This window comes from Drosophila bipectinata, chromosome 3R (assembly GCF_030179905.1).
Source record: "Drosophila bipectinata strain 14024-0381.07 chromosome 3R, DbipHiC1v2, whole genome shotgun sequence".
Lineage (NCBI taxonomy): Eukaryota > Metazoa > Arthropoda > Insecta > Diptera > Drosophilidae > Drosophila > Drosophila bipectinata.
In genome coordinates, this window is record NC_091739.1 from 12,586,208 (window position 1) to 12,699,993 (window position 113,786).

The 113,786-nt window shown below is 40.2% G+C and overlaps 5 protein-coding genes across 9 annotated transcripts; 4 read left to right on the forward strand and 1 right to left on the reverse strand.

Moving 5' to 3' along the window:
- The first annotated feature begins 17,687 nt into the window (after positions 1-17,687).
- On the forward strand, positions 17,688-63,348 carry LOC108130038 (pneumococcal serine-rich repeat protein). The gene is made up of 3 exons (XM_017248387.3): positions 17,688-19,102; positions 62,140-62,559; positions 62,626-63,348. The coding sequence occupies exons 1-2, from the start codon at positions 18,054-18,056 to the stop codon at positions 62,492-62,494; spliced, it is 1,404 nt and encodes a 467-aa protein (XP_017103876.2). The 5' UTR covers positions 17,688-18,053; the 3' UTR covers positions 62,495-62,559; positions 62,626-63,348.
- A 774-nt stretch (positions 63,349-64,122) lies between these two features.
- PolA1 (DNA polymerase alpha catalytic subunit) lies at positions 64,123-69,022 on the forward strand. Its single transcript, XM_017248143.3, has 6 exons — positions 64,123-64,232; positions 64,290-64,484; positions 64,546-65,552; positions 65,617-68,174; positions 68,234-68,712; positions 68,772-69,022. The coding sequence occupies exons 1-6, from the start codon at positions 64,217-64,219 to the stop codon at positions 68,963-68,965; spliced, it is 4,449 nt and encodes a 1,482-aa protein (XP_017103632.2). The 5' UTR covers positions 64,123-64,216; the 3' UTR covers positions 68,966-69,022.
- Positions 69,023-69,042: 20 nt separating this feature from the next.
- Positions 69,043-72,001, reverse strand: Jhbp16 (Juvenile hormone binding protein 16). Of its 3 annotated transcripts, none has more exons than XM_070281249.1 (4): positions 71,870-72,001; positions 70,331-70,750; positions 69,980-70,277; positions 69,043-69,316 (listed from the first exon to the last, which is right to left on the reverse strand). In XM_070281249.1, exons 2-4 carry the CDS (start codon positions 70,539-70,541, stop codon positions 69,043-69,045), a joined length of 783 nt encoding a protein of 260 aa, XP_070137350.1. In that variant the 5' UTR covers positions 70,542-70,750; positions 71,870-72,001. The 3 variants fall into 3 exon arrangements, with proteins under 3 accessions (XP_070137350.1, XP_017103634.2, XP_070137349.1); XM_017248145.3 differs by having other exon boundaries at positions 70,331-70,564; positions 71,870-72,000; XM_070281248.1 differs by having other exon boundaries at positions 70,331-70,564; positions 71,751-71,929.
- Positions 72,002-73,146: 1,145 nt separating this feature from the next.
- Positions 73,147-74,256, forward strand: Archease (protein archease). The gene is made up of 3 exons (XM_017247360.3): positions 73,147-73,288; positions 73,351-73,375; positions 73,614-74,256. The coding sequence occupies exons 1-3, from the start codon at positions 73,234-73,236 to the stop codon at positions 74,002-74,004; spliced, it is 471 nt and encodes a 156-aa protein (XP_017102849.2). The 5' UTR covers positions 73,147-73,233; the 3' UTR covers positions 74,005-74,256.
- A 655-nt stretch (positions 74,257-74,911) lies between these two features.
- E2f1 (E2F transcription factor 1) lies at positions 74,912-110,160 on the forward strand. Of its 3 annotated transcripts, XM_017247822.3 has the most exons (7): positions 74,912-75,602; positions 88,296-88,323; positions 103,486-104,249; positions 104,314-105,048; positions 107,012-107,258; positions 107,324-108,127; positions 109,256-110,160. In XM_017247822.3, the coding sequence occupies exons 3-7, from the start codon at positions 103,806-103,808 to the stop codon at positions 109,381-109,383; spliced, it is 2,358 nt and encodes a 785-aa protein (XP_017103311.2). In that variant the 5' UTR covers positions 74,912-75,602; positions 88,296-88,323; positions 103,486-103,805; the 3' UTR covers positions 109,384-110,160. The 3 variants fall into 3 exon arrangements, with proteins under 3 accessions (XP_017103311.2, XP_017103314.2, XP_017103313.2); XM_017247825.3 differs by lacking the exons at positions 74,912-75,602; positions 88,296-88,323 and adding an exon at positions 94,537-94,590; XM_017247824.3 differs by lacking the exons at positions 74,912-75,602; positions 88,296-88,323 and adding an exon at positions 98,215-98,959.
- The last annotated feature ends 3,626 nt before the right edge of the window (positions 110,161-113,786 follow it).

Sequence of the window (113,786 nt, forward strand, 5' to 3'; positions counted from 1 at the left end):
TTAGCTTATTAAGAAATATCCATGTATATTTAGGAGGAAATAGTAAACTTAAAAGTAGAGTATGAGACTTCGAGGCCATTTATCGCAAAAATGCTGAAAAATTGTTAAACGTTTACTTTACTACCAGATTACTTTCCCAGCTTACAATTTGGGATAATGCCAGACAGAAAATCGGTAGAGGCCTTTCCCTAGTCCCCATCCTCCGGCTACACATTTGTCAACTTTTTTTTGTTTTTTTTATTTTTATTTCGCCGGAACTTGTGGACAATTTGGTAAAGCCGCGGCATCGAACAAAACTCGTAAAGCGATTTTCCTTCGCATTGGCCATGGTAATTAATCAAACAACAGCCATCCGCCGAAAAACGTTTGGCGGCGCTTGGAAAAAAAATATACAAAAATTAACTGAAAGCCAAAAATTTGCACATGCCGTCACTTAAAACCGGCCACAAAAAAAAGAGGAGGATGTCTGTAACAACCGACAAAGTTATAAAGCCGGCGGGAAATTTTAGCGATAGGAAAAAATTTCGCTCAAATTTATATCAATTGATTGTCGTTGCTCAGGACAGTTAAGATACTCGTTCGCCCCGATCAACGTCCTGAAATGGTCAAATATGCTAAGCATCTTCCCAGAAAAGAATAATAAAAACCGAACAAACAAAATCAAGAGATGCCATTAGCAAGTTGGCCAGAACATTGCAACATTGTTGCTTCAGTCAAGTATTTCAGGTACAGGGAAAAAATGTTTTCCTATAAATAAAATGAATTATTGTTTTATCTGAAAATGGAAAAGAATAAGCTTTAGAATAAATAGGAATTTCAAGTGCTTGAATATTTTCTTGAAAAGAAGAAGTCTTTATTTTTTGCATCATATTTTTCTTAGTGTAATAGCACCATCCTTGGTCCCATAGGTGATAAGAAATAATTGAAAAGATTGTCGGGCATTTGAATCGATTGAATGGGCCAGGCCAGCAGAGCGCGAAGAAGAAGTAGAATCGCAAAGGGCCATAATTAGGCGATTGTTCCAATGTGTGTGCTCGTGTGTGTTTGGAAATGTTTATTTTATGTCAATAGCCGACCACACAAGAAAAAAGGGGCTGGAATCCTCCGCCAGGGATCCCGGAAAGAGGAGGAGTGGGCCGTCCAGTGCTCCTCAAACTGTGTGGTGCCCATTGTCATTAAAGTTGCAAGATCGTCTTTCCCTCCCAGCATTGCTTTCTTTTCGCTGAGCTTTCAGTTTTGACTCAGTTTTCCCCCCAAGTTTTCCCACTGCCCCTCTCGCCCCGGCCTACTCACTTTGCCTTAATTGTTTTATTGCATTCAGCGGGTGAGAGACGATAACTTTCTATTTGCGCATTTTCACAGGGAAAAAATATTTTGTTTTTCTATTTTTTTGTGGACTGGAAAATGGCTTGGAAAAACGCTGGGCGATAAATGTTTGGTTTTTATGAAGATGCAACTGGAGACAGAAACCGGCATCAGCAAATATTTTTCTTCCGCCTGATTACAAATGCCAGTTTTCCAAATTGCGATGAGTCACAGATGTCAGCCTTACATATGTCACATGATATATAATGGATTTTATATCCAAATCAACGGAGGATGAATATGAAAAACATGATTAATTAAACTCTTAGATAAGTCCTATTATACCCTAAAACTCTAGATATAGTAAGGATTTTACAGTGTTACAACTAATGTGGTAGATCTCTTTCTGTTCCAAAGATATTCCCAAGCATGGCAACAATGCTGATTCTTTGTTAATAATTAGCCTATTAAAAACGCATTTTTACCAATCGTTAGACTGAGATCTGTATAGCCAAATACATATGTCTTATGATATGGTGCCAGTTTCCCTGCCACCAGTTGGCTTTCATCACAGGGAGTTCCGATCTCCGATCCATGCGGGCTTAATTATGTGTTTTATAAGGAAGCCCGACAATGGTCAACCCGTTTTATGTGAAAACTTTAGCGCGTTTTATGAGTAGCTCATTAGAACTCGAACAGGGCCAGTCAAGGAAAACGAACAAATGCGTAGAGTTAGGAACTGGAGGTCATAAGAGGTATCCGGGCTCTGTTGGCCGCTCCTTTATGACGTTGAGATGTCGACAACGATGACCAGACCATGTAGCCAAGGCATGGAAATACACTGAAATGAAAAGCTGTCTAAAGGGTTTACAAAAAAATGTCAAAAACTCTTTAAACAATTTTAAGGTTTATCCCAAGAATTATTACAACAAAGTTATACAAATTTTTGGTTATCTTTTGAAGTTTTCCCTATTTTTCCAGTGTAATTAAAGGCGTAGAAGGAGATATGGAAACAGAGTCGGCTCATTATAATGGGCGGCACTTTATTTAAATGCGCGCACGGCACATCATTAACAAGGCAAATGCTATGCGATTCCCGGGCCCTGTTCTTAGTTCTGGGCTCTGTTCAGATCAGTTGGCTCTTTCGGTTGGAGTCCAAAGGGATGCGGTTGTTGATGTGGCTGCATCTCTATTAGCGAATGCAGACCGCACGCACTTCTGCCCCAGAAAGGAGCCAAGGGGAGCGGTATGAGGACCGATTTCATAATATCTCAATTGATGAGCGGGGTCTCCAACAAGTTCTATTGCACAGTGGTCGGTTCTACACCTTATTTTAATGAAAATTCTTGTCTTGGTAATAAAAAGTTGGTAATAAATCTTACTTTTTTCAATTTAAAAGTTTCTTTCTTAGTTTCTTGGAAATAATACGTGTTTTTTTTCTTTCGGTATCAAGACCATATTCTTATCAGTAATGTTTTAAAATTTTAATATAAATTTCTTGGAATCATTACCGCTTGTCCGATCCGATGAGTATTAAATATAATACTTAAAATGTCTCAAAATTTATTGTTTATTTCCAGAGGTTATTGATTGCTGATTACAAAATTTATATAAATAACACAAGCTTCTCATTCCAAATGCAGTTCAAAATGGCAAGCGCATTGAAGTTATTCGTGAGTCAAAATCAAAGCTACTTATAATCATTTATATAATAATAATTTATTTAATTTTAAGCTATTTTTGGCTGTTGTCCTCGTGGCTGTTCAGCAATCCTCCCAAAAACCTTGCGTAATATTACTTGGAATTCTACGCAAAATAGGTGAAGGGTTAACCAAAATAGGTGAATCAGGCCAAAATAGTAGGTCTCAAAACGCTGGAGTTCAAAATATTGAAATTCCTCAACATTTCATTATATATCAACCAACTCAGCCATCAATTGCCAGGCCGATTCCATTCTACAGGGGATCCTAATGGGGCTTCAAACCCACATATGCCGATAACATCCCATCCTTTCCCCAAAATCAAGGGTACCATGTCTCAAGACTAACTTACGTTATAACTTCAGTTTTCCGACTATGATGATTAATATTGACATATCTTATCTAATATAACCTTTTTGTAAAAAAAAACATTCAAAAATATATAAAAAAAAACATTGCTCTATACGAAAATTAAATTTAAACGGTATCTTATTTCTTCACTATGAATCACTTCCTTAGAAGAAACAATAATTAGAACATTAATAATGTTTTTAAATTTTATGTGTTCAGTCGACTGTCCAGGTTGCAAAGGTTATCAGATTTCAGGTTATCAGTTAGATCATATAATGGGCTCATCAACCAAGCTCACATCAACCAGGAGCAGCAGCAGCACTTCAACCAGGAGTAGCAGCAGCACTTCAACCAGGAGTGGCACATAAACAAGGAACATCGCATCAACCAGGAGCAAAGCATCAACCAGGAGCAGCACTTCATCCAAGAGCAGCACATCAACCAGGCTCATCACATCAAACTGGAGGATCGTTTGAACCTGAAGGTTATAAACCAAATAGTTACAAGGCAGGCTTGCAAGTTTCGTCAACTTCACCTTGGATTGGTACATTTATTATTGCCGATGCAAGATAAAATTAACTTTTAGTGTAACATAAAAGATATAATATATTTATAGAGAAATAATTATAAGACAAAGTTGGAGTGGTTTTAGTTTTGTATTAGAACTATTTATTTTTTAAACATGATATTTCTTGTTATATGTAAAGTCTCCCGGTAAATTATTTTTTTGAAAGTCTAAACCTACTTATTAACGTATTGAATGATTTAGTTTGTTTTTGACAAGATATTATGCAAGCAAATAAATTTCTGATTCACCGATTAATATGTTTGAAAATTCTTTCGTTTTATTCTCTCGAGCTTGTAAAGTTCCTAAACCAGTGTACCTTTGAGTGGCGCCTTAATTGGTTTCTTAGAAATCGCGGTGCGCCCTTTTACTCGATGAGCGCTTCACTTACCTCTTCTCACAGCCCCATCCTTTCCAGAGCCCCTCTTTGGCCAATACACTTCCCCATACCCCAGACCCTAGATCCCTAGCATTTCACGAGCGCTTTGCCTATTACTTGCTCCGCTGCTCTTGGCTTTGATACCTCTTCGGACCGCTTCTGCCCGCTAATTAAGGTCGTCAATGCTGACCAGGGGCTTGGGCTTGGATCGAGTCTTTGGTGCGTTTGCAAATTACCCCGCAATTCTACCAACAAATGCCGGAGGGAGGGGGCAAGCGAAGGGTTCTATGTGGTAATTGCCTGACTGACTGCGTTGCCTCAATGTCCAGTGCGTTCCAAACTGCACGAGACTAAAATTTTAATTTACAATATTTCGAAATCAATTGAAGTTTTCTTTTGAAAAATCAAACCTAAAACGTACACTACCTATATTTAACTTTGCACTATCGTGTTTATTTCAACTTCCTTGTTTGTGGGAATTTTATTAAAATACGACTTTAAAATTTTAATCACAGCTTGAATTTTACTCAGTGGGTTCATCATCACATTAAAATAAGCTGGATATGATTTAAAGGCAAATTAACCACCCATTAAGACATAATTTGGTTTTTTATAACTTTTGTTTTGGCCCCGCAGTCGGATCAATCAATCAATCAAAGCGCATCCACCTAAAGTCCATTGATGTATGTCAGTAGTTCCGCTCATCCTTGACACAAAATGTATACCAAGAAACCATAAAAACATGTATGTATTCATAAAATATTTATGCGTAATTATCAAAGGCAGCTAAATGGATACATCCCTCTCTCGACCAAATCAAACAACCCACAAAAATTTACAAATCAAAAATAAAAAATATGATTTCGCTTGGGATTAATTGCTGTTCGGTTTTGTTGGCTGATTTATTTTGGCCAACCTTCGTCCCACGAAACGATTGTGGCAGGGTGGGAGGCAATTTGGCAGCAGACTCTTGATTTGTTTCTGTTTCCAAACTTAATTACGCGCGTGTGTCTGTCAGATGGCCTCTTTACAATGGAAAAAGCTTTAGGCCACGAAATGAAAAAAAGCAAAAGAAATTAAATTTAAAACACAAGTAACAAAGTAAATATGGTAAACATTAATGCAAATTATTGCGATTACTCTGTTTTCTTTACTCTTTTATTAAAGTCATTTATTATTTTCAATTAATAAGTAAGAGGAAGAATATATACTAATTTAAAACCCTTAAAAATGCAAAGATTATGGAAGAGTACAAGGCAGTTTCAACCATGCAGAGATCGGGTTTCCTTTCTTGTTTGTTTATGGTTTGGCTTTCAGCGTTCCGGCTAGCAATCTTGGCTTATGCCTAGGGGAACGTTTATTTGCCGTCGCGCCAACATAATTTTGCACAGAAATTATTAGCACTTTATTATTTTTTCGGTAGTTACGCCTCTTTCTTGTTCGCATTAGCACTAAATTCCAAAATCCACAAATTCGCAACAAAAACCCCAGTCTTACTATTCACTCCCCTGTTTTAGGATTAAATTTTATTAATCGCCTAACAATATGTTGCCAGAAAATGCGACTCAGGGACAATCCGGCCTCAGTAAAGGCTACAGTTTGGCCAAAACCCAACCGATTCTCAAGCGAAATACCTTCAACGATCTGTAGAACGACTCTGCACCAATCTCACCAATTGCACCAATCAATTTTTTGTCAAATTTTCTGGAGGGTCACCTTCAAAATGTGGAAAATGCAAGGGTCTGAGGTTGGGGCCACTTGTGAAAGCTATATCTTGGCCAAATTGCATCCGATTCTCAAGAGGTATACCTTAAACGATTTGTAGATCGATTCTGCACCAATCTGCATCAAAATCCAGGAACAAATTATTTTTCGAATTTTTTGTCAAATTTTCTGGAGGGTCACCTTCAAAATGTGGAAAATGCAAGGGTCGGAGGTTTGGGCTATTTGTGGAGGCTATATCTCGGCCAAATCGCATCCGATTCTCAAGAGGTTTACCTTAAACGATTTGTAGATCGATTCTGCACCAATCTGCATCAAAATCCAAAAAGAAATTATTTTTTGAATTTTTTGTCAAATTTTCTGGACGGTCCCCTTTAAAATGTTGAAAATGCAAGGGAGGAACGTTGGGGCCACCTGTGAAGGATATATCTCGGCCAAATTGCATCCTATCCTCAAAAGGTATACCTTTAACGATTTGTAGATCGATTCTGCACCAATCTGCATCAAAATCCAAAAAGAAATTATTTTTCGAATTTTTGTCAAATTTTCTGGAGGGTCACCTTCAAAATGTGGAAAATGCAAGGGTCTGAAGTTGGGGCCACTTGTGAAAGCTATATCTTGGCCAAATTGCATCCGATTCTCAAGAGGTATACCTTAAACGATTTGTTGATCGATTCTGCACCAATCTGCATCAAAATCCAGGAACAAATTATTTTTTGAATTTTTTGTCAAATTTTCTGGAGGGTCAAAATGTGGAAAATGTTCCGACCCCTTCAAAATGTGGAAAATGCAAGGGTCGGAGGTTTGGGCTACTTGTGAAGGCTATATCTCGGCCAAATCGCATCCGATTCTCAAGAGGTATACCTTAAACGATTTGTTGATCGATTCTGCACCAATCTGCATCAAAATCCAGGAACAAATTATTTTTTGAATTTTTTGTCAAATTTTCTGGAGGGTCCCCTTCAAAATGTGGAAAATGCAAGGGTCGGAGGTTTGGGCTACTTGTGAAGGCTATATCTCGGCCAAATCGCATCCGATTCTCAAGAGGTTTACCTTAAACGATTTGTAGATCGATTCTGCACCAATCTGCATCAAAATCCAGGAACAAATTATTTTTCGAATTTTTTGTCAAATTTTCTGGAGGGTCACCTTCAAAATGTGGAAAATGCAAGGGTCGGAGGTTTGGGCTACTTGTGAAGGCTATATCTCGGCCAAATCGCATCTGATTCTTAAGAGGTATACCTTAAACGATTTGTAGATCGATTCTGCACCAATCTGCATCAAAATCCAAAAAGAAATTATTTTTCGAATTTTTTGTCAAATTTTTTGGAGGGTCACCTTCAAAATGTGGAAAATGCAAGGGTTGGAGGTTGGGGCCACTTGTGAAGGCTATATCTCGGCCAAATCGCATCCGATTCTCAAGAGGTTTACCTTAAACGATTTGTAGATCGATTCTGCACCAATCTGCATCAAAATCCAGGAACAAATTATTTTTCGAATTTTTTGTCAAATTTTCTGGAGGGTCACCTTCAAAATGTTGAAAATGCAAGGGAGGAACGTTGGGGCCACCAGTGAAGGCTATATCTCGGCCAAATTGAATCCTATTCTCAAAAGGTATACCTTTAAAGATTTGTAGATCGATTCTGCACCAATCTGCATCAAAATCCAAAAAGAAATTATTTTTCGAATTTTTTGTCAAATTTTTTGGAGGGTCACCTTCAAAATGTGGAAAATGCAAGGGTTGGAGGTTGGGGCCACTTGTGAAGGCTATATCTCGGCCAAATTGCATCTGATTCTTAAGAGGTATACCTTAAACGATTTGTAGATCGATTCTGCACCAATCTGCATCAAAATCCAAAAAGAAATTTTTTTTTGAATTTTTTGTCAAATTTTCTGGAGGGTCACCTTCAAAATGTGGAAAATGCAAGGGTCGGAGGTTTGGGCTACTTGTGAAGGCTATATCTCGGCCAAATCGCATCCGATTCTCAAGAGGTTTACCTTAAACGATTTGTAGATCGATTCTGCACCAATCTGCATCAAAATCCAAAAAGAAATTATTTTTTGAATTTTTTGTCAAATTTTCTGGACGGTCCCCTTTAAAATGTTGAAAATGCAAGGGAGGAACGTTGGTGCCACCTGTGAAGGCTATATCTCGGCCAAATTGCATCCTATTCTCAAAAGGTATACCTTAAACGATTTGTAGATCGATTCTGCACCAATCTGCATCAAAATCCAAAAAGAAATTATTTTTCGAATTTTTGTCAAATTTGCAAGGGAGGAACGTTGGGGCCACTTGTAAAGGGTATATCTTGAGTGAGCGATGAGTCACAGTTGTCAGCCTTACATATGTCACATGATATATAATGGATTTTATATCCAAATCAACGGAGGATGAATATGAAAAACATGATTAATTAAACTCTTAGATAAGTCCTATTATACCCTAAAACTCTAGATATAGTAAGGATTTTACAGTGTTACAACTAATGTGGTAGATCTCTTTCTGTTTCAAAGATATTCCCAAGCATGGCAACAATGCTGATTCTTTGTAAATAATTAGCCTATTAAAAACGCATTTTTAACAATCGTTAGACTGAGATCGTAATAGCCAAATACATATGTCTTATGATATGGTGCCAGTTTCCCTGCCACCAGTTGGCTTTCATCACAGGGAGTTCCGATCTCCGATCCATGAGGGCTTAATTATGCGTTTCATAAGGAAGCCCGACAATGGTCAACCCTTTTTATGTGCAAACTTTAGCGCGTTTTATGAGTAGCTCATTAGAACTCGAACAGGGCCAGTCAAGGAAAACGAACAAATGCGTAGAGTTAGGAACTGGAGGTCATAAGAGGTATCCGGGCTCTGTTGGCCGCTCCTTTATGACGTTGAGATGTCGACAACGATGACCAGACCATGTTGCCAAGGCATGGAAATACACTGAAATGAAAAGCTGTCTAAAGGGTTTAAAAAAAAATGTCAAAAACTCTTCAAAAAATTGTAAGTTTTATCCCAAGAATTATTACAACAAAGTTATACAAATTTTTGGTTATCTTTTGAAGTTTCCCCTATTTTTCCAGTGTAATTAAAGGCGTAGAAGGAGATATGGAAACAGAGTCGGCTCATTATAATGGGCGGCACTTTATTTAAATGCGCGCACGGCACATCATTAACAAGGCAAATGCTATGCGATTCCCGGGCCCTGTTCTTAGTTCTGGGCTCTGTTCAGATCAGTTGGCTCTTTCGGTTGGAGTCCAAAGGGATGCGGTTGTTGATGTGGCTGCATCTCTATTAGTGAATGCAGACCGCACGCACTTCTGCCCCAGAAAGGAGCCAAGGGGAGCGGTATGAGGACCGATTTCATAATATCTCAATTGATGAGCGGGGTCTCCAACAAGTTCTATTGCACAGTGGTCGGTTCTACACCTTATTTTAATGAAAATTCTTGTCTTGGTAATAAAAAATTGGTAATAAATCTTCCTTTTTCCAATTTAAAAGTTTCTTTCTTAGTTTCTTGGAAATAATACGTGTTTTTTTTTCTTTCGGTATCAAGACCATATTCTTATCAGTAATGTTTTAAAATTTTAATATAAATTCCTTGGAATCATTACCGCTTGTCCGATCCGATGAGTATTAAATATAATACTTAAAATGTCTCAAAATTTATTGTTTATTTCCAGAAGTTATTGATTGCTGATTAGAAAATTTATATAAATAACACATAAATGACATAAATAACACAATAACAGTTTTTTTTTCTTCCGGTATCAAGACCATATTCTTATCAGTAATGTTTTAAAATTTTAATTAAAATTTCTTGGATTCATTACCGCTTGTCCGATCCGATGAGTATTAAATATAATACTTAAAATGTCTCAAAATTTATTGTTTATTTCCAGAAGTTATTGATTGCTGATAAGAAAATTTGTATAAATAACACAAGCTTCTCATTCCAAATTCAGTTCAAAATGGCAAGCGCATTGAAGTTATTCGTGAGTCAAAATCAAAGCTACTTATAATCATTTATATAATAATAATTTTTTTAATTTTAAGGTATTTTTGGCTGTTGTCCTCGTGACTGTTCAGCAATCCTCCCAAAAACCTTGCGAAATATTCCGTCGAATTCTATACAATGTGGGTCGAGTGTTAACCAAAATAGGTGAATCGGACCAAAATAGTGGGTCTCAAAACGCTGGAGTTCAAAATATTGAAATTCCTCAAAGTTTCGTTATATTACAACCAACTCAGCCATTACCTGCCAAGCCGATTCCATTCTTCAGAGAAGCTTAATGGTGTTTCAAACCCACATCTGTATGCCGATAACATCACATCCTTTCCCCAAAATCTGCATCAAATGTCCTTTTCAAATGTCTATTCTCTTCAAGGTCCTTTTCAAATTTGATTATTATTAATTTACATTCCTAAATAAAAAAAAGCGTATGTAGTTTTTTCCCTGTTAGGTTTTCTTTATTATTTTTTTCAAGTTTTTTTCGTTAGTAAATGTTATTTTGGGAGTCATGAGCTGTCACTTTAGTGCATAAACTTTCGAATTGAGGAAGCTCTTGGTTGCCATTTGTCAATGATGATTTCCTCAACCATTTGGCGACTCTGGCGACTCTTCCTGATCACCAGCATTACCCTCACATAATGATCTTCTCCAACTCCCCACATACTCGTTGACCATTCAAATTATTCGCTGACCCCGAAGGCGAATCGCCTGGCACCTACTGCAGAAAAACTGAAAAGCTACACCAGCTGACCGATCGTGAACTCTGCGGTTGTTGGGCAGGCATCTTCACCTTTTGCCGACTTTCCACGCTTCCCATTTCACTTTCTTTTGCACGACGAGATGCCACATCGCGATGCTTCCTCGCAGCATCACGTAATTAACATTCAACTCAACATTTGGACTCTTGGTTGACTGTCGGGCTGCCTGTCCGTCTGTCTGTCTGGCTGGCTGGTGAAAACCACTGCTGCTGTTCAGCCTTCGTAATGAGGAAACAAATGTTGTCAAATGCGTTGGCGTTGCGGGGTTCGATAAGAGAAGCCAAAGCCGCAAAAGAAAAACTGCAGTCGGGCGGGGTGTCATTGCACTCGCACTTGAATGCGGTTCCCAGAGTTACCACAAAGTACGAAAGACGTCAATAAACTAAGTTCAAGACTAGGCAGTTAAATGTCATAGAAACAACGTATCGGGTAACCTTTTTAAAATGCTGCCATCAAAAATGTTAAAAATTTAAAAAATTTTGTGGATGAAAGCAAGAATTTAAGATCCTAAATTTTAAAAGTGCTTAGCTCCAAATAAAAAAAAACATTAAAAGTTTTCCAACAGTTTTTATTACTTTTTTAGAAATTGCCAATTATCTTAGATCATTCAACTAAATGGCAGCAACGTGCCGTAATTTGTGGCATGTGTGTGGCTTTGAGAAATGTTTGTTCCCACAGTGGTGATGTAGTAGATATACCTGATGTTGCAAAAAAAAAAAAAAACTAAACATTAAGAAAAAGAACATAAAGATGGAATATCTGACAAAATTGTTAGCAAAACACAGACTGCAGTGTAGATTAGAAAAGAAAAGCGCAGCATAATAAGCAATAAATGCAAGTTTTAGACTCATTTCAAACGTGTTAAAACTATACTGTCAATGGCCCCGGAAGCCAGGGCTAAATATAAGTAACAAAAAAAAGAAAAAGAGTTAACACGCTATTTTTGAGGTGTAATAATAGATAATAAAGTGCGAATAAAGGTTCTGTTTGAAATACAAATTTAAGAAACTTAAGAGTCAACCTTATTATTTACGTTTAACCTAATTGTATAACCCAAAATATTTTATGTAAATTTTTGAATGTCTATTTTCACATTCTTTCGCTCAGTGAAAATCCCAACACTTACTATTTAGCTAATTTGTTGCTGTTCCTGGAAAGCGCTAATCAACATTTTAATGCACAACAAAGGGAAGAGACTGATGGCAATGCAAAACGCAAACAAAAAAGTCCATAGCAACAAAAAAAAATAGAATAAAAAAAAATTCTACAACGAAAAATAGTAAATCTGCAACCGGCAATGGGCAACCTGCAACATTCAGCCTGCCATCTCGCGATGAGGCAAGCTCAACAATTATTATGCGGCAGCAAAAATCCACTCGAGGCGTTGCCCGCAGCCAAGTCTCTGCCAAGTGATTCTAATGATGCTTCTAATGATATAGTCAAAAGCGAAGCGCGACTCGCAGCAGTTGCAAGTTGCCGGTTGCCAGTTGCCAGTTGCCAGTTGGAAGTAGCAAGCTGTGACTTCCCAGTTGCCGCATGAGGCAATGTGGCAAGCACTTGGCAGTGGCCTCAAGCCGCAGCGACAGTGTCTGTGTCCGCGTCTGATTTTCTGGCATGGCGCTTCCACCAGCAGTGGCACAGGCAGGGGCACACGGTTGGTAGCAATTGCATTCGGTTAGCCATTTGGAGGAACGAAAGTCTGCCGTTAACCCTTGGGCAAACATTTTTTTCTCGACTGGATTATGCAAAAATTAACGGGAATTTACATACATATGATCATCTTAATTGAAGCATTAGTTTTTGTTTTCCTTAAGAATTATGTAATAAACTATTTTGGGTCAAGGTAATACCTATTTTAATAAAATTATAGTCAACTCAACAAAATAATATCTCTTTTAATTGGATTAAATTATAATTTTATTTTTTTAATATTCTTTCCTTACATTCCTTGTAACCTCTATAGGTTAACAAATTTCTTCTAATTCCTTGCCCCTTCTAGGCCAGGGCTTTCCGCTTTGATTTTGCGTTAATCTTGGCTTGCACCTGTTGCCTGGACGATGGTTGGTACTATCGTCTGCTCCTCCTTCTGGACCCTGGACCCCACACCTCTCTGCCCGTTAGAGCCACAAACCCCACTCCTTCCCTCGATGACGATGCCGTTGTTCAATTTTGCGTGCCGTTGCCGCCTCTGTTATTTTAACAATCTGCCATTTAAGCGTAAAAAATGTTGCCTCGTTTCGTGCCGCAGAGTTTTTCCTTTTGGTTTTTCTATTTTTTTTTTCTACAGCTCTAGCTGGGATTTAGTTTTTTTTCGGGCTATTTGATTTGGCAATCTTGGCCCGATGGCGCTGCGTTCTCCATTCTGCATTCTGCGTTGGCTTTTCGGTTTTGGTTTGGTTTTCTTTTATTTTGGGCGGCGGCATTGCGTTAGTTGAACCTTTTTCGGGCAAAACACATTTGGGACTTGGCCAAGAGGACTGGGTAAGGGGGACAGACAGGTTGGACGGCATCTAAGTGGATTAGTCAAGACTTTGATTGGGAAATTCTTTACGTCCGCGCTGGCTTGTCAAACGGATAAATAGGAAGTCATTTGGGCATTTAATTTACTTTCACTCCAGCTCAGAGCTAATTGGATTTCTTCCATATACATATTTTGTTGATTTATATTCTGTGTGTTCCTTAATTATTTGCGGAAGGCCATCCACATATGACGGCCCAGACATGATCTCCCATCCGTCACTCATGGCCAATGGCAAGGTAATCCAGGATGGCTGCTTCAATGTCGACCCAATCGCCGACTTGTCGAGCAAGTTAATTTTCTGTGCTTCACATTTTTTCCATGGCAGTGCCAATTTGTTTTTAAGCCGATGTAATAAATGAAGTCGGCTCGATGACTGGGATGGGATAATCCAATTGTTTCGCCAGTCTGCACAAAATTCGGAAATGTAAGAGACACTGTATTCAGAAATCTGTACTGAGAAACCAGTAAAGAGAACCAATAACCTTGGGAATAAAATTACATAAACAGGATTAAGCATCCAGGTTTACGGCAACTGTAGCTCCTGTTGCAGCAAACTACCTCCACCAGCAACATGAACAACCAGCAGCAACAAGAACTAACTGTGGCAATTGCGTAAATGATGTTCTAATACAACATCAATTACAATGGCAAGCGGCCCATGGCCAAAACAGTAATGATGTAGTCAGCCTCCGAGTTGCGTTTCAGCTCCGGTCTGATTTAGTCACCCGTATTCCTCACCTCACCTTACCTGCTGCCTGCCTGCTTGCCGCATTTTGTAGCAACTTCTGGCTTGTGTTGCTGTTGCTCCTCAATAAGCTTACGGCATTCACGCCTTGTTGTTGGGATCCTCATACCATTCTTAATGGTTGTTTTTCTTGTAATTGTTGTTGCATCAGTTGTTGTTGCCTCAGTTGTTGTTGCATAGCTGTTATCGTTGTCGCTGAACCGGCTGGCTGTCGGTTGGAGGCAGGAGGCTGCAGGAGTTGTCCCAGCTCGAGGATAAGACTGACTTATGGATGCTATAAGAGGTTATATAAAGAGATTATAGCCAGGAAAAGGTTAAACAATTATTCATTAAATATATAAAATGAATTTTACTAAGCTAGAAAATTAGAAAACAAAAGTATTACAACTAAGGAATGCAACACATTAAAAACATAACCTTTTTGCCAACAATTTAAGTTATATTGGAAAAAAACCATTAACTTTTTAAAAAATATATGGCTAGGGTATTTCCTAGCCTATATGAAAACCATTTTCCAAATTTCTTATTGGATCTGAGTAAAAATTTCATGCATGTTGCTGCCGTTGTTGTCGTTGCAGCAGCAACATCAACCGTTTTACGCATGCGTGTGCCTGGGCTACTGGGCCTGTTACCTGTTGCACCTGCTCTACCCCCTCCTAGACCCCTCCTTGCCCCCCTTCCGGCCATCAGCCCAACATCAGCTGACTGCGGCAGTGCTTCAATTTATGTTTTAATTGTGGAAATTATGTGACATGTGTTGTTGTTGCTTATGGGCGCTTAGGCGGTGCATCTGAGAGGATCGGGAAGACCGGAGAGCCGACGTCTGTCATAACTGGTAAAGTTGTAATTAAACTGGTGCTGGGGTCCCCCTCTGAGGCCTGCCATACCCCACCTTTCCTCGGTGAGTTTCCCTAGGCTGCGTTTGTTGCCGCCCATCAGAAGAAATTGGCTGCAATGGGGAGACAGTGTTTTGTGGGTTTTTCTCGGCCTGGTTGTAAACATTTTACGGTTGTTTATTACCTCCAATTGATGTATGGGTGGATGTATACTGTACAGGAGATAATACGATCCTACAAACGAGGGGAGGACGAAGAGAAGTCAATCGAGTGGGGCAATTGATTGATGGGGGGACCGCGTTGGGTGGGCTTTTCTGTTTCATTGTTGGAAATGGATATCAATCTAAGAATTAATACAAGTGATTTAAATGAAATTGAAAATAGGGGAGGAATATAGATATCAAGGAACTCTTAGAGGTATTATGTATTAGTATTACTACTAGTATTAGTATTTTTAATGAAAGATTTTGACTTACATCAATCTTTGGAGTTGTCAGACATAACACGCCATTAAATTGTTATGGTTATAAATTCTTTTCATTATTTTTTTTATAGTATTCTGTTTAAAACTACTCTAACTGCACTTTGATTGATTGATTGCCCCCAAGTTTGAGAAGTTGTTGACTTTACAGCGGACTTATGGCTGCGCTTGAGTCTTGAACCCCAATGAACCTAACACAAGCCAACCGCAAACACCTAATCCCCCCACCAGCACCACTAGTACCACCATCCACCCACCAGCGTCCACCTCTTCCACCTTGAGCCTCACCCACCGCATTACACGTAAGCTGAACTTTATGGAGTGTTTGGGAATCGGGGCTCGTTGCCTAACCATAACGGTAATAGTAGCTCATGGTAGCCCAACAACCGGATCGGTCCTAACTTTGGGTCACTCGACGCCTAGTCGTTCGGGATCTCTAATAATAAAAATCAAAATACCGTCACGTAAACCGATAACAAGGCACAAGGCACGGGATCAGGGGAGGAATCAAAGTTACAGCCAAAACGCAATTAAGACCGACATTTTTATGGTGTTCAAACTATAAAATTCATATAATTAAATTGCAGTTATAACTATAACAGCAGCAACAAAAGCCATAGTCAAGCCATAATACTGCCACAAAAGTTTAATGCGTTCAACTACAATATCTTTTCATAGTATGTCTATTAGTTTGATATATATACTTCCATTGTTTTGTTTAAAACGTATTAAGCTTTAAGATATTTTAAAATTTAGAATATATTTATACTTTTTCTCTGTGTAGTTATGGTACACCAAGACCTAGCGAAACTATCATAAAGCGTGGCTCAAATCTTCGCTGAGAGTAAGGCGAGTGAATAATTTTATAAATGGGTGCATAAAGTGAAAAGCGAAAACCAATGGAATTATGGTAAGAACAACAACAATAGCAACAACAACAAAATTCCTAACAACAATTACCAACGTTGAACGTTATTGAAAAATTCAAAGAAAAGCAAGAGCAAGATCATGATTATGATGAAACTTAATATGCTAAGCTAATAAATACAAAAAAAACTATTTAAAAATTTTTTTTAAAAATGTATAATTCTTTGAATAAAAATCGAATCATATTTTACTAGTTTATTTATTTAAAAACAATTTACCTCATCACTTATTATTTTTTTTTTTTATCGCCAACTACTGCGGTTGTGGGTATTGATGTTTCTGCAATTCTTGCTGTCGTATATGCAGCACCCGGAAATTAATCAAAGTAAGGGCATTCCACTTCAACACTTCAACTGGCTGCCATTAAATTGCATTGGCAGCAGCAGCCTCAGCAGAGCGGAAGCCAAAAGGCGAAAAGAGAGAAGCTGAAAAGCATTAAAGCCGGCAGTGCAAAAAAAAAGACGTAGCGCCAGCATGGGCTGCCCCAAAATTGGCCGCTATCTGTGCCTCCCGCTCCCATACACCTTTCAGTGCAGCAGGTGTTGAAAGCTCTCACGGTTTCTCTCTCTCTTGGCCAGCAAGCTTTTCTAACCGTTGTTTTGTTTTCATATTTGGCCCGCTCTTGTGCGGGTCTGGTGCCGGTTATTGTTGTTGCTGTTGCCGTCGAGTTGGTATTTTCATTGATGAAAATGCCGCGGCACGAGTGCGAGAGCGATTGAGAGATCGTGAGAGACAAGGCTTAAAGACAGTAGCTTCCAGAAATGTTGGCATAGCGTAAGGTAGTAGAAGAAATAGGAATAGAAATCATACATTACTCATACGCAGTGTTGGTTATGTTACAAAATTTTGCAAGTTTGTTACTCATACGCCATGTCGGTTTTTTGTTAAAATTTGCTAATCCATAAGTATTTATCTTTATTTTATGTTGGTAATTTATACAAAATTTTTTTCTTTGTAAGTTTTTGTGCTTATATGTGACATTCATCATACATAGTTATAGACGCATTTTCAACAAATTCCAGATACAACTTCCGTCCAGAAACTACCACAAAATCCTGTTAACATTCAAGTATCGAGAAAATGTCACCAAAACAATAACAACAACAGCTACACAACATTGCACAGATGTCAAGGTTTCTCAGCGGCTTTCGTTCCCGTTTCACCTCTGCACTGACTCTCCCTGTCTCTTTCTTTTTACCTGAGAAATTTCGCGAATACCTTTTGGCAAGACGATCAGCTGAGCGCTCTCGCGCTGGAACGTACGCTCTTAGCCAAACTCTCTCGCTCTGCCTCGCCGACGGCAGGTGCAGCGGCAACAAGTGCTATGGTAACGAAGTTGAGCTTTTCGGCTCACGCTCTTCGGGCCAACTGTTTCGTTGCTCGGAGTTGGCTGCTTTGGGCCCAGTTTGAAACAAACTTTCGTGCGAGACAGACGTGAGGGTTGGCGCTGCGAGTTTTTCACCTGCAACTGCAACTGCATCGGCATCGGCATCGGAAAGCAACTGTTAACTGCTTCTTTGGCGCGACTTTTTTGCAAAGTGAACGAGGCAAACGCAAAGCGAAATTAGATGTGAAACAAGTGAAAAGAAATTGAAAGAGCCAGATTGAGGAGTGTGTGTGTGCAGCAACAGTGGCAGCAGCGACAGCGGCAGCACTGTGTTAGCCAAGTGTAACGATACCCAATACCTGGGCTAAAACCCAAAACAAAAACAAAAACAAATAATACCGCCCAGTGGCCAGCAGCCAGCAGCCAGCCATGTCTACGAAACTGGAGCAGCAGCACTCGAAGCCCATACTGAGTCCAACTCGATCCCTGGACGAAGGTTTCGAAAGTGATCCGGATCGGGTTTCCACCGATTCGGAGCATCAGACCAGTACCAGTGCTAATACTACCAACAATAATAACACCACTAACAATAATAGCAACAACAACAATGCCAGCAAGTTGGCACAGCTCAGTTCGGCGGCCACAGGGGGCGCCTCCAAAACTGTTTCAGCCGCTGCAGCAGCCTCCACTAATGTCAGTTCTTTATCGGCGAGTGGCAACGGACTTGCAGGTGGCAGGGGTGCCCTTTCCTTGGCTGCCCCACAAATCCAGCGGAGGGAGTTCTTCAAGGATCAGCCGAAGCTGCGCCACCAGGCTCCGGCTCCGCAGCAGCCGCGCCTCCAGTACCAAAAACAACGGCAGCCCCTGGTCCCCAGTGCAGCGGCCAGTGTGCACAATCATCGACTAACCGCAGGGATCGTCGGTTCCGGATCCGGATCTGGAAACAGCCCCGGCAACACAGCCACCAACTATCGACGAGGACGTCGCCTCCACATAAACCCACATCACCCAACTCGCAATGGATTGCGTTCCCACTCCGTGGATGCCATATCCCGACACAATCGCCACGGCTATGATCCCAGCAGCCTGATCCTGAAGCACGATGGCAATGGTAATATTAGCAGCAGCAGTAGCGCAGCGGCCACCACCACCCGTATGTTGAATTATAAGACTACGGCCCAAGGGAATCCGGCTGGAACAGCAGCTGCCGGACCGGCTCTGCTCGTACAACCGATATCCAGCGCCACCTTGGCTCCGCTGGTGGCAGCCGGTGTGGTGGACGGTATGGAAGGAGGCAGCTCATCACCGGTGATCGCCTCGGCCACCCACAGTCTGTACACCTTTTATCCGGCGGAGGGCAATCTGCAGGTGTGGCAGACGGACAACGGCGACCTCACCTACAAGTCATCCAGGAATATGCATCAACTCCACAAGGCGCCCGTGTGCTGGACTCAGTCCATTCCCAGGCAGGCCAGAAGGTGAGTGAACTTACTAATTTTTCAAGGAATATTATAGAAGGATCTAGATCCTTGTTAAGTGTGAAGTAAAAAGTACATATGGAAGGAAGGCAAGGGAAATTCATATGTGTTTTTAGGAAATATATAATTTGTAGTATTTTTAAAAGGTTAATGATCTTCAAAATTAAAAAAAGTATGCCAATAGTTTAAAATAAATATTGGTTGCTTATTTTTTAAATGCCTAATGAACTCTTGAAAGCCTAAGCTTTTTAAATTCTGTTGAAGAAAATTTCCAAAAAAGAACTACCATTAAAGTATTATTTTTGACCGAACCAGCTACTCTCAAATCTAGAGCTCAATAAATCGTTCAAAATGTAAGCTAATTAGTTAATGGTTTAGTTTTATTTTTGGCCAAAAATGAAGTCAATAGCCATTTCATCTTTAGCGCTGGACCAGAGTGAAAGTCTTTTTAACAGCAGCAGCACCACCAGCCACAACAAGCGGGCCGAGTTCAGAGAAAAGAGCGGAAAAGAGAGAAAATGTAGGGGGAGATGATAGGCGGAGGAAAGGCGAAAGAGGGCTGCGGCGTCGGGCACATGTGTCATTTAGCCTGGCCGCGGGGCAAGTTGCAGTGTTGCAAGTTGCGCTGTGGCAATTAAAATGCCTACGGAAACTGCTTCGCATTGATTACCCTCGGTCCAGTCCCTTGGCAGACTCTTAAATTTGTCTTTACATAACTTAAACATTGCCCGGGGTTCGGCCCAAATGTGTGTGACCCCAAATTAAACGCAAATTGCACTCCCAATTTCAGGCACATAAAGTTTGCCAATTTCGCGCTTAACATTTTCAAAAGACATTTTAAGTTTTGGCCGAATTTGGGTTGGGTTTTGGGGTCTATTTTCGGGGCGGCGTCTGTTACAATTTTTGTCCGCGAAATGTGTTTGAAATATTTAATAGGTCTTGCAATCGTTTAAATTTTATGACTCTGCACTGTGAAGGGGCATGTCATTGCTATAAAATTAAATGAAATAATTGCATAAAAGTTATGCTTATTTAAATTGGAGTATTAATCAAGAAATAATCTCTTTTAGAATTATTTTGTTTTAAATGCCACAGTGTAAGACTTTAGATGTTTCCATTTTTTAACACCATATTCAGTAGCACAACAGAATCTGGTTTTTCCAACCTCCACATATTGGGAAGTATTAAATTTATTAAAAACAAATCTCCAAATTAGCTTTAATTATAGCTAATCAACTAATTTTATTTTTTTATAAATATTACTTCAAAACATACTATGTAGTTGAAATTATTATGCAAAATAGGAAATATTTCGAATTTTACTTTCAAATTTCGTGTAATGTTTAATCGGCTTTTGATGTAGAAATCTCGGTTTCAGTTTCATTTAGAGTTTGCATTGCATAAGCACACGCAAATATGTTTATTAAAAGCCTTTTACTTTGACTAAAAACCGCCCACATCGAAGCCGCACTCCCTGTCCCACTACTCCCTCCCCGTGCCATGCAAAATTGCAAACATTTCAATCAGTAGGAGCCAACATGCAAAGTGAATCAAAGCTGAAAGAAAAAGTGGCAACAGACTGCAGCAGAAACGTTGATAAGGCTCCCCCAAGCGGCATTCAACAGAAAAGTATAAACTCAATCAAAAGACTTAGGCAACGAACTTGATTAGTTCAACGCACTGGGGAGTTGTTTTCGATTGTTGGAATGCCTGTAAACGATGTGTTGTATTTCTTGTTGTAATTTGAGATGTTTTTCGAGTTTTCGCTATTACGATTGTTGACGTTTAGGGATCTTATGCCTCGATTGATATCGCATACGAAAATAAAACTCACAACTCTGTCGCAAATCAAATTGCATGATGCGCAAATATTTTCGCTTACACAGACACTTTAACACCACACTGACACCAACAGCAACAATAAAAGTAAAAGTTTTTTATTTCGTCTTGCAGATTTATTTACATAGTTTTTGGGTAAATTTTTTCACCTCTCCGATGTTTTTTTTCACTTTTTTACAATGTGTCATACTTTTGCACACTTTTGCTTTTCATGAGACATTAGATGGTGATGTTTTTTCTCCCCCTTTTTTTTTGTGGATGCTGTGTTGGGATGGACAAGGTGTAGGTGTCCACGATGTGAGCATTTGAAAGTGTTTTTTATGTATATGAAGTGTGTGTTTTTTTCCAACTATTCGCCAAGATGTGGCTGGAATGATGATTTTGTAGGTTTTGGCGTGCGAAAGTTTTTTTTGGCAATAAACATGGTAGACTGTTTTTGTTGTATTTCTGTCCTATAGTGCCACACTTCCGCTTTATGCATATTATGGGAAATTGCCAAAATGTATTTGCATTTAATTTAAAATTTGCCACTTAGATAAACAAATTGTTTTTTGTCATTTATGGGGGAAGGTTTTTATGTAGGGATAGAAAATATTTTGACTTTTCTGCATAATTTTAAAGTTCATTTCACACCTGCTCGTATGGTTTCAAGTGTAAAGAGTTCATCAACTTGAAGGCCAGCCCTCGCCAAGGCTGCAAATTGTGGGGCAACTATCAATGACGCCATTAAGGAGCCCATAAATTTGTCGCTAAATTGCCCATATCTGCCACTTGTGCGATTCAATTCGACAAACAAATGCCGCTAATTGCCTGCACATCAGCCAATCGGGATAGATTCAACCAATAATTGCCGACTATTTGCCATGCCGGAGGTGAGGGCTAAAGTTTCCTCCTGATTGCTGTTTGCCAATCAATTTGCCGCTCAACCTGTTGGGTCTTCAGCTAGATGATAAACTTGTTGCTCGGCATTCACTTTGATTGCTCATCATTGAGCTCATCATCAGCGCCAAAATCATCGGCAAATATGGTGCCTAATTAAAAGAAATAAAAGCTCAAATAGAACTGACGGCGATCTTCCGTATTTGACTTGTGAGCTGCTGAGTTGCTTCTCCTTCTGGCTTGGTGATTTTTCTGATTTTTTGGCAAAGTAAACACGAGTGTTCGCTCAAAATAGGTCTGTCAATATTTGTGGCATACACATACGAGATCTTTTGTGAGATGTGGGGCTAAAAATAGATCAAGTGTTGGAGGAAGCGGCTCGAGAGCCGGATAAACGGTTTTTATTTTAATTTTTACATAATGCTCACTTGGGGATCCAACGTTCAAATGCTAAATTGTTGTGTTGACTTTTAGCCAACTGCTGTCAACCCAACACAAATGACTTGGACAACGAACTCGCCGTTTATGCAACTCAACTCGCTTAGGACTCGCACAAAGTGATTCATTTTCTTGACTTAAATCTTCAAAATGTTTCAAGCATTTTCAATGTCAAATCCATTGGGTAATTGCTTTTTTAAATACACATTTTTTTCGGCCTGGCACCCACACTTGACGGCGCTGAAACACTTTCAGTTTCGACGCTTTGACGTCTGTTTTAGCACCATTTTTGGTCTAGTCATCAAGACAAAAGAACTATTAAATGGAGATCACAATTCTGTGGAAACTGTAGCTCGAGTGCCCTCACCCCGCATTGCCCATAATTGAATTGTCAATGACATCAGACATCAGAGCTGGGCTGAAACTAAAAAATGAAATTAAAGCAGCCGGAAATGCAGTGCACAAAAAACTTCCCAGGCCTCGATAGGGTTTCCCGTTCAACTGTTGTTACATTTTTCCCTTTTTTTTCAACTCTGACCATTTAGCATTTGCCACTTTTGTAATTATGCGAAAATGAAAACAATACGGGTGAGTCAGCGTCAGTTGTCGACACCTGCGACCGCTTTGGGTCACGGGCCAACAATGTGAACTCACATGTGAAGAGAGTCTCGGGTCGGCTGTCGGGTTGGGCTTAGTTCGCCGGGTCGGTAGCGGACCAAATTGTAAAATGCAATAAAATTTTTGTGCTTTATGGCAGTGGCTTTTGTTCGAGTGCGAGTCATGGTAATTATCTCTGGCATATGGACAAATGAATTTTCCAGCGTCCATATGCGGGGTGGTATGCAAAATAAAATAATTTCAGTTTGTCAATTTTTTGCGGACGGGTAACACCGGGGGTTGCTTCATAGCTATGGCAGTTTGAGTTAGCCTTCCACCCCTATTACTAGACTTGCCACAGAAATTCCATTAGATGTATAACATAAATAAGAAAATGCTTTTAATTTACTTCCTATTTGTATCATGTTGAAAACTAATTAATATAGCTACCAAAATAAATTTAAAGAATGATGCTCTCGAGATACACCAAGTCACAGTCATGGTAACTGAAGCGGCTGGGCCGAGAAAACCGCAGAAACCTCACTTTTAATTTGAAAAGCAAAGTGCAATTTAAGCTTGGTGAGCCATTTTGATGAACCGCTTAGATGTTGGGCTCGAAGAAAAGGCAGGCTGTGGCGGGAACTGGGCAAATAAATACAATTTTAACACCTTTTGCTCCACATTCCTTTTGGCCAGTTCCGTTAGCCGTGAACGATGGCCCGGTTCGGGCATCAATTGTTATTATTATTAATTAGAAAAAATATTTCGCTGCCAAGGCAACAACAGCAATAGCTACGTATCCGAAACCGAATCCCAGGTTGGAGCAGACCAGACCAGAACCCACGTCCAGAGCCCAGCCCAAGTCCGGGCATCGCCTGACTGGAATTATCAGAGCGGAGGCATCAAAATATTGGGAGCTGCTAGTTGCAGTTCGGTGGAGAGTTATTTGGTCCAGAGTTTTGATTGGAACTCCTTGTGGCCGTGACATGCGAGCTCCGTGGCCGCTTCGTGTCAGCAAATTAGAGAAATATTTTGTTTGCTCAGTAATTGGCAATTGATCCAGAGATCCCCCGGTTCGAAGCCCGAAAAGAAAACCAGAAACGAAGCTTTACAAATTGCCGTGAAGCTCGTGGAACTCGTCGAGCACACGCCCCAAAAACCGGCGTATATGAAATCAATAAACGTCTCATAAATAATGCCCATCGATTCCGGTTTCTTGCTTGCGGCATATACAGACAGATTCTCTTTTGGAAATTTGCATTTTCAAATTTCATAATTTGCATGACAAAGCCCTGATGAACAAAACATATTTTGGACACAAAAAAATACATATAGAAAATGATAGTCCACGATTCTAAGCCATGCAATAATTTTCGCATTCAGTTAAAAATAATAAACTGGAAATTTTTTAAAAAACTATAAAGAAGATAAAATTATGCAAGAAGCTGTTAAGCAATATCCCATAAAAATTAAATTAAAAGCTTAAGTGTGGTTTTATAGATGTTTAATAATAAATTGCAATAAAACTTTAATCATTGAAATTATTTTTAAATATTATAATTCCATACAAACTTTCGTTTCTTAAATTTCATGCGTGATTTATGTTTTTCAGTGGCTTAGCGAAATTCTTTAAAATATATGTCTAACTTGGTATTTAATTACAGAAATTCACGAAATATGCTAATAAGATACTAAAGAGCCACCAACCAATTTATCTTTTTGGCCAAAAGGGAAATTGCTTCTGCTTTGGTGATTATAAACGTGGGTAGAAAAAAGTAAAAGCAGCCTCATTAGAATGGAAGCAAGAGGTCAGTTTCAGATATTTTAAATAATTTTTGTTAGAAAATCAGGGGAAAGATCTGTGATTCCCATGACGAGTTCTACCAAGAATCAGACCATAAACTAAACTGAAAATTGATTACATAAACATCCAAATAGGCCACATCCACTTAGGTAAACAGCCTATAAAGCTCTGAGATAAGATCGGTAATGGCTTAGCCGTCTTTTTATGGAAAGCCTAGCAATTTAAGGCTATTTCAGTAAAAATAATTACAGGCAACGGGCCCCTTCATTCTACTTCAACAAAGTAAAATTAACAAAACCATAGAACAGAGAAAAATCAAATGAATCGAAAAGAAAAATAATCGTTAAAGAACGAACGGCAGGCAAGCGGCGAACAAATTAAATTAAATTGCTATACAAATTTACTTTTTGTTTTATTGATTTGGAGTGCGTGACAAAAATAATAAAAACAGAACAGAACTCAGAAAACAGAAAAATAAAATCATACAAAAAGGGGAATAAAAGCTGAAAATTATAAATTAGAGAGGAAACAATCTCCTCTGAAGAGTTCTGGACACTATTTTATGGCTGGAGGGGATTACGCAATGGGAATGAATGGAAAGAATACAAAAGATGAGAAATTTTATCTTTCAACTAATTTATGTAAACGGAAATACCAAAACAGAATCTGGAATTTGAAAGTAGAAGCAAGTTCTTTGACTTTGTGACTCTGTGACTCTCTGACTGGCTGACTGACTGTCTGATCCCCCTTCAAGATGAGTGCGTAGATCAGCTTAATTGTTTACTCAGACTCATAACTCTAATTTGTTTATGTTATTCGTCAGGTTTGTTCACACGCCTGCTCCTCTTGAGGGGTTCTTTATAAAGTTGTTTGCCTAAAATTAATTTAAACAATTTATATACCATTTCTTCAGCTCAGCCTTTGTTTACTTAACTTATGATGGATACATTTTTGGAGCTTTTTTTTGGGGGACTCCCAGTAAGTAGCAATTTGCCGTGGAAGTTGTTGGTGTCTTGTAGTTGTTTTCATGCAAATGAGGCAAAGTGACAGGCCAAATGTGTCTGCTTGTTTCTGAGTGGGTGTAACGCTTCTGACAGCAGTTAACATTCTGTGGTAATTTCAATTGGACTTGGTGGTCTTTAGCTTAATTGATTTGGCAATTTAAATTGGATATAGTTCCTAAATGGTTAAGATCTTAGGTTTTAAAATATGTGGTTTACTGTCTGACACACTTGCTTGTATTATTTAACATTTTTATTCTATTATTCTTAGTTTAGTTCCCACTTCTTTCTTAATTCTTGTTAAGTAGTTGCTTCTTAAATTATTCAGCTCTATCAAGTACTCTCCATCAATGTTTAGATTCCATCAAAGCCTTATATAGAGCCAGAGTCTGCGATAAGACAATTCCAGCCGAGTAACCCATTTGCCTCATTTGTCTTGGATGCTGATTCTGCTGTTGCGGCTGCCACTGCCACTGGCGATGTTGCTGCTGGAGATGTTGCATACACCCTCACAGAAATTCACTGACAACGGCGACGGCATATTTTCAACACCTGCCTTGCCTCGACTTTGCCCGTCAACCTTTGTGCCACTTTGCCAGTTCCCAAAACTCACTTTTGTGTCATTGCAGCCGTTGCTGTTGCAGTATCTGTCGCTGTTGCTGTTGGAGCTCCTCTGGGAGATAAGCATAGAAACTATTTGCCAGCAAAGGCTGTCGCTGGAGCTGGATCTCAGCTGCCTTAGCTGCCGGGGAACTGAACTCTGGGGGCTCGGGAAAAGTCAGAGAAGTAGTCGGTGGAGGGCTGGGGAGCGGCGTCTGTCTGCATGCATTAGAGCAAGTTGCAGGCAGTCAACAAATTAACTTCGTGGAGGAGATGATGCCAAAGGCAGACGCATGGCTGGCTCTTTAGACCCCCAGGCCCCCTTTTCACCTTCTAACCACCTTCATAATGCTGTTGTTGTGACTGCAAATATGCGAACTGCGCATCTTATTAAGAAAGAAAGTACTTTCTGTCAGGCAGCTGTTGTTTGTAAGTCCGTGGATGTTGCTGTTGTCTGTTTTCTACTGCTTAGATATGTATATATAGAAACGTATATATTTATACACTTTTAGAGAGGGGTATTGTACTTTTTAAAGAAATATACAAGTATTAAACTTCATAAAACTTAAAACCCCAACTATTTTCAGTCTAGTGTAAGACATCCATCTTTTGGAACTGGATTACTATCCTAATCAAAGTGTATTTAAAAGTCATTGTTAAGCTCATTTGCAGATTTTCCTATTATCATCCATACAATATGGAGTTTTTTTTCGCTCAGTTTGCATTTTCAAGTGCCGTGCGAACTTCAACTTGATGTCTCGTTGTTGCCGAGCCACACAAGATGACTTCCCCCAACCCTCAGGCCCCAGCCAAAAAGCGCCCAGCTTCCCACTCCTCGGCGGGGAAAGAGTCGGAGCGGCAAGCCGGAGTTGCAGCTAGTCTTATTATGATTAAAGTAAAAAATACCTGGCTGAGAGGCCGACTGGTTGGACTTGTTTACTTGGGTTTCATTCGGAGTTTTTCTATCATAATTCCGAATGCATTTAAATTGGCCCAAAAACGCAAACAAACCACCGAGTTGCCCAACAAGATTTATGCCGCACTTTTTTCTATGCCGGTTGACTTTTGACTTAATTGCCTCTAATGCAATTAAACACAAATATTTTTCCTTTCGTTGTGTTTAATTTGTCAAAGAGTGCAAATATTTTGTTAGCATGGCCAAGGGTTGTTGGCTTTTTATTTTTTCTACTTTTCAATTAAATTAATTGCCAGTAATTGTTAAGTTATGTTCAACATGCTAATGGAATTTATACAAAAAGACATAAATTGGGGAAAGGAATGCGATAAATATCTTCAGATTTCTCATAAGTGGTAATTTTGGACAAAGATTACTTACAGAATTGGCTTTACTTGTGCAAGATTGAAGTTGTTTTCACCTCTTTAATATTGTTTGTAGCGAAAGCAACCCGGAAAAAATTCTGACTAGCTTTTGATGTGCTTTTTATGATTACATCAGCTCGTTATAGTGTTATATAACCCGATGGCAATCATAATGGCTAAGCTAAGCAAGCACTGACCATACCCAATCCCTCGGCACCGTTCCAGGCCCTAAACAAGATGATCGGCCAAAAGAAAATGCTATAAAGGTTCACTTTCCACTCAGTCCAGCCTGAGACTGCCTATCCACGAATCCATCGTTGATGTTGTGGATGATGGGAGTGTGATGATGTAATTGGGAGTGTGGCCTACGCTCCCCCTAATTAAGTCACGCAAAATTTAAGCTAATTTGCAGTTTTAGTTCTTCTGGTGGGCTTCAGACTTCTAATTAGGGCTCCCAGACCAGGGAGCATTACCCAAAACAAGGAAGTAAACGACTCGAATGCGTAAACAGAAACTTTTACTTGGCCCGGGGGAGGCGACTGCTGTTCGGTTTCCTTTTAACATAAAACGACGGAAACTGGCCAGAAGGCGCAGTCAAATTAAATTCGAAGGAGGGAGGGAAACTGGACCTAAACATTCAATTTCAGGTATCAGGTTTTGGCCGCCAAGAGCCTTTTGTTTGATCACTGGCCAGTAGCCAGTAGCGAGTAGCCCCCTAATTGAAAACGAAAGTGCAAATAGGTTGCAAATGGGGGGAAAAAGACTACGTGAATTGAAAATGCCTGCGACAGCCATCGATAATCGAATGACAACAATGAGTGAGACCTTTTTCTTTTTATTTTGGTTTCTTGTTTGGCTTTGGCTTGGCCACACTTTTGATTTCCGCATCGTCGCCCTGTTTCGCTTTTCCGTCCATTTTCCATTCGTCTTTCAGATGCCATTGTATTGGTATATTTTGTATCTGTGTTGTGGGCATTGGAGCGCTACTGAGGTGAAGGGAAATCTTTGGAATGGAAATGCCGAGACTGATTTCCTACCAGTGTGTTGACCACGTTCAATTAACAAGGAAAGTGCTGAAAATGAAACCGAAAATCATGTCAAATGAAGTGCTTTCTCGATTTAATTTAACAGATCATTTGCTTGATTGAGGTATATTTTTGTAAAGTTTATTTAACTATTATTATTTAACACTATTACTATAAATATAGTTTTAAATATTTAAATAACAAATCCTTTCAATCGCTGGAGTTTTGTTTAATGACAAAACTTTTCATTTCATAGATACTTATTTTACTTTCATTTAATATTATGCGAGTTGAAAAAAAAAGTCATTACAATATATCCCAGTACTCTCTCTTTCACTCGCGATCTTGGCATTCACTGCGGCAATAACGATAATTTCCTGTTGAAGAAAAATTGCACCTCTACTAATTTGCTGCAAATAAACGACGCGAAAATAATATACAATTAATTGTTATTCCAGTGCAGACTTACAACTCCGGTTGCCAGTTGCCGGTCAGATGCAATGGCCGGCAAATACTCCGATTCATTGCTCTGAATTCCAGATCCCGCAGTTCCCGCAGATGGGGCATCTTTTTCCGCTCCCTGCTGTCTTTAGATGGCAGATCGAACGAACGATCCCAAAGGGGCTATGGGCAACGCCCACACGCAAAGATGCCTCGATGGGCAATTTGGGGTTTGGGGCGCTCTGATCGGCAAATTATGAAGTGCCAAGGAAACCATTTAAACGATTTAATGGCACGCTGCGTTTCCACCACATTTTCTCAATGCCAATGGCCAATGGCCAATGCCGACGCTCCCCAATGATCGTAAATAAATAGAACAGAACGGTGAGTGGAGATCGGAGCGGGGGGCAGCATGGAGCGGAGAATGGAGCTGTGGTAGCTGTCCCCCCACCCTGTATTTTGAAGCCCTTGGCTTCGGATGACGATGCCCTCTTGGTGGTCTCGCCGGCTTCATACCACATTGGTCTCGGAGCGAATGTTTCTATGGGAATCTGGCCAGGGATAATCCGAGTGGAATAAATAAATTCATTGACATCGTTTCGGCAGGGGAAGATGATCTAGACCACCAACCGATATCTGGGCTTAAAGTTTCATTCATGCGGCGTTGACTTTTGATTTTTGTAAATTATCGTTTATTTATGGGATTACCTGCAGTTCGGAAATGAATTAATTAAATAAGAACCTACCAGAGTTTAATTTACTTTTGATGCTCAAGGCTTTTTACAACTTCCTAGCTACATTACTATTTTTTTAAAGATTTTCAAAGTAGCTTTGAAAACAAATCTAGTATATAATTTACCTAGATTTCTCTGGTTTGGCTATTTCTGCAACCTAATTAGAATGTATCTTTTTGTCAGATTGTAGACAATTGAAATTCACTTACAAGCTGAAAACAAATTTCACCCAAGATCCAATGTGCAGTCCAAGGCATCAGACAAAGGCAAAGATAAAAGTAAAACCAAATTGTTACCCTCGGCTCATCCATCGCACTGCAGATTTGCAACAATGTAGCGTCTTGTAGCGGAAGTTGTAGAAGTATCTTGTAGTTTTCGCGATCTAACTATGTTTGTAGTTCGCATCCCCGGCCATCCTCTCTAGAAATTTCCCATCAAATCATTTGAGAGATGAACTTGAAGCTCAGCTGAGATTGTGACTCGTGGCTGCGTCGTCATCGTTTGATTAATTTTTCTCTTTGTTGGAAAGTTTTCTTCATTTCATTTGTTTTCTTTAGGTTATTTTTTCATCTGTTCATCTTGGTGAACCAAAGTGAAATCTCCGTCTGGGTTGTTTCTCCGATTCCGATTCCAATTCCGATTCCATCCAACCACTGGACCACTGGGCCCAAGAAATTCAATTTTCCACAGCGCCCGGATCTCTAGGGTCTTCGGTTGGAGCTCCATCTCCGATTCAGACCGCATGCCAAATCAATTGTGTCTCCTAATAATAATCACAATAATTCGTTATTTCTTTTGTGTTTCAATTTCGGTACGCCGTGGTCTCTTTCCTCTTAAAAAAAAAATATCTATCTATAGCTCCGGAGTTTGTCAAGTGCTGGGCACGTACCATCAGATATTTATGTATCTACTTGCAGTCTTTGGCTTTCTTTTCATTTTCAACTTTTTCTCCGCCCCGGAATGGCTGGACTGGACTTTTTCTTTATGGCCCCGGACCAAGTCGCTAATTACGCAAGCACATAGTTACCTCCGGGGCCTCTCGAAACGAAAGCATCAATCGTATCCAGCAGATACCAAGCTACCCAGATACAAGATGCCTGATGTCCGATCGCCAGATACATTTACACCACAGTCCGCTGGCAGAAATTCATTTAGCACTCAATCTGATCCTCCTATGCATATTAGTTATTAGTCCCATAGTAATTGAATTAACACCCGATTCCGGCTTTATTTTTCTGTCTTGCCTCGGAAATTGTTGTTGTCGTCCATGCTCTCGATCTGTTTCTGTTTCTGAAGATGACGCACGATGTTTGGCTGACTGGCAAGTGCCATTCAGGTGCTAAAAAAATGCCAAAAAAAGAAAAACTTAAATAAATTATTAGGCAAATAGATGGAGCTTAAATAAAATATTTGTTTAATATGGCATGAGTGCCTTTAATTTTAGATAAGAATTTACATAAAATATCATCCATTCTATCTAGATAATGGTCTGCTACTACAAGGCTGGCTTCTAATGGACATTATTTAACTGAATTATTTATAAGATCTCAGAATTAGGTTTTACAATCAAAATACCATGAAAATATAATAACTAGGTCTTAGTTAATAAAATCAAAGGTCACCAAATATAGCGTAATAAAATTGCTATCAAAGCTAGACCACAATTACCAACTTAGCTGAATGGCCGTATCACTTAGCCGGGAGTTACGAGTTGGCCAAGTTAACTGCACCCACTCCCCCAACCATTTATCCATGGATCATTATAGCTTACCTAAACATCATATAGCAGATGATAACCCCAATTTAACTAACCATTTAACGATCTTGCACAAATCTCGGGGGGCCTTACAAAACCCAATTTATGGCGGTGGGTTGTATTTACCCACCCAGTAGGCTCCACTTCTCTTTTGGCTTTTTGGGGCGCCACTCCAATGCACGCAGCCTGATTACACTAGATTTTTCATAGCAGCGTCGGTGGCGGGAAAATGGTTGCATGAAAAACATCAACAAAACTGATTCAGAGCCAAAAAGCAGCAAACGAACGCGACGCGACGCTTCAACGCTCGTCAAACACTTCAATTACGAATTCAATTTGTTGCTCATTAAGCTGCTGAAATGTTTATCAACATTTTTGTTGCCGCTTGGGCTCTTGGTAGCGCTATTATGCAAGTGGCACGCGCTCCAAGTCCAAAACTAGCAACCGAATTTTTACATTTTTCGGGCTAATGTTTTTCTAAACTTTGGCTCTACTCTGTTTGGGGCGTAGACGTCTCGAAAAATATGACAAAATTTCAGCAATCCATAAACTATACTCCACAGTATGAGATACACGTCAAGCCATTACTTGTCCCTTCATTATAATTTTGTTACATTTTTCGTTTATATGCGGAGATTGCATTTCCTTCAACGTGGTTACGTGGCGAGGTTGAGGGCACTTGAGGAAAAGTTTAACGATCATCATGATGTTCATATGGCTGGGGACTACGATGTAAACGTGGAGGCATTGCCATTGCCCTTTTCCATGTGTTGTATAACAGGGTAAAAGTTGCATTGCCCCCCACTTGGCCCACTCGACACTCCACTACCCCCTCTTGCTCCCCTGACTAACCCTAGCCTTTCGATCTTCCGGGGGCTATTGCATCCTACGAATGCAGTCTCGAGGCTTCACATTGTGTTTCTCACGCACTTTAACACCATTTAGTTGATAACAATCGCAGAAACTTTTGTGCCCCTCTCTTTTCCTGCCCCGTGCAATGCCACTTGCCACCGCCTCAACTTACCTGCACGCTGAAGATTCCGTTTGGCTTTCCCAAAAAAAAATTATGAAAAAAACGTACCCAGACATAAAAAATTCAAGCCGAGATAAGCAAAGTCCACAAGAAAACGGACCTGAACCTGAACCTGTGCACCCAACTGGTTACCAACCGAAAAAATGGAAAAAGGTGGAAAAAAATACAAACCAGAGGGGAAAAATGAAATACCAGTACCGAAAAAAATAGCAGGAAAAAGTACACATCGAAGGAGAAAGTAAACGTTAACGAAGTTGCCGCAAAACGTTGAAATGTTGCAAAGAAAGCAGCCGAAGCCGAAGCTGATGCCGGCAAAAAGGCTTGAAAGAAATATTCCTCATCTCTTTCCTCTCATTTTTGGGCTACTGGCAAGTGGCTATAGCTTTTTTTTGTTGCTTTTATATGACCAGATGAATGATGATCTTGCGATGAAATTGGCCATTATGGGAGCAAAATGCGTGAGATGAGTTGTGAGAAAACCAAGGGAGGGTCCAAAGATCCTCCTAAATGTAATATCGAAAAGATATCAGGAATAATAAAATATGAACCCTTTATGTTCATAAAATTATTAAAAGTTGAAAGCAAATCGAATATGGAGCAGGAATAGGTAGTATTACTGGTAATTGAAGGAAATACTTTACAAGGAAAATAGAGATACATCAGCATAGGTAGTACCTCCCAATTTCCCAACAATTTCCGTCCTGTAATGAATCGGAACTAAATTGTGCAAAAAAATACAATTTCCCAGGCAATTTTCCCAGCCCAACCGTTGTACTTCCGTTCCGTATGCAAATTTTATAAAATTTTCTTGAACTCTTTTTTTTTTTTTGCAAAATGAACCCCAAATGAGATGCACACACACATGGGCTGGAAAATTCCTGGCAAATGTGCTATGAAATCAATAAAGTATTCGAAGCATTTTGTGGCACCGGCAGCTGCTGATGTTGCAGCATTCACTGGCCGTTTCGACCATTTTGTAGCTGCCACTTGTTGCACCTTTCTTCTTTGCACCGGACCCGCAATTCGATCCGGGCCGGGCGATGATAAATTTCTGCAACCATAACGGCCACAGACGAGTATGTGCCGCTACATATGCGATAGTGCAACACCCCCTCCGCCACCGCCACCTCCATAAGTTTCTTGCAACTTATGCGCATAATTTTGACTTGATTTCATTTTACTCGCATGCGATTTTTATTTGTATCTTTTTTTCTCTCTCATTCGGTTCGTTTCGTTTCGTTCAATTTGAAATTGAAATTCAAATGTGAATGCACCTGAATCGATGGGGGGAGAGCAACGATCGATGGCCTAAGTTAGCCGGTGACCATCTGGATATTTATTACCTCACATCGAATGCAAATTTTCTCTCGCGGCTGCGGCTGCGGCTTCTTGAGATTCGAGGCAAGGATGGAAAAGCTACTGCTCGGCGGCAGAAGAAATTATGAAAATTTTCTCAAAGTTTATCGACCTCATGTGAGCTTGAGCCGCAAAAGAGCGCGTGCCTCGAAGTGTGGTGGTAGGCCGACCCCCTCGGAAACCAGTCCAAAAATCCATTGACAAGGTCACTTCCGCCACATGCCACCGAGCTATGTCGTGGGTGGTTATTCACCTTTTTTTGTTTGACTGGCCGGCCTTAATTGTTTGTCAAGGCACTTTTGGCCAATCTCTAAACTGGGTCAAAACACACGCAAAGAAGCGCCTAATTGAGAGGTAATGTGGCGGGGAGAGGACTTCCATTTGACCCTAGTTGGGATGACGAGCGGCGGAAACTTTTCATGTCTAGCAAACTGGAACATTTGGCTCGATTGCCTTGAGACCTCGCTAAAGTTTGGCTAGTTAATATTTTTTTTCTTTCTGGTCTTAGACAATTGACAGGTGCCTTGAATTATGTTTTTTTCTCTCTGATGACAGCGCACTAGTTGTGAGTAATAATGTGTGACTATTCGGGGTCTCATAACCGGATTACCGTACTAACTGGGCTTAATGAGGAGATTATTATGGAGATCAACGGGACTTTATTTTTGAATGGCAATGGTCTAGATCTAGGGCACTTGGCTTCTATAAATTTATAACTGTACAAAAGGCTATATAAGATTTTTATTCTATACTATGAGTATTCTATTCAAAATTAAATGTTTATTTTTCTTATCTTTCAGGTATGTACAACATTTCTTAAATTCAAAATATTTCTAAACTAAGGGTAAGATTAAAAACCTTTCTTTAAAAGAGTCTCATGACAATATTCTATAAAATATCTTAATAATAAAATCCCAACCCCATGACACAAATGACAGTTTTTTAATTACAAACAATTTGTAAACACAATTGTATCTACAAGATACAAAGTTCATGACTTCATTTGTTGTACCTTTTTTCTAGACATTCACTTTTGTTTTCGGCCATTGTCTTGGGATACTTTTACTGTCGATTCTGTCATGGCCAAGACTCAAAGTTAGGGTCTGGAAAAGTTTTGAGACGAAAAACCATTTAATTACACGCTTTTGGGGAGAGAGTGAAAGGGAGAGAAGTATAATTAAAATTGGCAACTGCGGTTTATAGAAATCAAGAGTCTTTTTCTTCTGTTCCTTTTCATTAAAAAATTGCCGGCCCGGCCGAGACGGATGTACCGAGCCATCATGTTGATCAATTACAAGACGACGGCTCTACAAGTACCCCAAAGATATTCCGAATGGAAAAAAATCAAAAAAAGAAATACCATAAGAAATAAAACTTTCTCAAGTGGCGGCAGTCGATCAATTGAAATGCTTCAGCAAGCAAAACGATTCAATGAGATAATTACAAAGCCAACCACAAGTGAGGAGCTGGAGCTGGAGCTGGAGCTAGACCCTCGCTCCATATACCCCTCCCTTTGCAGCGTGCCACACTTTGCCACTTGATGTCGCACATACAATGTGGAAAGTAAAAGTTAAACTGTCAACGTCTTTTTTGTCCAACCTTCCTTCCAATTCAATTGAAAACTCTACCAAATATGTTGGATTGCACTTTTTTTTTTTTGGATAGTAAGGTATGCTTATTTTTTTGCTCCTATGGATGAGTTGGTTTTTTGATGGTGTCATGTAATAAAAAGTCACTCGCACGGATCAGTCGATCAATTACTTTGCTCAATCATGCAGTCATGTGCGAAGACTGACGACTTGCCAAGGGGTTCTGCTGGAACTGACAAACAAGTGGCAACGGGACAGCTTTGGTAATAGATCTGTGAAGGGGGAGGTCTTAGCAATGGTTCAGGGATCTTAGAAAATTACTTAATATAGGGCTTAATGGAGGAAAGTCTTTAATTAATATTAAATATTTTAAAATTCCATTATTTTATAAATTTTTATTTATCGCTTTACAACTTTGTTTTTGGCAAATCGAATAAAATTATAAAAAAGCACTTAATTGCCAATTAATTTTTGGCCAAGCTTGAGCTCGAATCTCCAACCTGAAGCGTGGGACTCCCTGCTGTTAGTAATGGGCGGGGGGTGGCAGCTGGACAGGCACTCGAGAGGGTTCACTTTCTTCTTTTCTTTCTTTCATAAAGATTTTTGTTTTATTTTGGATATTTTTGTTGTAGTTGTTGTTGTGCCAGTGTGTGGTAATAAAAACTGACAACGAGTGGCACCCGCTAAGCCACTACGCCCCCCTTTCATCGACATCATCATCATCGTGGTGTTCATCATCAACATCATCATCATGGAATAGCAAACACTTTCGTTTGCCGTTGACAGAAGTCGTCAAGTGGTCAAGTGGGGACTCAAATGTAAAGGCGGGCAGGGGAGGGGCTGGTTGACGCGGGGGGCGGCTGGAAACTTGTTGCTTCGTTTGTTTGTTCATCAACGTCATCATCAACGTCGTCAGCCTCCCAATAGCCAAGCATCCAAGCTGCCATAGCTGCCAAAAACCCGACCCAAGGAGAGAAATGGAGCTGCAGATGGAGACACGAAGAAATTTCACTTTCAAAATTTACAATAATTTCGATTCCGGCTGGGAGCTAGGGGCTGGGGGGCGGTATTGTGGCGGTATTCACATATTTATGGCGCGGGTGCAGCCAGGAAACGTAATTGTGTGGCAATTGTATTGGATTTGCATGCCTCGTTTGGATTCGTGGATTTGCAATTCGAAAATTGATGCTGATCTCAAATTTGACTCTTTTGGTGATTTGTCGACAATGTTTTTGGGGCCTAATTGGATTGTAATAAGATAGATCTTGTTAGTGGTTAACAGTTCCCTTAGAAACATATTTCCGGTTGGATTTAAATAAAACTTTTTTAAGTCCAAACTTTTCTTTTTTTTGGAAATCCATAGCGCCACTTAGCTCTAATATTAGCCCAAAAACCATCGCCATTCAGGGCCACCATCTGCTGGCACTTTCCTTTTGGAGCCCTTTTTTCCTGAACTCACCACCAGCTAGCCATAAACAATTTAAGGTTTTTAGCAGCTTTTGCTTTTACTCGAGTCGTGCGCGAAACCGTGAACTGTTTTATCCCCCTGAGTGCCTGAATGCCTGAATGACGGAATGACTGACAGAGGCCCGTCCATGGGCAAGGGACTCTTGGCTGGAAAATTACATAGTTTTCCTCAGGTTTTTTTTTTTGTTGTTCGGTTTTCGTTTCGTTATTGTTGCCTTTCAAGTGAAACAAATAGAACATAACTTTTGCTTTCACCTTTTTCAAGGGGAACCTCCAAAGCAGCCGGAGCACCAGCAACAGCAACAGCACCAACAACCCAACAACAGCAGCCACTCAACGACAATTCCGGCAAAAATCTTCAGTTTTTATATCTCTTCATTGTTTTTGTTGGTGGAGTATGCCAAAAGCGGGCAGTGAAGTTGGTTTGTAAATGCGTTGTTTTACACTGAGAGAAATATATCTAAATTTGGATAAACATTAGTAGTTACAGATTTGTAAGAAAATCAATTTCTTTAAATTTTTAATATTTTGAGAAAATATTTAAATCCAGATCACTTTCTTTTTTCTCGCTGTGCCCTACAACAATGGAAGAAGGCGGAGTTGTTGTCTCAGATGTTGCTGTTGCTGAAGTTGCCTTTGTTGGTGCTGCTGATGTTGCTGGGTTGTTGCTGCTGGAGCCGTTGAAGCCGCTGAAGTTGCGTTGGCGTCTGGCGCTCAATTTGCATGCCAACAGCAGCAGCCAAGCGCGGCCCAAGACGCAAAGGGGGCGAAACAATTTGTTATTTGCCTTTTGCGGCTCGCGTTCTCTGCCATTTCAATTTTCGCAGCCCAAGTGCCGCTGCTGTTGCTGTTGCGGTCGTTGAAGGGGAAATGGAAATGGAAGATGGGTGCTGGGTGCTGGGTGGCGGAGTGCTCTGAGTCTAACCCAGTGACCAAATGAACCACATTCTGGCGGCCCTGCAACTTGGCAAAACCTGGGATCTATGTATCTCTCTACTTAGATATTCTGAACACGGCCTGCAGTTGAAATTTCGCGCGCGCGCACATCTAAATAGATTCGAAATGCTCCAACGCATGGCAAATGTTTTTTCAGATCCATGAAACTTTCGTCGCTTCTCCTCCAGACTTTCCAAAAGAGAAGATTTTTGCTAATTTCTTATGCTGGATTTTTTTGGCCAAGGGAATTTACGAGCCGGGCCAACAGCTTGACAGTTTGGAAAGTGCTGGAAGGGCCAGGCCAAGGCACAAATTCACAAAAATAGAAACATTTTCGCACAAAACGCATCTCAATGTCGCTTTAATTAGCCAACAATGATAGTCAACAAAGAAACACGAAACACAAATCACAGAGGAGACAACTACAGGGCCAAAATCGATAATACAACCAAGGGGGTTAACCTTTGCCCAATCTTCGGCTTGGCTTCTGTGTCGTGCAGGCCATGTAAAGGTTAGAGGTGGCCGTGTAATGAGCCCCTCACATGTGAACTCTTTTTCTCGTACCCTTCTGCCCGGGGCGAAATGTTAACTGTTGTTTGTTACCGGTTTTAAGGTTGGCTTGTTTGCTTAACTCTGCCAAATGTGGATTTATTTTTGGACGAGCTAATAAATTTTAATAATCGCCGCGGGTGCTACGATAAAACAAATTTCATGTCCAATAAAGTCATGATATTTGCATTATTAGTCAAAATTATTTTCGAATTGTTACATTATTTTATAAAGATACATCAAATTTGTTAAAGCCAACACGGTTCGGGTTTATAACATCTTAAATTACCCAAGTTGGGCAATAGATTTCGCACTGGCCAAAAGTAGGATAATTTTGGCTTAGACTCATATCATCATCGTCTTCATCAACGTCAAACATGTTGAGGAAAACACCAAAAAAATTATAATCTTATGCAAAATGTGAAGGTTAAAGCCAACCACGAGTGACGGCAATTTTTGGCTGATTTGCCGTTTTAACTAATTTTTAATTTACGTATTTTTATCGGGAGCCTTAATTTACATCATTTTTTATTTTTTCGCCGCTGATTTTTTATGTTGATCTTTATTTTTATGATATTTTCCGAACGCAAACACGTTTCCAGATTTAATCGAATGGAAACTAGTTTCAGTACAATCCGCTTTAGGCTTTTGGCCAACTCTCAGCTTAACCTCAGGCCATTTGTTATGGCCACTTTGAGTTAGTCTCTACAGATATATTTAGATCTTTCATTTCGAATGCGATCTGCTTTTAAATATTTATGAAACACATTTTATGGTCCATTTGTTGTCGTCTCAGCATTCGGTGACTTGTTTAATGGCTAAATCAAATGATTTGTGAGTCGATAGCCGAATTTATTGAAATGGATTTGGTTTCTTAGTGATCTTGAATCAAAACATTTATTAATCAAGCTTGTAGGTGGTAAAAAATGTATAGATTCGAGTGAGAAATGAGAGGGTTTCACGTAATCTTCACCTTTTAATTAAACCCCAGGATGTACTTGTACAGCTTTCTCCGGGTTACATCTGAATTTGGCCCGTGACTGATGTCTTTAAATTACTCACTGTCATTGCATCCGTCAATGCCCGAAACAGTGACGAGCTGTCAAATAATAAAATACTCTTACCAAACAAGAAGCCATTATCAATTTATATAATTTAACACAGCGGGCAGCATCCGTATAGCCGTGCGACAAAATCTCATTAAATGCAGTAAAATATTTTGATGAATTTTTGCCTTTTTTCCCGCTTTTGCGGCTGCTGGAGTCATAAATTTGTTGCTCATTAAATTGCTGTTTAATGTTATTTAGCACGCGGCCACTCACGTAATCGTAAATGACAAAAAAACGTTACAAAAACAACAATTTTGAACTAAAACTAACTCAAGTTGCAGTTTAACGAACTGTGACGGGACGGGGCATTGTAAAAAACAGAGCTGTTAAAAAATCTTTTCATCTGGGCCTCAACATATATATCTTATGGTCATTGAAGAGCGTTACGAATTTGTGCAGAAGCTCGACCTGAACTTTAATTAAGATTTTCGCTTTTCACTATCTTGCCATAATTAAGAGCTGTTCACCTCAGTTCATACATAATTTTTTATGATTTCTTGACTTTGATTAAATTACGTAAGTAGCAAGAAAAGCCATGGAAATGTCAATAGAGCGGGGAAAAAATGGAAAGATTACCCCGTGACCCAAATTGAAAAATTAATTAAAGTGAACGCCTTCCCAAGTGAATACTCCTTTTTTCTTCCTCCTGTGTACTTTTTTTTTGGCTGCCAGTGGTCGTCGTCCACACCCACCCACATTTCACTAACTAACCGACTAACAATTGGTCAGGTTTTTTTCCTCATTCTGTTTTTGGGCCTGGTCGATCGAGTTGGGTTGGTCCCTGACCGCAAACGTGAAGCGATCCCTCCAAGAACACAACATTGCCCCAACAGTTATAATAATATTAAGCATACGCCACCTACAACAGCAACAAAGGGGAGAAAAATTGCAACTCCAATCTGCTCGAGCCCATGGGTCAACTCCTTTTCGTTGTTGCTGTTGCTATTCCACTACCAAAAAGCAACAACTATGCCAAAAAAATGAAAAAATAATAACAATATTTTTCAACAAACAACAAAAGAAATCAACAAGCGCCAAAGAAGCGCCCCGGAGCAGATAACCAAGAAGAAAAAAGATTGGACTAAACTAACCGAAAAACCAAACCCATTTTAACCGTTAAGCACATTTGACTAAATCTGCTACACATGGGCGGCATCCGCATTGCGGGGGATCCGCCGCCAGTGGCATTGGTCAGAGGACAGTGGAGGGATGGCAAGTGGGTGGCTGGCTAAGAGTAAGCGATAGCTGCAGGAAATGTGCGGAGGAGCATCGGCATGAACAGGAATCGAGGATAGCAATGGTTGTGGCCAATACCCCTCTCTGTCTCATTGGTTCTTTTTTTTCGGCGATAGGAGATCGCGGTAATAACAACAATAGATAACGAGAATGAATCGAATATTTCAGATTTTATTCTAACCGAAGAGTCTATTCTCTCATAAAATAGGCAAGGTCTTTAAGATAGATTTTGAAAGTTTCAAATACAAATATATAATATTTTAGGAACTAAAGAGAAGGAAAATATTTCCCATTTATGCAGATTTGTATTACAAAATTTCTTGAGGCATCTTCTTTTCATGGTTAGGGTATGTCAGGAAGGTAGCCACTTGTTGCAGCAGGAAGCTGAATAAGCCACACACACACATGCAATACACACACAACAACACACTTGGTTGAAACGAGTGAAAACAGTTAAGACAACAGCAACAACTGCAAAACTGCGAACTGCCAACTGGCAACAGGAAGACCTTAAACTTGGCCTCAAACGTCAGCGGCGGCAACATCGTGAAGCCAAGCAACTACAACAACAACTGCAACTTTAGCAGGAACTACAATACCAACAGCAACAACAACAACAACAATAACAGCAACAGCAGCAGCAACTGCAACTGCTGCACAGTCAAACACACAATTCAATTTTATTTCATTTACTTTGTTGTTGGCTGGCTTTTATTTTTTGTGCTGCGGTTGCCGTTCGCCAGAGCCTTTAGCTCTTGGGTTGTATATTTTTTATTTTCCTTTTTTTTTTTTGTTGGTTGGTTTGTTGCCCAGCCTCATGGAATCGCTATTGCGATTTCTGTGTGTGGGCTGCTCCCCGGCAACCTGCTTCCCCCAGTCTTCCCTCCACGCCTCTACCATCCAGCAATCGGATGGCATGAATCGTTTGGATCGCTCCGCTCCTCGAGCGCCAGCAGCTCATGAATGGGAAGTCGTCGCAGCTTCTAACTCATTTTCCAGCCTCCAGTTGTTGAGTCAATTTTTTTTTTATATTTTTTTTTTTAGATAATTTTTTTTTTGTGAATTGGCGTAAAAATGTTGTGAGAACAAATGGTTGTTAACTTTTGCACATATTTTTGTTTTTGTTGTTCTTGTTGCTTTTGTTGTTGTTGTTGTTTATTTTTGTCTCTGGTGCAACAGTTGTAGTTGTTGTTGGCGCGTTAAATTGCGTTTAACTGTTAACTCAACGCTGCTGCATCATTTAGACGCTGCCGGTGCTGCTGCAGCAAGTTCGTTTCCTAAGTCTTTCGTTTGGCTGGGTTTTGGCGCGCGATTTTTATTGCCCATACGAAGTCAGTTTTATTTTATATTATTTTTGTTTGCTCTCTGCGCTGGCCAGGCCTTTTCGGTTTGCCGCTTATGAAATCTTGTTGTTGTAATAATAATCATAAGTAAATATGTGAGTTTTGAGCCGAATGACTAACCGCATGAGTGTGCGATGTTAGCGTCCGTCAGTGCCAAGAAGTTGGCGTAATATGCCGTTAGGCAAAAGACCGCCAGCTATTTTTCTCGCAGTTTATTACTTGGTATTTTAGTGTTTATTGTTTTGGGTAGGGCGACAATCTCAACAAAGTTAACGAAGGTTAGCCCAAAATATTTTTTGGGGGAAATAGATGGCTGAGATTGTTAAATAGTTGACTGCCAATTATTGCGGGTCTAGCAATTAAAGAGTAAATATTTAATAAGTTTTATTTTTCCACCCATAAACCTTTACCATCGCAATCATAAACTGTGGATATAAAATCTTAAATAAGAAAAAGTGACAAGTCAAAATATTTGCCTAACTATACTTCATTTTCATTGTCTCCGCGGCATTCATTCAAGCTCGGATTTCTATGGACCATCAATAAAAGCGAAAACGAACCTCTTTCATTGGCGACAAAAATTATTGCCACCCCATAACCTTGAAAACAAACTAACAGGTCACCGAAAAAATTTTAAAATATTATGACGTTCGGAATAAGGAACCAAATTTAAATACGGCAGCAGACAACACCCAACGAATAAAAAAAGCAAACAATCAGAATTGATTGTAGAATCTTTAGTTTTTGTGTTTCTGCGTGTTAGGCGATCGTTAAACATTCGAGTGGTGTAAGATGAACAAGATGATGGGAATATAGTCGGGGATCGTCGCCGAGATGAACAAAAAAAAAAAACATCTGACAAAAACTGGCCTTTCATATGCAAAAGAAATCCATTTACTATTGCGGACAAAAACGAGTTGGGTTTAGTTGGCTGGCCTGAAACCAGATCTCTGAAGGTCAGCGCGTTTAGCACCTCTACAAGACCTCCTCCCGCGTACCCCCACCACTCATCAGACCCCCTTTCAAGACCGGGGCTTCCTCTACAGACAAGATGGGGCCAGAGAAATAAAATTAAATGAAATGAAATCAAAGTGTTGCCCCTACTACTTTGCGGTGACAATGTTAATTGCATGCCAAGTGCGGCACTCATAAATCATGATGAGCACTTGGAATTTTTACGGTTTTTCGGGGGATCTCTTGCAATTAGCCGCTGAGCTAGCGTTTAATTTATATTATTAGGAGACTTTTACAGTTATCCGCCAACTGATTTGTGACTGTCTCCTTTCCTTTCCTCACCCAAGAGTCATGGCCATTGTCAGCATTCAGCAGTCGGCATTCAACATTCAACATTCAACATCTGCATCAGCATCAGCGTCATCCTCTCCTCATCGTTCGTGGTGTTATTTCCCGGAGTAGGTTAATAGTGCCAAAACGTTGCACCAACAACTGCAACTACAACAAATGAAAACTGCAATGACTATATAGCAACAAAACGGTGCCTCATTTATTTCTCTTTCTTCCACAATTTTTTTTTTCGGCTGGTTTTGTTTTGTTTGGCTTAGAGTCTGTGGCACAATCGGTTGCACCCTTTCATTCTGGACAGAGTCATGGAATAACATTATTAACCCGAATTTTCCCGCCACACTCCCTATTCTGAACCCTGCAATTCCCACTGCCAGGAACATTCCCATTCCCCAATGTGCTAGGGATATTTATGCAGCATTATTATTTATTTTATTGACAGGCAGGCAGAAAGAGTTTTTCCTTTAGACTTTCTATACACTTGCAGGAATAACTTTTTCAAATAAATTCTACACTAGAATCTAGACTATGTTTTGTCGAAGGTTTGGAAGAAAGCATATTATCTCTGGAAATAAAAAAAACAAATGTAAGATCTTCTTAAATAAAGATAGGGTGTATTTTATTATCATTCCAAAGAGTCTTCACTATTCGCTTCAACTTTTCTTAGTCTCCTAGTGACAGTCACCCATCCCAAAGTCAAATTGACTTCGATCCCCAGCTGGATGGATGCTTTGACTGCTCCGACTGCCTCGGATGCCTGCCCCTGCTGCTTTTGGCTGCCAATGCTGCCAAGTGGCAAAGTGGCAATAATTTGCTGACTTACCCAAAAGCCGGACCCACTAAATAAAACGAACCAGAACAAAAAAACAAAAAAAGGAGATTTCAGAAAGAAAACCTTTTACTTTGCGCTAATAAATTGCCATTAAACGACTGGGGAAGGCTTTGCCACAATTGTTGCACCATAATTTCCCATCAAATTTTTCACACTCGCTTCGTTGGTTGGTTTTTCGGCGTTGCGAGTGTTCGCGATAATCAAATATTTGACCTCTGCCGCAAATAAATTCTCAATGCAATCGCAGGCCAGCGGAAAGGAATCGAATCGAGTCGATTCGAGCGCTAGCCGAGCCAAGCTTTTTGGTCGAATTGAGCCGAGAGTTGGCTTTGAGAACGTGAAAGCGCAATGCGGCCGGTAACTGTTGGGATGCACAATGCAGAATACAGAATGCTGAACGTTGGACGTTGGCTGGCTGACTGGCTGGCAAAACGTCGACGTTGCGTGTTAAACACAATTCAAAGTCTATAATTATTGTACAATTGCCAACAGAACCAACAGAGCCCAGTCAGGCTTGGCCAAACTCCCAGCACCGAACTCCTGATGCCGGCCAGCTCGGATGCTGGGATTGCTGGCGTCGGGAGTTATAGTTGGGAGCTGATGCTGAAGCTGGAGCTGGGATTGTGACCAGCCAGCACATGGAACATGAAAATTGTAGCGTGTACATTACTGAGGTATGGGAAGGGGTTAAGCGGAGTGGAGCATTCCAAACACACATTCTAATTCCACATTCGCCTCGACTTTGGATTTGACACACTGCTGCCGGCAGGGACTTTGTCTTGGACAGAGATGTGTGCGTGACACGTCTTCTGAGAGCAGGGTTCCAAACTCAGTCTTAGAACATTAAACTTGATACTTGATAATTCTTTAATATATATATATTTTTTTGAGGAATTTTATTTTATTTCATTTATTTAGATTTCGATTATTTCTAGAGAGATATGTGTAAATCTCTCGCTTCCATCCTCATCTTCAGATGACTATCACTGAGTGAATCTCCAGTTGAAGCGCCTGAGAATCGCGCTTCTCAGCCGCCGACCATTCTGCTTCTGCCTTTAACTGTTAACTTTGCTCTGACTTTGGATCTTTTGACTTGCAATTAATGTTCCAGACCTTACTGTCTATGCAGCCATTGTAGTTGTTGTTTTTCGGGGAAGCGGAAGCGTTGCCCACGCCCACTTGTCAGGCCGTGGCTAACAGCCGCAAGGAAGGGGGCCGGAGGTGGCATTAGAGGGTGAACCACACCGTCAGCCATCCAGGCAGCCAGCCAGCCAGCCAGCCCGCCCCCACACACAAGGCAAGAGAAGGGGGAGAGATAGCAGGAGATCGCTGGCCGAGATGGCGGCAATAGTTGAAAGTCTAATTGTAAACTGTTGTTCGCAGTTTTCCTAACTGTTGCTTGTTAGGCGCTTGTTTATTAACAATTTAGCACGGAAAATTCACAAGGCACAACCTGGAGAGGATCTGGGACGAAGAGCATGTGATGTTCTGCGGGGGTGATGGGCTGGTAGGTGAAAGATCTCCTTGTGGGCGTCACTTATCGCCGAGTGGGACCACCGAAATATTTATGCCCCTTGCTAGAACTAGCATCCCATATACTCGTAAAGTTCGTCAGTTTATGCGCTGACCACTTGACCTTCCACGCCCCCTTCCATCACACCCCTCTGCAGTCACCACCCACTGCTCACATGCTTCTCGACGATCATAACTGTCACAATGTTCGAGGCATGAAAATTGGGCGTGTTGGGTGGCTTATACGAGGGGCTATTTTTGGGGAGGTGGACTGCATCTGGAGAGGGGGCCTTTAGGGCATTTGGTGAATGTAACGGTGAGTGAGAATAGCCATATATTTCAGAGGTTATATATCAAATATAGTTTATTATCGCATTTAAATTATGAAGTAAATAAATTACTAGCCAGACCTGAAATTAGTTTTTAAATTGAAAATAGATTTAGTTTGATTTTGAGCCACATAACACCAGCTAACACTTTTCTTTACCTTTTCCTTTTCTTTCCAGGTAAGCTAATCACATCTCCCTTCACGCTATTTTCCGGCTTATGTAAGTTGGGCCAACTACACAAGCCGAGCTAAAATAATGCAAATAATTGGACAGATCTGAGAGCAGAGCAGTCAGACCAACGCCCTAGCCAGGTAATAGTCTAGCAACAATGGGGCTAGTGACCGACCGTCCGTTGTTTAAGCCAATTTCGATTCGAAATGTAAACGATTTTCGTTTTAGTAGCTTGCCCGGACGGTCTTGCATAAGTTTTGAGTTTGCAATTCGCAATTTCGGGCTAAATAAGCCAGCGGAATAATAACGGCCGGCATGGGTTAATGATGCGACATGTTAGCCAAGCTACTACCAACGAAACAAAACAAAACACATGGCCAAGAAGAGCAAACGAGATGAAAAAAATGCGTCACGCTTACCGTTAGCATGCCAGGCCTCATGCCAGGTAGGATGGGAAAAAATCCGCAGGGGAGGTAGGGTGGGGCAAGTAAATGGGGGAAAATTGGGAAGTGGGCGGACGACGAGGTGGGGAGAGGTGGGGTGGCTGCTCTAAAAGCATACCATTGGAGAACGCACACGTATGGCGAACCCCTCCCTGGGGGGTCTTGCAGTGGCAGCCGACTCCCCATCCCATCATGCATTTCCACTCTCCCACGGATTCGCTTGGATTTCCCTCCCGCCGCCCCCTTTCCATTTCCCCCCTCACTGGTCTAGTCGGTCCACGGCACTGCCCAGCATGTGGTGCGCTCCCTTTTTTGGCAAATTTGGTGCAGTGGCTGCAGCGGCATCCACCACAGCAGCAGCACCGGCCGCAAGAGCAAAAAAGCAGAGCGGCAGCGCCTTTCACAAAATCTAATCAGCAGGGAGGGAGGCCGAAAAGGGGGGCTGTGGTGCGAAAGGAAACGATCAGAGCAATTTACTCAAGCGCAAAATTAGCAGCGAAAAACTACATGGAGGCTGCACAGAAAACAATTACATCCAGAAGTCTGTGGGTGTCACTTGAAATTAATAACAAAAATTACATACTTTTTAGCCCTCCCCGTTTTTTAATCAATTTTGTTAAACAAATGAATGTAGTTTTTTAAAGGAAATTGATTTCCGTGTAGAAAAAAAACTGGCTGCTTGATTTTGGCCAAGCCGACAGTGGGCGTTGTACTGCCACATGCAGCAAGGCGGGAGGGATGCAAAGTGGCAACTAGGAAATCCTAGTGCTAGTTACTCTTTCTCCCGCCGGGCAATTCTAATTTCGAATTCCTTGATGCGTGTGAGGTTTCCCCCATTGAATGCACCAGCATGTGGCAAGAGGGATATGCTGCTGCTTCTGCAAAAAAAAAGGGGGGGAAGACATCCGCTTGCATGAGCAAATTTGATGCCATCTGTGTACAATTAGCTGTCAATATTGCGCATGCGCCACTTATGCAAAAGAAGTCTCTGATCGCAGGGTACGGGGGGTATTGGCAATGGGGGAAGGGAGGGGAATCCAGGTAAAGCAAACAAAACTGACTGGCGACTGACTCATTTGCCCAAAAGATTTTGCAACACGCAACACAAAGTCAACAGAAGAAACACACGCAACTTTGGCTGACCAGAGGCACAGTGGTATAGAATTGTGAGGTTTTGACTAAAATATAATACAAAAAGAGGGAGATAGTTATAATATTTATGGTTATAATGATAGAATATTATTTTATTTTTTGGAAAACCAAAAAATATTTAAATTAGAGCTAAAAGTTACATTAAATGTATTTTCCTAGCATAAATAGTCTCGGATTTAGAGTCGAACGATATGCGCCAGCCCCCCTTAGGCAATAGATCTGTACCGCGAAAAAAATTCAAAATAATAGTAATAGAAGTACATAAAAGTTTTGAAATTATTTAGTAAATAATAGTAAATTTTTAATTATAATGTTTTTATACCTTTAACCGCCCCAAGCCTTTTAATATATGTATATTATTTCATATCTAATACCACAGTATCCACTGCCATAAAATCATCAACGCACCTCAAATCGTCAGACCCGCTCCCCGGCACTCCAGCTGGCCAAATTTATGCTTATTGACTCACATTCAGAGACAGGCAGACAAGTGCAGCTTTAGTGTCAGACGTTTTGCATAAAAGACCCCACAAAGACCAAAGTGTGGACATGGACGTGGAGGTGCATACTCGTATATAGTATGTCTTTTAGATATAGACACGTCGGCCGGAGCCAGATCCGCGCCAGAAAAGATTAGACACTGCCACTAAATATTTTGTGGTGCCGTTTGCTCCACATTTGGCTGGCCGCCTCTCGTCTCGTCTCGTCGTTGGGCAATTCGAGAGGTTTTCATCCACTCCCGAGGCAACGGCACTCGATGTATGTGACACACACATATAATATTTGGTTGCAACCACCGAGCAAAAAAAAAAAACAGGGCAACAGGTGGCATGGCCCAGAGCATGGGCACAAAAGCGCGTGAGTCGGTTTATTTTTACTCGCAACTTTTCTTCTCTTATTTTTCCAACAATCGGTGGACAATGGGGCGTTCCCGTTCGCTTCAGTTGCAGGTTGCTCGTTGCTAGATGCAAGTTGCAACTGTTAAAGCCGCCGAAATTCGTGCAGCTTTGGCTTTTGTGCCCCGAAAGCGTGGCACGCTTCGGGCCAAAGTGAACGTGGTCCAATCTTTTTTCATGGCAACCGCTTCAGGGCATTTCTCTCGGCTCTCAACGAAGGTAAATCAATGTAAAGTGTGTCAGCAGTGTGTGAGGAAGTGGAATGGCCAAAATACATGGTAGGGTTAACTCTTAATCGATATAATAGAGGTCATACAAGATCTTCAAAAATTATATAAGGTTTATTTGTTAACTATATTTGTTTTTGGGAATAAGAATCTTCGGTGTACTTTATCTTAGACTTAACTAACTATTTTTAGGCCAAATTCAAACCTCCCACCTTACCCGAGACGAGTGCCTCGCTGCCTGCCCCAGGAAAAGCCTCCAAACGGCCTCCACTTGTGGCACAGCAATTTTCCAATCTACCGCCTTGACAAGAACGCTCCGACAGAGTGCATGCCATGCACTCCTCCACCTTGCCCCATGCCCCCCGGCGGGCTTACGGTTATGGAGAGGGCGGCCTGATGAGTGGCAAGAGTCTTAGCCTGGGTGGTCCACCAAGTATCTTAAGTATCTCCGGCAAATTGTACGATCATAACTCAATAGGCGAGCCTCATTAGGGCCCCAAAAACGAAAGAAAAAAATGGTAGGAAAATAGAACCCCGACCGTTGGTTCTGAAAGAGTAAAGTGGCAAAGTTCCCTCGATGGCTGGGTCGTGTGCAACAGTAGCCTCAATTTGTTGAGCTTCCCCCGCAGCACTCGCACACACATGGTAGATTAGAAACATTCTAACTAATAGCCGAAAAAATTGTAGAGAGTTTCAACTCGTTAAATGGATCTCAATTTCCTTCGTTTTAACGCAGGTGAGGCTGCGGCATCAACTTTGGGCCCCCAAACTCCAAACTTAAAAACCCCAAAAGCCAAACAGAAACTGCTGCCCACGACTCTTCCGTCAAGCCGTGCGCGTAATGAGCGTTAAATTTGTGGCCCGCTTTCCAGCTGCCTCTCCTCCAGGTTGGCCTTAAAGGTTTTTTCCACTCTGGGTTCTATTTCTTCCTCATTTTTTTGTATTTTGGTATTTTGGGCAACTTCTAATCGCCAGAGAACACGGTTCGTTATTAGTTAAATTAGTCACAAAACGGTTTTCGAAGATGAGCTTTAATTATTGCAAAAAACCACAAACTCTTGGGGGTAAGGTGTACGAAGATTTGATGCTCTGTATTAAAAAAATATTATTAAACCAAAATATATATTATATTTTTATAATACATATGTACATTTCTATAAAACCTAAAACTATTGCTTCTACTAGATTCAAAAATATTTTTATAAGCCCTAGAAGTTTATCAATAAAATCTAAAATAACCTTTACAAGTAAGGGAACAATTCCAAACATTCCTGAGAATAAGCTCATTTTTGGGTAATCTTCTTGGTTGATTTTTTTGAGGGGGAAATGTGGGTCAGAATAAATTATTAATGAAGTGAATTATAATGCTTCAATTGCAGGCTCCGATCCAATTTGGCTTCAGTTTAGCTCGGTTTTCCCAAGCCTTTCACTGCCTATCAATAAATTTCCGTCTCAGATGGCAGTCGGCGATAAAGACAAACGGCCTGCCAATATGAATTAGCTAAGCGAATTGGCCATTTGGCAACTTGGTAAACAACTTCCAAGAGAGTGCATCCCTCTGCCCGTGCCTCTGCTTCAGCAGCAGCCCTGCCCTCCAGATAGCTCCACTCCGCGTCTCGGTATCATCATTATCATTAGCACAAGTTTGCGCCCAAGTTGAAATTGGATCGGGAAAGGGGCTAAATGGGGAGCGGGCTGGCGAAAACTGTAGCAGTTGATAAATGTTAATGTTGATAGCAAAAAACCAAAAAAAAAGAAATGGCTAAAAGTAGTTAGAACAGAAATAGTAAAGATAGTTCTAAATACTCTTTAAAGAAAATGAGTTTACTTAAAAAGAATTGAATCTTAAAGTTTAAAAGAAGAAAATATCATATAATCCTATAGAAGAAATAATGCAAAATATATTAACAAAAAAGAATGTGTCCATATATTTTATTCTTATTTAATTTCTAATTTTTTTTACTTTTAAACCCTTTAAAGATTTATAGGAAACCTATTATAAGTCTACCAACTTTGAGAACTTAGAGTATTCTGGTGAAATGGGCAATTGGCTTCCTGGCTAGCTGAAAAGGTTAACAAAGTTCAGCCAAGATGCAGCCAAATTCCATTCATTGGCCATGAAGAAAGAGAAGAAGATATTACGAGGGAGAGAGAGGTAGAGAAAGGAGAGGCGACAACAGATGCGGAGGAGGGACGAGTCTCATTGACGATGTTGTCGTCTAGTCTGCGACTAAAGCCGTGGCTTGTGCTTTGGCTTTTCAACACGCTTGGCCAATAAATTGTGGCCAGCACTTGTTGTTACGCTTTTAACGGTTCGGATTCGAATTCGGGCTGAGACTCAGGCTCGGATTCAGGTTCATGTCCAGCTACGGTCTTAGCCCCTCTCACTTTACATTCCTTTTGGCATTGGCCGTGGTAGCTGGACGGGGGAGAAAAGTTGCCAAGATCTATTTTTGCTCAACAACAAAATATTTTTCTTGTACAAATTTTTTACAGGAAACTTAAACTGCTTAGCCATTAAAGGCAGCTTCCAAAACCCAAAAAAAGAAAAATTTAAAAAGAAAAAAAAAGAAACATTTCGCTGCTGTTTTTTGCTATGAGCTGCTATTTTTATTTTTTTTTTTCTTAAACAGGCAACAATAGATTTGGCTCATTCGATTAGACTTGATTTAGCCGGGAAGGGGTTGGGCTGGATCAAAAGATTTAGTTTTCAGCTTTTCCATGGAATTTCCGCTCCATTCGTGATGCCTTTTTTTGTGTGGCGTTTTTCCCATTTCGATAGCATCGCACTGTCATGGCCTGGTCAGCTACCAGGAGTAGCAGAAGAAGGTTTATGTAGTGCTTCTATAGTTGTAATTTTTTGTCCATTATTTTATTGGGTTCAATCGGAATTTGTCAAATCATCAGCTGGTGGTGACCAGAGCCAGAGGAAGATGGCCTGATGGCGTGATTTGCATAAACCTTTTCATCAGAACTTGGCAGTACATTTCTGCCCTAGGCTTTCGTGTGCTATTAGCCTAGAAAGCATCCATCCATCTACCCATCCAGTATCTCATCTAGCCGCATTGATGACGATCATCTTTATCATCTTTTTCTTCTTATTTTTGGCAGCTTTGAGCTTCGTTTTGTTTGGCTAATTGCCCGGCTTGGCTCAGCTTGGCCCGACTATGGCTCAGATCGGCGCCCCCTCGGAGGCCTCTGCCAACTTTGTGCTAATCACTTTAACATTTGCAACTGCTTTTTGACCCGCTTTTCCACCAACAGTCATTTCTGCCACCAGCCACCAGCCGGCAACCGTTTTGTTTGTTTGTAATTATTTTTGTTTATTTGTGGCTTCTTGTTGTTGTTTGCTGGGTCTTTAAGCAAGTAACATTTACAGTTTGGGAGCCGTTGCGTGTGTGTAATGATGGGGGATCTATGCGAATGAATCCCAATCTGAGCTGAGACGACTCTCAAGTATGTGTATTTTGGCTATATGGATTGGCTAATAGTCACGGCATGGATTCTTGCCCAAGAATCTCTGGGTTCGGTCTTTGGCACACATTTCTCTCGTCTGCATCGATGGGGTTTATTAGATATGTAAATATCTATTTTTTGCCGGCAAACTGGATTTAATGAAAGGGTTTCAAATAGAAAATGATAACAGTTTAGGCATAAATTTGCCTAAATGAAAATGTTTTTCTATAATATTTTTTAAACCCATTATAATTCATCTATGCGTCACTTTTGAAATTTGAAGCTGATGTGGGATCAGTCTGTGGGATATGTCTGGCTGACACAAAAGGTGAGCAGGAAAAATAAATATTAATGTTGATTTTAAAATTGAATCATTGCTTTGTTTAACTGACTCATATTACTGATTCAACAGCTACATACGTAATCCTATTTTTTATATAATATTCGACCCATTCAGGTGTTTGTTTTTCTAAAAACAAAATACTTTGAAGTAATTTCCTTGAAACACGGAGCGTTACTGCAAGTCTACACCTCCAATTGGTTGTTATTTATGTTTGGCCAACCATTTTAGCCCGACTTGACTTGGCCTGAACCTTTATTTTGCCTCCGAACTGAGCTTCCCAAAAGAAGACATACACCAAGTATGCAAAGTCTGTCTGTACCCCAAGTACCTGACTAACCCTGACTTTACTCTTCATTGCACTTTTGGCATTGAGTTGTTGCTGCTTCTGCTGCTGTGGCTGTTGTTGACGACGAGTTGCAAGTTGTTGCCTATAAAAAAAAAAGAAACCTGCAACTTGGTCAAAGTGTCGCCCTGACATGTTTTTTGCAAAAAAAAATATATATAAGACGTTCGGGAGGAAGACGATGAGGAGCCAGAAAAAAAACACTTTCCGTCTTTACGCAAAGCTGAAACCGCAAAGTGTCTTTGGGAAAGGCAGTCAGTCGGAGAATCGGAGAATTGGAGAAACGGAGACGGAGTCAGTCCATGACATGTTTGGACTTTCTGAGCAGGAAGCCAACAAACGGCAAGTGGCATTGTGTCTCCGCTGCAGCGTTGTCGTTTTTGCCACAAGTTGCACCTACAAACATGTGCAATCTATAAGCTACACTAAGGGAAAAATTCTAAAATTCCCAGAGAACTCTAAGATTTAAGATGCATTACTTCTTAAGGAATTTCTTGCAGTGCCTTGAAGGAGGCGGCTCCCAGGGTAGGCCCCGTACACTTGAGTGCTTCAGCAGAAATGTTTTGAGGGCATCGCAACATGATGTGACCAAGTCTAGGTCTCTCCCTCCGGCCCAAAGCCCCGCACCCTTCTATGGACCCTCTTTATTCCCACATCTTAGTTGGTCAAGTGGGCAGCAGAATTAAGTCAGTGTGACAAACAATAATTTCCTTATTTGGCCGGCCTTTTGGCTGGGAGAAGCCCCATACTGGGGACTGTGGACTAACCTTCCAAGTGGGCCACTATTACTATTTTATGACTCCCCGGCGCAGTTAATTTCATGCAAATTATCCGTCTGAATAGTGAAAACGCTTTTGTGGGTGTTGTCCCCAGTCCACTTGCATAATTAAAAGTTTCGACAAAAGTTCCCAAACAAATTGGAGCAATTTCAGTTTCTATTTCTGCATGTAATACCCCAAGTCTCAAGGCACAAAAAACAAAACTATTTTGTTAAATTTTTTTTAGGCAATTTTTTGCTTTAGTTTTTGTTTGTTGTAATTGCGAAACTTTAGCTTCAAATGATAAACGAGAGGGACACGCCCCGCTAACGAGTTACAAGCGCCGAGACAGAGTTAGTTCGGCCGTATTTCTTTGTGAAACATTTAAACAATTGTCTGGCTGGGTGTCTCTAATTGATAGTGTCGTGATTTGGCTTGTGCTGCCTGGATCTCGTTGGGATATAAGTAGTTAGGTACATTTAAAAAAAACTAATGCTTTAAAGAAAAGCCGAAAGAGACGGTTAATAAATAAAGCCGCTGTTAAGAAATGCAAACAAAAGTTTATAAATTATAATTGGCAGGGGGTTACAAATGTTTCTGAAAATAATGATTTGTAATAAAAAGAGCAGCTGAGACTACAGAAATAAACCATATTTCAAACTCCTTTAAAATATGTACTAGTATGTGATTATATTTATTTAAATAAACCAGATAAATATTATTAATTTCTTTAACAATTATTTACAAATAAAAATAACCATTTTCACAGCAAGCCTTATGACAATTATCATTTACTTAATATCTAAGCAATAAAGTATCTCACATTTTAAAAGCAAATATCATCCATTGCCACAGCTGGAGGCTGCTTCTAGAATTTAATTAATATTAGAACATAATTCTCTGGAAGAACCTTGCACCACCGGTCGACACCTTTCTAATTGCCAAACGACATTAAAAATCTTGATAATTGCGTATAAAATGCCAAGTTGGTAATAAAATACACCCAGTGGCATACACCCACGCCGCAGATACTAACTTGCACGCTGGGAAGTCGACACTTGCAGCAAACAGTCTGGTTGATTCATAAACAAATCAGAAATTGTCATCAGACATAAATGTTAATTGAGTTTTATGGACTTTTGATATTTCATCGTGAATTTTCATTAGACATGGGGGAGCTTCCTTATGTCTCGACTTCCGTCTGGCCATAAATCTATTGACAAGCCCCGGCCCCCAAGTATCTTTCTTAATGATTGATTGAATGCGTTTTGTCAGCACTTTTGTTGTACTTTCAATTTCACTGTTTTCTGTGCTTTTCCGTTTTTCTTTCTCGAGTATATTTATAATTATGAGCAAAACGCTTTAAAAAACCTTACTTCTTCCGCTTACGGCTGACGGTCGAGATGCAACTGTCGAGATATCCAGATATTCAGCACAAAACGGGAAGCACTCGAGAATGGTCCGATCGGATCGAAAACTGCAGCTAAAAATGGCTTTCAATGTACCCCGGCTGGCCCGGCTCGGTCTTTGTGTGAGATTTGTGTTTTTTTCTTTGGTTTTGTATTATGTATTTTTTGAAAGGTGTTAACCAGTTGCGGAAGTTGTTTTTATGCACTCCTCGATGCCACTCTGATAGCAGTTAACTGACAAAAAGAAAAGTATTTTTAACTACTCGGCGTTGATCAATCGTTGGTCAGCTGCCACAGGAAAGACTTTTTATAACTAACTGCTCTGGAAATTAAGTGCTATAGCAAGGCCTTGGCATGGATGCTTCAATTTGAATTTTTTGTTCACCTTAAAGACTCGCCATGAAGAAATCTTCGGTCTTTAGACTGCTATTGACCATGTTAAGGTTAGCATTGTTCATAGTTAGGGTTGGTACGATCTGTTCCGCGAAATATACATATTTTGAAAATATAAATTAACCTGAAATTACTCCAAGCTCCTAGATATCTGCCATCTGAATTAAAAGGCTTCTGTCGCACTTATCTCCAATGTGGGGTAATCTATGCCCCAAAAGAATGGTTCGTTAAGTCCCGGCAGACTCGCCCGGTCAATTACCTAATCAACCCATTTCTTTTTTTTAGTGGCCACAAAAATCCTGCTCCATCTTGGAGCGCTTATCTTTGCATCTCCAGGCAATGAACAGTAGCTAATGCAGAATCTGGAGTTGCGGTTCTTGGGCCTTCCTGGGTGAAGCCTTTTAACGGCATCTAGCACCTAGGAAAATTGCCAGCGCTTTGGGGTCAGTAATTAATTCACATCAACCTGCTGCAAGACGCCTGGGATGCCTTGGACGCCGACTTTTGGACAATTGGCCAATTCATGCGCTTTAATTACTTCATAAAAGAGCCTCGTATCTGGCAGTAACTTTGAAGTTGGCCAGCCGCATTATGCCTTTAGTCTCAAGACTTACAACCTATGTTCATTACACGAAAGGAAATTTAGTTTGAAAAGGATGGATGTGTCTTAAATAACACTTACGTTGAGTCCTATTTGAAGTCTCAATTATTATCTAATTTTTTCAAGTATATATACGAATTTTTCAGTGTAAAAACTAACTGTTCTTACAGCCATCGCTCTTTAGAAACTTTTCGCGCCTTTTATTGCGTTTTGAGAGCTATAGGTTATTTTTGTTCTTTCTGAAGACGTTTTTTTTCAAAGAGCTTCCCAGACTGCCACCTTTTGTTGTTTACCTGTAATGATAACCTTAGGGGGCTTTGGGATTTTGTTTTGCTCTAAAAACTGATCCATGATGCTCATTTTTATGAGCAATCGAAAAGTAATTTCCAAGGTTCGGTCAACTTTTTGTTTAAAAAGAGAAATAGAAGAGGAAAATTATTGTTTTTTTTCCTCTAGCGCCAGCAACTGGAGTGTAAAATATGATTAAGTGCTGTTCACTCTCGAATGCATTGCAACAACCAACAATTCATTAATTCACCTGTGTTAATCACTCACTTATCGGTTTACACCTGCTGCTTAAAACAAAACTACTCGAAAATTGATTAAGAGTGTGCCGCTTTCGCTGGCCACTTGTAGTTTATTGTCTGGCGGCTGGAATATTTCCTCCTTCGCATTTTCAGCACGAAATTCTTGTTTTATTATTTAATGGCAACGGTTTAAACAGCTCCTGCTGTACCAGAAGCTTGAACAAGCCTGGCCAGTGAGAAGAATGTGAAAAATGCTAGAGGAAAACTGGAAAAGTTTATGTGCAATTTAATTGACTCTAAAGTCTTGGAATCAATTTGTAGCTCCTGGTTCATAACGACAAAGAAAACTAAGGTCTTAAAAATATTTCTAATTACTTTATCAGCTGGTGAAAAGTCCAAGTGCCGAAGAAATTTATAGACAAAGTCGGAGAGAAGATGGGGAGAGAACGATGAAGAAAATTCTGTCTGGGCAAAACAATTTGTAAATTGCTTCCGACAGCAAATTCAATAACAACAGCACCGGCCAGAAGCGGCAACTGCTGGCCACGGCTGAAAACTGGCAACTAATAGTTACTTTCAATCATTCATCATCGATTTCAATAAACAATTTCAATGGTCAAGACGAGAGACGCACAATAGACGAGGCAAGGTGGGGATCGCTCACTCCCCTTTGAAAGAGGCATTGAACGTGTGAAAGATTTGTTTCACTTCTCGAGGCAGTTGAACTTTCTGGATGGGATGCGGATGGGGACGGGGGATGTTGCCTATGGACGCTTCTTCTCCAGCATCTTCTTCGTCTTCATCTTATGAGGGGCGATGACTGGTCGAAACAATCAGAGATCCATTTGGGCTTTATGCTTGACCATCTTCTATTCCTTTTGCCACTATAATTGGAAATTCTCGCCGCTTACATAGTTGCAAAATCACAAATGGATATTTGACGAGCCGCAAAGCACTTCGATCCATACGAAAGTAACTTTTGTGGCACATGCAACCTTGACATTTCGTGGCGCCCAAAGCGCTCTGATCATTTTTCTCAAAAAAAAAGGGAGAACGCCCCTGCTGAATATTAGAATATTTCAAGACGCGATTAAAACGTGTTTCGATTCCATGCGAGCCGTTGCGGTAATCGCCTGAAAATGTCAAGAGTCGAGCGAGTCAAATGATGCGATATATATTTTTATATAGACATTACTTATGGCCGGGCAGTGAGTGGATTGTTAGAACCAGTCAATACCAATAACAAGTCGGTTGAAGTAAGTCAAATAAATAATCTTGCCAAATACGCATAACAAAGAATTTAATTAACTAAAAATACATTTTTTCGTACCCTTTTAAAAAGACTTACATAAAGTCTAAAATTACACAATGCACTTATTAAACAATTAAAACAATTATTTGGCAAATTTAGCAATCTCTCTCAAACTGTAACTCTAATCATATGGAAAACACCTGTGCCTGTGCCTCCAACATTTTTAGTCCGACATCCATGTAGATTACGACACTTTCCATGCCATTCTGCCACCATCTCTCCATCGCTCTCCTTTTCTGGCTCTTCTGGAATATTTTTGTCGTATGCTAAACAAAAGACTCAAGCAACGAACTTGAGGTTGGAAGCTGGAACTTGGCTCACTTCTGCGCGTTCCTCTTCCTCGCTTCTAGCGGATAATTGTGGCATTAAAATTGCTTTTCATTTGCCTCAAAATGAAGCAATTGTTAAACCTTGGACTAAGGGGAGCATACAGGGCCCGATGGTGTGGCTGGAATAGGGGGGAGGAAAGCCATGCGGATGTGAAACTGCGCGCGCATATGCGGCGCTTCTTTTGTTTTCTTTTCTTTCGTTATTATATATTTTCTTTTTGCCACTTTCTGGGCAGCTGCTTAACATGCCACACAAGCTGGCAGATGCACCAGACAGGTAGCATAAAGAAGATGCAACTGCAACAGTAAAAATATGTAATTATGTTAGAAGGCAGTCGATGGCTTCAACTCGGTCGTAGATGTATAGAAAAAAAAAGCTCTTTATTAAAAATAAAAGATATTTTATTTTATAAAAAAGAAAGGTTAACCATTTGTGGGCTGAATATTTTTTCGAACAATTTTTCCCTGTGCATGAAAAAACTCCCTACTTCTGGCATACCAACTTCTGGTGCCCCACTCGATACGATAACCCCTTCCTCATTCTTATTTATTGTAATGTCTGGGTTTTATTTGAATTTATTATGCAATCTGTTTGGTTTTTGCTCTTCTATTGATTCCGTTTGATGGATTTATGTCGCGGGTATTTGACAAATTATAATGCCTGGCATTTGCCTAATGTTTAGCATCTGAGAGGCATCGTCGTTCGTTCCTATGTTATTGGCCAACTATCTGGTACTTGGCCAGCCAAAACTAGTTTCGGTCATTTGTCAAATGCCTGACAACTTCGTGACATCGAAATTGAAATATGTGTGCGGATGCAAAGCGGTAATGATTGCCACATCAAATTAACTGCCAATCTGGTATCATTTTCATTGATCTGGCGATTAAATTGCAACAGCCGAAAATCACTCAATTTGTTGGCCAAAAACCATAACTCCCCATAGGCCCCCTCGCCCTTCACTTTCGATCGGTTCGAAATTTATGCGACCGCTGAACTTGAACAGAGTCAATAAAGCTGCATAAATAAAAATTAAATGGGGAAGCAAACAAACATCTTGAGCAACCCGAAATCAGCTATGATTTATTAAGTTAACCGGTCTGATCCCCATCAAGCTGTTTCCATTCCCCGCTCCAGTCGCCCACCACCCAGCGCGATGAGAATTGGGTCAAAATTAGCAACTCTTTAAGCCAATTTCGATGCGTTTTAGTACTGGGAGAAGGTGGGAACTGAGTTATGGTATTTCAACAAGTTCTGTCAGTCACAAAGATCTCTGTCAGGAATTTCATATTGCGGGAATTGTAGTAATTATTTTAACAAACAAAAAATACACCAAATGCATCTAAAATTCAAATGGGAAAGCTAAATATCGCCTTAATTTGCAATAAAAACTAACAAATTTTTTTAGAGAAAATAAAATCGTAAATTGCTTGAAAGAAACATGAATATTTTGTTAACTAGGTTGCTACGATTAATTAAAATTCTTCCACTCTGAATGACACTCGAAAATATTCCCACTGCAATAATCAAGAGACTGGCTCTTGTACTTTCCCCTGACATTGCTACAAATACCAAACCAAATAACAAAAAAAATCCCCTTCAACTGTAAATTGTGTGAAAAATGGCAAACTCTCAGATACAGACAGTCGTCAGTCACATATATGTGTGCTGATGGGCCAGACAATATGAAGATGTTTATAATATTATAATTAATTATGCTTTTCTGAATGCTTCAAAGCCTCAAAGTCAAAGCAAAGTTCAATGCCAAAACGAAAACAAACACGGACCAAAACAAAAGCCGCCGGCCAAGCTACATTTTGAATGCAACTCCCAGCTGATAATGCTTAATTATATACACATAAAGCGCAGCTCCATCTTCATAGCCATCGCCACAGCGGGCTAAGCACAAAAAAAACAAGAACAATGGCCCCGCAAATGATGAACAAAATTGTAAAATGAAACCCGAAGATAATTCACACGGTTCGAGCACTTGAGCAAAGGGCATGAAAATGCGAGCACTGAATCCAATAAACTCTATTGAAAGCTTGGCAAACAAATTTAATGAATATAATTAAGATTTTTAACTCCGACAGTGACTCTGACCCACTAAGATATTTATATTAAACAGAAGATCAATATCGCAATCTTCAGTTAATACAAAGCCTCTGATAAATAGAAACAAGACCTTACATTCTAATGAGATTGGGAGTCTAAAGCACTGACAATATAAGGAAGTTCTCAGTCTAATTTTCACGTTGATCCCAATCCAAGTACAAAAATTGCACTCGAAGTGCACTCTAAGGGCAAGCGTGGCTCAGATTAGCATCAACAAGCAAATTATATTGCCCAAATAATTGCCTCAATTAACCAAGCAAAGCCGAATGCCAAATCTATCGTAAAAACACAGCTCAGCCAAAAAAATAAAAGCAAAAAACAGCAGTCATTAAGTCTCAAAGTGCAGGCGACGGCAATTAAATGTTTATGTTGGCAAATACTCCTACCAAAAAAGGTTTCTATCGGTTTTGGTACAGATGCCTTTTTAAGGCAAATAATTAGACAAATTTCCAAAATATCCAAATTATATTCTCATTTAAAAAAACACCATTTTAGACTAAATTAAGACATATATAAGGCTGTACAACATACTTCACCTACAATTATTCCAATAACTTTCGCTTTAGAGATCGTGCATGTTAAAATCATTGGAAAAATAATAAATAAATTTGTTATACAATTGTGTAAATATTTGCTTCTCATGAACCCAATTACAGAGATCCCTTTTTGAGCGCATTTGAAAATCAAGTGAACCGATCCACTTGAATCGCTCAACGATTCCCCAAGTGGAAGTTACCCATTTTTTGGGGTTTCCACTTTCAGGTTACAATGGCTCCCAACTATATACCCGTATACCCCTTGAGTGATTGAGCTCTCGGATCGACTTACTAACGTATTGATGTCTCATCCGGCTCGGCATTCATTTTTCATCACACTTTATTTACCCAACAATTTCAGTTCGCCGCAAAACAATTATCTCGAGCAACAAAAAATATCCAGGTTGCTGCTGTTTGTGAACTCATTTGCATATATATTTTTGCACAACACCGCAAACAAAATAAAAACCTTAAAAATATATATATATATAAGTATATATTTAACTAAAGTAGCTCAAAGCAAGCTCGGCTCATAAACAAATTGATTAGCGTCTTTGGCGTTGCAAGAGCAAGAGCAAGAGCAGCATCAACAAAGACCACTTGGCACTCGAGATAAAAGCCAATGGATCATGAATAAATTGCTGGCCATTTGATGGGAAAAAGCAATGACTGTTGCTAGGCTAATAATGCTGGGTATTCGTACCAAAAATCTGGCCGAGGCCTCATCCTCATCCACGTCCAAAGAATTCGCAGTTGTGTGCGATCTGATGGGACACACCTCTGCGGCTGTGGGGTGATCTCTTCACACTTGGCACGTGTACTTGGGTGTTTAGTTTTTGCTCAAATAAAAAATAAATCAATTAGCGCAATGACTAAGCTTAGCATCCCTAAATACATTGTTACCTCCAGATGTTGTCATTGATTTGAAAAAAATCGTATTATGAATTTTGATTAAAGAAATAGATTTCAAAAACTTATCTAAACTCTTTTCTTAATTCCAGATACATAACTCCAGCAGCAGCGGCAACGGCAACAGGCACCTCGTCGAATTCTGCAACTGGTGGCACCAGCCTAGCGGTCTATCCCACTGCCACCGCCCAGGTTTACAGGTCCAACAACGGTCTGGATGTCCTGGACTGCGCTGGACTGGAGCACCACAACACAGGCACCACCGCATCCGGGCACTCTGGCAGTGGCTTCTCGCAACGGTTGAGGGAACTGGCCGCATCCGCAGGACTGCTCTCCCTTAAGCCACGACAGCCCCTCAAGCCGGTGATCAAGACGCGTGGTTCTCCAGGTCCGGAATTCCCCAAGAAGGTCACCTTTAGCGCCTTTGCCACCGTGCAGGTCGTATGAGACAAGGCCAGAGGGGGTCATCGGTGGGTCTAGCATCTGTGGCATCTGTGCAGGCGCAGAGCAAGGTGAGAAATTTTTAAAATAAAAACTAAAATTAAATAAATACTAAAGATAGTTTTTTTTCTTTGCAGTTTCATCTTGCATCTTGTTAACCGTTGTTCGTTGTTATTTAATATTTGTTGCTGTTGTTAAATGTTTAGCCAAAACTATGGGAACGGATAATTATTCCTGAAAATGATGAAACATAAATGAAAAAATGTTGTGCCATGTCCGTGGCTTGAGAATGAAAATGACAACCATATAGAGAAAATAAAACTCCCCATAGCTGAAGAAAATACCTCAAATACCCGAAGCCTCTATCGTCTCTACATCTACAAAACTTTTGCTCCATCTAAGTTACTTTCCTTTGGTAGACTGACTTTTCGAAAACTTTCCTATAGTTCCTTCTATTCAGCATCCCCCCCTCTACTAAAACAGTATTTTCCATCTTTCCTCACTATATCTTCCTCACATCCGAACATCTATGTATAATTTAAAGACTATTAACGCAAAAATTCTAAATATTTTCTACAAAATTGTAAATATATATGAATTTTTGTTTAAAAACAAATTAAACGGCAAATATAGTCATTATGTATTCAAAATAAATATGTATGTCTAATATGTAAGTCTGTTTTGTGTATGTGTGTATATATATAAACCAAGATTTTGCATTGATTATGTAATAAGTTGAAAGACATAATTCTCGAATCAACACATATATTAAGCGACACTGCTGTACATTATATTTAAAATAAAATCAAATATATTATTTAAGTCTAATCTAATGCATGATAAATAAAGTAAACATAAAACAAATCTACCAATTGTCTTTTTTTCTTTAAAGGGACTAGAAAATTAATGTTCGATTTCTGCGAGATAAATGAATTTGAAAGATTTATTTAAAATTATTTAGTTAGTATTTGTTTTTTAATATATGTTTTTTAAACAAAAAACAACCATTACTGAGGCAAAATAATAAAAAAATTCTATTAGATTTTATTTTTTTTTAGGCTTTATTAGAAAATAATAAGCTTCTGGGACTTTTATTTTGATTTGGAACTACTAAAAAGAAAAGGGTGATTATTTTTTAAAGAAAAGTTTTCATTTTCAAAAAAGACTTTTGTTGAAAAATGTTTTGATAAATAATAAATATCTCCGGCTTATAAAGGTTTTAAAGGGTGTTGAATTTTAGAGAGTACGTTAGTTTTGCCAAGAATTTATCATTAAACTCGGTTTACAAAGTATATATATTTAGTAGTATAAAAAGTATATATATTTATGATCAAGATCATTTCTTAGGTCAATGTATCTGCTAATACGGATGATTTTTTTGAAGTTAAATGTCAGAGGACGCTCCTTTATTTGTTCTAGGAAGTATATTTATCGAATTCATCAATTAAAACTATTAAATTAGTTTTTTTTTAGCTTTAAAAATGAAACTCCGCAAAACCATGTTTGAATTAACTGCCTAACAGTTTCTTTTACTTTGCGCTTAACAGCACTACAATTTCTGTAAATAACAGTATCTGTACCTAACAGAAAATACTAGAAAATATCGATACATTCCCGCCATTCCCGCCATAATGAAACTCCGCTCTAACAAACCAAACTTCAGAGCTGAGCAACGGAGGCAATTAGTAAATATTTGAAACCAAGAATTGTAAATATTCAAAGCCAGCCATGTCCGATTCGCCTTGTAAGTTTAAAAGCAGATAAACCTTGGTCAGGTTTTCATATTGAGTTATACTTTTAGCCGGACCCCGTGCCAAGCGGCAGCGCATTGACAAAAATGGGAGATTCGCTGCCTTGGAACGATTGCGCCAATTAAAGGGCACAAAGAACAAATGCCAGGTGGAGGACCAGGTGGACGATGTCTACGAGGTGGTCGATGAGCGGGAGTATGCCAAGCGCGCCCAGGAGAAGTACGGCGACGATTGGATCGAAGATGGTAAGTTCCGGATGATTTACTCTCCGTTCCGTAAGAGGAAACTAATATGACACCTTCTCAGATGGCACTGGGTATGCGGAAGATGGTCGCGACTTTTTCGAAGATGAAGATGAGTACTCCGACGCCGAGGAGGAAGATAAACCTAAAGGGAAAAAGAAGAAAGGCGTCTCGGCCAACAGCAACAAGAGGCCACGTGAAAGTGATAAACCCGCCAAGGGAAAGGCATCCATCAAAAATCTGTTTAGTAATGCTGTGCCCAAAAAAGTGGACATTAAAACCAGTGTGAAGGACGATGACATCTTGGCGGATATCCTGGGTGAAATTAAAGAGGAACCGGGAGAAGTATCCACCAAAGTGGAGAAGGTCATAGCTCCGGCAAAAATTGCAGCAGTCAGCAGAAAATCCGAAGCCGCCGCAGCCAAAGATTACATGAACAGTTTCCTGAACAACATCAAAGTCCAGGAGCAGGAGCGCAAGAAGGCGGAAGCCAGTAGCGATCACGAAATGCTGGAACGCATCCTTAAGCCCAAAGCCACTGTGCCCAACAAAAAGGTGGCCACGTTTGCCTCATCCACAGTGAAAAAGGAGAAGGATATCCCAGAAATCAAACCCGCCGCCAAAGAACCTAGCCAAGATGCATTTTCCGACAATGAAATGGATTTCAGTTGCCTGGATGACGACGAAAACCAGTTCGATTTGGAGCAGGCGAAGCAGCCAGAGGAGAAGACTGCTGAAGCCAAGTCCGTAGAAAAGATAGTCCCCAAAAAGGAGCCCGTAGAATCGCCACCGAAGCCAGAAGCCGACCCTGAGGACATGAGCAAATTGCTGAGCAATTGGGAGTCCATTTGCCAGATGGACGATGACTTTGAAAAGTCAGTAACCACCGCAGAGATGGAGGGCCCGATTTCCTCCAGCGAGCAGTTGCGCTTCTGGTACTGGGAGGCCTGGGAGGATCCAGCAAAGCTGCCCGGCGAAGTCTTCCTCTTTGGACGAACAGCCGATGGGAAGTCCGTCTGCGTTAGGGTTCAAAACATAAACCGGGTGCTCTACCTCTTGCCCAGACAATATGTAAGTATTGGGAATCTTCTAGCTTTATAGTGGCAGGTATTTGAATGTATTCCTTTCTCCATAGCTTCTAGATCCGATTTCGAAAGAGCCCACCAAGGAAAAGGTAACCGTGGCGGACATCTACAAGGAGTTCGACAGCGAAGTGGCTACTGAACTGAAGCTGGAAACATTCCGATCCCGAAAAGTGAGCAAAAACTTCGCCCACCACGCCATTGGCATTGACGTGCCCCAGACCTGCGATTACCTGGAAGTCCATTATGATGGAAAGAAACCAGCGCCCACCTTGGCTTCAAACAAGAAATACAACTCGATTGCCCATGTCTTTGGATCCACAACGAATGCCCTGGAGCGTTTCCTGCTGGATCGAAAGATCAAAGGACCCTGCTGGCTGCAAGTGAGCGGATTCAAACTGAGTCCGGCGCCCATGAGCTGGTGCAAAACGGAGGTGACTGTGTCGGAGCCAAAGAGTGTGGAGTTGGTCCAGGACAAGGGCAAGCCAGCTCCTCCACCACCACTCACTCTCCTCGCCTTGAATGTACGCACCTGCATGAACCCGAAGACCCTGAAAAATGAAATCTGCATGATTTCCATGCTCACCCACAACCGATTCCATATTGACCGGCCGGCTCCCCAGCCCGCTTTCAATCGTCACATGTGCGCCCTGACCCGACCCGCGGTGGTCAGTTGGCCACTGGACTTGAATCTGGAATTGGCCAAATACAAGTCCACCAAGATATACAAGCACGACTCGGAGAAGGTCCTGCTGAACTGGTTTCTGGCGCAGTACCAGCAAATAGACGCGGATCTGATTGTGACGTTCGACGCCATGGATTGCCAGTTGAACGTGATCACCGATCAGATTGTAGCCCTGAAGATACCCCAGTGGTCGCGAATGGGTCGTCTGAGGATGACTCAGTCCTTTGGCAAACGATTGTTGGACCATTTTGTCGGACGGATGGTCTGCGATGTGAAACGGTCTGCGGAAGAGTGCATTCGAGCCAGGTCCTATGATCTTCAGACTTTGTGCCAGCAGGTCTTGAAGCTCAAGGAATCGGAGCGCATGGAAGTAAATGCCGATGATCTGCTGGAGATGTACGAGAAGGGTGAGAGCATCACCAAGCTTATATCCCTGACCATGCAGGACAACTCCTACTTGCTGCGTCTAATGTGCGAACTGAACATCATGCCGCTGGCCTTGCAGATCACCAATATTTGCGGAAACACAATGACCAGAACCCTCCAGGGAGGTCGCTCCGAGAGAAATGAGTTCCTTCTGTTGCATGCCTTCCACGAAAAGAACTACATTGTTCCGGATAAAAAGGCTTCCACTCGACGCGGTGGCGGTGGCGATGCAGAAAACACCATCTTGGGAGATGCCACGTTACCTGCCCGTAAGAAGGCGGCCTATGCCGGTGGCTTGGTGCTGGAACCCATGCGTGGTCTCTACGAAAAGTTCGTCTTGCTGATGGACTTCAACTCCCTGTACCCGAGCATTATTCAGGAGTACAACATATGCTTCACCACGGTCCAGCAGCCAGTGGATGCGGACGAGTTGCCAACACTGCCAGACTCAAAAGTGGATGCTGGTATCTTGCCCCTGCAACTGAAGCGCTTGGTGGAGTCCCGCAAGGAGGTGAAAAAGCTGATGGCAGCTCCCGACCTCTCACCCGAACTCCAAATGCAGTATCACATTAGGCAGATGGCCCTGAAGCTGACCGCCAACTCCATGTACGGTTGCCTGGGCTTTGCCCATTCCAGATTCTTCGCCCAGCACCTGGCCGCCCTGGTCACGCACAAGGGCCGGGAAATCCTGACCAACACCCAGCAGATGGTCCAGAAGATGAACTACGATGTGGTGTACGGTGACACCGATTCCATAATGATCAACACCAACATAACCGACTATGACCAGGTCTACAAGATTGGTCGCGACATCAAGCAGAGCGTGAACAAGATGTACAAGCAGCTGGAACTGGACATCGATGGTGTCTTTGCCTGCCTGCTGCTCCTCAAAAAGAAAAAGTACGCAGCGGTCAAGCTGAGCAAGGACTCCAAGGGCAATCTGAAGCGGGAGCAGGAGCACAAGGGTTTGGATATTGTGCGTCGTGATTGGTCCCAGCTGGCGGTGATGGTGGGTAAAGCAGTGCTGGACGAGGTGCTGGCTGAAAAGCAATTGGAGGAGAAGCTGGATGCTGTCCATACCCAGCTGGAGAAGATCAAGCAGCAAATCAACGAGGGTGCAGTGCCACTGCCACTCTTTGTGATCACCAAACAGCTGACCCGAGCTCCTCAGGAGTACGCCAACAGTGCCTCCTTGCCGCACGTCCAGGTGGCCCTGCGCATGAATCGGGAACGGAACCGGCGCTACAAAAAGGGTGACATGGTCGACTACGTTATATGCTTGGACGGCACCACAAACGCTGCCATGCAGCGAGCCTACCACCTGGACGAGCTGAAGAGCAGCGAGGACAAGAAACTGCAGCTGGACACAAACTACTATCTGGGCCAGCAGATCCATCCAGTGGTCACTCGAATGGTGGAAGTGCTGGAAGGCACTGATGTGAGTAGGATTGCCGAAAGCTTGGGAATGGATCCCACAAAGTTCCGGCAGAATGCTCAACGGTGGGTACAGCTTTTCAAATCCAAGAATCTTTATAACCTATCCCCTATATCCCTTTCAGTGCCCAGCGCGAAATAGCCGAGCAGTCGGAGGGCGAGTCCTTGCTGAAGACCACCCTACAACTATATCGATTGTGCGAACCGTTCCGGTTCCAGTGCATGTCTTGTAAAACGGAGCAACTGATGGCCAGTGCCTATCGTCCTGGGGCTAGTCATAGCCATGTTCCGGTGCTCCAGCAATGTGCGAAAGCAGAGTGCCAAACGGCTCCCATTCAGTACCTGGCCAGCATCCGAAATCAGCTTCAGCTGGACATAAGGCGTTATGTACAGCGATTCTACAAGAACTGGCTGGTTTGCGATCACCCGGACTGCAACTACAACACGAGAACCCATACCCTGAAGAAGGATTTGCGACGGCCGCTGTGCCAGAAGTGTAAGAGTGGCAGCCTGCTGCGACAGTATACAGAGCGGGACCTGTACAATCAGCTCTGCTACCTGAGATTTATGTTCGACCTTGGAAAACAGCAGCTGCAGCAGAAACGTAAGTGATGAAGCCAAGTCAGCACTCTATTATACTCATCGGTGTTTATTTTTTTGCAGCCACCCTCACCCCAGAACTGGAGCAGGCCTACCAGCTTCTGTACGAGACCGTGGACCAGCACTTGCAGACCTCCTCCTATGTGGTCATTTCTCTGAGGAAACTCTTCGGGCGCTCCCTCACGAATATGGGCATGCAGACGGCAAAGCTAAAGGCCCGAACCGATCTAGTTGCCAGCACTTTGGCAGATGTCTAATGAGTTTAATTAACTAGCCTTTGTTTTTAAAAGAAATTAAAATTACTACAAAACCAATATTAAAAACTACAACTAAGTCATGTTCCAAGAAACTTCTCGAGGGGAAAGTGGCGGAAGGACTCGTTGAATATGTCCGTAAAGGCGGTGCTCACTAGTTCGTTGATCATTGGCTTCAGAAAGGGCAGGCCCAGCTGCCACATGCTATTGATTACTCCATCGGCCAGCTGGTTAAGCGGCTGCCCCTGCAACAGATTACCAACATGCAGCTCCATTCCTCCGATGCGATCCACCTCCACGTGCACCTTGATCAGGGATCCAGGCTCTCCAATCCGACGCACGCTGGTTGTCTGGCTGTGGGATGTTCAAAAATATTTTTTAGGATTACATTTTGAATAAATTTTTATATCCAGATGACACCAATTGTCGTTGCCTAAATATTTGCATCTGATCCTTGAGAGAATCAATTAAATCGGTATATTGTGTATATTTTTCGCCCAAAAAAAATTAACAAAGAAGTCTATGAAATATTTTGTTGTGGGATTTTGATGCAGATTAATGGAGAATCGATCTACAAATCGTTTAAGGTATTCCTCTCAAGAATCGGATGTTTTTTGGCTAAGATATAGCCTTCTCTGTGGGCCATACTGTCCTCCCCATGCATTTACCACATTTTGACGGGAATCATCCAGAAAATTTGACAAAAAATCTAAAAAATATTTTGTGGTGGGATTTTGATGCAGATTGATGGAGAATCGATCTACAAATCGTTTAAGGTATTCCTCTCAAGAATCGGATTAATTTCCTCACAAGGCTGTATTATGGTGTCCAATTTTAAATACATTTTTTATAAAATGGAAAGCTAGATTCTAGTATTTTTGTAGGTATTGTATATGATTTCATGTTGTAGGAGCAGTAATTACCTACAAATGAGCTGGGTCTTTGGAAAAACCACCTTAACAATGGATAAGTTGGCGTCATTGCTTGGGAAATAGCATGTGCAACCTGGCTACTCACCTGTAGTCGAAAAGCGTCAGATTCCAGTGACCTTTTCGGGTGATCTCGGTGCCCAGCATCTTGCCCACGAACTGGTACTCGCCCTCCAGACTCTTCTCGGGGAAATACTGGGCATAAACGATGCGGTGATCCTCTGGGTCGGCGTGGAATTTGGTCACCTCGGATCTGGCCCATCCGAACTCGGAGACATTGCGCAAGATCAGTCGGAAACTGCCCAGTCCCTGGGAGTCGCCCCTTCGCAACTCGACGTAGCCGCAACGATGTGGGTCAAAGGGCTTGATGTTGTAGTCGGGCACACCTGAAAGTGGCAACCGTAGTGACACCTCACCTAGTTTCCAAACTTTGGCTCACCTGTTGTGAAGTAAGCCCTCAGATCGTTAAACACCTGTCGCATGCACTCGTTGTACTCCTCGCCTGCTCCTCTGCAGCGTCCCAGCATGTGCCTCAGATCCTCATCCACATCGATCTGACTGGAGGCATGTGCCAGGTGAGTGGCAAACAGTAAGATCACTACCAAGTGGACCAGGTGCCTGGTACAGTTTGAGGGCAATTGTTGCGACATGTCCACAGTTTTGGAGTAACACACTGATAATTGCAAATCAAAACAAAGTTTTTATTGTTTTGGTTTCTTTGCACGCGATTTGTTTAGTTTTTGAGTTTTTTTTTAAATGTCATAGCTATGTTTTCTTGTAGGCGTCAAGAGCCACCGGTAATTATTGTTCAAATTGCCCTTGATTTTGGCCAACATGTTGTGGTGGTTTACTCTTTTACCTTCAAAAAACATGAATTATTTAGGTAATTGTGTCTGAAGTTTAAACTTAAATGTAAGTTTTTTAGTCACAAAGAAAGGGAGTGTTGCAACCATTTTATTTAGCTTTATCTTGCAGTAGTTTAGTGCAACATAAACTAGTTTTTTTATCAGTTAATGAGAAGTTTTATAGGCTTTGCCCTAATACACTTTATTGGTTGTTTTTTTTTTTTTAATTATTTTAAATCTTAAAGCTTTGCTTTATCTATTTTTATTGACTTTATAAGTTAATTTGTTTTGTAAATTCAAGATCACAGTTTTAGAGCCTTGTTCTGAATAGAACTGCTTGCGGAAATGAACTGCTTGTCCGTTGCCGATATGATCGTTAAGTTTCAAAAGCATTGTGTTTTGTTAAAAAAGTTATTTTCTATTATTATTTATTCCCGATATTAGAGACAATAACTATTAAATGAAAATATTTTTATTATTTTTAAATGCCTTTTTTCCCCGGAATTAACTAAAATTACACAGTGGAAAAATATATGCTTCGGAAAGTCATAAAAAAAGCCATTTTCAACACACAAATAACAAAAACTACTGTTTATGTCTGGGATTTGGTAATCTTTTTGTCTGCCGCCTGCACTTGACCTCTTTGGGCGTACAGATTATTACTGGACTAGGTAGTGGCTACAGTAGAGCCATAAATAAATGAGGAAAAGACTTAAATGACAAAATTGTGCGCCGCTCATTTCTATGTAAGTAAACAAAAGACTTGGACAAGACACAAACTTGCGGGTGCGAACAACTTTTATTTCAACTTAGCCAGCCGCTCATGCAACGCGAAAGCAACAATAACATCCCAAGCACCAGCACTTGCACAGCACCAATATATGATAACATTTGGCAATTGTTCAGTTTAGCGGTTGCAATTGCAGTAGCCTAGCGATGTTGACCAACGGTCAGTTATTTAACGAAAGCAACTAAGATTAGTGGGATTGGGCAAGTCCACAGTTTTGCATTCACTTTGGGGCTATTTATATGGGGGTTTTTGGGGTTCTGCCGCCCAAATATGAAATTCTATAACTCGAGCAGCTCCTTCGCATGCAAATAAGGCACAAATATTCGAAAATAATATCTTTTACAGTTAGCTGAGCCGAATACGCGACGTGTGATTCACTTGAGCTGCCGTGGCCAACTGAGCCAAGTTTAAACCGGGACCAAGACGAAAGCCGAACCCGAAATAAGCTTCCCACCAAAAGTCGCACTGGCTGCCACCAGCTGTCTGGGCAAAGGCAAAAATAGCAATAACCCAAAAAGCAACAAATAGAAATAGCAGGAAAATGTTTGAGAGCCATGCAAGCGAACTTTGTCAATGCAAACACATGTTTTACACCCTTTTGTATTATTTCCTCATTATGGGCATCTTCCCTCACAAAACTTTAAAAAAATAACAAAGCACTGAGTCGTAAATCAATGGCTTCATAAATTTAGAAGCACGTAAGAATTTTGGGTAGTTAGTTATCCGACTTTTAAAGTATCTTTTACAAAAGGAAATACTTAAATATTTTAATAAACTCAATTCTCTTAAAATGTGTAATTTAAGTGGTAATATTTATATTTTCATATGTGCAAATTTTTAAAATTTATAGCACTATATCATTTTCTATCTGAAGATTTGAAGATACCCCTTCAATACCTCCTAGCTCCCAACAATTACCGGTCATCGTTGCTGAAAACTGACCGGAATTTAATTAGGCAAGCCCAATGTCCGCCTTTGGTTATTTCTAACATTTTTTATTTTAAAAAATCAAGTACACATTCATAGCATTCAAGATCATGGTAATGAATAAATTACGATTCATGATTGACAATCGCGCGTGCTCGGCGCCAACGATTGACAGTAAAGATGCCAAAAACGAGAGGAAGATTATGTGGACTACTTTTTAGCAAATGGATCTGCAAGGTTGCAGCTTCAGTTATTGTGGCTGATTACAATTTAATGAAAGGACAAGGTCAAAATTTACAACAATTCAAAATGCATCTGAAAAAAACGTTAAAAACATATGGAGTAGTTTAATGAACCCATCTTGTAAAATTCCATTAGCTAATATGTTTCTTTAAAGATTTTTTTTTAATAAAAAAATAGAAATTACAAAGTAGAACTTTTATAAAAAGTTCTTTTAGTATTTTTATAGCTGCCACCATTCTGTAGATAGACTTCATTGTTTTGAATTTCTGAATTGACAAAATTTTTTTTTTTTTATAATTCATAATTATATTATATCTAATCATATACAAATTTTAAAATATATCAATTTTTTTCATATCAATGAAAATTCAAACAACTCAGTGGCGCCAAGAGCGGAAAACCAACGAACCAGAATCCCACACTTTGGTATTTTATTTGGTAGTTTTTCACCTGCCGGGCACACTTGACATCTCCAGCACATTTGTTTATATTTAGTTAAGCGGCTAAAGTTAATTTTATTTTGTAATTTATCAAATAATGGAGGTTGAATTCAGCAAGGAGAACTTTCTGCTGCCGGAGATAAAGTATGAATGTAAGTAGACTAAGCTAATGCTCACTGTAACTCCTGTTACTAAGTATTTCACCACCTTGCAGATTTGGACCACACGGCCGATGTTCAGTGAGTAATAACAACACTAAAACGTGACTAAGATATGTGTAGTCGGATGATTACTTATTCACAACCAAAGTAGGAGAACTGCTGTTACCACTAGCCGCTATCTAGCTACCGTTGTATCATATAATTAATACGGATCCCCCCCACGTGTTAAAGCAGAACCTCTCATATAGGCCCCCAAACCAATCTAAACCTTTCCTTAACGTTTACTTACCTTTTCCTTATCTATTTCCTTTTACAGACTTCATGGATGGGGAACCGATCTTAAGGAAGCCTTCGAACAATGCGGAGTGGCCATGTTTGGATACATGACCGAATTGGAATACGTCTCCGTGGAACAGTGCTTCGAAATCGAGGCCCAAGGTGATGATCTGGAGGGACTTCTATTCCATTTTCTTGATGAGCTGCTGTTCCTTTTCTCGGCGGAGCCATATTTAGTCTGCAAGAAGCTGGATATCACAAAGTTCGATCTTGACACATTTACGATCGTCTGCCGATGCTACGGAGAACCTTTCGAGCTGGGAAAACATCCGCAGGGCACTGAGGTGAAGGCCATCACATATTCGGCCATGCAAATTGTCCAGGAACCGGAGAAGGGAAACTACGAGGTGTTTGTCATAATTGATATTTGATCCCAGCTACGATACGTTATGTTGGATATTAAAGTTGACTGTTCTGTTTCCACCCCTTTTGGCTGTCTTCATTAATCATAAGTGAAATGCCAAAAAAAACTATAAAAAATTACTGCATAGCCCCGAAAAATCTGCAATCTCTCGTGCTGAGACTGCATCCCCTGTCTGAAGTTTCAGGAGGATGACTTATCACAAAAACCACTCGATTGTGCGGCTGCTAATGCAATTAGGACTGGCTTTTTCCTTACCAGTCTGATTCCTGAATCAAAGTTTAAAATTTTTAAAGTCTTTAAAAGTCTTTAAAATTTTCAAATTTAAAAATCAATCTATCGTTAGGGTTAGTAATGAAACTTTTTGTAGGGGAGGATTCCATTCCAAAGTGGGTAAAAAATAAGAAATGTTATTATTGGATATTTACATTTATTGAAAGTATAACATGAGCCTTTTGGGGATATACCTACAAAAAATTCAAACATATGATTATCTATATATATTTCTGTCTTTTAATATATTAACTCTGCCTCACACATTCATAACAAGTGATGCAACTTTAAAAATGGGAAATGATGACGGAAAAAAACCAACTAAAACCAATGTTTTTCCAACTCTCCTAAGTAGCACATATTATTCTGAAAACCTAGAGAAAAAATTGTATACCAATTATTTACGAATAAGACCGATTGATTTTTGTTTACGAATAAGAACAGTAACCTCCCCTCAGAAAATGGCGCCAGTTTGAATTTAGCGAGGACCTGAACCAATTCCCATATCAAAACCATCCCATGTGTTGCCATCAGCTGCGTGGAACAATGGGAATGGAAAATGTAAACAACAAAAAAACGCTTGCCGGGCAGCGTAATAGTGTGGGTGTGCGACAAGATTTCCTTGGCTATCAAATCTAGGCGAAATTATTTAGACCAGTCGCGATTACCATTTCTAACTGATTGATTTTGAAAAGCAACACTGCGATACGTCCGAAAACGGCAGCGAAACAACACACGAAAGCGTGTGTGAAAGAACAAACAAAGTATGAAAGGCAAATCAAGCAGTAAAACGCACACACTGAAAGGCGGCCAGTCGGCAAGTTGCTCATTTCGCTCTTGGCTTTGAAACGCGTCGAACCGTCGTTAAAAAAATGTTGGCCAAAAAACTATCCAACATAAAAAATCGTTGAATATTAACCGTTAGGCTATACTATGCAGAATCAGTAATCAGTAAAAAGTGGGTGGAAGAAACGAAGAAAAAACGTCATCAGCGCCGCATTTTCGCCCCGTGTTTGTTGTTGTGTTTGCTGTTGCTTTTCAATTCGCCGCCTCGCCCTCTCGCTCTCTCATTCTTTCTGCAGCCACCAATTGTCATGGTGTTCAAGTAAGAAGAAGAGCCAAGCTACCCGTGAGCACATTGTGCGTTAGTTGGATAGCATTTTGGATCCACAAATCGGCCGGATATCGGTCGGATAGCTCCCTAAAAATCCCACCAATCGACAGGTAACACCGCCAGCTACAATTTCCGATCAAAAACGGAGCTCCAACTTGAACGCAACTGAGTGAAAAACGTGGCGGAAAAATCCATACGAAGACGGAACGGAAAAAAATGTGGTAGGTAGTAGTACTAAGTAGAAGTAGAGAATGTGACATGTGTGTGTGGGTTTCTATCGGTGGCAGTGTGTGTGCGTGTGTGTGTGGCGGGTGCTGCGCTGGGCATTTTCTTTATAGAATAGGAAGCCCCCCTTCTCCATCACAAAAAAGCAACTGTTTTTTTGGGCGTACGCCCCGCCCTCAGTCGCCAGCCGGCAAAGGCAACAAAAAAAGTTCATGCCGGTCCAGCTGACGCAGCAGCTGCAAAAAAAAAAAGAAAGCCTAAGAAGGGGGAGCCACGGCCGCGGGGGTGGTGGCCGAGAAGGTGGTTGTCGAAATGGCGATGCTAATGCGCACTTTATATAATTTCATCCCCACTACTACCTGTCTACTACCTGTGGACCATCTAGTACCTAGTACTTTGCCAATGCCCTTCGTGAAAATGCCCACATTATCTAGCAGTTGGCACTAGTGTGTGTGTGTATGATAGTGGGACTGGTAACGGATTCTTTGCAAAATCTAATTCATCAAAACTCTGGGCTGACGTCACTCAAATTTCATTTGCATCCATTCTAATTTTATTTATCCGAAGAGTAAAATCAAGCTTCAAACACTGGAAGAAAAAGGGGACTAATGTGGAAGAATATTAAATAAAATACACTATTTAAATCTTGAATAATTTATTAAAAGTACTATTATAAACCCCAAAACCCTGTTTTTTTTCTAATCCCTAGTACTACCCTACGACGTATCAGTTCCAAAATAACTTTATTTTAATACATAGCTCCCTGTATAACTCAGCTTGTGATAATCAGCTTTGATTGTAAAAATACCCAATCTAGAAAATTCCAGACTTCCAAACCTTTTTAAGATATTTTTTCAAGGCAATCTCAACCTCAGCCCTTCAAGAACTTAATTTAGCCTCGATTTTGGAGCCAAAAGTTCGATTAGAAACGTTGCCAGATTTCCCGGGAGGGATGCTGGTGCTGATCGGCTCAGATGCTCGAGTTATATAGTATGGGGTGTGGTCCTATTTTCTTTTTTGCCAATTGCTCTTACAATTACCATTAAGAATTGGGCGCATGACTCCCTACGTCTTATCAGCGTATCAATTAACCCAGATAGCAGAACACGGAACTTGCTTTCCGATGATAAGAATGCAATTGAAACTTTCCCTGGGAAAACATAGAGTAGAATGATGTAGAAACAGTAGATGTTTCTGAGAAGAAATGCACATTGGAGGAGGAGTACGCTGGGTCAGCTTTTTGGCGACGTCATAGTTTGATGACCTCCACAGACTCACACCACGATATGGGGCCAACCAATACGTCAGCAATTATGCATACAAGTACATATGTATATACACATATGTATGCTCCAAAACGGGGCAATGGCGGCCATCGAAGACGACGCTGTCTCATGGCTTTTTTTTCTCCCCATCTCTTCCCAAGTATTGGGGCGGCGACTTTATTTCTCGAGTCTGCAGTTTTTATTTTTTTTTCTCTACCATTTTTGTATTTGGTTACTTTGATTTCGCTTGGCCTTCGGGGGCTTTTGGTCTTGGACTCTCTTGGTCGGATGTCGGGTCTTTTGTGAACCAGTTGCTCTAAGCGCCTCTGTTACCTGTTCGCTTGGTCGCTTGGTTGGTAGCCCGTGCTTGGTATACACATCATTTTGTGCTGCCACAGTTTACGCCAAATCCGATATAGCATTACGGAAGCAGTGATTTGTACATTTTCCCCCCCTCCTCTTTTATTGTCGCTGAGAAAATCTCCAATCTGTCGATGACTGGCCTCCACAATCTTAAATGCAATTGACAGTTTTGGTTTCGTTTAATGGCGTTGGGTTTTATCTCTTGCTGGGGTGATAAGGCCTCCGAGAACCCCAAAGAGCTACAATTACTTTTTAATGAAATTGAGGTCATTTTTATTAAAAGTCTTATTACTTAAAAATGGTCTTAAAATAAGTTTAAATAGAGCTTTGTGTTGTTTAATATTTAATAATGTTTAATGTTTAATATTAAGGTTCTAGATTGTAAGTTATTTCTGTTATTTCTTGATTAGATCAACTAAAAATCTATATTCCGATAATATTTTTCTTTAACTCCAATCTGTTATAAATTACTTAATAATTGAATAATTATTGTAATAAATATAATCTCCAGTTAGGATCCTTAAATAAACCTCCCCTCAAGACAATCCCCATTTGAAACCTGGCAGTCTGGCAACTCCAGTTTAAATCTCATCAAGTGGCTTACACAATCTTTGCCCCAAAAATCCAAAAAAAAAAAAAAAACTCACGCTTACCTACACGTCTCACATGAAATCAGCGCACTTGCTCCGAGCAATATTATACACAAATTTGTACGACAGGCTAATACTTTTCATAATATATTAAATACTTGAATTTCATTTTTTTTTATATTTATTATGGACTGGCCACTTTGGGTCATCGCTTGCCCGATCACATCGTGTTTGTTTTTATCATGTGCTGCCTTTTTTTTTGTGGCTCGTCGTCTTCTGTGAGCGTGAGTGTATTAAGTTGTTGTTGCACTTTTATAACAGACCATAATGGGGGACGTCTGGGGAGGCACACACTCGCTGGCTTAAAATACTTGAGCGAAACGAGTTGAAAGCGATTTCATTAATATATGCCTTTTTGTCGATTCTTTCGGGTTGATGGTGTTGTTAGTGTGCTGGCCTCTGGTGTGGTGACTACTGATGCTATTATTATTTTTTTTTTTATTATTTTTTATTTAATCGCCCTTTGCCTTTTTTCATACCCTTTGCTGTAATATGGCGAGTGCTTTATGAAGCTAAGGTCACACAGGATCAAGTGTCTTATTTTATAGACTATTTTATTATAATATTTTTAAATTTGGCTTTTTACTGACTGTATGGCCCATTGCTGTGTTGCCCCTGGGTAGAATTGAACATTTTGTTGTTTTTGGGAATTTTTTTGTCAGTGCTGTTGGCTGGTTTCTGTTGGGCTATTTTTAAAAAAAATTTTGCTTGAAAACAACAACAAAAAATTAAATAAAAGAGAGAAGAAAAGAAAAGACGAGGCAAGCCGAAGTCGACGCAGTGGCATCAATAATTGTTGTTGTTGTTACTGTTGTTGCTGCTGCGTTGGAATATGGAATTTCTTGGCAAAACCCCACGTCATATACACTCACATACTGTTCGCAATCTGAATCGAGACTTGAAGAAAGGGGAGAAAGCCACAGGGGAGCTTAATTATTCCGCCAAAAAAAAATAATCGAAACTTATATCTAGATACTGCATAGATAGATACTATCTATTAGATAGATATCTATATCTATAGCTTTTGCATAAAACATAATGGCATCGATTTCCAAAACCAACCCAGACAGCCAGGGGTGGAGAGGTAGAAGAAACACGACTGGTGGCGTCCAGTGCTGGTGGAGTGGAGGTGTCCCTGTTTGTATCCATGTATGACAACTCATTCGTTGTTGTTGTTGTGCGCTGGACGAGAGGAGCTGGTTCTGTGGGTGATGTCGTCACTGGATGACAGCGACAAAAACAGCAACAGAAATAACCCATTGCCATTCTCGACTCCGGAACCAATTAGGTCACATTGGCGTTGTAGCAGCTTCCTTCTCCTCCTTCGATCCCTTTTTTTTCTGTTCTTTATTTTTTATGTCTTAAAAAGCAACTTTTCACTTCATTGATAAAATGATTAATCGTTATTATGATGGTGATGGTTGTGGAAAGGGGGTCACCCTAAATTCACTAAAATAAGAGTAAATTATAAGCTTTAAAAATAAAGGTTAAATAAATTTTTCTACAAAAACGTCTAAAAAAAAGGGTTAATCCTGAAAACAATTTTATTTTAAAGAATTTTTTAAGTTTAGTATTTTCTCTCTCTGTATAAAAGCTGCATTATATCAGTGTATGTGTGTGTGTGTCACCTAGATGGTGACGCGTTAAAGCGGATGTTTAAACGATTTATAAGCAGACATCGCATTCTGTTTTGGGGGTCTAATGTGAATTTGATAACGAAATTAAGGTTCAACAGAGGTCAAATGCTCTGAATACTCGGAAGGATGAAACATAGTTGATAATAATATAAAAGAATTCTTTATTATTTAGTCATAAGTGGGCTTCCAATAAACAAATTTTAATTTTCATAATATTTCTAATAAAAACCATTAGTAAAATCTGATATATCCTGCGGCTTAAGAATCCTATGAATCATTTATGTAATCATTTGTATAGATTATACCGTGACCCAATGATTTATATTCAATCACTGAGACAAAAACAAAAAAAAAGATTCCCATGTAGGATACCTCAAGCCCTACCACCCTAGACTTAGTCTTGAAAAAAAGGCTCACCCTAATCATAATTCCTGCCCAATATTTATATGACACGAAAAAAAAAAAAGAAAAAACTGCATCCCCAGATAATTACAAGAAATTGATTTGATTTGATTATGCCATAAAGGAGAGCGCTTGCGCAGCTGCCTCTGGAAATACCCTGCTCTAATTGCCTAATGCATATAGAATTATGCGAAAGGTGAAAGCATTTCACCCTAAGATCCTAGGGAAAGAAAAACTTTTTGTGAAAATCGATAACGAATGCAATTTATGGGACACGGGGCTGAATCTTAAGATACAGCTGCACCCCGAGCGAGGACAATGGGGAAGTGTGAGTGAAGGGCCTCTCCTCTCTCCCATTGAGACAATTGCGAAAGTCGCTGGGAGTAGCAGTGAGTGGTTCACTTTCTTCATTTGCGGAAGAAAGAAAGACCGAATGCAGAATGCCAGAATGGCAGCTGGCCAAGACAATGGCAAAGGTAACTCTGAGGACATTTTGCATCATCTACTGAATGGGAAAACGGACATGGTCCTTTTGTTCCTCCTTCTTGTTCGTTTGCCTGTGGGATGATCTTTTATAATCCCAAGTATGCCGAGATCTCCGTGTACGTGCTCATAATTTATGCCCGAGCATCAGCAGCAGCAGCCTCAATGGCACTCGGTCTCAGATACACAGATACACACCTGCCTGCCACTTTTGGGATATTTTGTCTGTCCTTCTCTAGGACAGCTGCGCACTCCTTGAAATTGTATTCGATTTGTTGTTTTATAATTAAGCGCCGTCTTCAAATGGTCTCCTAGTGGTCCTTCGTCTATGGTCCTTCTATTTTGTGGCTTAACAGGTGGTTTGAGGGTACAGTTTCCTTCTTTAAATCCTTTTTTATAAATCCGGAAATGTATATATTTGAATACTTTCATTACCTTTTACTATTAAAGTCATAAGCGTAGCTAGTACACCTGATTCTTACCTTTTTGGTATCCAATCCCGTTCCTCTGCGATTTAATTTTTATTTTCCTGTTTTCTCTCATACTAATTTTTATATTGGCTTGTTTCTGGTTGTTTATGGCTCGAGTTTAAATCGACACACGTTTCGCATTGCCCGATTAGATTGCACGGGGTGTATTATCCACACCCATATTATATGTATATGTGTATACCCCCTTATCCACACCCAGGAATGCCAATCCATGTGCAATCTCACGCACAGCCAGCGGCATCGGTTGGCTATATGTATATTTACATACATATATACGTTTGTATGTATTTATATAGCCCCTGTATCCCGACTACTCAACCTCGACCGCCTCTATACCATCGTCCATATATCCTTTCCCTCACCTCCGACGCAAAAAGTCGCAAAGTTCAAAGTCAAATGGCTATTTTTACTGCTTCGGTGTTGTTGTTATTGTTGTTGTTGTTGTTGTACCTTGTTTTAGTGTTCTTTTTGCCGGTTCCGTTCTTCTGGCTCTCAGATTCTCACTCTGATACTCTTATTTTCTTTGAATTAAGGATAGTGTATAAGAGTGGGTTTTGGTTAAACTTTTTAAACTAGGATATTAAGAAAAAGTATTTATAAGAAGTATAAGATCTTTCAGTTCAATCCTTATTTATTTATTAATCATTTATTTATTTTTAATCAAAGCTTTTAATTTTTCTCTCATTAAAATATCATTCAGAAACTTTCTTTATAAGAGAGTGTCGAAAGTTCGTGGGGGCCATTTTATGATATTCCCGTTTTAGTTGTTTATTTTACTAAATTTTTTTTTTTTTTTGCACTATTCATTGGTCCTCTGTCCATTTCCTCTGCGCTTTATGTATTTCATTTGCCAGAGAGGAGCCCAGTTGGCTCTCTCTTTTTTTCTTTCTCCCCATATACTACTTGCTCCACTCGACGATGTCGCTGTTTGTCGTTTATCTACTTTGCTCTGTAATTGCGGTCTCGCCGCATTTTTGTATAATGGAATTTCGTGTCTTCTCGATACTCCTCTCCCCCCCTATTCAACATTTACCTTCAGGGTTACCCCCCTTAGTGTTATTTACACTGTTTACGCTATAATACAATTAACTATTTTTATTCCTGGAAATGTAAACAGTAAAGTGAACTTTTGCAGTGAAGCTTCGCTATAAAAAAACATAAAAACAAAATCTATTCTTTTACGGTTTTATTACTTTTATTGAGGCTAGACTGTAGTGTCCATCACCCTATCTCCCTTTGTGGTCTAACGTACGTTCTAAATCACTTTCGGTACTATTGTAATTAGCACGAGACAACAAAAACAATAAAAAACACAAGAGCCACCCCTAGGTGGTGATTTTCGAAACGTCATCAGTCCGTAGCATGCTGCAACAACAATTAAAAACGCATTAGTTTCTCCCCCACTACTCCACGACTCTAGCTTCTTTTTCTTCCTTTTCTACGCCCCAGTATACACGCTGTTTCGTTTACTGATTAGAGCCGAGAAAAACACTACTTTCAGCCTTCTCTGGTTTATTAGAGGCACAGCGAAGAAGAAGAAGAAGAGCCAAGCTTGCCACAAATATGCAAAATTTTTCATCGACCACAAAACTCGTTTCACACGCCGAAAGGGATAGGAAATAAGGAGCTGGAGCGAGACAGGGATAGCGAGAGTGGAGCACAAGAGGTTGAACAACATGCCGCATCATTGTTGTTGTCTGCCCCACTTGCTTTGGGTCTCCGTCTATCTCTGTTGCTCTCCACATGATTAGCGCTACAACAACAAGGAGCAAAAAAAAAAAAAAAAACAAAAAACTTTGCAAATGAAAATAAAATTTACAAATTCCATTCATGAAATTTTGCTGCGTTGGCCGACGCCGACGTCGACTCCGAGCTCCACTTCACAAGAACACTCACACACACACACACACAGATACACATATGTGCAGATTGAAAGCTGCGCCTTGCAGTTACGGTCTCCATCTCGCTCTAGTACTGCTCTCGGCTCTCTCCCCTTTGGCCCTTCTACAGTTTTGTGTTTTTTTTTTCAACGTGTTCGTGTGAGGGCGCGGGTGCTTGTCTGCGTGTGGCGCTCGCTCTGCTCTGGCACTTGTGTCTTTGTTGTTGTAGTTGGTTTAGCAGGTTTCGCATACCCTATAATTGGGGAGGATATGGGGTACTTGGAAATTTCAAAGAAAATCCTACTTTTGAAAAATATACCAGTTTTTTTTCTCATAAATTCTTAAAGATCCTTGAAGTTTTAAAGGTATTTGAAAGAAAATACTATATCTAGTTCTAATCCTAGTTCTAAATGATATAATTTTATATTTTATGCTAATAAATTTTATTTTTTTATATGTTTATTTATGTTTCAATTTTTTTTTATATGAAATTCAAGAGTTCTCTTGAGAAAAAAGGATAAATCAGTAATTTCAAAAACTATAGCCTACATTTAGGGGTTGTTGAACTGAGAAGGAACTTGAGAGGAACTGACTAAACTCTAACTGATTTTATAGGATAATTCAGGCAGAACTTTTTTAATTTTTCAATATTTTTCTAAATTAAATTAAAATATATTTATTATGTACCTTAACCCACAGTATATGTTGGGTTTAGTGGATATATCCCTTGGATTACATTCGAATTCCTAGTTGTTGTTTTTTGTCGCTCTTGCCGGATGTTTTGTTGTTGTTGCATCTGATGTTGCTGTTGTGGCTGTTGGCTTGCGGGCTTACTGTCTGGTCGTTTCATCTGCCGGCTTACTTCTTGCTCTGTCCCCAGCCCCTCCCCCTGCCACGGCCCCTCCTCTATGTCATCCCCCCTCTGGATCACTTTTTGCAACGTCTGGTGGGGTCTGGAAGACTGTGTCTGATTCCGATTCAGAGTCTGGAGCTGCGTGAGTGCAACTTTGTTGTCGCCACCTACTTCCCCCATTTTCAGATGCCCTCTCCCCTTTAGCCCTCTCTCCCCCCCTACCCCCCTCGGGCAGTCTGGTGGCAATTACAGGCGAAATACGTTGCGGTTGCAATATTACACACATTTTTATGCGCTCTGGTTTATTATGCGGGTGATGCAGTATTTCTTGCCCCCACCACTTTGCAACCGTTTTGCCTGTCCCCACTTCTGACTCCTTTCTTCCTCCTTACGATGTTTTTTTTTTGTGCCTCAGCTCGTAATGTTCAACCATTTCCTTTGGTCCGTCGAAAATGCAACTCATATGCTTTGTTATTTTTACACATTTTATGGCTACATTTGTATATACAAGTGGCAGTAGATGGGGCATGCCACATAGATACTTTAATATCGTGATTTTGGATAAAATATTTATTATCTTAAAAATATTAAAACCACCTATGCAAATTATATAATTTTTTTCTTTAAATACTTTCAAACAATTTTAATAATTATATATATTTTTCTCTCAGTGCACTAAACGATGCAACGTCATCATCAGTCGGCGTTGTTGTTTTGGTTGTTGTTGCTGCTCTGCCGCTGTTTATTTATTACGAGAGAAGCGGCAGACGCGTCTGGCCCCTTAGCCTCTCCCCCTCCCCGCCTATAAGCCCCCCTGCGTTTGGGGTCCTGTATTGGGCTCAATTTTCAAACGATTTCAATGGAATTCTCGATGTGTGTGCAAACGAGGGAGCCAAGGATGTCCAGTGGGGAAGAGAGAAAGATGAATATGTAAGGGCCCAGACATGCATTTACGGCTCCTTCTTTTCTTCTTACACTGAGAGGAAACAGGGATTTAAACTATGCTTTTTTGAGAGATAAATAATAACCACAAATTTAAAAAAATTCAAGGCTTAATTTACATACATTTTTAATACGTTTTGTGAGTACTGCATAAACGCTTTTAGTAATAGTATTTATTTAAATGTTTAGAAGTTAGTCTATTTATTATTTCGTATTTAGTTTATGGTATTATATGGCTTTAGGAACTGTGGAACCTCTATCTTGCAATAGAATACTTTAATTTTATTGAAAGATTAGGAATTTGTTTATATCTTTATTTATTTCTTATGATTTAATGCATAATTGCCAACGTTTTTTTTGGGATATCTTAATCTTTAACCTTTGAGATATATAACCTCTTAAAATACTCTATTATATCTTAATAAAATTATGAATATTTTATTTATAAATATATTAACTTTTATCATCTCACATCTAATAAAAGCTTAAAAAATCACAACTTTTTGGGGAAATCTTTCTATAAGAAGTAGTGCTGTTATGTGGTTTTCTAGGAGCCTCTTTCTTATCCAAAAACTAAAATAAATAAATTTATTAAAGATGTATTAATATTTCATTTAATTTCAAGCCCTAACTCTAAAAATATTTCTTTAAAAGGTATCTCAACACCGAAACCATCTCCAGAACTACTTAATTTTTTAGTTCCTCGTGAATTAAACCTCTTTCGCAATGTTTTGTTTTGGTTTCAGACGCCGCTGGCGGTGGTCCCCCTTCCTTTCCTGGTTAAGATCCATGCTCCTCCGTATACTGCTTCTCTGAATCTGAATCTGGATTTCTTGTCTCGAATGCTGTTTGTTATTGTAGACCCTTTATTTTTGTTTTTGTTGTTGTGGGATGTTGTTTACGTTTTTGTGATGGTTGGGCCCTTTTCGAGTTGGCCGGCCCAAGAGCCAAAAGGCCTACAAGCCCCAACCACCTCTCCAAGCTGGTGAATGTTATCGTACGAAACTGGTTACCCGATGGGTTAGCTTTTTATTAAATACCAATTTATTGGTGCTATTTGCTTGGTGTTGAGAAAATACTGATACTATTCTATTAAAGGACTTAGATAAGGATATTTTTTAGCGCTTTTCGGGTAGAGTCCTAACCTTAAAAGTTGCTCCCTTTTGGCTAAAGCTATCTTCTTCTCCCTCAGCCTGTTATCTTTTTCTCATCTCTCTTTTGGGGTTCCACTCAAGTTTATTGCGGTTTCAGCTTTTGCCATGACTCTTCTTCTGGTTGGTTGTATTTTTGTGTTTTTTTTTTACAGCTATTGTTGCATTTGTCGCATTTCTGTGGTTTTTATACCCTTTCAGGGGGTAAGAGGGTTACAGAAAAACCAAAATATTAATTTCTTAATTAGTGTGGCCAAAGATAAGAATACTGTAAGTGCTAAAAAGCCACAGTGCGTATACTTAATATGGATTTTGGTACAAATTTGAGGAATCTTCTTGGGCGTAAGAACCAGAAATGGTATGATTTTATAAATATATTAAATTAGTTTAAATAAATAGTATTTTTTACAAATATTTCTTCACTTTCAGAGTGTATATCCCTAGTCGCTTCCCCACAGGACTCCCAAACCCTATGTCTTGTTTTTCTCGACTCGACGAATTCCTTTTCCCCCCAAAAGCAGGACACGCGTTGCGAGTGCAACTGGCAAGAAGCAACCGCAACAACAGCAACAAAAATAATGAATTCCTTCTTTGGGCTTTAACCTCAAATTGGCTTAACTTCATTTATTTCATTGCAATGCCGGGCCCGAGCTGGCCCGAGGGTTGGGGGGGCCAAAAACGGGTTAAGATAACACAACAAAAACAGGCAACACAAATTTTTCACTTTTGCGGTTTGCCGAATGGCGGGTGGGGTGGCTGGTGGTTGACACCCTCCATTTGGCCAAGTCGCGCGAGCCACAGTTAATCGCCTGAGCTTCTGGCCCGGCTAAGCCTGACAAACTGACACTCTCCCAAGTGGGGAGAAAGGGTGGGGGCAGAGCATTGCTTCTAAAGATTCTTTACATTGGAAGCCGAAGCCTACCTACATGTATAAGGATTCTCCACAATAAGCCATAATCCTTTTGGAGCTTGGAATTAAAAACTAAATATATTTTAAAGAAATAATATTTTTGGGTTTAAAGTTTAAAATTGAAGAGTCTGAGAGGCGGTCACGCAGATGGAAAGGAGTGAGAGATAACCTTGGGATCTCCAGACTGATCAATATTCCGCAATATAATTTCGTGGTCAGTCGGCGGTTACCACGATCGTGGCTTTCGGCAACTGAAATTACATCAAATTATGCCTGAAATTCAGGCTAAATATGTGGCGGCGAGGCTATATAATTCGTTCAACTCGAAAATGTCCGGGTCCATTGTGAGCTTATCGTCCAGCCAACTCGAACATCTCTCTACGCGTAGTTTTTATTTTATTTTTGGTTGGATTTCATGATTATTTTTTTTTTTTGCAGCAAAGGAGTCATGAGAATACCAACATACACATGAACGTCTGGCTGGAAACAAAACTGAGCCTGAAATATTTTCAACGCTCCAATGGCAAAAAGCCCGTCTCTCACATGCTCACACACACGAAATATATTTTATTGCATTTTAATGTGCCACTGAAATGGGATTTAATTGGCATTGTTGCGGTGCATATCGTGGAAACTACGGCTGCACATTGATTCCATGCACTACAGTAAACTACCTCTAATTATGGAATATGTTTTTAGGGGTTCTGTTTTCAGACACACCCATTAAAAAGTTCAGATATAGGGACTTTCTTTCTTTCCAAAAATCCTTAAATATTAAACGATATCCTTTCGCTGGTCCCACGGTCTTTTTGGACTAGACTTTGGACTAGTATGATCTCGATATGGTTATGGTTTGGGGTCTGGCAGCTGTCTGGTCGGGTTGTGTGGCGCTCCATTGGTCTCTTCCCTGGATTTGCTTTAATTAAATTCATTCTCACAGTGTGTGCAACATGTGGCCGAAGTTGGGAGTCAAAGTTGCCAGCGGAATGCAGCCGAGTCGGTGCGAGAAACTCCCCAGTCTAGGGTCGGCAGCCTCCTTAGTATCCAGTCTCCAGTATCCAGTCTCCCGGCTTCGATTCCTGCCGTCTATTGCTTGCGTCCCAAGTCGAGAGGACTCCTCCTTCGGTGTCTGGTTTTTATTTCCTACCTACACTATATACACTACACTCTCGGGGCCCTTTTCGTCGGGATCTTAGTCTTTCGGTTGGTCGGCTTGGTCGTCAGCAGCAAATCAGGTTTCGCCTGCCTCCACTGACAGACGCATAAATCGCTAAAGTTCTTTAAATGCCAGACCTCGCTGCCTCGCTGGAGAAAAACTCTTCTTATAAATGTTTCTCATATTTTTAACACCACAAACCAAAAAGCATCCAAACCGATCTCTGGGATGCGTTCAACTGCTCCTCAACTTTTCTGTTCTTCTGTTTGATTTGACAACTTTGTTGGCATTCTCCTCCATGTTTGTTGTTTGTTCATTTGTTCATTTGTGTGTTTGCCTGCGAACCTTTCCATTCCAGCCAAGTTTTCTGCTCCAAATCGGAGTAGACAGCTTTGGACCTTCATTTGTTGATTTAGGCTAGGGCCTTTGGCCAAGAGGTAGACTGGAATGCCTCTACAAACATATTATTAAAAGTTCTAATAATTTATTCTCTTCTTTCTTTTCAGATTGCTGCTTTTACTTGTTATATTGCTGGTAAGTTCCTTAAATGCAATTAGAAAAGGGGATATTCCTTATAAAGATCATCTATCAATGATAGAGCTTATCTCAGATCCGGATTTGTGTAATTCCCCTTAACAAATGTCCTGGTCCTGGGTAAACAAATTATTTAGGCTAAATTGTATGCAAATAAAAAGTTTCCTCACTTTCGATCGGCACTTAACCCATGATAGGGGTTAACCCACCCGACCCCGAGTCCACTGAACCGGCGGACAAGTCGACAGTCAAACAACTTGGAAGGACCACAAACAAACGAGAGAACAAGTTAGAAGGGAACTGGCGGACATCAAAAGACAAAACTTGTAAGTCCGCCAGCGAACAAGGATCGTCAAATGTCACACGGTTCACAGGAACTGGTTATCTTCCAACGAAGCTTACGAATCAATTTGAATTTTTCCGACTCGTGGAGGGGGGGTTTCACATATTTGTTTGACATTCACTTGACACCCCTGTCCGCTGTCCGCCAAATGCATATGTACATACATTTAAATGGAAAAGCGGACACGGAACTATGGGTTGTTAGGGACCATGTTGTCCCGAAAACCAAAAACCGAAATGCTAATTAATCCCACGGCTTTTCGGGGAGGGATTTAATCTTCCGCTCCAGTGATTTTCACACACAGTTACCTATCCCAGTAGCTATCCCAGTGATCCTCACCTTTTAACCCGCTCTGAATTTTACGATTTTCCAATCCCAGGCATGTAATTGCATATTGCATCAGTAATGCCCACCCTACTTTACTATTATTTTTAGGTAGGCGGCTGATATGTCGCCTTTTCCCGGTCGCTCTAATCTGTATTGATTTCGCACAGTTTCCCCTGATCTTGGGACGCAGGATGTGTTTACCAAGATTTTTCAAGATTTTCTTGACACGCGCGACACATCCTCTGCTGAACCTCAAAAGAAAAACAAGAGCAGTTACTCCGGTAATGGGAAATAAAAATAATAGTGACAGCTGTTTCTGGGCCTCCGGCCTGGGCCTATGTATGTACATTCCTCTGGATAAGGGGACCCGACTGATTAGTTGTAACCGAGCAACCCTCGCCCCTCGAATGCTCTAGTTTTAAGAGCCGGAAAGAGTATATCAGAGTTGCCTTAAAGTTTGTCATGTTTGTAGTTTGGTTTAGAGATCTAGAATAGAACAGTTCTTTTTGGAAGGGTACTCCCCCTTCGGTGAGACAGCTGCCTACTTGCTGCTATACTTTTTTTTTTTTGCAAACTGAAAAATTGTTCACCCTATTCGGGCCGGCCAGGGGTTGCTTTAGTTTAGTTTAATTATTGGCTCAGTGCCCTCCAATTTCCCGGTAGTGCTGTTGCTGCTGGTCACCCTTTTCAAAGGGGCCATCGACTCGAACCGGCACATGTCAATGGCACTGCCGTGGACTTTGGGCTTGGGCTCCCTCTGAAAGTACCAGCCCTTGCAGCACAGTGGCTTGGAAAAGGTCTTCCAAGGGTTGCAAGGTAAAGAAGCCTTTAGAAAATTCTAAAAATCTTCAATTCTGCTCCCTTTTAAAACCACTGTGTCTGGTATTCATTCTGTGGCATGTCTGCAACTTCAACTGCAACAGCAGCAACCACTTTCCGTTTCCTGTTGGAATTGCAGGAAACTCAACCGAAAAACAACAAAAATACAAATAGTACTAGATCCTTGAGTCCTTTTTGCCTGAAAAAAAAAATAAATAAAAACACTGTTGCATTTCGGCAACAATTACACAAAGAGGGCCAAGAGGGTATTACCAAAAATTTGCAAAAGAAAAAAATGATGAAAGACATGGCAGGGTAGTAGAAGGAGATGCGAAGATGGAAATACTGTGGAATGTGTATCTTAAAGATTTAAAAACTATATTTTATTTTTTCAATAAATATAGATAGATTATAAATATTTTATATAGATTATTTGTTCTAAAACCTAGATGCTAGTAGGAGATGCGAATATGGAAATACTGTGGAATGTGTATCTTATAGTTTTTTAAACTATAGCTTTTTCCTAAAATATTTTATTGACTATATAGATTCTTAGTTTTAGTTCTTAGAATTTTTCAAAAATATTATAAGACTTTTTAAGACATTTATCATACCCTCTGTAGGAAAGATATATGTAATTGGTTTACAGGACCTTCTGGAAGGATAAAAAGTGGTACATTTGCTGCAAGGTACCCCTTTAGCTCCTTCCCTCACCCTGCTCCACCCCTCGCCCATGTTGCACCCCTGGTTCGTTCCACTTTCCTAAATTCCAGCAACAGCCACTGTCTGAAGTGGCGGCTGGCAAGGAGGACGAGATGGCTGAGATGGAAGCGGAGGAGACTTCAGTTACTATGGAGGGTGATACTGGAGCTACTGCTACTTTGGCACTACGATTATTATTATTTTTTCTTTTTAAGGGTGCTTCTTCAGGCCATCTCGTTTGCTCATATAGGGTATAGGGCTTATACCCTATAGCCCTAGAGCTCCTTTTGCGCAAGGAGGAATACCAACCAGGTGTAAAGTGCGTGTGCCTCTCAATCCTCAACTACCTTTTTGCTTCCACATTCTCTACCTCTCCCTCTTCTTCTACCTTGTTTTCCAACTATTTTTCTTTTATTGTTTTGTTTTTTTTTTTTTTTCTTTGATATTTTTTTGTGGGACATCTGCCAGGACATTTGATTTCATTTGGTTTTTTGGCTCACTTCCGTTTAGAAGGATGGTATGGGGTTTTTTTGGGAAAGGAAGCTCCCACGCTTAGGATCTTGGAGCACTTGGAGCTTACTCCCCCACCTCCCCACATACAGTTCCGCCCGCAGGCTAATTGCAGTCTGTCTCACTCTCTCTCTCACTCTCTCTGCGTTTCGGCCAGTGTCCTTTCTCGGTCTGGTCCTGGGCTCAGTTGTTGCTTCATAGGAAACGCAACAACAAAGGCGCTGAAGATTACTGATCGAAAAATTTCCTGGAATTCTCTGAATGGGAAAAACAAAAGCACAGCGCTTTAGGAGCGAAAGAGATGGCTGCCGAGAAGGAGAAGGTAGAGATCGTCTACCTATGTGGTACATGCACTGGAAGAAAAATGGGTTAACTTAAGGTTATAGTTGAATATTGTTTTCAGAGATGTATTATTCTAAAGGGGTGTCCTTTTATAAGGAATAAAATATATTCTCTGATTTTTCTCTCAGTGTAGTCTCAACCTGAACCTGAATCTCAACCTGGGACATTTGAGGCCGCCGCTTCTCTTATGAATGTACTTGGTACTTGGCCCGAAGGTTTCTCAACAGGCAAAGGCGGCTTTTTGTCGCCGCCTGGCCGCCTTGGCCCGCTCGGCTCCTCCTCGTTATTGTTACTTAAAATAGCTGAAATGAACGAAACGAAGAAAACGTGCGCCGGTCCCGACCCAGCCAGCCCGACCCGGCAATATATCCCAAATTTGAAAACCGGTGTAGCCCCTGCCTGGGGTTTGGTTTTTGGGTCCAACACCAAGACCAGACCAGATTACTTCAGATCAGATCGGTAGGACCGGTGGCAAAGGTAGTCCAGGTAGTCACCTTAGCTTAGTACTTGCTAATGAAACTTTAAGACTAAGAATTAATTTTTAGGGTTTAAAAACCCATTAAAATAATAAAGAATGACCCCCTCCTTTAATCCTTTAAAGCTGAAATCTAAACAACAGATGTTGGAGTATCCTAGACAGCCACAAGTGGTAATACCAATTGATCGATACTTTTCCGCTAAGATCTTTCACACATCCCTCTACCCGGACTGTTCTTATACGATACTGGTTCCTTTAGGATCCTGTAAGGACTGCTGTGACCCCTTTGCGACGTCTGCCATCTGTAGGAATGTTTTGTAAGATCCTTGCAGCGTTTCTTTCCAACTCCCCTTTGCTTGAATGTGGCATGCGCTAAGAAGGTTTGTTTGCATATGTATGTGTCAGTGTGTGTGTGTGGCAGCAGTAGTCAAAGCCATAAAGCGACAGCTGCAAACTATTTTCCTTACTTACTATATATATATGTATGTATGTATGTACAGAGAAGAGCAATACGTCAGTCAGAGACCCTCTGTCAAACCTCATCGAACCCCCGAGTGCAACACGAACTCTCTTCTTGCCTCTCGCAACCTCACCTTTCCTCAGTGCAATGTCCTGGGCAGTCTGTACTGCTCCAGCAGGACCTCACTCTGTACAGTACTGGTTGGCAATTAATGTAATTTTTAATATTTTTTTTTTCGGGGGTTTTGGGGCTAGACAGGGCGGCAAGTTAATCTCCTGTCTCATATCCGCCAGAGTCTGTGTCTAAGGTGGGTTGAAAGGACACTTCTTTTATGGGGAGTGTTAACCATTACGATTTTAGAAAGCAATTATATATTTTTTTGAAAGGAAATGGTTTTGAAATGCTGTTATATCTTAAATCTAAGTACTTTTTAAGACAAAACTTTAAAGCTTAATATTCTCCTTCTTCCCAGGAGACGTGTCCTGTTCCCTATTATTAAGTCACTGCCGATCGTGCGATTGCGATTTCGATTCCCCGAATTTCCCTCACTTTCCTCTTCCGATGATGATTTCCGGTTGATTTGGACTTCTTTTGTTGGATTATTTGCATGACCATTAAAACGCGTCATGTTCCTTGTTTTGTTCTTCGGTTAACTTGTAGTCACTGTAGTAATTTATTGTGTGTCCGGAGTTCAATGGACCTATGGTCGAGTGTATGTAGACCTAGGCTAGCAATTAGCACCTGTCAACATCATTATGATCTTGATGATCGCGGTACAGAAGAGGCCCTCTCAGGTTTTCAGGTCAGGCAACTTTTTTCGTCTCAGTACCACGAGTCTACGATAATTGACTCTCACTTGAGATGGTTTCTAAGAAAAATGTATATAGTTTTGATGGAAATAGAGGTCTACTTTGAAAATGGGTTATGGAACAAAGGTTTCAGCGCCCATAAGTAGGCAATATATTTTTTAAAAGAGCTTTAACTATAAAATTTTTGTAGTTTTGAAGAAATGTAACTCTTTTTAGAAGTATCTGCGCCCATAAGCAGGCAATAGAAATTATTAAAAAGCCCTAACTGCTAGGATATCCCTCCTAAACCCTAAAAACCCTTCTTACCAAGTCCTTCATTCTATTTCCTGGTTTTCGGCAGTTCGGTCATTTAGTCAATCAAGGATTTTGGAACAAAAGGCCCTAAAAATCCTCGTCCAGACAGACGTCTATTGTTTGGAAGTCCGGGCCACCTCGGTGAAAAGCTTTCCTCTCTCTCCTCCCCTTGACGTGGAGGAGAGGTTCTCCTTTTGCTCTCAGTTGGTCTGAATGCATTATCCTCCCTTATGCTTTTTGTTACCCTCCCTCCTCCTGGTCCCTGTCGCTGCCGTTTGCTGCTGCATTCCTTCTCTCCATACGCCCCGTTACGAATTCTCCGTCTCATTCCCTTACGCACTCGCACACATGATCGTTCCTGCCCTGCCCTGCCCTGCAATTGCATTCCTGTTTTCTCGGCGCTCTCCTCTCTTTCTCTGCTTCCTCTTCTTCCTTTTCTCTCGGCTTAGTTTTTTTTTTTTTGGAATTTGGTTTTGTGGCGAGACAAGAAGTACGCAACATTTACGAATCGAACGCAGCAGAAAGTGGAAGTGATCAGCGGATCTCCCGGATCTTTCAGATCGATATTTCGTTATTTCGCGCGTTATTTGTTAATATCTTGTTATTGTTAAAAATTATCGTTAACAATAATACACAACTGCAACTACGCCAAGTGAAATTGTTAAAAGTATCTGCAAGATACAACCGACATCCGCTTACAAAGTGATCTGTTATTCCCAAAAAAAAAAAGAAAACCCATAAAAACAAAATCTACACTATGGATTTCAAGGATACAAGTCTAAAAAAGCAACAAATCATGACTGTTATATGACAAAAACAAATAAAAACATAAAAATTATCTAAATTTTTGCAATAATTAAAATTCTTTCAAGTTTTCTTCTATTTTTTCTATTTTGTTATTTATTATTAAAAGTTTCGTGTTAAACAAGTTCTTTTTCAAAATCTCATTATTATTAAGTGTTCTATTCCAAAATTGTTGTATTTTAATTCTTAAATTACTTTCTAAATTTTATTAAAAAAAAGCCAAATTCTTTTAAAGCCAATTAACGCTTAATTATTTATTATAAATTATTTTACACGTTGAATTAAGTTTTTATATTTAAATTTTAAACAAAATACAAAAATTACACTATCTGGTACTTTGGATTACATCTTATAACTGCTCGATCAAGGCGTTAATTGTGTAAGTATTGTTATTGAAGAAATAAAGAATCTTTCTTGTCTGCTCTGTGGGTTTATTTAATATCTTATCACCTTTTAAAGATGTTCTTCTTTTTACTTCTGAGTAGATGTATAATTAAAAATTAATAGGAATTCCATTTTGTTGCAAGAGCGACAGAGCAGGATAGAGAAAAGTTCAATGAACGTGTTTTGAGAGAGCTAGCCAACATTAAAAACCCAAAAAAAAACCCAGATTGTCTAACCATATAAAATGTATCTGGCTGTCAGAGTATCTGTGAGTTTGTTGGGCAATCTCGCGGTACTCGCGCAGTTAGGGCGGACAGGTAGTAGTCCACTTCTAGGTACTTCTCTCGCACGTCTCAATGTGACTGGTAATTCGTAAGCATTGTCTTAACATTCTGTGGTAGTTTTCCAAACACAAGCACTGCCTATAAATAGAGTCAATTGATAGAATATGGTATTTATGGCAATTTCTTCTCAATTACCGCATTAATGTAGCACTTTAATAGCCTCCCTTCGGATGTCTATAGCCATAATTACGATTCAAATCAAATTAATTTGCAATTCGTGTGGAAAACTAGACCAGACCTGGTGGGTCCTGGCAGTGGGTGGTGAAAAGTACCACTCCAGCCCAGACACAAGCAATTTCGTTGAAAGGCAGGAGATGCCACAAGGTGTTCAATAAAGGTTACTAGCTGCCAGAGGCAAGACGGAAGTCAGGATGAGAAGCAATCAAATTTTAAAGAAATTATGAGAGACTTTAGACTTCGATTTTAGATTTTTTAAGAAAAAATTTTATTTTTTAGGTTAGAATAGTAGCTTCTCTGCTTTCATTTATAATATTTCTTATATCAAAATATATTATTTATTTTTTTAATTTTCTTTAAGTGCGTTTTGTAAGCTGGCTCTGTAATAAAAAATAATAAAAAAAAACTCCCCTCTTTGGCTCTCAAGAGCCCTGACTGACATTCTGTCAAACAGGCGGCGACGTCAACGTCAACATTCGTCTCTGCCTCTGCCACCTAGTCCCCCTCCACCTCCCCCTCCCCCTTCCCACCCCTCTTTGTTTCACTTTTATTTTCAAATTTGAATATCGCGCCATGGCTTGAGATTCTCAAGTAGTTTCCTTGCTGATTGCATTCCATGCCGGCGTCGTGGTTTCCTCTCCAGCCCTGCCCTCTCTCTCTCTCTCTCTGTCTTTCCCAAGCAACTCTCTTTCATTTCCCATATGTCTGGCTCCTTGGTGGCTATCAGGGGGTGGCGGTGTTGGGTTGGGGGGGGGGGGGGGGGGGGGGTACTATACTATATAGGATATAAGCTGGGCAAGGCTGCAAACATATTTTTGCACCCCAACACTAGAGGCAAAGGGGTTGCTCTGTTGATGCTCTGACGTTGATGGGAAGAATTGGGAAAAAGGAGAGAGGATATGGAGGATGCAAGGAGGCTACGGAGGAGCAGGGAATCATGATGAATGCTTGACGCAATTCCTTTGGGCTCTCAGACTTGAAACGCTGCCGGCTAAATGCGTCTGGGTTGGAAATTAACAAAAAGGATACGAGGTCGGAGGGCAGGATGCTTCGGATTTTTATTGAATTTTCGGGAATTATATTTCCTTACTTAGTAAGACTCACTAACCACTTGTAGAGCTCTCTAAACACACCTACTATATTGCAAAAATGTCCAAAACAAGTGTCTAAGCCTTATTTGGCCAAATGAGTTCAATGATCCAAGATCCAAAAACAAAAAAAACATAACATCTGCTCAAATATGTACCCAACGCGCTTGTGTTAATCGGTATCTATGCCACCACATTGTCCAACCCAACTCCTCCAACTCCAACCCTGTCTACAATATACGATATGACATACGGGAAAAAATCAAGCAAATTATGGTAAATACGCCTCTGGATAACTCACGCCCCAGAGAAACGGATACACAGATACACACACACACACACTCTTGCAGAAACCACGCACGCATTTCCAGTTAATTAAAAGTATTTATGACACTGCGCCCATAAAAAATGTCTTCCAAAGTACAAAAGTCCACCCAAGGATCGTGGGAAGTTCCCCCGGTTCCTACTACTAGAGAACAAAAAAAAAAAAAATGTTGCAAAAAAAAAGAAGGAAAAAAAAAATCAAGCATAGAGATACTCTAATTGCATATGCCGGAGAATCGGAGAATCGTAGAATCGGGGAGGGGGTAGGCCAAAGTTCTTCTCAGTGTCTGAGAGGGGTGAGTCTCCTTAGCTTGGTGGTGGTGTCTGGTCTGGTTTATGGGAAATGTAAAAAAAAATATCACACTCACGGGCGGCCTCCTCTTCTCACACAAATCTCCACAAAAAAAAATCTTAAGGATGCAGCACAGCCTCAAGAGGAACCCAAAAAATTGCACAAAAAAAAATTAATAGAAATTGAAAAAACAGGAAAGCAGATTACATTTTATCTGAGGTGGGGTGATGGCTGAGACACAGTCTGATATGAGTGGTAGAATTTGTGGGAAAGATCGGAGATATTTCTGAGATACTTTTGTATCTACAGGGATTGGAAAAGAGATGAAAGATTGTTTTTTGATTAAAAACGTAATGGGGTTAAGCGCTGTTTTAATAAATAAAACAAAAGTCTACAGTATGAGGCAGTTTCTGACTATTTAAATATTTAAACAAGTTGCTGTTAACCTATTTAAAAAAAAAAAAAATAATAAATCTTCAATAAAAAGTTCTAAATTTTAATCATAAATAAGGCTTATCATTTTGTAAAAATTTTAATTTTATCGCGTTTTGAAATTTTCTAAGAAAGAGCCCCTGGGAGCTCGATACCATAGCCTACGTTATTCCCCAGGCTTGCCATATCAATAAAGTTGATAATAATTACAAGAAAAATGGCAATAATTATTTTGAAATACACTTGGAAATAAACTAAATGCTTACTTTTATTAAATAAACCATATACACATAAAAGTAGAGTATTTGTAAGCGAAAATTAAGTCTGGAGGGGATGGTGCTCTGCTGCCTCTTGTAGCCTCTGTCGCGGTTTCTCTGCTTCTGCTAACGTCGCTGCCGTTGTGGGTGCGGTAACAGCGACGTCGACCACTTCCGTCTGAGAGAATTGTAGCCGGCAAATTTTTGAGCCGAGAGTGATGGGGGCCGATAGCCCTCTCCCACTCAAAAGCCGCGTGTAGGGGTCTGCAAAAGCTATCCCCCAAGGGGGCTCTTAACAAAATGAAAATTACTCAAATAATTTAGTGGCAAGCAAAAGCTTTTTTTTTCAGTGCACAACCGGTCTTTTTCATTCAAACTACGTTCCACTCTCAGCTCCCACTCTCAATCAGCTGCTCTGCTGCCGGCAATTCGCCGCGGCGAATACTCTCTCAGCTGGCCGGCCCCGGCAATCCGGTCATTTGTCGCTCGCAGCTCCGTTCCGCCGGTCGCGTCGTATTGTCGCTCGCGACAAAAATCCGCCACACACACGTGTGTCAGCTGAAAAACGAAACGTAATAAGTCGCGGAAAGAATTTAATTTTAGTATAAACTTAATTGATAAGCTGAGTACAAGACTGAAGTGACGTTAAGGAAGGGCAGCAGCAACAACAACAACTACAACAAGGTGTGCATCGTCTCCGCTGTTAAGAATAATTGATTACGTTATAAGCTTACGATTTCTCTGGTTTAACGTAATCTGCCCACTTTACGCTGACTCTCTCTCTCTCCCGGCGACTCCCTCGCGTTTTTCTCCGGCAAAGAGTAGCTCTGCCTCGGCCAACGCCGACTGCGCGACAGCGACTGCGACGTCGAAGTCAACTCCAAAAAGACACGGCAAAATACAAAATATAGCTAGCTTGCGGCCCAAGAAGTTTTGTAGTTCGCTTTTCATCGCTCGTCCGCAAAAATGTAAAAACGTCGTGTGTGTGTGGAAAATGGAAAACTGAGCTCCAATAAAACACCAAAAGACTGCCACTGCTGCAAAACTCCGAAAACCGAGCGGACGACACGGACTCTGAAAAAATAAAAAAAAAAAAAGTGCGAGGCGCGCGTGTAACAATTATGTGATATCTACAACAAAAACAACCAATGCTCGAACTGCTGACGTCACGCACAGAATATAATAGAATAGTACATATAGAAGAAATCTTAAAAAAATAAATGCCCAATGTTCCCACAGACTGAATACAAGCAGAGCAGTATATAGAGGCGATAATAGTTATATAAAAAAAGAAATACATAAGTAATAAAAAGACTCCCCCCCCTCCTCTACAGTAAAACGTGTGTGATATTCAATGAGCAAGAGGAAGCAGAGCTAATTGTTATTGTTGCGTGTGTGATATATCAGCGAGTAAGAAGCGACACAATATTTCCAAAATTCCAATCTATAGGTGCGTTTTTTGAAAACCCATTAATCATTATGGTTTAAAACCCGCTAATAACTTTTAAAAACTGATACCGGCTAGCCACCACCACTACCCCACTCATTCATGATCCCATTTCTAGAACAATAAGTATTTTTTTCGAGCAACAGATAACGTTACTTTCAAGTGAGTTTTCATCATATTTTAGGGTTTTATTTGTGTTTGCTCGATCGGCGGCTACTCTTTTTTTTTCATTTTATGGCGCCCTTAGATTAAGGTGGACTTTTATTTACCAGAGGTGACTGGGAAGTGATTTTGTTGCTAATTTGGTGTATTTTAACACTCGATCTATCTGTGCAAACAATATATACCTAATCGCGGTATGTGGCAAACAACAAACCACTATATAGCCATACTATATACAATAAATGGCCTCTGTTATCAGGCCTTTTTATTTATTTTTTTTTCGATTCAGTGAGAAATGCGTCATCGTTGGGAATATGGACAAGCCAAGCCGTGCCGCGCCAAGTCCAGTATATTATGCACATTATGTATTCTAAGGGCGGGGGAGTTCCCCGAATTTTCCCGTTAGCCGGCATTGAATTTCCACACCCACACACTACACACGAAAAAGTTTCCTTCCCCTATATGTGTGTGTTTTGTCTTTTTGTTTGCAATTTTCTGTGGGCGAAATATTTTGCGACGCATTTTGTGCGCCTCTCCCTGGATATAAAGCTCCCTTCTCTCACACTCTCTCGTTTCTCTCAGTCGGCTTTTATTTTTTTTTCTCCACCGTCGAGCGACCCATCCAGTTGGCAATTATTTTTGGCTTTCTCAATCGAAGCACGAAGGCGAGGCTTATAACAGTGTAATGTTAAGTGGGCATTTTTGTATTGTATTTGTATTTTACTATTTCTTTCTACGTGTCTTTTACTTTTCCTCTTTTTTCTAGTTTCTTGTGTTTGCAGTCGTGTGCAAATTAGATATCACTGGCTGATTGGCGTTTTTGGGTTAAGCCTCGAATGTTTAGTGGGCAAACAACAGTAAGAAGCTTTGGCGCGAATGTAATTGGCTTAAAAAAATTAAGAAAGCAGAGACAAAACCTGATCCGGGCCATATTTTGGGGGACCAGTAATTATCGAAAAAGCCCACCGGCTAGATCCCCCCATGTGGATTCTGTCTACGAGTAACAGCTGTTACCTCAGGCCGGCTTTTACTCTCTTGCTTGTTGGCATCTCAATCGCTGTCTCGCTTACTCTCTCCCCCAAAATTCATGTCCTCTTTGCTTTTATTTTTTTTTCAAATTGCAATTGTTGTTGCCTTAACACCTTTGTATTTATTTCATTTGTCCCACCCGCCCCTCTTTCCACATTTCTACTGCGCATGCAAAATCATGTGCAAAAAGAAAGCGAAATTTTTAGTATTAAGCTTGTGTGGGTGTGTGAGTGGGGTGTGCCTGAGCATGAGTGTGCATGTGCTCAAATATTAAATGCATAATTAAAAGCATGTAAATGCATGACTTTATAATTAATAACGGTAAATTGGCATGTTAGAGAATTACAGTTATGCTGCAAGAGTAATAGAGGCAATTAAGAGGGGATTGAATTTGTATCTTTGGGGAGTATACAATTCAATTAAAGGTTTTAGGCTTTTAATATTAAATTAGAGAGTAAGTTGTGTAATTCAACCTGCCACCTCTGAAAACCTTTCCTTCTCGTTGCTTACCTTTACTAATTTGAAATTAAAGACAGCCGGGTAGGGGGGCAATCGCTATCAAAAGTCACCGCATTGCGTGCCTTGAGTCGCTTGGCTGCCTACCCACTCCCCACCCCACCCACTCACACCGCTTTTCCTCACGAACCCCCTTGAAATTATTTACTTGGCCTCTACATTATGTGTATTCTCTGGCCTTTTCCTTTATCAGTCATACGAAATTGTAGAACGAAAAGCAAAGAAAAGCTATTCTAGCTAATGCTGCTGCCGATGCGCTGCGCGCTGTTGCCTCGAATGTTGATTGAAATGAGAGAGATGGGAAATATACGTACGTACAACACATACTTGTGGAATAAACAACTTGTTATTTATTTGCGGTGTAGGCCACATTTTCCACGATTTTTCTTGTTTTCCTATTTTGATGTTTATTTCCCTGTTTGCATAATGTTATTTTTTTTCCTCTTCTTCTCTTACCAGTTGCTGTTATTTGTTTTTTTTTTTTTATGTGATGACCGACAAGTGCACTTAGAAGTTGTTATTAAATAGATACAAGATACAAGATACTTTCTTTTCAAGATATAGATTTCTACTTCAGGGCTTAAGTTAAATTACTAACTGGTTTTTAATTAAATTCTTTATTGTATCTCAAGATCACCTTTACTCCTTCCCCCCTCAGTATATTTCTTGTTAAATTTTGTTGTTTTTCTGTATTTTTGGTAATCTTATACTCTCTACTGTAATTTTAGATGCCAAATCTCTGATAATATTTCCAGCTACTTGTTCGCTTTTTTGCGTGCCGATCAAAAGAAATTTAAATTGGAAATTTCAATCGGCCAGACCTACCTGGTATTCCCCTACTACTGCTCTCCTTCTCTTTTGTCCGGCCCCCATATTTCTGCACTTTAAAGTTTTTTTTTAAGAGAGCGGTAGAGAGAGAGTATATGATTGATTTCCTTGTATGGGACTTGAATTACCTGAGCTCGTTCGCCTGTAAGCAGATACCGTTTTTATTTTTTATTATTCATGTTGTTTTTTTTCGAAAAACACATACTAACGCATTAACACACGCTTGAAAAATCAGTGCAAAGCTTTGGGGCTAATGGGGATGCTACAAAAAAGGGTGAAAAAAAACGAAGAGGAGTTGGGTTGCCGCCAACGCTGTCTGCAATTTAGTGGAAGCGAGATGGCTTATAAGGAAAGGGAGATAGATAGAAAGGTCTAAAGCTGGCACAGTGGGCATGTTTTGTTTAAAATCTAATGCAAATTTAAGTTAAAATAAAATGGTATTTTTAAATATTTCTGGACCTTTGTTATAACTGTTGTTAGTTGTTATAAAATCCGGTGGATTTCCATAAGACCTTTTTTTCGCCTTTGAAGGCCACTGTGCAACATCAATTTCGTTGGTCTGTCTACCTGTCCACCGCTCTGGCTTCCATATCTTGAAAATGTCAGCAAATTCCATGTGACTTTTAAGCCGTCTTTGGTTTCTTTTTACTTTCTGGCATTTAGTTTCGCAATCTTTCATTCAGCTTTTTCGACTACTTGCTGTAAGAACCACTATCTGGAGTTAGTGGAGTTTGAAAAAGAGCACAAGTATTAAGTACCCCTTTAGCTAACCGTTTTTTTTTTGATCCATGCAAATTTTTATCGCATGCAGGGCTAACGATAATTACCTTATTTTTTTTAAACCTTTTTTATTTACCCTTATTTTTTACGCTCATTTGAGCTTTATAATTTGTTGTTGTCGTCTTCCATTCATGCTGCCTCGTTTAGCCACGAATGAGGTTAACATTCAGGCCTCTAATGAAGGTAGATCTTCAAGGTAGACAGGGGATAATTTCATAAATTTAATTTTTTAATTTTGATATTTATAATTATTTATAAAATAAATAAATTTTGGCTTTAGAGGCCTCATTTTTTTTTGTTTAAACTAAAACTCTTATTAATTTCTCTCAGTGTTCTTGGGTCTCTAAACTGGCCCTGTCTCGCGTTTTTGGCCAAAAGCGGTTGAAGCCGGGCCCCGTCCACACTATAGTAGTAATAACGTTATTTTCTTCGTTACCTGTGATGGCTTTTCTTGTTTCTATCTTCTGTTTACCTGGGCCTTCTCTTCTTTTGCGTTTGTTGCCTTTGCTGCCTGTTTCTTCTTTTGATTCTTCACGCTGAGCCGGCCATGGCTATATATTGATTGTTTAATATTTTTTGTTTCCCCCCTTTATTTTTTTTTTTCGCCGAGTTTATTGACATTTTGTGCGCGAACTTTAAGCGCGTCTTCCTCTTCCGAACATTCCGAAATAGTTTCGGCATGCTTCAGAGCAATCCGGTTCATTGGAGCTTAGAGATATTTTGGCAATTCAAGATATCTTTGTGGTAGTTGGGTCTTGATTTCAATTATTTTGTTAACAAGTCAAAAGTATATCAGGGAGTGCTATATAGAGCACTATATCAGCTTTATCACAAAAAGCGTCAGAGCTTCTTGTTATTTACCTGCTTTGGTGGCTCTTTTTTTTTTTATTATAGTCGTGCAATTGTTTTCTTTTACCGCTCGCCTTTCGTTTCGCATTTATTTGCATTTCCATACATACATACATTCGTTCGTTAGCTTGTCGGGGCGCATTTTAATTTGTTGTTGTTCACTGGAATGAATGGCAACTGAGGTAAAAAAAATAAAAACAAATATACAAACTCGTGTAGATACAACGGAAAGTCCAAAAACAGATCAAAAGTTTAATGTGCCAAATGCATAAAATATTAAGAAAATGAGGTCAAGCTATAAATAAACTACGATATCATTGTTATGTATTTAACCTTAACTATTTTGTTTTTTTTTTTTTTTGCAGATGTGAAGAATCCTTAGGTGCTAATTTAGTTGATAAGCGCAAAAAAAAAGAGAGAGACAGAGACAGATCGAGATCAAGAGAGAAAAGAGCGATAAACAAGAAGTACAATAAGTTAACGGACACCAGAGAGAGAGAGCGCTGATTTTCCAATCGAGTGGCAACTTTTTGAGGGCAGTGCTCAAAAGTATGCTACAAAATACACACAGCGATCGCCGCACGAGGCGAACCTAACAGAACCTTAAAAGCGCGACACACACACCCACAAAGCTACACAGAGAGAAAAAAAGAGTGAGAGCTGAGCGAGACAGAACTGCAGCGCAATGTCCAAGTTCTTTCTAACTGTTGCCCCCAACAACAACAACAACAGCAGCAACAATGCCAGCAGCAACACACCGCGCCAACAGCAGCTCTACGGCGGTGGAGGTGGTGGGGCAAGTGGACACACACTGGTCGCCCGGAAGCTCAATTACGATCTTATCGGCACCACCACCACCACCAACATCAACAACAACAACAACAACATCGTGATCAAGAACGAGACCCTCGACTATGATTACGAACACGGACTGAGCAGCAGTGACAGTAACAGCAACAGTAACAGTAACAGTAACAGCGGTGTGGCAGCCCACCTGCGGGATCATGTCTACATCAGTCTGGACAAGGGGCACGGTGGGGCGACTGCCACAGCGGGTCAACTGCAACTGCAGCAGCAACAGACCCGCAAGGTGGCCACCAAGTCCAATGATATCACAAATTACTACAAGGTGGGTTTATCTAATAAAAGTAATTAGTTAAAGTAATTAACTAATTAATTAATTAATATTATAGGTTAAACGCCGACCACATGCCGTTAGCGACGAGATCCACCCGAAGAAACAAGCCAAACAGAGCGCCCACCACCAGACGGTGGGCTACCAGACGACGAATGTGGCAACCAAATATGCAACGCAGCAGCAGAGGCAACAGCTGCTGCGCCACAGTACTGACGTCGACGTGGACGAGGATGTGGGAGAGCGGGTGGTCAAGTCGGCCGCCCATCATCACTCCTTCGCCCTGTCGACGCCCCAGCAACAGTTGGCCTCCTCGGCGGCCAGTTCGTCGAGCGGTGATCGCAATCGGGCGGACACCTCGCTGGGCATACTGACCAAGAAGTTTGTGGATCTGCTGCAGGAGTCGCCCGACGGTGTGGTGGACCTGAACGAGGCATCCAATCGGTTGCATGTGCAGAAGCGACGCATCTACGACATCACCAACGTGCTCGAGGGCATCAAGATCCTGGAGAAGAAGTCGAAGAACAATATCCAGTGGCGTGGCGGCCAGTCGATGGTCAGCCAGGAGCGATCGCGACGCATCGAGGCGGAGTCGGAGCGTCTGGAGCAGCGCGAGAATGAACTGAACCAGGCCATTGATCAGATGCGGGCCAATCTGGCGGAGATCACGCAAGAGGTGGAGAACGCTGGCGGCATGATGGCCTATGTCACGCAAAACGATCTGCTCAACGTGGATCTGTTCAAAGATCAGATTGTGATTGTGATTAAGGCGCCGCCAGAGGCCAAGCTTGTGGTGAGTGTTGGTAAAGGGTTCAAGATGGGGGTTAAGCTAAGCAGTGTTGCTAAGAGTTAGGAACCCCGTGAGAGAACTGTTAGTTTTGTATAGCTTAAGGAAAGTGTTGGTAAAGGAGGAGGAAGAACTGTTACTACTTTACATAGCTTTTGTTGAGTGTTGGTAAAGGGCTTAGAAAAAGGATTTAACAAGCTTAACAGTGTTGCTAAGGGCGAAGAACTCAAAAAAGAACTATAATTTACTTTGTATAGCTTGACTCATTGCAAAATCTTGTGCCATTTGTGCCAATATCTCTTTGTGGATATATCCTATAGCTCTGCTATATACACTCGTGTCGACGTCAGAGCTTTTCCTAGCTTTTCCCAGTGGTGCTTCTTCTTAGCGTCTGCATGCCATTAAACGTGGCGCTTATTTATAGACCCCCCATCGTAGCGTCAGACACGACACCGACCAAGAGCGCGCCCGCCCATCTTTTTATACCCTTGCAGAGGGTATTATAATTTTGTCCAAAAGTGTGCAACGCAGTGAAGGAGACATCTCCGACCCTATAAAGTATATATATTCTTGATCAGGATCACCTCCTGAGTTGATATGAGCATGTCCGTCTGTCCGTCTGTCCGTCTGTCCGTCTGTCCGTCTGTCTGTCCGTCTGTCTGTCTGTTTCTACGCGAACTAGTCTCTCAGTTTTGAAGCTATCGTCTTGAAACTTTGCACACACCCTTCTTTCCTTTGCACGCAGTATATAAGTCGGAACGGCCCGGATCGGCCGACTATATCCTATAGCTGCCATATAACGGATTGATCGGAAATGGTATAACTTTGGTGTTTTTAGAGTTAGAGAGTTCAAATTTTACAGGAAAGCTATTTTTGGCAAAACATTACGACATGCCAAATTTCATAAGGATCGGCCGACTATATCTTATAGCTGCCATATAACTGAACGATCGAAAATGACCCAACTTTCGTGTTTTTGAAGATAGAAAGCTGAAACTTAATACAGATTATATTTTTGGCCAGTTGATCCATCCTACCGAATTTCAATAGGATCGGCCGACTATATCCTATAGCTGCCATATAACTGAACGATCGGAAATGACCCAACTTTCGTGTTTTTGAAGATAGAAGTTTGGGACATTTTTTTTAGATTTTTTATTTTAGTTAATTGGTTTTATTATGATGTAATCATAAGGATCGGCCAACTATATCCGATGTTTGCGATATATATCCGGTTTTAGCTGCAAGGGTATATCAACTTCGGCTCCGCCCGAAGTTAGCTTTCCTTTCTTGTTTTTTATATATTTTTATTTTTTATTTTGATATCAAGTAAATTTTGTGGCCTCGTCAAGAAAGTTATTTCCAATCGCCGCCGATTCTCAATCCTCTTAGATGCCGCACTATTTATAAAAAAAAAAAAACGCTTAATGTTTCCGCTCGCCTTGAACTGTTGAATGAACTCTCGCGAGGAAGAGAGTACCTCTCTCTATATCTCTTAATATTTGGCCAGAGTGTCTAGATTTCTAAAAAAAAAAAACCTTAAAACTACATATTAAAATGCTACATTCTTTAATGAAAAACTTAACTTTTGTTTGGTTTAAGCTATGTGGCAACGCCAACAGAAAAGAATATATGGTATATAGTATATAAAATAAAAATAAAAGAAACCGACGGGGGGCGAAAAAGCGAAAAAAGCGCAAAAGCAAAATATCATTTCTAAAAATAAGCGAGCGGCAAAAAAAAAAAAAAAAATGGTTGCTCATTCCGGACTCACTTCATTTGTGTTTCTCTTTTGCTGGCGAGCGGTTCGGCGACCGCTTAAAAATTTCAACAGTTCGAAGTCCCCCCTTGGGGCTCTTCCCCTAGTTAGTATCTCCCCAGTACCCCCCAGTATCTTTATTTTTTTTGTATTTTAATCGTATTTGGTTCTTTAATCGTTTTTTTTTTGTGATTTTTTTGCGAATTCCAGTTGCCCAACACCAAGTTACCGCGTGAGATCTACGTGAAGGCGGAGAATAGCGGGGAGATCAATGTCTTCCTCTGCCATGACACCACGCCGGAGAATTCGCCGATGGCTGCGGGCGCCGGCTATGTCGGAGCACCCGGAGCCGGATGTGTTCGAACAGCCACCTCGACACGATTGCATCCGCTGACCAGCCAGCGACCGAATGATCCGCTCTTTAACAATATCGATGCCATGAGCACGAAGGGATTAGGTGAGTAATCTTTAGAATTTTAAAGATTTCTTGAAAAAAAAATACTAATATTGGTATTTTTGCAGGTACCGCTCCCTATCGCTCGGCACGCAACCTTAGCAAATCGATCGAGGATGCCGCCAAGCAGTCCCAGCCTGAATATAATAATATTTGTGATATGGCAATGGCCCAACAGCAGCAGCACCAACAGGAAGAGGACGATGTGGATGTAGAGCTGAGACAGTTGGTGCCGACGCTGACTAATCCGGTGGTGCGCAGCCATCAGTTCAACCAGCAGCAGCACCAGCAACAGCCCACAATCCAGGAGCTGTTCTGCAGCTTAACGGAATCCTCGCCGCCCACACCCATCAAGCAGCGACGGGCAGCCGCAGCCGCTGCCATTGCAGCGGGTAGCGCAACAGTAACGACAACAACAACAGCAACCACTACGCTTAATAGTCATAACAGAAACAACAACAACAACAACAGCACCCAACAACAACCCCCCACAATAGGATACGGCAACAGTCAGCGACGCAGCGATGTACCCATGTACAACTGTGCCATGGAGGATACCGCCAGCACGTCGCGAACATCATCTGGGGCCGCCGGAACAACCGGAAGAGGAGCATCATCGGCGATGGGCTCGCTGCAGATGCAGTTCGCCGCCGTGGCGGACACTAGCAGCAATCACAGCAACAGCAATGCGGGCGGCGACAGCGGCTATGGCAGCATCGGTGGGGCTGGCGCTGGCGCCAACGCTGATCCCCATCAGCCATCCCCCTTCAGCCATGGCCGCAGTGTGGCCGACGACTGCGATGCCAATAGCAACAGCAGCAATGTCACCCTCCAGGGTTTGGATGCGCTCTTCAATGATATAGGCTCGGATTGTAAGTATTGTTTGAGGGGGAGGAGGGCGTAATAATAGATAATAAGAGATATATATTAGTAACTACTATTATATTAAATGCCTTTTAATATATAGATTTAAAAAGTGCTTTCCAATGCTCTCCATTCATGCATCCAAGTCCTTAAAATTGAAAAAAGGATCTCTCAAAAATAATCTTGTAAAAAGTCCTACATCCATTCACTATTACCCGGTGTTAATATTAATAATAATAATAATAAGAGTAATAAGTGTGATATCTGCTATATCTCTATGAGGCTCTCTTGTCAAGAACTCTCTCTGTGACCTGCGTGCTTTTAAAACCCACATCACAGTCTGAGTTCTTGCTGAGCGTGGCAACCTCAAAGCAACCTAAAAACCTATCAAGGGGAGAGTTAACATTAAAGATTTATAACAAAAAAAAACTTAATCTTTTTCAAATTTCAAAATATTTTAAAAACCTATTTTTGTTTCATTTTTTCAAAATTATTTCGGCCAACGAGAATCAGTTCAAAATTGACAATTTGAGTTTAGTTTTAATTTTTGTTATTTTTGTTTATTAATCAAAAAGGGTATTAATCATTTAACATAAATATTAACAAAATATCAAAAAATAAACAAACTAACCTTGTAAATAATAACCCTACCCCCTTAAAATAACTCATTACATTGCAAAAAATTCAGCACCTCACACTCTCACACATGTGCCTGTAACCATTAACCAATAATACATACTTTTGAAATAGAAGGATTTTTTTGTAATAATTGTGCAAAATTGTATAATATTGTATGTATATATATATCGACATATAACCCGACGCCTCGTCAGCAATCGTCCTCGTGTCAAATTCATTTTGGAACTGAATTCTCGTGGGTCTGCACTGACAACACTGACCGCTGCTCTCCAGGGCCAATTGTTCATTTTGAAATTGAAATTTTGTAGCACCATGAGATTCAGCTCTGGCGTGAATTTCAAACATGCATCCACAACATCTCTCGCTCGCTCTCGCTCTATCAAATCTCTATGTCTCCTACTCTATATATATGTATATGAATGTCCTTGGAACCGAGACTAAGTCTTTATTGAGAAAATATAATTTATTAAAATTTTTGGATACTTTTTCGTTTACAGACTTCACCAACGATATGGCCTTTGTGTCCATCAATCCGCCGGACGATAATGATTATCCGTATGCCCTGAACGCACACGAGGGCATCGATCGGCTCTTCGATTTTGGTTCCGAAGCCTATGGACCCTAAGAGGAGGACGCGACATCCGCCCAAACACATCCACACTTCTCACACACAACCACAACCACACTCGCGTATATATCTAAAAAATTGGGATTCTGGGGGTGTTTATAATTTTAAATTATATACAAAAATGGAAGCAAAAAGAAAAGGAAAGCAAACAACAAAACCCAGCAAATTACAAATTTATTATTAAATTATATAAATTGCAAAGGAACATAAAAAAAACCCACAAAAAAAAAACACAAAAACAAAAATCTGCAAAACTTAATGAAACTAAGTTGTGTGTAAAGTTTTAAGCGTAAATATATATACATTTAAATTTATAACCCAAACGTAAATTTAAGCGAAAAAACAAAATCTACTTTACGAAAACTCAGCCTCACAAGAAAACAACAACAACAAAAAAAAATCAACAAAAAAGGATGGAGAGAAAAAACATTTTTTAAGCAAATTTAAATTTTAGCCTTTAAAGAAAAAATACAAATCAGAAACGTAATCAGAAGAAAAAGAAGAATCAGGAAACACGATGTGAAAGAAATTGTGACATCCACACGAAAAGCGAATACCCTTCCTCTACTCATCCAGCAACTTTTTTTGGGCTAGAACTGTCTGTAAAATAGTAAAAGGAATTACAACACACACACACATAATTTTTAATAAGAAAACAAAATAGTTGTAAAGCCAATCAACATAAAATTAAACAACAATAAAAACTAAATCAATTTCAAATTGTAAAAAAAAAAAAAAGATGAACATATTTGCCTCAGATTCCATCGGAGCCAAGGGCAGAAGTCGAGAAGAAGTCACACAACTTGGGCCCCTCCCCTTGTCTAAATTTTAAACCTCTATCGCCCCCCCAAAAGTTCAAATGTGCCCTTTTCCCGACAATCCGACAATCCCCGATACCCTTTCTCTAATGTTTTATTATTTGCGCATGCAACCAATATCCCATCAGCGTTGTCCTGTCCATCTTCTGCGAATTGTTTCATTTGCTTGGATCGATTGATTGATTTTTAATTATTATTAAATCTATAACTATGTATAATAATTTGTTATTGTTATAAAATTTAAACTATAAACACACACACACATGGGCCCAATAGCAGTTTATTCATAGAAGCCAAATCATCCCACAAACAAACAAACAACCACTTAACAGAGTCAACTACAAGTACATAATAATTATTTAAACTCTCGCCTAGAAGTTATATATTTAATAAACAATAAATGCAACACACAAAGGCAAATCATAAATTGTAAAAAATAAAATCAACAAATAAAACAAGGAGAAACCACAAAAAATAAAATCAACAATTTTTTATTATTTCATTCAGGTTTAGGTGGCGAATCCCAATTTCTTGGGGCTGTCAGTAAGTGACCTCAAGACCGATTCTTGAGAGAAATACCTTAAACGATTTGTAGATCGATTCTCCACCAATCTACATTAAAATCCCACGACAAAATATTTTTTCGATTTTTCGTCCAATTTTCTGGAGGATCCCTTCAAAATGTGAAAATGAATGAGGGCACAATATGGCTCACAAAGAAGGCTATATCTTTGCTAAAAGTCATCCGATTCTTGAGAGGAATACCTTAAACGATTTACAGATCGATTCTCCATCAATCTGCATCGAAACCCAACAACAAAATATTTTAAAGATTTTCCGACTAATTTTCTGGAGGATCCCCTTCAAAATGTGGAAAATGAATGAGGGCACAATATGGCCCACAGAGAAGGCTATATCTTTGCAAAAAGTCATCCGATTCTTAAGAGGAATACCTTAAGGATGTAGTCTCATGTGCCGGCCTACTTTTTAGAGGTTATTTCAAAAAATTTTTTTTGTAATAAAAAATAATGCGATCGTTTCAATTTTCACATATGTTTTTATAAGCATCATAAACTATTTGAAAATATTTTCTTTAATTTATTCTTGTGTAGTTTAATACACTTTATAGCATGCCAAAGTATGCATATAAAAAAAAGATAAAGGTCCCTGGCGCAGGTGATTTCGACTGCTAGAGTCATCCGAAACAAAAAATTAGAATAGATTATTGTTTTGTAAGCTTCTGGCTCTGTCCCGTACTAGAATGAAATATTTTCATCAATAAACAACAAAACGGCGAACTCTCAAAACAAAAAATTAAAAAAAATTAAAAAAAAATTAAAAAAATTTATCTTAAATTAATGATAAAAAAAAACTAATCATTAAAAATAAATGATTCTAGTACGGGACAGAGGTGTTACTTTTTAGAACAACATATCCAAATTTCAGCTAGATCGGTAGCATAGAATTTTGTGAATCACCTGCGCCGCACACAAAAATGTCGTTTCGAGAAAAACGCGTTTAAAGTTTAGACGCTACCGAGAAACTCATACTTTTCGGTGTAGGCGCGCTCTCGATTATGGGCTGTCTCTCTGTCATTATTTGATATTTTTATTTGAAACTTTAACAGTACATTCATAATTAACAATACTATCAAAATATAAAAAAAAAAAAAAATTGATTTTTTCAACCTCACACATGAGACTACATCCTTAAACGAATTGTGGATCGATTCTCCACCAATCTGCATCAAAATCCCACAAAAAAATATTTTTTAGATTTTTTGTCAAATTTTCTGGGGGATCCCCTTCAAAATGTGGAAAATTTCATGGGGAGGACAGTGTGGCCCACAGAGAAGGCTATATCTTTGCTAAAAGTCATCCGATTCTTGAGAGGAATATCTTAAACGAATTGTGGATCGATTCTCCATCAATTTGCATCAAAATCTAATATAACAAAATATTTTTCAGATTTTTTGTCCATTTTTCGTGATGGGGATCACTTGAAAATGACTTTTTCCCCTAAAGGGCACACGGTGATGGCTATATCTGCCCCAATTCTCACCCGATTCTCAAGCGGTGTACCTTAAGGGGTTATATACCTTCTTTGTCGAAGAAAATGAGCAAAGTTCGGATTTTTTTTTAGGTATGTAGCAATTATTTAATTACACGGATGTTTTAATTTTTTGATAGTACACTTTATTAACAATGTTTGTGCAAAATTTGGTGGAAAAATATTAAATAGTTTTTAAGGGGTGGCCGTTTCCCTTAGAGTCCTTTTTTTTTTTAGAGCCTTGCGGTGACAGTTCCCCAGGTCAAACAGGTCAACTTAAACCATAAAAGTAAAAATATTTCATTAGTTTAGAGTAATCTCTTGTGCTTGAACGATCGATTTTAAAATTTTTTGTTTTTGTTTGGATATGGCAGCGTTTTATGCTAAAAATAAACGTTTTGGTCTCTAGAAATTTCATTAAAAAATTTATTTTGCCGAAAAAAAAGTTTGCGCGTGAAAAGTCGATCGTTCAAGCACAAGAGAATTTCATTACGAACATTTTAAAAAAAATTTGAAGTAAATCGGTTCAGTAGTTTTCTGCCAATTCATGTCACCGCAAAGTCATTTTTCAAGAAACACCATTTCGAGATATTCGCGTTTAAAGTTTCAAGTTCAGTTCAAGGCCGCAACGAGGCGTGCGATTAGGAGCGCTGTAACTTTTTTTCTACTGCTCCAATCTCTATGAAAAGAATGGGAGAATGTTCTCAAGGAGTTGTTCTTCAAGATAAACCACTAAAAAAATTTTCGTTTTTTTGAAAATAAAAAAGGTATATAACCCCTTAAACGATTTCTAGATCGATTCTTCACCAATCTGCATCAAAATCCTGAAACAACATATTTTTTAGATTTTTAGTCTATTTTTCCTGATTAAACAACAATTAGACCCCTTGTAAATGGGGTTTTCCCTATATGGCCCAGAGGGATGGCTATATCTTCCCCAATTCTCATCCGATTCTCAAGCGGAGTACCTTAAACGATTTCTGGATCGATTCTCCACCATTCTGCATCAAAATCCCACAACAAAATATTTTTTAGATTTATTGTCAAAATTTCTGGAGGATCCTCTTCAAAATGTGAAAAATGCATGGGGCATACTTGAGCTCTTTGGGTTTGTAATATTATTATCTTATTATTTTCTTTATTAAATTTAAATATCTTTATTATCTATGTTTTAAAAAATGAGTTTTTCTACAGCATTGTTTTTCGTTTTTGAGTTCAAACAGCCTTTGGCCCGCCAAGTTGCGCCAGAAAGTAGGACCATAGTAGGACCAAACAGAAAATATCAGAAAAATACCAATAAACAAGAAATTTACCCGCAGACAGTATTAGTGGTGTATCTGTTGGATTTCTGTTAGGCCACAATATTTCTAGATTTTAAAAATTACATTAAAATTTTATTGTAAAATAACGAGGCAATGATGTGATGACAATATTACACATACTAGTACTTCAAAGGTGAATATTTTCGTTTTAAAAAAATAAATTCAAATTCATGATTGGCGATAGAGTGAAAAAATAAGTGAGAAACTCAAA

Bases quoted from the DNA above. Each gene is read 5' to 3' on its own strand.
- LOC108130038 (XM_017248387.3), top strand. From the start codon at position 18,054: ATGTCTACGAAACTGGAGCAGCAGCACTCGAAGCCCATACTGAGTCCA. The intron at 19,103-62,139 runs GTGAGTGAACTT...TCTTAATTCCAG, and splicing joins ATTCCCAGGCAGGCCAGAAG to ATACATAACTCCAGCAGCAG.
- PolA1 (XM_017248143.3), top strand. The intron at 64,485-64,545 runs GTAAGTTCCGGA...ACACCTTCTCAG, and splicing joins CGACGATTGGATCGAAGATG to ATGGCACTGGGTATGCGGAA. The intron at 65,553-65,616 runs GTAAGTATTGGG...CTTTCTCCATAG, and splicing joins ACCTCTTGCCCAGACAATAT to CTTCTAGATCCGATTTCGAA.
- Jhbp16 (XM_070281248.1), bottom strand. The intron at 70,278-70,330 runs GTGAGCCAAAGT...TGCCACTTTCAG, and splicing joins GAGGGCTTACTTCACAACAG to GTGTGCCCGACTACAACATC. The intron at 69,317-69,979 runs GTGAGTAGCCAG...AACATCCCACAG, and splicing joins CTGACGCTTTTCGACTACAG to CCAGACAACCAGCGTGCGTC.
- Archease (XM_017247360.3), top strand. From the start codon at position 73,234: ATGGAGGTTGAATTCAGCAAGGAGAACTTTCTGCTGCCGGAGATAAAG. The intron at 73,289-73,350 runs GTAAGTAGACTA...ACCACCTTGCAG, and splicing joins GCCGGAGATAAAGTATGAAT to ATTTGGACCACACGGCCGAT. The intron at 73,376-73,613 runs GTGAGTAATAAC...TTCCTTTTACAG, and splicing joins GACCACACGGCCGATGTTCA to ACTTCATGGATGGGGAACCG.
- E2f1 (XM_017247822.3), top strand. From the start codon at position 103,806: ATGTCCAAGTTCTTTCTAACTGTTGCCCCCAACAACAACAACAACAGC. The intron at 105,049-107,011 runs GTGAGTGTTGGT...TGCGAATTCCAG, and splicing joins CGCCAGAGGCCAAGCTTGTG to TTGCCCAACACCAAGTTACC. The intron at 107,259-107,323 runs GTGAGTAATCTT...GTATTTTTGCAG, and splicing joins CATGAGCACGAAGGGATTAG to GTACCGCTCCCTATCGCTCG.